The sequence below is a fragment of the Somniosus microcephalus genome, chromosome 7 (genome assembly GCF_052327205.1).
Source record: "Somniosus microcephalus isolate GS21.2 chromosome 7, FLI_Smic_1.0, whole genome shotgun sequence".
NCBI classification, from domain to species: Eukaryota; Metazoa; Chordata; class Chondrichthyes; order Squaliformes; family Somniosidae; genus Somniosus; species Somniosus microcephalus.
The window spans coordinates 242,267,318-242,411,496 of NC_140993.1; the positions used below are offsets into that span (position 1 = coordinate 242,267,318).

The following is a 144,179-nucleotide window of genomic DNA, read 5'->3' on the forward strand; positions in this document are numbered from 1 at the left end:
GGAGGCCATTCAGACCATTGAACCAGTTCCGCCATTCAATTAGATCATGGCTGATCAGTACTTCAACTCCAAAAGGTAGTGAAAATCTGGAACTCTGTCCCCCTAAAAAGCTGTTGAGGCTAGGTCAACTGAAAATTTCAAAACTGAAATAGGTACCTTTTTGTTAGGTAAGGGTATTAAGGCATATGAAAGCTAACATTCCATTAGCCTTTTCAATTATTTTTTGTATCTGTCCACTAGCTTTTAGTGATTTCTGTACATAGACCCCTAAATCTCTCTGCTCCTCCACAGTTCCTAGCTTCTCACCATTTAGAAAATACTCTGATCTATCTTAGGTCCAAAGTGAATGACCTCACTCTTCCCCACATTGACCTCCATCTGCCACAGTTTTGTCCACTCACTTAATCCATCAATGTCCCTTTGCAAATTTCTGCTCCCATCTACATTATTTACTGTGCCACCTAACTTGGTGTCGTCAGCAAACTTGGATATGCGGCTTTCTATTCCTTCATCTAAGTTATTGATAAATATAGTGAAAAGCTGAGGCCCCAGTACAGATCACTGGGGAACACCACTAGTCACATCCTGCCAATTGGAGTACATACCCATTATCCCTACTCTTTGTCTCCTAGCTCCTAACCAATTCCCTACCCATGTCAATAGGTTGCCTTCAATTTCATGCACTTTCATTTTTGCTAACAGCCTCTTGTGTGGAGCCCTCTGGAAGTTCATATAAATAACATCCATAGACACGCCCTTATCGACCAAGTTATTAGCTTGCTCAAAAAGTTCAACCAGGTTAGTTAGACATGACTTACCCTTTACAATCCATGCTGGCTCTCTCTGATCAGTTCATGTTTGTCCAAGTGCTCTGTCACTGTCCCTAATAACAGATTCTTGTAACTTCCCCCCAACAGACATTAGACTAGTAGGCCTATAACTTGATTTGTGATTCATCCTTCTCCCTTTCAAGACCTAATATTGAATTCAATCATGCTATGGTCACAGTTCGCTAGGTGTTCCCTTAGCGTTAGATTGTTGATTAATTCTTGCTCATTACTCAACACTAAATCTAATATGGCCTGACTTTGTTAGTTCAAGAACATATGCTCCAGAAAAACTGTCTCAAATACATAAGAAATTTGCTGCCTTTAGGACTCACGCTGTTCTACTTCTCCCTGTCTATGTAAAAATTAATGTCTCCAATTATAAACACTCTGCTTTTGCAATAAGCTTCTCTGATCAGCATATTTATGCATCCCGTTACTTCAGCACTGCCATCAGGAGGCCTGTAGACAACTCCCACCAACCTCTTGCATCATTTTCTATTCCTCAATTTAACCCAGAGCGTTTCTATTGCCTGCTAACCCTTATTAATATCCCTTCTTTCTAATGCTGCAATAGTGCCCTGAGAACATGACATAAGAAATAGGAGCAGGAGTAGGCCATACGGCCCATCGAGCCTGTTCTGACATTCAATAAGATCATGGCTATTATGTGGCACCTTATCGAATGCCTTTTGGAAATCCAATATATTACATCCACCAGTTCCCCTTTATCTACCCTGCTAGTTAAATCCTCAAAGTCTAATAAATTTGTTAAACATGATTTTCCTTACATAAAACCATGTTGACTCTGCCTAATCATACTATAATTTTCTAAATGCCCTGTTACCACTTCCGTAATAATTGGTTCCAACATTTTCCCCGATGACTGATGTCAGGCTAACTGGCCTGTAGTTCAGCCTGTAGTTCCCTGCTTTCTCTCTCCCTCCTTTCTTGAATAGCAGGGTTACATTTGTTATCTCCCAATCTGCTGGGACCATTCTAGAATCTAGGGAATTTTGGAAGATCATAACCAATGCATCCACTATCTCTGCTGCCACCTCCTTTAGAACCCTAGGATGTAGGCCGTCAGGTCCTGGGGATTTGTCGGCTTTTAGTCCCATTAGTTTCTCAGGTACTTTTTCTCTACTGATTTTAATTACTTTAATTTCCTCACTCTCATTAGCCCCTTGGTTCCCCACCATTTCAGGAATGGTTTTTGCATCTTCTAATGTGAAGACAGCTACAAAGTATTTGTTTATAGAGTCTCTGCCATCTCCTTACTCCACATTATAATTTCTCCTGTCTCAGCATCCAAGAGACCAATGCCTACTTTTGCTACTCTCTTCCTTTTTAAATACTTGTAGAAGCTCTTACTGTTTTTATATTTCTTGCTAGTTTACTCATTATATTTTCTCCCTTTTTATCAATTTTTTGGTCATCCTTTGCTGGTTTCTAAAGCTCTCCCAATCCTCAGGCTTACTACTATTCTTCACATTAGAAGTCTCTTTTAATCTAATACTATCCTTAATTTCTTTAGTTAGCCACGGATGGATCACTTTTTCCGTGAAGTTTTTATTTCTCAATGGAATGTATATTTGTTGAGAACTTTGGAATATTTCCTTAAATGTTTGCCACTGCTTATCTACGATCATATCTTTTAATCTAATTTCCCAATCTACTTTAGCCAGCTCACCCCTCATCCCAATGTAATTGGCTTCATTTAAGTTTAAGACTCTAGTTTTGGTTTCAAGTATTCCACTCTCAAACCCAATGTGAAATTCTATCATTTTATGATCACTCTTCCCCAGAGGATTCTTTACTATGAGATTACTAATTAACCCTATCTCATTACACATTGCAAGGTCTAAAATAGCTTGTCCGCTAGTTGGTTTCATGGTGTATTGTTCTAGGAAACTATCTTGAATGCATTCCATGAACTCATTCTCCAGACAACCTTTGCCAATTTGATTTGACCAGTCTATATGAAAATTAAAGTCCCCCACAATTATTGCATTACCTTTGTTACAAGCTCCGATTATTTGTTGATTAGTAATCTATCCAATGGTATAGCTACTTTTCGGGGGCCTTTAAACTACTCCCACCAGTGTTTTCGGCCCCTTGTTATTTCTTATCTCCACCCATACTGATTCTACTTCCTGATCTTCCAAGCCAAGGTCCTTTCTCACTACTGTCCTTATGTCATTCTTTATCAGGGCTACCTCCACCCCACTTTCCATTCTGGAACCACGTCTCTGCAATGGTTATTAGATCAAACCCATTTATCTCTATTTGTGCCACTAATTCATCTATCTTATGAATGCTTCATGCATTCAGATAAAGAGCCTTTAATTTTAACTATTTACCATTATTCCCTGCTTTCACCTTATTCGCTGATGCACGATTACCGTTAAACTCTATCTCTTCCTGTCATACTCTGCTTATCTTTACCCAAATCACTACACTGCTCCACTGCCTTGATTTTTCTCTTCAGATTTCTAAATTTCCCCTCACCTGACTCCCTCCCTCCCCCTTTTTAGTTTAAAGCCCTATCTACAGCCCTAGTTATTCGGTTCACCAGGACACTGGTCGCCGCCCGGTTTAAGTAGAGACTGTCCCAACAGAACAGCTCCCTCTTTCCCTAGTACTGGTGCTAGTGCCCCATGAATCAAAACCCCTTCCTCCCACTACCTTTGAGCCACATATTTAACTCTCAGATCTGCTTGTCCCTGTGCCAATTTGCACGTGAGTCAGGTAACAATCCAGAAATTATTACCTTTGAAGTTCTGCTTTTTAATTTGGACCCTAGCTCCCCAAACTCATTCCTAATTCTATCTATGTCGTTGGTTCCTAAATGGATCACAACAACTGGATCCTCCCCCTCTCACTCCAAATTCTTCTCCAGCCACGAGGAGATATCCTTAACCCTGGCACCAGGCAGGTAACAGCCTTCAGAACTCCCAGTCGTGGCCGAGAGAACAGTATCTATCCCCGACTATACTGTCCTCTACCACTACAACATTCCTTTTTACTCCCCCCCCCCCCCCCCCCCACCCCCATGAATGTACCATGGCACTGTGGTCAGCTTGCTCATCCACCCTGCAGACACTGCCCTCATCGAAACAGGCAGCAAGAACCTCATACCTGTTGGACAAGGGCAAAGGCCGAGGCTCCTCCAACACAGCACCTGGGGTCCCCTTACTTGCCTGAGTCACAGTCACAACCTCCTGTCCCTGACCACTAACCAGACCTGTACCATTATGTAACCTAAGGGGTGTGACTGCCTCCTGGATCAGTGGCCGCGTAAGTCTCCTCCTCCCTGATGCCCCACAATTTCATTGAATTCTTCGAGGGGGTGACTAGGTGTGTGGATGAGGGCAGTGCAGTGGATGTGGTTTACATGGATTTCAGTAAGGCTTTCGATAAAGTCCCGCACAGGAGACTGGTCAAGAAGGTAAGAGCCCATAGCATCCAGGGTGCCTTGGCACATTGGATCCAAAACTGGCTTAGTGGCAGAAGGCAGAGGGTGATGGTCGAAGGTTGTTTTTGTGACTGGAAGCCTGTGTCCAGTGGGGTACCACAGGGATCGGTGCTGGGTCCCTTGCTATTTGTGGTCTACATTAATGATTTGGATGTGAATGTAAAAGGTATGATCAGCAAGTTCGCAGATGACACGAAAATTGGTGGGGTGGTAAATAGCAAGGAGGGTAGCCTCAATCTGCAGGACGATATAGATGGGTTGGTCAGATGGGCAGAACAGTGGCAAATGGAATTTAACCCTGAAAAGTGGGAGGTGATGCATTTTGGACAGACTAACAAGACAAGGGAATACACAATGAATGGTAAGACCCTAGGAAAGACAGAGGATCAGAGGGACCTTGGTGTGCATGTACATAGATCCCTGAAGGCAGCAGAACAGGTGGTTAAAAAGGCATATGGGATGCTTGCCTTCATTAGCCGAGGCATAGACTATAAGAGCAGGGAGGTTATGATGGAGCTGTACAAAACGCTGGTTAGGCCACAGCTGGAATACTGTGTGCAGTTCTGGTCGCCACACTATAGGAAGGATGTGATTGCTTTGGAGAGGGTGCAGAGGAGATTCACCAGGATGTTACCTGAGCTGGCGCACTTCAGCTATGAAGAAAGACTGGACAGGCTGGGGTTGTTTTCCTTGGAGCAGAGAAGGCTGAGGGGGGACGTGATTGAGGTGTACAAAATTATGAGGGGCATAGATAGGGTAGATAGAAAGGAACTTTTTCCCCTTAGTAGAGGGGTCAATAACAAGGGGGCATAGATTCAAGGTAAGGAGCAGGAGGTTTAGAGGCAATTTGAGGAAGAACTTTTTCACCCAGAGGGTGGTTGGAATCTGGAACTCACTGCCTGAAAGGGTGGTAGAGGCAGGAACCCTCACAACATTCAAGAAGCATTTGGATGAGCATTTTGAAATGCCATAGCATACAAGGCTACGGACCAAATGCTGGAAAATGGGATTAGATTAGACCGGGCTTGATGGGCGGCACGGACGCGATGGGCCGAAGGGCCTCTTTCTGTGCTGTATAACTCTAGGACGATGACTCTATGTCTGCACCTCAGACTCCAGCTCAACAACTCCGAGCTGAAGTTCCTTGAGATACAGACACTTGCTGCATATGTGGTTGTCCAGGATCGCGCTGCTCTCCATAATTAACTTAGCTTATAGTTTAGTTTTTAACTAATTACTTGATCTAGTTTAAGGTTATAGATAGATTAAATTAAATATTTACCTGTAACACAAAGCACAAGTATTGGAGGCAAAAAACAGCACCTCCTCCTTCTTCCTCTGCTCCAAATTCCCAACTTTAACACTCTGGAATCACTGCATTTAAGACCACTCTGTGCATCAGCAGATACTGGTTACTTTTATATTCCTTAGAGCCACACCCAGATTACAAGTACTGCCACAGCTTCCTGCTCACAGTAATTAGCACCTATTCAGGACAAAGACTTCCAGCTGATTGACAGTTAACTGCAACTAGTTTTTAAAGTTCTAAGTTAAATTCAAAATGTTAAACTAAATTTCACTTTTTACAGCTAGTTCTTAGCAGAGAATTCCCACTCTGCAAATTCTCAACTTTAACACTCTGTTTAAGCCCACTCTGTGCAGACCACTCTCTGCCTTTATCAATACTGATAAGTCACACAACACCAGGTTATAGTCCAACAGCTTTATTTGAAATCACAAGCTTTCAGAGCGCTGCTCCTTCGTCAGGACTTCACCTGACGAAGGAGCAGCGCTCCGAAAGCTTGTGATTTCAAATAAAGCTGTTGGACTATAACCTGGTGTTGTGTGACTTATCACATTTGTCCACCCCAGTCCAACACCGGCATCTCCACATCATTTATCAATACTGGTGCTCCTCCTTTTCCAATTTCCCTGTCCTTGCCAAAGACCTTATAATCTGGAATATTTATCTCCCAGTCATGCCCAATTTATATACAAGTTTCACTGCTGGCCATTGCATCATACCCTTTAAACTGAATTTCCAATTCTAATTTGCTTGTTTTATTCCTTATGCTGCATGCATTTATGTACAGAACTCTTAATTGGGCAATAGACACCACTGTGCCCATTTGCCCTGATGCCATTTTTCCTCACACTTTTTGAACTTACTTATTTTTCATCACTCCTGTTGTATTTTCAACTTATTTTTTCTGAACCTGAAGTATTATGAACTGGACTTTACTCTCACCCACTTTTCTTTAGGCTATTTTCACCTTTATTATTATTTCTGCCCGAGTCCCTCCCCTCCCCCTATTGGTTTAAAGTCCCATCTACAGCCCCATTTATCCTTTCAGATAGGACCTTGGCTCAACTGCAGCCAGTCCTAGTGGTACAGCTGCTTCCTGGCTCAGTGTCCCATGAAATGAAATCCCCTCTTTCAGCCACACATTAACTGGACATCAAATGCTTGGTAGTTGTATATGAGGGGGGTTTTTTTGTGGGTGGATGATGGAAAGAATGTCAAACTATATTCTCTTCATAGTATTGCAGATCATATATAAAGTTTTCAGTAAATAAAAGTTCAAGGTAAGCAGTAATCCTTAAATTAAAATGATCTTCCTCACACATTTATTTAAAACATCACAAAATATATACTTGTAGTATTTTAATATTGGTTACAAATTTATCATACAAATATGTTAAGTTGCAAACTACATGCCATTGTACTATTCTATTAATTAAACACAAAAACACTTGCATAAACACACACCAATTAACTTTATTAAAAACATGGCCAAGCAGATTACTGCAGTATTGAAGGTGGTATTTAAAAACCTGCAAACCTTAGCCTAGAAGTTCTAGAGTGAACTTTTATCAATAATCCTGATCAGCATTCAATAAGTTACTCAATCTACTCAAATTGTGCTTTTTCTTTCCTGAGGATTCAAATCTTATTTTTCCCATTTTTCTCCCAGGCCATCTACACCAACTGGTTAAAGGGAAGTGTGTGATCCAATGCTTCTAACCCAAAGAAATGTTCCATCGAGTTCATTTGAAAACTCAACCATGTTAGACAATCTTGGCTTTCAATTTACATTGGGAGATTGGTGCTGCACATAATGTGAAACAAGGCTGCTCATGTGTGAATTATATAAAACAGCCTTTCCTCTTCCTTTGCCTTCTGTTGATGTCAAGACAAAAAAAAAGCTTTTAAAAAAACTGACTGCATAAGCTTGATTTTAATGTTTTTAAAAGGTAATCAAAATACACCATTAGCAAGTGATTGCTGGAGAATGGAACACTGTTTAAATAGTTCTAGAGTCCCTTTTACTACTCAAACTAACATCCCACCAAACCTCAGAAGAACACGATTTAATTTCTTGCACCATTAATCAAACTCCACACAGGTAACTTTAGCATTAAAGACTGAATTCTTATTATTGGTCCCTCGGCATTATTTTGAGGTCTGAAGAGATTATCTAATTTCATTATTTTGCAGATATACATCAAGTTAGAGTCTTGTACTTTTAAAAGTACGAATGGTGAAAAAAAACTGCAGCAAATAACATGACGTGATTTGAATAATTCCTAGGTAATCAAATATTTTAGGATTATCTCTTTATAAAAAAAAAAAAATCTACATTTTATTTGTTTGTACACAGCGATTCTGCTCAAGAGTAACCACAACTGTAGACACTTTAATCATGGTTTCCACTCCAGGGCCATGAAGGTATCAATATCAAATTTATCTACAATATCTAATATGAATCATTTTTCTAAACTACCTCCCATTTACATGCACTAGTTTATTATTTGAAGGCTTATTAAGCTTTTGTCAGGCAAAAATGAGTCTTGAAACAAAAAACAAGCCAGCTCCAGTCAATTCCCAGAGATCCAAAGCATGCGAATCTACAAATCCTGGCACTTACACCAAATTATTATGTTTCCTATTTCTTACAGATTTAGTACTTGAACTCCAGACTCCTGTTCTGAGCAGAGAATAAACAGCACTGTTGGCCATCAGTGGCAATACTCTACATTAATCTAGCTCCTCATTGTGTAAAATTATTTTATCTGCTGTATGTAACATAAATTAGTGTCATCTAACATTTGGAGGTGATCAATGCAGGGCCATTAAGCATCAGATCGGTCGCCATCTGGCATCTTTGTGTAATTAGGACTGAAGAGACCACTGTTAAACTCGAGTTCACAACCTTCATCAATTCTTGTACTGTATCCAGTGTGGAAATATTCTTCAGTAAGTGGAATTAGAAACCTTATAGAACTTCTCTCTGATATTCTATACTGGCTAATTTCTATAAAAAGTGCAACACATCATTTGTACAATCTGGTTTATAACAATCTGGTGACAAATGGTTCATCTTGGTTTAATAGTTTGGATCCACTTTTTGTCACATTTAGTATTTTGTTCTGATGAAAGGTCATCGACCTGAAACGTTAACTGTTTCTCTCTCCACAGATGCTGCCTGACCGGTTGAGTGTTTCCCAGCATTTTCTGTTTTCATTTCAGATTTTTCAGCATCTGCAGTATTTTGCTTTTGCTATTATTTCAGGTGTCATATCCAGTACAAATCAGTCCAAGCATTTTAGTCAAGACAACATTATCCACTTTTCAAAAAGCCAGTTCAATGCACTGCAAGAATCAAATCATCTTTACTCATGGAACCATCACAAGCTTGAGGGAAATGACTTGATCCAGCTCACTTCTCACATACACACACACCCCATTTGTTTAATATAATTACAAAGACATCACATCATGTTTCCCCTCCCCAAAGAGACCCACATTTATATTTTGCTGCTGAACTAGCCCTAATAAAATCTCATCAGTTAAGTGTTTACTACTGCTGAAAATAGGGGAGGGGAAACCTCAACTTGCAAGGGCTCAAACACTCATTAAAAGATGGAAAATTTAAACAAAGATAAAAGATACTGGTTGTAACAAAATATTTTAAGTCTTCATATGCTTTATATCGGAATAAATGCAATGCAATTTAGATCCTATAATTAGCACCAAGTAAATCCTAAAGATATTAAGACCGGAGAGACATTTCTAACTGCCTTTAACAAGTCTTTTACAGCACTACGCTCATAAGCCAAGCATTGCCTGTAACTATTACCATTTACGAGTGATTAGTTCAAATGTGGCTCAAATATAAAGATCAAATGCACAAAAAAAAATAAACTATAATAACCAGTGTGCAAACACAGAAATGCAACTTTATACAATTTGTTCAGTCACACTTAAAAAATGCACACTGGTCTATTACCAAAACATAAGACTATATAAACAGAATTGCAGACAGCTTTGCAACATATAAAATGTAAATAATTTTTCAAAATAAGTAAATCATTTTCCATAATTTAGTATCACTTAACTTCTATGATTGATTTTACAATGACATGGTTTTACAATTACATCCTTAGGTAAAAATGTTAAACATTCACTACTTGACAAAATGTATTTATTTTCAAACAAATTATAATAGATCAAGGAAAACAAGGCAGTCTGACATGCAGTGAAACTGATTTTAAAGACCACTTAACCATACTTTTAGGGAGTGTGCGTGTGTTTGGTTTCTTTTCCAAACGTGTAATAGAACAGTACCATAAGGGGTCAATAGACAAGTTTCACTGTACTGAATTCATGAAAAATATATTCGAGTGTATCGATAGTTAATGTTAATATTCCACCACGTCCTGGTCTAGATTGCACTTCTGTCCGTCGAAAGACTTGAGTTATTTTTCCAGGATTACTTCACGGTGCGAACATTAGATTCAACGCTTGGTTAAATAGTTAATTCATTGGCACACTAGTTTAGTTCTTGGTTACTTCTAGCTTTTCTTCTTCTTCAGCTTTGAAGAAAAGTAGTGGAAACATTCCTAGGATGCAACCAATGGTCACACCTATAACCTTTCCCTAAGAGGAAAATAAAATTTAAGATTTTTTTTAAATAACCAATAGATTAGTCACTCCGAATGGATTAATTCACATCTCAAAAGGCAGATCATCACATAAGTGGGTTTAATCCCCAAATTAAACTAAGGTCACAGCTCTTTTAAGGTGATTTCGAACACCTGTAGGACATGTTTCCAGTAACTTGGTCCAAATTGTACATTTAACTCACCCAAGACCACACCTGCACAGTTATCCATGCTAAATTTTTTTAACCCTTTACCCTCAATTAGATACTTATTTGGAATGAGGCTTTTTTTCCCCCCATTGAATGAAGGGCAGAACTGATTAAGTTCTTTCCAAACTGCTAAGTAATAAAGCAACAACTTGAATTTATAGAGCACCCGATTGTCCTCAAAATGTCCTAAAGCACTACACAACCAATGAATGACTTCTGAAAAAGAGTCACTTTACTCCTCTACATTCTGGTCTAGATTGCATTTTTCTTCATTGAAGGCCCGCAGCTATTTTTCCAGGATTACTTCACGATGCAAACATCAGGCTCAACATTTATGCAGACAAACACAGCAAGGCCACACAAACAGTAAAGCAGTTAATTTGTTTTTAATGGAATCGGGTGAGGGACAAATGCCAGCATGGACAACAGGTGAATTCCTTTTCTTCAAACAGTGCGATAGGATCTTCCATGTCCACCTGAACCACAAGAGCAGGTAGGCAGGACCTCTTTTGCTGAAGCCAAAACGCGCCTTGGGACATTTAACTACTTTAAAGGCATTATATAGAAACATAGAAAAATAGGAGTAGACCATTCGACCCTTCGGGCCTGCTCCGCCATTCAATATGATCATGGCTGATCCTCTGTCTCAATACCATATTCCCGCTCTCTCCCCATACCCCTTGTCTAGAAACCTATCTATCTCCTTCTTAAATATATTCAGTGACTTGGCCTCCACAGCCTTCTGTGGTACAGATTTCCACAGGTTCACCACCCTCCGAGTGAAGAAATTTCTCCTCATCGCAGTCCTAAATGTCCTACCCCGTATCCTGAGACTGTGACCCCTCGTTCTAGACACCCCAGCCAGGGGAAACATCCTCCCTGCATCCAGTCTGTCTAGCCCTGTCAGAATTTTATACGTTTCAATGAGATCCCCTCTCATTCTTCTAAACTCTAGTGAATACAGGCCTAGTCGACCCAATCTCTCCTCACAAGACAGTCCTGCCATCCCAGGAATCAGTCTGGTGAACCTTTGCTGCACTCCCTCTATGGCAAGTATATCCTTTCTTAGGTAAGGAGACCAAAACTGCACAAGTTGTTGTTGTTGAATGTCTGATCCAAGACGACATCTCCAACAATGCAACACTCCCTCAGTACTGCACTGAAGTGTCGGCTTAGATCACGTGCTCTAGCTCTGCAGTGGATGTGAAGCCAGCAACGGAATCAATTTGACACTATCAAAACGCTGAAACCAAAAACCTATTTCCAAACTGTGATAAATGCATCAGAGCGCTGTAAGGATTGTTTTCCCCTGGTTTATAGTAATTATTACTTCAGATGCTGTTTAGCCAAACTGGCACTTGTCTGTATTCAGGAAGGAATTACTGGGCTAGCTAAATAGCTTTCAGATTTGTGTGTTTGTGTGCCATTGCCTGATTGAATCACCATTACCTGTCTTTCATCAACCAATGTTCCAAGGGATAAACACATTATTGGGACACTCAGACCTGATAAACACTTAGCATTCAGTCCTGGCTGAAGGGTAACAAATATTTGATTACAGCCTCTCAGGGTCCTGGCAAGGCAAGTTATTTAAATGAAGGTGATATCCCTTCCCAGGTGGGTTTCAAGTATGCAGACATTGACAGTCCAAATGCAAGTTCTCAAATATCTATTTTCTCTCCCTCGTCACCCCTTCCAGAAGATGGGAGAAAAACAGGTAAAATCCAAGACATTTAATCTGATTCCACCCTAATTTTAGCCAGTGGGCCAACAGAGGTACCCAGTGACATTCTGGGATAGTGAAACAGGGACAGTGGCCCCAAATTTATTTCGATATCAGCACAAGTGGGGAACATAATTGGACCAATTTCATTAAAGGTAAGCAAGTCTAAGAACAGGTAGTTGAATCTCAAGTTTATGTTTAGACAGCATGCCAAATGCACTAGATAGAAATCCTCCACAATGCAAACTAGTCTGGAGTACGTAAATAGCACAGGGATCCCTAAACTTCTCATCTGATATGCCTGACTTGTCTACAGCCAGGTTTGTCTACTGACCATCAGCGCACCTAGCGGAGAGCTTTACTATTCTAAAAAACCATCAGAAAATTAGGCAGACACTTTGGTGCAGTACTGAGGGAGTGCTGGATTGTTCAACAGAGTCCTTGCCCACCTGCACACTTGTTTTTTTGAAGTAGAGCAGGAAGTTCTCCTACTGTCTTGGCCAACATTCATCCCTTAACCACCATCACCAAAATAAAAGTAATTGGCTATTCATCTCATTGCTGTTTATTGGACCTAGCTGTACGAAAAGTCAGCCATATTTGCATACAGAAGTCATTCACTGTAAAGCATGTTGAGACATTCTGAATATGTGAAAGATGCTATACAAATGAAAGTTCTTTCTTGAAAACGGTTTAATTTCTCCCAACTAAGATACCCTTCGGTGATATTTCCAAGTTAATTTCTCTTTGGTCATCCTTTATATTCTAGTGAAATTTGCCTTTAAGTCATCATTTTGCCTTGTCCTAGTCCTTTCTGGTGCTAATTACCAGATAATCTGGAATGTAATCATGGTTCTAGCCCCCAAATTCTCCACTAGTTCTATATTGTTAATGTTATCCTGGTCACTTGCAAGAACTAGATCTACACATGAATTGCCCCAGTAAGTTTCTCAGCGTATCGAAAGAAATCCAGTACTGCATTCAGGTACAGGCCTTTGATTGCATTCATTACTTTTCTCTAGGGTTGGAACAATCTCCCAGAGAAGGCAATTGATCGAGTCAAGTGGCACCTTTAAAAATGGGGCTGCAACGATTCTGTGCAGAAGCACGATTGGGGATTAGAGATATTTAAAACTACTCGTTTTTTCCCCCTCGGGTGAAGAAAATTAGTTTTCCCTAAAATAGGGGAACAAGGAATGGTGTGGGAGGAAGCCCTGATAAAATCAGATGTGGACATTGGATGGAGTGGTTTTGATGGGCTGAATGGCCTTTGCTCACTTTGGATTTTCTTACATTCTTATTGCAGAGACTAAAATGTGTTTACTCTGTTGTACCTTGCTTTCTGGTAGTGGGGAAAATGCTAGAGTCCATTATAAAAGATGTAATAGCAGAGCACTTGGAAAACAGTGACAGGATCAGACAAAGTCAACATGGATTTACAAAAGGCAAATCATGCTTGACTAATCTTCTGGAATTTTTTGAGGATGTAACTGGTAGAATAGATAAGGGAGAACCAGTGGATGTGGTGTATTTGGACTTTCAGAAGGCTTTCGATAAGGTCCCGCATAAGAGACTAGCGTGCAAAGTTAAAGCACATGGGATTGGGGGTAAGGTACTGACTTGGATAGAAAACTGGTTGGCAGACAGGAAGCAAAGAGTTGGAATAAACGGGTCTTTTTCCGAGTGGAAGGCAGTGACTAGTGGGGTATCGCAGGGATCGGTGCTAGGACCCCAGTTATTCACAATATATATTAATGATCTAGACGAGGGAACTAAATGTAACATCTCCAAGTTTGCAGATGACACAAAGCTGGGTGGGCGTGTGTACTGTGAGGAGGATGTAGAGAAACTCCAGTACGATTTGGACAGGTTGGGTGATTGGGCAGATGCAGTATAATGTGGATAAATGTGAGGTTATCCACTTTGGTGGCAAAAACAGGAAGGCAGATTATCTGAACGGCAGTAGATTGGGAAAAGGGGAAGTGCAACGAGACCTGGGTGTCCTTGTGCACCAGTCGCTGAAGGTAAGCATGCAGGTGCAGCAGGCGGTTAAGGCGGCAAATGGTATGCTGGCCTTCATTGCGAGAGGATTCGAGTACAGGAACAAGGATGTCTTGCTGCAGTTGTACAGGGCCTTGGTGAGACCACACCTTGAGTACTGTGTGCAGTTTTGGTCGCCTTATCCGAGGAAGGATGTTCTTGCCATGGAGGGAGTGCAGCGAAGATTCACCAGACTGATACTTGGGATGGCAGGAATGATGTATGAGGAGAGATTGGGTCGATTGGGCTTATATTCGGTGGAGTTTAGAAGAATAAGAGGGGATCTCATTGAAACTTATAAAATTCTAACAGGACTAGACAGACTAGATGCAGGAAGGCTGTTCCTGATGGCGGGGGAGTCCAGAACTAGGGGTCACAGTCTAAGGATAAGGGGTAAGCCATTTAGGACAGAGATGAGGAGGAATTTCTTCACCCAGAGAGTGGTGAACCTCTACCACAGTAGGCAGTTGAGGCCAATTCATTAAATATATTCAAGAAGGAGTTAGATATATTTCTTAAGGCTAAGGGGATCAAGGGATATGGGGAGAAAGCAGGGACAGGGTACTGAATTTGGATGATCAGCCATGATCGCATTGAATGGCGGAGCAGGCTCGAGGGGTCGAATGGCCTACTCCTGCTCCTATCTTGTATGTTTCTATTATTCCTACCTCCCTTTTTGGCAAACCTCCAAGTTTACTATCCCATAGTCAAACTCCTAACCTCTCCCAATCTCTAGCTTACATCTTGCATTTATTCTTTGCCATTGAAAAACGGCAAGACACTTTACAGAAGCGTAATCAGACAAAAATCAACGTCAAGGGAGATATTAGGGGAGGCAAGGAATGGATCCCCATGACAGTGTTAAAGGAGGAGAGGGAGGTGGCGAGGTATGTGAGGGAATTTCAGAGCCTAGTTCCTAGAGGGACGAAGACATGGCTGTCAATGGTGGGGGCGGGAGAACAGGAGGCCAGATTTGGATAAAAAAAAGCAGAGTTCTGTGAGGTTTGTAGGGTTGGAGAAGCCAAGGTGAAGTTGGGAGGGGCAAGACCTTGAAGGGATTTAAACACAAGGATGAGCATTTTAAATGAGTCCTCAAGGGACTGCAAGCCATTGTTGGACAGCTTTTTCACAGACACTGACCCCAATTACACCTCAGTACCCATTTCCTAAATTCATTTATACCTCACAGTGCCCGGCCCCTCACCCCAGTTAAAATTTGCAGCACGCAGCCACTGACGCAATTACACCTCGCAGTATCCAGCCATTAAACCCACTTAAAAACTCAGTACTCAGGGACTACCCTCAATTTAACATGAGAGTACCCATCCCCTGACCCCACCAACCCCAATTAAAACTCACAGGACCCAACTGCTGACACCAGTTACTCTTCACATGGCCCAGACCTTGACTGTGATCATAACTTTACCCACTGACCCCAATTAGACCTCACAGTATTCAGTCCTGACCCCTATTACAGCTCTCAGTTTGCAGCACAAGTTCAGCTAAATCTCAGTATCCAGCCACTGACTCCAATTAGACCTCACTCTCAGTACCCAGCTCCCGGCCACAATTATACCCAACAGTACCTACTGACACCAATTAGACATCAGTATCCAGCCAGTTCCTCCAATCATTGGAACAGGAGGAGGCCATTCAGCCCCTTGAGCCTGTTCTGCCATTCTATTAGCTCACGGCTGCTCTGTACTTCAACTCCATTTACCCGCCTTTGATCCATATCAATAATAACTTGCATTTATATCGTGCCTTTAATCTAGTAAAACGTCACAAGGCGCTTCACAGGAGCGTTATCAAACAAAATCTGACACCAAACTATGCAAGAAGATATTCGGACAGATGACCAAAAGCTTGGTTTTAAGGAGCGGGACATAGAGAGGCGGAGAAGCTTAGGGAGGGAATTCCAGAGCCTGGGGCCCAGGCAGATGAAGGCACAATGGTGGAGCGATAAAAAATGGGAATGCGCAAAGGCCGGAATTGGAGGAGTGCAGAGATCTCAGAGGGTTGTAGGGCTGGAGAAGGTTACAAAGATAGGGAGGGGCGAGGTCATGGTGGGATTTGAAAACAAGGATGAGAATTTTAAAATCGAAGCATTGCCAGACCAGGAGTTAAAGTAGGTCAGTGAGCATAGGGGTGAAAGGTGATCTGGACTTGACGCGAGTTAGGATACAGGCAGCAGAGTTTTGGATGCGTTCAAGCTTTTGGAGGGTGGAAGATAGGTAGCCAACCAGGAGAGTGTTAGTCAAGTCTAGAGGAAACAAAGGCATGGATGAAGGTTTCAGCAGCGCATGAGCTGAGGCAGGGGCGGAGACGAGCAATGTTATGGAGGTGGAAGTAGGTAGTCTTGGTGATGGAGCAGATATATGGTCGGAAGCAAATAGGACATGCAAGGTTGCAAACCGTCTGGTTCAGCCTTAGACAGTAACCAGGGAGAGGGATTGAGTTGGTGGCTACTGACCCCAATTATACCCTTCAGTACCCAGATACTGACCCCAATTATATCCCTCAGTACCCAGATACTGACCCCAATTATACCCTTCAGTACCCAGATACTGACCCCAATTATATCCCTCAGTACCCAGATACTGACCCCAATTATACCCTTCAGTACCCAGATACTGACCCCAATTATATCCCTCAATACCCAGATACTGACCCCAATTATATCCCTCAGTCCCCAGATACTGACTCCAATTATATCCCTCAGTACCCAGATACTGACCCCAATTATATCCCTCAGTACCCAGCCAGACCCCAATTATACTCAGTCCACAGATACTGACCCCAATTATACCCCTCACTACCCAGTCACTGACCCCAATTATACCCCTCACTACCCAGTCACTGGCCCCAATTATACCCCTCACTACCCAATGATACCTCACCAAACCCAGCCAGAGACCCCAATTATACTTCACCGTACCCAGCCACTGACCCCAATTATACCTCACCATACTCAGCCACAGACCCCATTATACCCTCTGTACTGTGATGTATAACTGGGGTCCGATGGCTGAGTACCAAGTCCTGGATGCCAATCATATCTCAGTACACATTCACATGAATTCCTTCCTCTGATTTAATAAGACTCCCTGCTACTACCCCCTTCTGATGCAATCCATCTCATACCACCCTGAATTACTCCAAAAACAGTACAGGAAGAAATTAAAATATTCAAATAAGTTTTTTTTGCTGATGTAAATATTTGAGGTATTTTTAAACCAGTAATTTATTCATTCAGGTGGATTAAAAATGAGTGACATAGTAACAGTTTGCTTTAGAGCTTGTTCAGGCTTTGTAAAGGTTAGGGTAATTTGTCATATTATAGTTAAAGGCGACTGTGTGAGGCAGTTAATCATCCCATAACCTCTGAATCTTGGTTTGAATGAAGCGCTGATGAAACTGGAAGAGACACTTAACATTTAGCAGCATTAGCAGGAGAACTCTCCTGAGTGCAAGTTTAGTCAATCTTAAATTGAATTCCCAGAGAACATGTGCACAGGAGAAAACATAACTTCACCCCAAGTAGGCAATCTCAAAGATGTTGCAAGGAGTGAGAAATTGTGAGAAATGGGAAGCCTTACTGGTGAGGTGCAACAACAACTAGCATTTATATAGTGCCTTTAAAGTAGTAAAACATCCCAAGGTACTTAACAGGAGTGTTATCAGACAAACTTTTGACACCGAGCCACATAAAGAGATATTAGGACAAGAAGTAGGTTTTAAAGAGCAACTTAAAGAAAGAGAGGTGTAGAGAAGCAGAGGGAATTCCAGAGCTTAGGGCCTCGGCAACTATGTGTGAGGGAGCGACCTGATCAATTTAAACCACTATGTAAGACAGAAAAAGTGTAAAATTATATCCTTCAATGCGACAAGATAAAGGCTGAATAAAGAAATTCCCGGTAACCAGATTTAAAAAAAAATAAACTGAAAGATTAACTATTGCAGTTCAGGACCCCTACCTATAAATGACATCTCAATTCAAGAACACGGATAGCACTAATTTTAGTTTACAGGAACAAAAACTAAAGGACAAAGCTAAAAACCCATCCAGAATGAAGATCAAAAATTGGAATCCAGAGATCAAAAATTGGAATCCTGACATCAAAAATTATCCAATCTCCTGGGTGGGATGGCAAACTTCTTGAGCTTTACTGATCCAATTTAGGTCATCACCTAAACCCCTTGAATAGATTGCAGTCATACTATCACTCCCATCAATCACATTATATGCAAATAGAAAAAATATTAACATGGAGGTGCAAGTTCCATCACTAACTGTGCGCAGTGTGTCATAGAAACATAGAAGATAGGAGCAGGAGATCGGCCCTTCGAGCCTGCTCCACCATTCAATGAGATCATGGCTGATCATCCAAACTCAGTACCCTGTCCCTGCCTTCTCCCCATATCCCTTGATCCCTTTAGCCTTAAGAAATATATCTAACTCCTTCTTGAATATATTTAATGAATTGGCCTCTACTGCCTTCTGTGGTAGAGAATTCCACAGGTTCACCACTCTCTGGGTGAAGAAATTCCTCCTCATCTCTGTCCTAAATGGCTTACCCCTTATCTTTAGACTGTGACCCCGGTTCTGGACTCCCCCGCCATCGGGAACACCCTTCCTGCATCTAGTCTGCCTAGTCCTGTTAGAATTTTATAAGTTTCAATGAGATCCCCTCTCATTCTTCTAAACTGCAGCGAGTATAAGCCCAATCGACCCAATCTCTCCTCATGCATCATTCCTGCCATCCCAGGTATCAGTCTGGTGAATCTTCGCTGCACTCCCTCCATGGCAAGAACATCCTTCCTCAGATAAGGCGACCAAAACTGCACACAATACTCAAGGTGTGGTCTCACCAAGGCCTGTATAACTGCAGCAAGACATCCTTGTTCCTGTACTCGAATCCTCTCGCTACGAAGGCCAACATACCATTTGCCTTCTTAACCGCCTGCTGCACCTGCATGCTTACCTTCAGCAACTGGTGCACAAGGACACCCAGGTCTCGTTGCACTTTCCCCTTCTCCCAATCTATTGCCATTCAGATAATAATCTGCCTTCCTGTTTTTGCCACCAAAGTGGATAACCTCGCATTTATCCACATTATACTGCATCTGCCATACATCTGCCCAATCACCCAACCTGTCCAAATCATACTGGAGTTTCTTGGCATCCTCCTCACAGCACACGCCCACCCAGCTTTGTGTCATCTGCAAACTTGGAGATATTACATCTAGTTCCCTCGTCTAGATCATTTAGATATATTGTGAATAGCTGGGGTCCTAGCACCAATCCCTGCGGTACCCCACTAGTCACTGCCTGCCACTTAGCAAAAAGAGCCGTTTATTCCAACTCTTTGCTTCCTGTCTGCCAGCCAGTTCTCTATCCAAGTCAGTACCTTGCCCCCAATCCCATGTGCCTTAACTTTACACGCTAATCTCTTATGCGGGACCTTATTGATAGCCTTCGGAAAGTCCAAATACACCACATCCACTGGTTCTCCCTTATCTATTCTACCAGTTACATCCTCAAAAAATTCCAGTAGATTAGTCGAGCACGATTTACCTTTTGTAAATCCATGTTGACTTTGTCCGATCCGGTTTTGGAAGATGACCAGCAATACATCTACTATTTCTAGGGCCACTTCCTTAAGTACCCTAGGATGTAGATTATCAGGCCCTGGGGATTTATCGGCCTTCAATCCCGTCAATTTCCTTAACACCATTTCCCTACAAATACTGATTTAATTCAGTTCCTCCCTCTCATTAGACCTTATGTTCCCCGACATCTCTGGGAGGTTATTTGTGTCCTCCTTTGTGAAGACAGAATCAAAGTTTGTATTTAATTGGTCTGCCATTTCTTTGTTCCCCATTATAAATTCCCCTGATTCTGACTGCAAGGGACCTACATTTGACTTCACCAATCTTTTTCTCTCCACATATCTATAGAAGCTTTTACAGTCAGTTTTTATGTTCCCTGTAAGCTTACTCTCATACTCTATTTTCACCCTCTCAATTAATCCCTTTGTCCTCCTTTGCTGAATCCTAAACTGTTCCCAATCCTCAGGTTTGCTGCTTTTTCTGGCCAACATATATGTCCTCTCCTTGGATCTTATGCTATCCCTAATTTCCCTGGTTAGCCACAGTTGAGTCACCTTTTTTGTTTTATTTTTATGCCAAACAGGGATGAACAAATTCTGTAGTTCATCCATGCAATCTTTAAATGTTTGCCATTGCCTATCCACCGTCAACCCTTTAAGTAACATTCCCCAATCCATCCTACCCAACTCGCGCCTCAGACCATCGTAGTTTCCTTTATTTAAATTCAGGACCCTAGTCTCTGAGTCAACTACTTCATTCTCCATCTTAATGAAGAATTCTATCATATTATGATCGCTCCACCCCAAGGGGCCTCACACAACAAGATTGCTAATTAATCCTTTCTCATTACATAATACCCAGTCTAAGATGGCCTGATCTCTAGTTGGTTCCTCGACATATTGGTCCAGGAAACCATCCCGTATACACTCCAGGAATTCCTCCTCCACAGTATTGTTACTAATTTGGTTAGCCATGTAATCCCCTGGGAGAGGCTAAAAACCAGCTAAAAGCAGTGTCCATATATTTATTTATTTTATAAAAAGGCTCCTGACTTTTCAATTTTTTAAAAACTAAATCCATAGCCATTGAAGGCATATTGCCCCAGCTAACACTTTCAAGCCTGGTACTTATTATACAAGTGGCTGGGTTTAGAGAGGGCCACAGAGTAATTCCCCATCTTAGTTACCCAGATAAGCTCAAAGAGCAGGGTCTCTATACTTTAGAAAAGCATAGACTTAGGGATGATTTGATTGAGATTTATACAATAAATGAAGGGACTAGATTGTGTTTGTGTAGACCAATTGTTTCAACTGAATAGGTTAGGGTGGACCAGGGGTCAATCGTACAAGTTATGCAAGGGCAGAACTAGGTTAGATGTTAAGTGGTTCTTCTTTCCCAGAGAACAGCGGACCTCTGGAACATGTTGCTGGCTCGTGCGGTGAAAGCTGATTTGCTGAATTCCTTCAAATGAGAGCTGGACCTGTTTCTGGCTGAGGCAGAGATTACAAGGTACCTATTTCTTGTACGAGGTTATGTTCATCAGGGCCAGGGTGGTCTCCTGGACTAGTTTTCGATTGCCTAACCGGGTCGAAGGGCAACTTTCCAGTTTTTGTTGGCCTCTGCTTTTAGCCTCTCCTAGGCGATTACATGACTCCGGGTGGGGTGGGGAAGTGTATGTAATGATGCACAAGACATCACAACTGTATGGAACAAGCTAGATGGACCAGTAGGTCTTTTCCTGGCTGTATTTTTTCATATATTCGTATGTGCATTGACTATATTGGCAATTTAGGTTACCTTCAACACTTCACAAAATGATCCTATCACATACTAATCTATATTCAAGAAAGATTTAAGAAAATTCTGAGGACTAAGTTGATTAAAATATGTAGACACTATTGTAAGCAGGCTGGAAAATGTGATTTATTTACTGGGCTCTTTTTTGGAAGTCAAAAATCTAATAGAACAAAAATCAATAGGTGTCTTGCCCCACGTCGCTGAAACAGTAGATCTTCAGACATTGCTATCAAGATCGTCATTAGAAAAGGCTCATTGAACTTTCTTTTTTAGAAAAAGTGTGGAATAAATTAATCGTATTGGGGAAAAATCTCTGACAAATGTGCATGATGCAGGTTAAACACTAACTCAAAAGAACGTCCACAGACAGACACCTAACCTTTTCTAGATCTTAAATATTTAGACAATACTGTATCATGAAATATTCAAAGTGAAAATGGAATAGCATAATGTTGGATCAGGAAGCAAAACCTTAAAAAATCAAAGCGGGACTTCATTGTCTTTAAAATAAGAAAAAAAAGCTACTCTGAAGGTTTCAATCCAAATATGCTTTGAAATTACCAACACAGCTCAGTGTCAGCCAATCCAAACAGTGACCATACAGAAAGAACTGCTCCGCTTTGTCAGTAAAATCTCAAAATTTAGCCATTCTGCCAACAAACCCTTGCAGTAGAATAAAGAGTATTCCAGCCGTGATCTAAATTTCAGTCATGTTCAGCAGTGCCACGCATTGTGCTGCAGTTTTATAGCGTTACTAAAGCAATCATGCTGATTTGTGGAAGCTATACTATTTTCAATGCAGCGGGTGCTGGAAAGGGGGGGAAAAAAAGCAGGAGTCTATGCGATGGAAACCAGGAAGGGTACTTGTACGATGTGAATTTAAACAACTGGTGCCCAAGATTTACTTTTGGTGTGTTAGTTGGTACGTGAATCTCTTCACAAGCATAGGGGCATTTTTCTAATTATTTCCCTCAAGGCTATGAATCGTACTGGGGCACAGTTGAGCCTAGAAAAGGAGTCTTGACAGGCCATTTGATGGTGTGATGCAGCATAACTAAGCATGACATCATCAGACGTCCAGCAGACACATTCCATACACAGCTAGACAACAGTCAACAAGAGGGATTCTGGCTCTCTCTTTTCCCCTTCCTGGTCTGGAAAGACAGAAGCCAATTATAGCATAGGTTCTAAAAGAGGTGGGTAGAGAGATAGTTGGTTGTGATCTTCCAAAATTCCCTAGATTCTGGAACAGTCCCAGTGGATTGGAAGATAGCAAATGTAACACCACTATTCAAGAAAGTAGGCAGAGAAAAAAAGGGAACTACAGGCCAGTTAGCCGGACAGCAGTCATCAGGAAAATGCTGGAATCCATTATTAAGGAAGCGATAATAGGGCACTTGAAAATCATAATACGAATAGGCAGAGTCAACATGGTTTTATGAAAGGGAAACCGTGTTTGACAAATCTATTAGAGTTTTTTGAGGATGTAACGAGCAGGGTAGATAAAGGGGAACCAGTGGATGTAGTATATTTGGATTTTCAAAAGGCATTCGATAAGGTGCCACATGAAAGGTTGTTATACAAGATAAGGGCTCATGGAGGTTAGAGGATTGGTTAAAGGACAGAAAAAAAGAGAATAGGAATAAACAGCTCATTTTCAGGTTGGCAGGCTATAACTAGTGGGGTGCTGCAAGGATCCGTGCTGGGGTCTCAGCTATTTACAATCTATATTAATGACCTAGATGAAGGGACCGAGTGTAATGTATCCAAGTTTGTTGACGATATATTTATAGTTGGGAAAGTAAGCTGCGAGGAGGACAAAAGAGTCTGCAAAGGGATATAGACAGGTTAAGTGAGTGGGCAATAAGGTGGCAGATGGAATATAATGTGGGGAAATGAGGTTATTCACTTTGCTAGGAATAATAGAAAAACAGAATATTTTTAAATGATGGTGTCCTTGTACACGAAACACAAAGTTAACATGCAAATACAGCAAGCAATTAGGGAGACAAATTGTATGTTATTTTGGCCTTTATTGCAAGAGGGTTGGAGTATAAGAGTAAGGAAGTCTTGGTACAATTGTACAGGGCCTTGGTGAGACCACACCTGGAGTACTGGGCAGTTTTTGTCTCCTTATCTGAGGAAGGAAATACTTTCCTTAGGAGGTGCAACAAAGGTTCACTAGATTGATTCCTGGGATGAGAGGGTTGTCCTAGGAGGAGAGATTGAGCCTATACTCTCTGGAGTTTAGAAGAATGAGGGGTGATCTCATGACATATGAGGAGAGATTGTGTCGATTGGGCTTATACTCACTGGAGTTTAGAAGATTGAGAGGGGATCTCATCGAAACCTATAAAATTCTGTCAGGCCTGGACAGACTAGATGCAGGAAGGATGTTTCTGATGGCTGGGGAGTCCAGAACCAGGGGTCATAATCTAAGGATAAGGTGTAAGCCATTTAGGACTGAAATGAGGAGGAATTTCTTCACCCAGAGAGTGGTGAACCTGTGGAATTCTCTGCCACAGAGGGCGGTGGAGGCCAGTTCATTAAATATATTCAAGAAAGAGTTGGATATATTTCTTAAGGCTAAAGGGATCTGGGGAGAAGGCAGGGACAGGGTACTGAATTTGGATGATCAGCCATGATCTCATTGAATGGCGGAGCAGGCTCGAAGGGCCGAATGGCCTACTCCTGCTCCTATCTTCTATGTTTCATTGAAACATTTAAGATTCTGAGAGGGCTTGACAGAGTAGATGCCGAGAGGTTGTTTTTCCTGGCTGGAGAGTCTAGAACTAGGGGGCATAGTCTCAGGATAAGGGGTTAGCCATTTAGGACAGAGAGGAAGCAAAACTTCTTCACTGTGCAGGCTCAGTCGTTGAGTATATTCAAAGCTGACAGATTTTTGAACTCTAAGGGAAATGGGGATCGGGTGGGAAAGTGGAGTTGAGATCAAAGATCAGCCATGATCTTACTGAATGGTGGAGCAGACTCTAGGGGCCATATGGCCTACTCCTGTTCCTATTTATGTTCTTATGTATATTTATAAAATTCTACCAAAGAAAATGTGCCATACAGCCACTATGACAGTTCCTCACCCAATCCTAAAAGTACCCCCCAAAAAAAGTTAGACACAAGCATAAACTTACCCTCCCATTTTCCAATTACCCAGATAATTTTTCCTTTGACAACACGATGCACTCACCAGCACTCATGCAAATCACCATGCTTGGGTACACTCTTCGTATTACTCATGGCCTGAATCGGCCTAGCCAAACCAACCTGGCTGAGGACCAACAAACATATGTGAGAAAGCACATTATGTACATAGTTTCATTCAGTTCTGGGCACCGCACCTCAGGAAGGATATATTGGCCTTGGAGCAGGTGCAGCGCAGATTCACCAGAATGATACTGAGGCTAAAAGGGTTAAATGATGAGGACAAGTTGCACAGACTAGGCTTGTATTCCCTTGAATATACATGATGATTAAGGAGTGATCAAATTGAAGTGTTTAAGATGATTAAAAGATTTGGGGCAGATAGAGAGAAACTATTTCCTCTGGGGTGGAAAAGAGTCCAGAACAAGAGGGCATAACCTTAAAATTAGAGCTCGGCCATTCAGGGGTGATGTCAGGAAGCACTTCTTCACACAAAGGATTGTGGAAATCTGGAACTCTCCCCAAAAAGCTGTTGAGGCTAGGGGGGTCCATTGAAAATTTCATTACTGAGATGAATAGATTTTTGTTAGGCAAGGTTATTAAGGGATATGAAACCAAGGTGGGTAAATGGAAACGAGATACAGATCAGCCATGATCTAATTGAATGGCGGAACAGGCTCAAGGGACTGAATGACCTTCCTGTTCCTATTAATATCTCTCTTGGCTGCCTGTTGCAAATAGACAAAAATGAAATGTCAGAGTGCATCCAGACCCTACCACCTCATGGCCTGACACTTGCAGTCTCTCTTTCTTGCCCCTTGGAGGAAAACAAACAAACATCTGGCCAGATAACTTAAATCTGAATAGGATAGTCAAATTATATAATTGTGTTTTTCCCCCTCAATCAAAAAAAGTGTCTCCAGTTACAAGGTAAGTGGTTAACAAGGTATAATTAGGAAATAGCTTTTCCTTATTGAATGAGCACAAGCTTCAACAGCAGCATCATTTATTAAGATCTAATTTATCTCAATATAGCCTATCCATCTGCTACTCAAGGGAACCAATTCAACTAAATTCTTTTGTGCAAGCTGTAACAAGGAGTCCAACACCTATCTGCTTACTTATCCTTTTAAATTGATGCAAGTGAACAAGGGTTTGCACGGCTCCCTATGTAGGAGGTAGGCCACTGAGACATTTGCAATCAGGAAACAAGGAAGCGAGAAGGAGAGAATGTGGGAGAGGAGGCAGGAACATCTAAAAACAAATACTCACCAGCTGCGAGCTAAGTCGAGTTTGCCACATATCAGCTTGTTTTGGGTTTAGATCAGGACTTGGCAGACCCAGTCTAGATGCTAGAGCCTCCACATACCCCGCAAGTCTGAAAACATTGTTAAAAATAAAATCAATTTGTAACATTTGCATGCCGAGTTGTCATTGACCTGCAGGCATCTGTAAGGACTGCTATTGTTCAGAAGACCCAGGGGGTTCCGACTCCATCTGGTCCACACGGTGCTGCACTGTTGAGTCAGGTCAGACTTAATGCTTCATTAAAGAGTTTAAACTGTAATACTCCGTTGTCCTGCAATTTATTATTATTTTTGTACAAAGTGTGCAAAACAAGACACAATTTACATTAGATTTGCCACACACTAATTCATAATGGTCGCATATATTCGAGAAAAGAATGCAGCAGGCAACCAGCTTGCAGGAGTCGGCTAATGTGCTGTAAATTAGGCACATGTATGCATGCAACAGCACACAGGAATGATCATGCTTCCGACGTCTTGTTTGAAGTATTCACTCCAACCAAGATGATTGGAAGAGGCTTTGAAACAGATTAGATACTGTACTAATACCACAAAAATGCATTTTTCCAGTATAACTGAAGCTCAATTCCACATTGCTTACATCAGTTTACTGGCAGCATGAATCATTTGTACTTGTAGGCTTCAATGCAGTTCACAACTAAGCCTTGCATTCATGTACTAATTACAGCATTCTTGCAAGTCACATATTAGTCAGCAAATGGGATTGCAAGGTATAAATATTCCAGTTTGAAAATCATAAGTGAAAAGGGTAAGACATTACTTAATTTTACAAAAAATTAAGATTTTATTCAAGTGAACGCATATGTACGAAGGCAAGGTGATTCCTGAGGAACCTAATCAGCACTTGGAGAAGTGAATGTGTCAGGTTTCTTCCCTACCCCGCCCCCCCATGTGTTTCCACCCCCCCCCCGTGTTTCCACCCCTCCCCGCCTCCATGTGTTTCCACCCCCCCGCCCCCATGTGTTTCCACCCCCCCCGCCCGCCATGTGTTTCCACCCCCCCGCCCCATGTGTTTCCACCCCCCCCGATGTGTTTCCAACTGCCTGCCCCCATGTGTTTCCACCCCCCCCCCCGATGTGTTTCCAACTGCCCCCCCATGTTTCCACCCCCCCCGCCCCCATATGTTTCCACCCCCGCCCCAGGTCACATATACCCTTGGGGAAAGAATGCTCCTAAGCCTCTAGAGCATGTTCTAAATTAGGCAAAAAGATTCATGCAACAGCACACAGGGATGATTGTGCTTCCGACAGCAGGAAGATGAGCTCATACGAGGGGTCAGACCAATGCTCTAAACTGATGTGCCCCTTCCCAATAAAGTGCCAATGTGCTGCACCACTATTCAACTGATCACAAATAAAACTGTGTTTTAAGCTCAATACAGCAAGAGAATATAGGTATGGCACACATTTAAATTTAGTTGGTGAATATACCAAGCTTCCATACAGCTTCACCTCAATCTAAAGATCATGATACAAATCAACCCCTAAAATTCCAAACAACCTATCCAATGTCCAAGAGAAACTAATGCTGACGGCTGTACTGGTCCAGTAGCTACATCCATAGGGAGTGCCAATGCAAATCAGAGGGTCAGAGTTCAAATCTAGACCCTTACTCATATTCGCACTTGATAACCACTTCCTCCCAGCCAGGTGACTAGAGGGACACCTGGCTGTGCCAGAGTACTCCACTACCAGAGGAAAGAAAAATCAGTGCACTCACATCTATCCTGCACTGAAAGTCTACTTCCAGTCAACATGGAATCTTAGGCAGCAGATAGATTTTGCGTTAATGCACAGTGGTCACCACTCAGTATCGATGCTAAAGTGGCTGCGCAAATCCGGAGTTGGAACCTGCTCTGAGTTCAGAACACCGGTGCAGGACCTCCCCAAGCAGGGTGTCTCTCGCACCTTTCGGGCTCGACAACCAGATGGAATACACAGTTCCAGTATCGATGTGGCTTAACAAGTGCTCGGGTGGTCCTTTGGATCACCTACGCACTTCTCAAACTTTTGCAGAAAGTTTTTCTTTTCGAAATGTTTTGAGGAAAGTGGATGTTCTCATTTACAGTCTCAACATTACAGGTTTTACTGGTCGAACGTAGAGCTCTGCACAGATATGCAAGCACACATCCAGAGCTCTTTGAGCACGCAGAGGGCGAGTCACAATTGGGCAAATGTAACAACAGGGTTTTGCTGGCTGCACTTCAGTGTAACCATCATCTTACAGCTCAACATTCCACCCACATCACCCTCCTTGTAGAGCAGCATGAAGATCAAGAGGCTTACACACAGAAAATATTAATCATTTATCCAGGAGATTTAAAAAAACAAAATCCAATGGCTACATGCACTGAATTGCATTATCTTTAAAACAAAAACCGGTGTAGTTAACAGTCTGTAAATAACGTGGAATAGATTTAGACAGTGAAATCTCCATTTCTGAATCAGTTACTGTAGATCACGATCACAGAATCAGATCGTGTGTCTTTACTATATATAGTGACATCCTGTTGCTGGTGGCCAAAAAATAAATAATTTGGAGTAAGAGTTGTTACTAGAAACGTACAGGACTGGAAAAGGTCATTTTGATGCATGTAGCCAGTTCAAAAACAGAATACACTGTTTACTATCTAAATCCTTCAGTTGCTGCTATCCAGATACCTGTCCAGCTATAAAGGCTACTGTTGTACAACAACTTGCTTTTAACGCAGATAGCATCTCAAGGTGCTTCAATCACACTTCTTGCCATTATGAGCACAGATGCCTGGGAATAGTTTGTCCACCAACTCACTATGGCAGAGACTGGTATAGCAAAAAATATGCATGTCTTGATCAAAAAATTAAATGACCCAATATCTAAGTAGAATGGCTGATTTACACTAAAGTTAACAATCTGATAAAAATGAACGGATGGCCATAGTGCAACCACTTGTTAACTCAACAGCACCAGAAATGTCATACTGCTTATTTTTTTGTAAAAAACATGTCCTCAAGCTGGATGCAGTGCTAGCAAGGAACCACATCACACTGATAGGAAATGAAGTATTTTGTATTTCTAATATTTCCCCAGTGTTCAGTCCTCGTGTTTATAACTATTCAAGTACTTAAGATATACTTACCCCAGGCCAGCCACATCAGACACAAGGTTGCCAAGTGCTGCAGCTGTTTTGTTGAAAAGGCAAAAAGAAGGAATCAGTTGAAATAATAACACAAATCTTTAAGAAATGGGGCCTGCTCTTTGAAATAATTAGATTGCTCAGCTTTATTTCTCTCATGGCATGTCCTCTGCTGAAGGCTCGACTCTGAGGTATAGTCAATCCCCTATACCTCAGAGTGGCCACTCTTGATATGCGAGTAGGCTATGTGACAATCAGGACCAGCGGAGCCGAGCCAAACTCCATTCTCTACCAACATTTAAATGTATGCACACACTGCAGCAAGGGTCACTGGAAAGCAATTACAAGCAGAACCCCGGTTGACTTCTCACCTCACTGGTCTCGAGAAACGGAGACCAATTGTAGGATCCCTACCACTGCCTAGCTGTGATGAGCTACCTCAGCACATATTGGGAACTGAACCTGGGACTTTTAATGGCTTTACTAACACTCACTGGGGGAGTGCAGAATTGTTTACCATGGCTCAGGTTCACCAATTTGTGAATTCAACATAATTAAAGACAAGGAGAGAGAGTGGGCCATTGTCACAACATTAAAATGTTCTGCATACATGGCAATCTTGGAAACTAGCAGAAATTGGTGAGTAGCTTCAAATAAAAAGCTGATATTCAAGAATGGCTTTTGCGTTTGAAAACCAGTGGTTACATGGACTTTGTACCTTGAGCAGGAAGTATACATGACATCCCTTCACTTGTATTGCAGGGGAAAAACTACGCGTACATGAAAGCCCAAAGAGGGTAATCTGAAGGCACCAAACCATCAGTGCATTTTAAAGGGTTTTCAGGGCATGCTCCTCCAGAAAAATATTGCATTTTTATATTAAAAATTATACATCCGGGTTAATTTTAAGCACTTTTAGACTAGACAATTACCCAAACATTATCCGAGTAGTCAGTCAGTCATTCTTGCATCCAACTCCCCTGCCCATCGCCCCAGGTCACAAAGGCATTCAAACCCCCTCTATCCCCAGTTCACAGACACAATGTATCTCACCCTACCCCCCATCCTTCCAGAGACATGCTCCTCTCCAATCCTCCCAATTCATTTCGACTCTTCTTCCACTCCTTTGTCAACTCAACCTGGCACACTGCTTCCCCCCTGACTAATTTAACCTGGTACTCTTTACAGTTCAGGTTGGCACCCCCTCAGCTCATGTTGGCACTCTACTTCCTTCCCCACCCCAAAGCTCCATCCTAACTTCTTCCTCTTTCTTCCCACCCATCTGTTACCATTTACTTCCCCCTTCATTACCATTCATTTTCTTCTGTTGCCATCCACTCCTCTTCAACAATCATTCCCCTCCCTCTCCATCCTTTTCCCTTCTTGCCATACACCCGCCCCCCCACCCCTTCTCAAGACAGTTCCTGCTTACAATATACAAAAGGTTGCAACCCAAGCTGGAAGCACAGCTGAGCAGCGGAACCTGGCTGCAGTGATGTGCGTCAGCAAATGCTAGCAAAATGACCACACTCAAAAAATGCGGACACTTGGCAAGTATGCATACTATGTTCCAGTAGTTGCATCAGGATTATATAAAAAGTGCAAATACATAACTCCTGGAAATATTTTCAGAGCTACAATGGCGCCAAATGCATGAATTCTTCGTTCTCGTATCAGTGCCAATCACTCATCTTCTTCCGTTTTGCACCCCCCAAAGCATTACATCAACACAGCTAGCCACTGCTCCGCAAGCAGCAAGTCATTACACAAACTGAGCCAGTGCTTGTGGAAACAAATTCCCGTCCTGGCAATATTTTTAATTAGGCTATCAGAACCATGAAAAAGCACCATTTTTGTGTCAGGATATATGGTGTAAACAGACGATATGCATGGACGAGTGGCTAACAGAAGATAAGCCGAACAATGGTAATCTATAAATGGGCTATTTTGTTGCCAACAGCTGGCCCTGAACACATAAATTATTAATTTTGAAACTTTCAGTTCAACAGATGAACAGAGGCTGCAGAGCGAGATACTCAATGTGCCCAAAATTCACTGAAAAACCAGGCAAACATTAAAACCAACATAGCGCATGCCAAAAGTGGCGGGGGGGGGGGGGGGGCGGGGGAGGGTCAAAAATAAAAATCAAACCACTCTTTCCATGACAGTTTCAGTGAAAATCCAACACTTCTTCTTAGGCAGTCCCTCGGAACCGACGAGGACTTGCTTCCACATTAAAAATGAGTTCTCAGGTGACTGGCGAGTCCAATGCGGGACCTAGAGTCTCCGTCACAGGTGGGGCAGACGGTGGGTGGGGTGCTTGGGTTGACATGCGCTCCTTGCGCTTGGCTTCCGCTTGCTCCCAGCGAAGAGACTCGAGGTATTCGGCGCCTTCCCGGATGCTTCTCCGCCACTTTGTGTGGTCTTGGGCCGGGGATTCCCAGGTGTCGGTGGGGATGTTGCACTTTTTCCAAGGAGGCTTGGAGGGTGTCCTTGAAGCGTTTCCTCTGCCCACCTGGGGCTCTCTTGCCATGTCGGAGCTCCGAGTAGAGCACTTGTTTTGGGAGTCTCGTATCAGGCATGCAGACGATATGGCCCGTCCATTGGAGCTGATCGAGCATGGTCAAAGCTTCGATGCTGGGGATGTTGGCCTGAGCGAGAACACTGACGTTGGTGCGCCTATCCTGCCAATGGATTTGCAGGATTTTGCGGAGGCAGCGTTGGTGATACATCTCCAGTGCTTTGAGGTACCTGCTGTACATGGTCCATGTCTCTGAGGCATACAGGAGGGCAGGTATTACTACTGCTCTGTAGACCATGAGCTTGGTGCCGGGTTTGAGGTCCTGGTCTTCAAACACTCTCTTCCTCAGGCGACCGAAGGCTGCACTGGCACACTGAAGGCGATGTTGGACTTCATCATCAACATCTGCCCTTGTTGAAAGTAGGCTCCCCGTTGTCCAAGGCCTTGTCGTGGATCGGGGGGCAGCACTGTGTGGCGGGGGCAGGTTGGTCGAGGACCTTTGTCGTACGGATGAGTCATAGAGTCATAGAGTTTTACAGCACAGAAAGAGGCCCTTCGGCCCATCGTGTCCGCGCCGCCCATCCATCCCTGTCCTGCCTAATCCCATTTTCCAGCATTTGGTCCATAGCCTTGTATGCAATGGCATTTCAAGTGCTCATCCAAATGCTTCTTGAATGTTGTGAGGGTTCCTGCCTCTACCACCCTTTCAGGCAGTGAGTTCCAGACTCCAACCACCCTCCCTCTGGGTGAAAATGTTCCTCCTCAAATCCCCTCTAAATCTCCTGCCCCTTACCCTGAATCTATGCCCCCTTGTTATTGACCCCCCTACTAAGGGGAAAAGTTCCTCTTTATCTACCCTATCTATGCCCCTCATCATTTTGTACACCTCAATCAGGTCCCCCCTCAGCCTTCTTTGCTCCAAGGAAAACAACCCCAGCTTGTTTAGTCTTTCTTCATAGCTGAGGCGCTCCATCCCAGGTAACATCCTGGTGAATCTTCTCTGCACCCTCTCCAAAGCAATCACATCCTTCCTATAGTGAGGCGACCAGAACTGCACACAGTACTCCAGCTGTGGCCTCACCAGCGTTTTGTACAGCTCCATCATAACCTCCCTGCTCTTATATTCTATGCCTCGGCTAATGAAGGCAAGTATCCCATATGCCTTTTTAACCACCTTGTCTACCTGTTCCGCTGCCTTCAGAGATCTATGTACATGTACCCCAAGGTCCCTCTGAACTTCCTAGGGTCCTACCACTCATTGTGTATTCCCTTGCCTTATTTGTCCGTCCAAAATGCATCACCTCGCACTTTTCAGGGTTAAATTCCATTTGCCACTTTTCCGCCCATCTGACCAACCCGTTTATATCGTCCTGTAGCCTGAGGCTTTCCTCCTCGCAATTTACCACCCCACCAATTTTCGTGTCATCTGCGAACTTACTGATCATACCTTTTACATTCTCATCCAAATCATTTATGTAGATCACAAACAACAAGGGACCCAGCACCGATCCCTGAGGTACCCCACTGGACACAGGCTTCCAGTCACAAAAGCATCCTTCGACCATCACCCTCTGCCTCCTGCCACTCAGCCAGTTTAGGATCCAACGCGCCAAGGCACCCTGGATCCCATGGGCTCTTACCTTCTTGACCAGTCTCCTATGCGGGACTTTGTCAAAAGCTTTACTGAAGTCCATGTAAACCACATCCACAGCATTTCCCTCATCCACCCCCCTAGTCACCCCCTCGAAAAATTCAATCAGATTTGTCAGACATGATTTACCCTTGACAAAGCCATGCTGACTATCCCCGATTAATCCTTGCCTCTCCAAGTGGAGACTAATTTTGTCCCTCAGAATTTTTTCCAATAATTTCCCTACCACAGATGTTAGGCTCACTGGCCTGTAATTCCCTGGTTTATCCCTGCTACCCTTCTTGTATAATGGTACTACATTAGCTGTTCTCCAGTCCTCTGGTACATCCCCTGTGGCCAGAGAGGTTCTGAAAATTTGTGTCAGAGCCCCTGCAATCTCCTCCTTTGCCTCCCACAGCAGCCTGGGATACATCTCGTCCGGGCCTGGGGATTTATCCACTTTTTGGCCTGCTAAAACCGCTAGCACCTCCTCCCTCTCGATGCTAATATGTTCAAGTATGTCACAGTCCCCTTGCCCGATTTCTATGTCTGCATCGTCTTTCTCCATAGTGAACACAGATGCAAAAAATTCATTTAAAACCCCGCCTACATCATCTGGCTCTACACGCAGATTGCCACTTTGGTCCCTAATGGGCCCTACCCTTTCCCTGGTTATCCTCTTGCCCTTAATATACTTATAAAACATCTTAGGATTTTCCTTTATTTTGCTCGCCAGTGTTATTTCATGGCCCCTCCTCGCCCTCCTAATTTCTTTTTTAAGTATGCCCCTGCACTTTTTATACTCCTCTAGGGCTTCTTCCGTCTTTAGTCTTTTGTAACTGCCAAAAGCCCCCCTTTTATTTCTAATGCATTTTTGTATATCCCTTGTCATCCAAGGTTCCCTTTGCTTGTTGGTCCCACCCTTGACCTTTACGGGAACATGTTGGCGTTGTACTCTCTCTATTTCCCTTCTGAAAGTCTCCCACTGTTTTGATGTGGATTTTCCTATAAGTAGCTGCTCCCAGTCCACTTTGGCCAGATCCTGCCTTATCATATTAAAATCGGCCTTCCCCCAATTTAGAACCCTTATTTCCGGGCCGTCTTTGTCTTTTTCCATGACAACCTTAAATCTCACCGAATTATGGTCACTGTCGCCAAAATGCTCTCCTACTGACACTTCCACCACTTGCCCGGCTACATTCCCCAGAATTAGGTGCAGTATCGCCCCCTCTCTTGTAGAACTTTCTACATGTTGGCTCAAAAAGCTCTCCTGGATGCACTTTAAGAATTCTGCACCCTCTAAGCCTTTCACACTCTGACTATCCCAATTTATATTGGGGAAGTTGAAATCCCCCACTATTATTACCCTATTATTTTCGCACTTTTCTGAGATTTGCCTACATATCTGTTCCTCTATCTCCCCCTGACTGTTTGGGGGCCTATAGTACACTCCCAGCAAAGTGCTTGCCCCCCTTTTTGTTTTTAAGTTCTACCCATATGGCCTCATTAGAGGAACCCGCTAATATGTCATCCCTCCTTACAGCAGTAATTGACTCCTTAATTAATATTGCAACACCCCCTCCCCTTTTACACCCCCCTCTGTCTCGCCTGAAGATTCTATACCCCGGAATATTGAGCTGCCAGTCCGGACCCTCCCTCAACCATGTCTCCGTGATAGCAACAATATCGTACTCCCATGTGTTCAACAACAACTTCAGTTCGTCCACCTTATTTGCAAGACTCCTTGCATTAAAATAAATGCCTTCCAGCCCTGCCATATTCCCTTTTGCCTTCACATATTTGCTCTGCCTTGTTTTTTTCTCTGTATTTGGCTGTAAATCACCCCCTGCTATAGCTCCACTCTGTACCCCATCCCCCTGCCAAGTTAGTTTAAACCCCCCCCAACAGTGCTAGCAAACCTCCCCGCTAGGATATTGGTTCCCCTCTGGTTCAGGTGTAAACCGTCCGACTTGTACAAGTCCCACCTTTCCCAGAAGCAGACCCAGTGATCCAGGAAACTAAAGCCCTCCCCCCTGCACCATCCCTTTAGCCACGCATTCATCTGTTCTATCTTCCCATTCCTATACTCACTAGCACGTGGATGTTTAGTGTAATGCCTATGCTCTCGTACGCGTCGGGGAAGGTGTTAATGATGGTTTGGAGTTCAACCTCCGAGTGTGCGCAGACGCAAGTGTCGTCTGCATACTGTAATTCGACGACAGAGGAAGACAACCTTGGATGTGGACTGGAGGCGACGGAAGTTGAACAGTTTCCCGTTTGTTCTGCAAACTAGCTCCACTCCAGCGGGGAGCTTACTGAGGGCGAGATGGAGCATTGCAGCAAGGAAGATTGAGAAGAGCGTTGGTGCGATGACACAGCCTTGCTTGACCCCGGTCCGTACGCGAATTGGGTCTGTGGTGGAACCGTTGGTCAGGATCACGGCTTGCATGTTGGCGTGAAGCAGGCGGAGGATGGTGACAAACTTTTGAGGGCAGCCGAATTTGAGGAGAACACTCCATAATCCCTCACGGTTGACCGTGTCAAAGGCCTTTGGGAGGTCAAAGATGGCCATGTACAGCGGTTGGTGCTGTTCCCTGCATTTCTCTTGTAATTGGCGCGCGGTGCCCCTTAGTGGGCGGAATCCGCATTGCGACTCTGGGAGAAGGCGATTGAGGAGGATTCTTGCGATGACTTTCCCTGTGGCAGACTGCAGGGAGATACCTCCAATTACCCCAATCGGACTTGTCACCTTTCTTGAAGATGGTCACAATTACGGCGTCTGAGATCCCCTGGCATGCTCTCCTCCTTCCAGATAAATGAATTCGCGCCAGTAGTACTTCTCCGCTATGCTTTAGTGCCTCGGCAGGGATTCCATCTGCTCCTGAGGCCTTGTTCTTCAGTTGTCGGACAACCTTTTCAACCTCATGCCGGGCTGGGGTTGTGTTGAGGTGGTGGCAGGTAGCATGCTGTGGGATGGAGTCGAGGACACTCGCGTCGAAGACAGAGTCTCGGTTAAGGAGATCTTCGAAGTGCTCCTTCCAGCGGGCACTGACTGCTTCCCTGTTCTTGATGAGTACCTCTCCATTCTTGGCCCGCAGTGGGGTAGGACCATGGGCCGTAGGCGGCCTTGACTGCGCTAAAGAATCCACACAATTCGAGCTCCTGGATCTCCTGGTCGTTCTTGACGAACCAGTCTTGACGTTTCCTGGTCGAGTGACCGAGCGTCTCTTCACAGGTACTGATTATGGAGGCCTTGAGTGCAGACCAGGCGCTGTGGACACTCTGTCTCTGAATCACTGGGAGTCGTCAGGTTGGTTGTGAGGTGCAGGCGGAATAGGGCTTTCTTAGCGGGGTCTTTGAGTGCTCCAGCGTTGATTTTCCTGCGGCATTGTTTCTGTTGCCGCCGCCGCTGTTTTGGGGCTACATTGATGGAGATGACAGAGCAGATTAGGCGGTGGTCTGTCCAGCAGTCGTCAGCTCCAGTCATGGCGTGGGTGATTCGGACGTCCTTGCAGTCCTTCGTTCGGACGATGACGTAGTCCAGCAGATGCCAGTGCTTGGAGCGAGGGTGTTGCCATGAAGCCTTGTACTTGTTTCTCTGACGGAACAAGGTGTTGGTTATGACGAGACCATGTTCTAAGCATTTCATCAGGAGGAGGGCACCATTGGAGTTGGCTTTCTCTACCCCCTCTTTGCCGATCACACCTCCCCAGAGGTTTGTGTCCTTTCCAACTCTGGCGTTAAAGTCGCCAAGGAGGATCAGCTTGTCGCCCGTTGGGACTCGGGACAAGGATTGTTCGAGGCTGGAGTAGAATTCCTCTTTGGTCTCGTCTGTGGCTGCCAGTGTTGGGGCATACGCATCGATGACCTTAGCACACTGGTTCCAGGCTAGGGTGAGTCGGAGTCATGAGGCGCTTGTTTATACCACATGGGGAGTCTCAGACGCCCAACTAGTTCATTTTTTATGGCGAAGTCTATCCCATGGAGGCGCCGTTCTTCAGGTTTGTCTTTCCAGAAGGTGGTGTAGCCACCGCCTTGCTCCTTGAGCTGGCCTTCCCCTGCCCGTCGGGTCTCACTTACACCGGCGATTTCAATGTCGAAACATCTGAGCTCCCGGGCAACGATAGCAGTACGGCGTTCCGGTCTGTCACTGTTGGGGTTGTCCATGAGGGTCTTGACGTTCCAGGTCCCGAACTTCATTTTAAAAGGGTGGAAGATGCCTGTGCGTGAATTCTTTTAATGTGGGGTGGCCGGTGCACACCAGCTACCACACAGTCTTGACAGAGCAAGGTCTTGGTCCAATGGCAAGGGGATCCAAGACAATTGGAGACCAGGCTCTGCTACAACGGTCTAGCACACACCCACAAACATACTGCTACTGTCGTCCTCCCTCCTTCCCACAGGTCCCCTCTGCCTGGCTTTCGTAGAATGCATTGTGGTCCTCCTGACCTCGCTGTTGGCCTGTGCCGCACCTTCCCTGGGCCCCGACCCCGCTGCTGGTCCATGCTGCACCACTCCTGGACCTTGACCTCGCTCTTTGGTCCTGGCCTCGGACACGAGTGATGTTGTCTCTCACAGGATCAAATTAGCACTGATATTCTCGCGATCCCTGGCCCCGAGCTCCACGAGGCACTAGTCCAGTGGAGAAGCGTAGTCTTGATGGCAGAGGGGTCTGGGAATTTGGGAGCTAAGTTTAAGTGAAGAGCCAGTGCTCACTGAGAACAAAGAACAGGCATGGTCAGGGGATGGGCAGTTGGCTCAGGTAACTTTAACCTTGCAGCTTGAACTTACAGTTAGGGATAAAATGCACCCACTATTAGAGCCAGGGGAGCTTAAACAGCAGAAGAGGGGAGACTGGGGGAGAAACAGCAAAAGATGGCAACGGATGGCTAAGGATGGCAAAGGAGCTCCCTAGGGAGTGGTCAGCCCAGGAGCCATCTTGATCCAACAGCAGCTCAGAGGATAGCAAACCTCAAGTGCAAACCCAAAATATATCTTAAATTCACATTCTATCGAAATGACAATCCATTCTAGATCACAGAATCACAGAAACCCCACAGTGCAGATAGAGGCCATTTCGGCCCATCGAGCCTGCACCGACACATATCCCACCCGATCCCCGTAACCCCTACACCAACACATATCACACCCTATCCCCGTAACCCCACATATTTAATCCCCCTAACACTAAGGGTCAATTTTATCATAGCCAATCAACCTAACCCACACATCTTTGGACTGTGGGAGGAAACCGGAGCACCCGGAGGAAACCCACGCAAACACGGGGAGAATGTGCAAACTCCACACAGACAGTCACCCGAGGCCGGATTCGAACCCGGGTCCCTGGCGCTGTGAGGCAACAGTGCTAACCACTATGCCACCGTGCTACTGTCGTCCTCCCTAGATGTTTGCTCTAGTGGAAGAACACTAAACCGTCTATCCCCATTTACAATCAGGCATAACAAGCGTTGGGAGTTGTGGTCCTTTCATAACATGAAAATCCTCTGTGCCCCAGAGGCAGTGTTTTTTTTGGGTGAAACGATTTAGAAGTATGCTATTCAAAACAAATGCCATCATTGTTAAAATTTAACACTTCTTACAAATCATTAAAAAAAAGACATACCCTTAAAATCTATTTACAGCAAAATGACACGGATGTCTGGGATTTGCACTTCAACAAATACCATCTCGCCACTTTCTAGGATTGAAAAGCTTATATAATCCAGATCAGGGAATACTACACCTGCTCTGTGTTTTTAACAGCATCTTCTAACCAGATTCCGAAATCGAAGCGTTACTTGTAGAAAGGCAAAAGGAAAACCAGCAACTCCATTCACCCAAATTTCAATCTGCAATTTCGACCACATCACTAGCTTGTATAAAGACCACTATGTGGCTAATGAACTGAACAAATGAAGTTTACCCAACAGTAGCACCAATAACAAGGCTACATTAATGGGTTTCTCAAAAGCTACTTTTTCTCATTACTGGAAATAGCTTAATAGCAAGAGTTGACTTCACTAAATCTGAAGCTACATACAGTAGTACAAAACCATTTACTTTTCATGCTGTGATTTAGTTACACATTTTGAGAGTTATTTTGCAAGACGGAATAGGTAGTGAAGCATATTTCCTTGTGGATTTACATCAGGAAGTGCTAAACCCACAGCGGAGGAGAAAATTAATTTCTTGACAAATACGGGCTGGCAGACGTACATTTTCCAAGGACACGGGCATGCGTATCTGCAGCCAGAAACTTCAGGCAAAGAATAACTAGAGAGCCCGAGATGTTTGCTTGAGGCCCCAGTTTAAATGGTGCAGAATTTGCCTGTGTAGTTTGGCAGCCGACAGCAACGAAGTCTTGAGCGAACTGAAATATCAACCACCAATAGGTAATGAAAATGCAGCAGAGATGCAACTATTTGTTTGGAGATTAGCTCCTTTGTGAACTACTTAAGGAACACAATATAAAGGGGAAGGAGCCTGTCCAGCTCCTATTTCAGAAACCTAATCATTCTTCATCGGTTTCCTACCACAGAACTATGTCCTGAGCAATCAGGATCCTATCCAATTCCTTGCTAAATGCTACAAGTCACTATTTACTATGCTTGACGACTGCCTAAATTAAAAGTCAATGAATGAGCTCATAAATTACACCTTCCTTTTTAAAGTTCTTTTTGGCAATAACAGTCTGCTCAATGTTCATTATATTGATTCCTTTCATTATGTTTGAAACTTATATCATGGTCTCACCTCATACATCACTTTTGCACTCAGTTCTACATCTCAAGTGTTCCAAACCCAGATACTAAAGCAGCAATGATGATACAGTGAGGTAAGTCAATAGAAGAGTCAAGGCAGTATATATGAGCAATTACAGCAAGATTGTTGTCAAGTTAAATGCACTGCTTCCTGTGCTGCCGGCCATAGGGAGAGAATGTTGAGGAAGAAAAATGAGAGATCGATCTCGAGGGGGAGAAAAAGAGAACACGAGAGAACGTGAGAGGGAAATGTACTTATATAGAACCTGTTGCACCTCAGGATATCCCAAAGCACTTCACAGCCAATGAATTGCTTTTGAGTGTTGATTGTTACCCATCAGCCAACCTGAACACAGCAAAGTTCCATAAACAGCAATGAGACAAATGATTAATCTGTTTTGATCGTGTTGGTTGAGGGATAAATGTTGGCCAGGAGAATTCCTCCAAATGTTAGATGACACCGTAGAACTCCGAAGTTGCCGATTTGAGACTTGAGCTACAAAAGTCAAGTGCTCCAGAAGACCAGGATGCCTTTTACCCATCACTTCACTTGCCCATTGTTTTTGCAACACCTGTGAAAGCATTCTACCTAAACCAGATTTGTTTTCCCTGATGGGCAGTTAGAAGTCCACTTCTTGAAGAACCAGAGTTTGAGGTCTCCGTTTTTAAGAATCAAACTCGTCAGTGGGCTGCAGCCTTCGAACAAAGGTCGAGAAGACTGCACTGGCAACTTTTGAAATCAAAACTTAAATGAAAAGAAAAATCAACAACCAAAGTATAAACTACAAAATAGCATTTTTAAACACACAACTTAACCCTTTTCCTAAATGTATGGACAACAGAAGTGGAAAATCTCATGGTGTAACTCAAATAACATAAAACAGGGGAGATTAACCAGAGCAAAAATAGTTGATAAGGGAAAATTCTTGTGAATCTCCTGATTGCCTCTCTACCTCCCACACAAATAGTAAAACCCATACATTAATGGCATGAATTTTTTTTTTTTTTTTTTTTTTTTTTATAAAATCGATTTAGAATAAATTTGCAAACTGCTAAGAAGAAAACTTACAAAGGGGGAGAGAGAGAGAAGATATAATTGAACAATGTCACAAAAGATAAAAGAGGAAGAAGAAAAAGACTGAGTGTGGAGTCTATTACACTAACAAATAGAGCCTCTTAAAAACAGATGCAACAGTGGAAAAGAATTATGCACCGAAATTATGATTGATAAGGAGAAGCCTCTTTTGACAGACGAGAAGTTACAAGATCCTTGGAGAAAATGCTGAATAGTAATGAAGGCATCATTAAAAACTCTTGCAATTCTATGCGATGAATAGTCATGAGACAACAAACCCAGACAGAATGCATCAAAAATTGGTGAAGGAGCGTTCTCTCTGAATTGGCTCACAACTCATGAAATGCTGCCAGAGTTTTCATAAATGGTTACTGTTCCAATTCATAAAAAGGCCAGAAGGATAAACTTGATCCTGTCCGGTATCTGTAGCAGGAAATATGTTAGCATCCATGTTTGCTGAGGGAAAGGGAGTTGTGGCAGACTCTTTTGGGATAGTAAATTACAAAATTATGGAGAGAATAAAAAAACTCTAAAATAGACAAGACTGACAAAGATCCAGAATCAGCGGAAAGAGCCCTTGAGTGGACTAAAATCAGTTCAAAAACACTCACCTCCCATAGTAGAAATTCCAAAAATAACTCCAATGGACAGCTCAATCTGTGTCCCCTGAAAAACAAAATTACAATTAATATTGTATCATAATATTGAAGACCTTTTAGCCTTGCACAATAGGGACCAACGCACACCTGATTTATTTTTTATTATAAATCAACCTTTTATGGTGGCTAAAAGAGCACTGCAGTACAATACAATAATACAGGAAACTTTCGTTTATCCGGAGGTTAAATGTCCGGAAAGCTCTATCTACTGGCAAAATTCAGGAGTCGGTTCAGATAATTTTTTTTCTTTTCGTTGCTTCTTTTCTCCAGTCCTGGCTCTGCAAGCATCTCTGTAGCTAAGCAACAGCTTCAGCTAGATGCTTGCAAGCTGCGCCGACTGTTTTGAAGCTGTTGCTAAGCAACAGGGTTTGTTGCTTCACATGGAGCTCTGCGCTCCGTATGTTTTAACATTAGCGCTGGTTTCTACGGCAGTTTTGATCTAACGGCACCAGCTCGGTCCCGTCGGTGCCGGATATCAGAAAGTTTCTTGTATAATAGAATAGTTTATTTTAATATTCTGACATGTTAGGGTGAAATATTCTACAGCATTTGATTACAAATTTAAAGCTATTTTTTCTTTATATGATTGAAATGTTCAGACTGTAACTGCACTTTCCCTTTTTCTAATACAATCCAATCAGCTTCTCCAGTTTAACCCAATCTCCAATAATTCTAATTTAGCTTGCTGTAATACCATGTAGAGCTTCTTCTATAATTCAGACATTTCATCAATTTACATTTTAATGATAATTAAAAGGGAAATCTGGTAACTGTAATATTCAGGTTGTCTGAAGGATCCTGGTTTACTTCACTCTGTTATAAATTCATTTCCATCACCTCACTTTTATGGAAAGGATGAGAAAAACAATTCCAGAAAGTTCTTTAAACTACTGGAGTGAGAAATTGCCAAGCTTCTTAATGCGCATTTTATTTAAGCAAGAGGAAAGTACATCAGCACTGGCAGTTGTGCTCAGGATGTTGCGCTTCCCAAGTCCTCCAGCAAACAATGTTCTCCTGTAAACACCACTGGAATAATATTTTATGTAATACCACATTTCAACTAAAACTTGCATTTATATAGCACCTTTAACGCAAGAAAACATCCCAAGGCGCTTCACAGAATTTGACACCGAGCCACATTAGGTCAGGTGTCCAAAAGCTTCATCAAAGGGCTAGGTTTTAACGAGCGTCTTAAAAGAGAAGAGAGAGGTGTAGTGAGGCAGAGGGGTTTAGGGAGGGAATGCCAGATCTTAGGGCCTTGGCAGCAGAAAGCAAGGCCACCAATGGTGGAGTGATTAAAATCTGGGCTACGCAAAAGGCCAGAATTGTAGGAGCGTAGAGATCTCAGAGGGTTGTAGGGCTGGAGGAGGTCACAGAGATAGGGAGGGGCGAGGCCATGGAGGGATTTGAAAAGAAGGATGAGAATTTTAAAGATTCGGGCAGCATAGTTTCGCATGAGCTTAAGTTTCCGGAAGATGCAAGGTGGGAGGCTGGCCAGGAGAGCATTAGAATAGTCGGGTCTAAAGGTAACAAAGGCATAGATTGAGGGTTTCAGCAGATGAGCTGAGGCGGGGCGGAGACGGGCGATGTTACAAAGGTGGTCTTGGTGATGGAGAGGATATGGAGTCGGAAACTCATCTCAGGGTCAAATAGGACACCAAGGTTGTGAACAGTCCAGTTCAGCCTCAGACAGATGTTAGGGAGAGGGATGGAGTTGCTGGCTAGGGAACGGAGTTTGCGGCAGGGACCGAAGACAATGGCTTCAGACTTTCCAATATTTCGTTGGGAGGAAATTTCTGCTCATTCCATACTGAATGTTGGACAAACAGCGTGACAAATCAGAGGCAGTGGAGGGGTCGAGAGAGGCGGTGGTAAGGTAGAGAGCTGGGTGCCGTCAGCATACATGTGGAACCTGATGATGTATCCATGATTTCATGATCCTTTGACCATTTTTGGAAAGCAAGGACTCCATTCCTTTCTCTCAGTTTCGACCAAGTCCATCCCATTTCCCATGTTTCTCCCCTTTCAGAACTGTGATAGGGTCTCCCCGTCCTCACCTTCCACCCCTCCACATTCGACAAATCATCATCTTCCAATACAATCCCACAAAATATATCTTCCCCTCCCCTTTCCTCTCAGCTTTCCAAAAGGGACCAATACCTCCATGACACCCTGGTTCACTCTTCCACTACCTGCTCTCCTTCCCTAAGCACTTTCCCATGTAGGCACAGGAGATGCAACACCTGCCTATTCAACATTTCCCACATTACTATCTAGGGCCCCCAACCTAGTGTACTGTACTCACTGTGCATGACTCCACTGCATGGAGGTGACAAACACAAATTTAGGTCATCGCTTTACCGAACACATCCATTCTGTCCATAAGTACGACCCTGAGCTCCCCATCACTTGCCATTTTAGTTCTCTGCCCAACTCCCACTCTGATGTCTCTGTCGTTGGCATTCTACACTGTTCCAATGAAGCTAAGGAGCAAGCTCAAGGAACAGCATCTCATCTTTCTATTATGTCCTTTTCAGCCCTCGAGCCTTAATATTGAGTTTAACAACTTCAGACCTTAACGATGGCTCATATTTTCTTTCTGGCAGTCAGTGCTAGCAACGTAGGATAAGTGGATGAGTGTTCTGGGGTGGAGGGAGGAGAGTGGATTGGTACTTAGGATGTAACAACCTTCAACACACTGCCTTAACATCTATTACGGTCTTTATGACAGTCCACTTGAGTCTAATCTTTTCTTCCTCTATAAACTACATCCCCAAAACTTATGAAAAGTAGCAGGCCAAACCATAGTAAAACTTAAACATTTGCCAAACTTCTGTTTTAAGTTAGGCAGGTAATCTACTTCCAAGGATTGGCCAATGTAACTGGTCACTGGGAGGTGCACAGAAGCAGTCATAAATGATCCACCATTCCAGTCTCCAAAAGGCACTGATCTCCACTCTGCTCCTTCATGTGTCACATGGCTTAAAACAAACATCTCAAAAAGCTATGTTCAGTTCAAACTCATGTCCTACTGCTCGGTGATGAAGCATTGTACAAACATGTTGCGCCTCCACAAAACCAATTAAGTAAACTGATCCCTGAATTACATCGCATTTACAGCACAGAAACAGGCCATTCGGCCCAACAGGTCTATGCCGGTGTTTTTATGATCCACACGAGCCTCTTGCCACCCTACTTCATCTAACCCCATCAGCATATCATTCTATGCCTTTGCAATGGTAATTAGGGTGGTGTCACCCTTCTTCAAATAGTCCCAGTATCTCACTGGTAAGTAATACAGAAAGGGACATAGGAGAAGTACTTACTGCAACGATCATTATAGCATTGTCCAGGAAGCCAAATCCAACAAAAGGTATTGCACTGTGAAGAAACACTGCAAGATTTTTTTTTTTTTAAATTGTGAGAAGTTTTTCCCTAAACAAAGTTACAATTATAAAATCACTATTATAATTAATTTGTAGCACTCATTACCACAAAAAATTCTACCAACAGAAAACAATCTTAATCGCAACAATCAAAACCAAACTACACAGATTTAACACATTTTATGTAATATATGGATTTATCCAAATATAAAATATTAATTATAAATTCAGATATCCCTGTGGTATCCTAAATGACACCAGCCAGATTACTGAGTACATAGGTTTGGCTGTCAAAAGGTTTTTATAGAAAGCTGCATGAAAACTATAATTGCTTTTGTGTGATTAACATTTTGTTTAATAACTTTATTGCAAACTTTTTCTTTTCCCCTCTTATTTTTCTAATTTGGTGGTTCTGTGGTGGAAACGTGTACAGGTCAGAGTCTGGGTCTATGGTTGGCCACAGCATCAAGATGCTTTAGTAGGATTTGTCTCATTGTGATCCTGTAGCCAGAGGATAATTTGTATAAAACCTCGATAACCAACTTTTATTTAAATGTTTTTGGTGCGTTTGGCAATTATTGTATGTGTCTAGGAGGAAGGGAGATTTCAGATCAATTCATATTAGGATAATGCTATTAAATTAAATTCAGCACACAAGAGGTTAAATCCATACATCTTTAGGGAATGCGGATTAGAATTCAGCACAAAGAATTAGATCCAGATGAGCTGGCAGGAGAAGTGGTGTTTCCTGCATTCCACATCAGTTTGAGACAATGGAGGTTTGTTAAAACCATTCCAGTAAACGTTCACATATAATGTTAGAATGGACTCTTACAAGTGAGCTCGACACATTTAATTGCTGGAAGCCCATATCAAGGACAACAGCTGATTTGATTGGCAGCTCAACTGGCCAATCCCCAGACAGGGAGAGGTAGGAGCACGCAGCTAAGAAAAGTCAGAAACCATGGGGGTGATTTTGCCAGCCCTGGGGAGGCGGGTATGGAGGGGGGACTGCCGGGAAAATGGCAGAATCCCATTAGCAAGGTCAATCAAGGGAAAATAGCGTGGGTTGGCCGGACGTCAACAGAGGCGGGACTAAAACCCGACAAGCAGCAGTCCCACCTCCATCACGTCCCCATTGATAAAATCACCCCCAATGTTTGCAGGGATCTGGTAAGGAAGTCAGACAGTGAGTGGGGTCCCCACATAAGTTTAGTGCCAACTAGCATCAAAGAATTTACTATAGGTGTACTTAGCCCAATGGTGACATGCTTTATTTCCAATGTTATAAGGAGTACTCCAAATGGATTAAAATTCCCAATAAACATTATGCTCTTCAAACACACATCAAAAATAAAACTTACAGTTTATAATTGGCCTCATCTCACTAGCATGTTAATATTCTGGATGATAGGAGAAACAGACTTGGGGCATGTGCAAGATTACAGTGTACAGTTCACATAAAAAAGGATTTCATTGTTATGACTCACCCCCTCCACCCCAGATCATGCTATTGTATGACTAGATATTGGGCAATGATAAACCTGCTGATCGTAAGGGACGCAGGGTCCGTTTATCGGACAGATTGACTACATCAAACCTAAAAGAATAATCGACTGCAGACCTGAAATTTGTAACAGTTACTTTGTTGAGCACAATTCATTCAAAAAAATTAATTTGCAAGGATATAGTGACTATTTTGCTGCACCCGGCTAAAGGGCACAATGGTTATAAAAGAGGTACGTTACCATATCTTCGCTGTGCAGATGATGGAGGCTTAACTTCCATTTCTTCTGTAAAGAGAAAAAGGAAATGGTAGAAATAAATACAATTTCTAAATGGCATTGTAAAAAAACACAAATGGAACACCACCACCATATAGCACACAACACTAATGCATCCCTAGAACTGATGAAGATAATGAACCAAATCTCTGCAACCTCACGGAGGACAATGAATCATCAGTCTCAAGTCCATTTTGTATAATGCGCAAATTTCAGAGGTTATCATCCTCCAGCACGGTTTTCCCAAGTTGCAGCATTTCAAAATTTCTCCCACCTTAATGCATTGCCTTAAAAAGCTCTGGCCCCGTTCGCAAACACACGTGTACTAACATAGCAATTACACTGAAGGAATGTGCTGTTTCCCTACTTTGAACATATCCTATTTGTCTTCATTGCCTGTGACACCATCTAAATTACATCCATAATGAAAAGAATTAAGGAAAGGACACGGATGAACTAACAAAGTGTTTCAACACAACATACAAATAAAATTCCACCAGAACTGGGAGCAAGTCCAAAGCTCAACTGGATTCTCTATTACCAAAACCAATATATTAAATCTCAAGGACATTATTTGTCCTTTGCTGCTTGATCATACTTAAAGTAATGATATGTTTTTTTCAAGCCAATATTGGTACCATTAGTGACCTAACACTTGGGGAATAAAAGTTACTTCGGAGGAGCGCGCCGTATTTGTATTGAAGTTAGGGATGGGCAATAAATGCTGGCCTTACCAGTGATGCCCACATCCCAGGAATGAATTTTAAGCCAGGTTTTCCTGATGTGCTTTTGCTAAGGAGAAAGATTTGGATTCTGAGAAAGAAAAATTAAGTAGAAAGGTGGATTTAATTTTAGAAAAACACATCGAAAATTAAAATTAGCAATTGTACTTGGAACAGTTTTTGGAGTTTCCCCCAAAGTGATTGAAGAATTAGACTCCAACAATGAGTTAATGAGGCGCAAACTATAATCCAGAGTCATGACCAGTGTGAGCTGGGACACATGGCGGAGAAAGATCACTCAGGTAAGGTTGAGCCACAACAGTCAAGAAATAAGGATGAGGATCTTGAAAATGAGGATAAGGATCATGAAGATATACTAAGGGAGAGAGAATCATTGGAATGTGATAAGATGGGAAAGTGGGTCTGTGTGTGGGAGAAGCCACCGAGTTCTGGATTAACAGGTTTATGAAGGATGGAGGAGATCAGGCCAACAGGGAGAACATGCCAGAAATCCACTCTTCAGATGACAAAGGCATGGATTAGGATCTCAGCATCAGAGATGGAGAAGTCCAAGTGGGAAATGTTCTGGCAGTGGAAAAATGCAGTCTTGGTGACTGGCCAGCTGTGGGGAAAGATGGTAATTTCAAGGTCAAGCAGAATATATCAGGTCAACACACCAGTTGACTGAATGAGTGAGCAGCTGGGAAGATTGACTGAGCTGGAAGCTACAGCAAATCTGTGCTGGTGGGCACAGAAAGGATGGTTTTGTTAATCATTAGCTGAAGCAATGTTACAGCTTTATCAAAAAAGAAATCAATGGACTAACATTTAGTGTTACCTGGTACCTGAAACTCAAACTCTTGAAAACCTGTATGTATAGAATGTTCCGGAATTACGAGAACTTCAGTTTGCAAGAGGGTGAGCTGGGGGGAGCGAGAGCGAGAGAGAGAATGAGATTTGGTGATCATTCTAGGAACTGAGGCAAAGTGGGAGAAAGAGCTTGATGATCGTTCCACTTTGCTTAGGCTCCTGGAACTGTCATAAGCATTCAATATGACAGCCCCAATCAATAGGCTTTAAAAAAAAGTGTTTTGAAAACAATTAAGTGTTTTCAAAAACGAAACTGAAGATAGGCATTTTACAATTCCTTCTGGAATTCTCAGGACAAATCCACGTCAGCTTGATCAGCGCACATTGGGGAAAATGAAAATAAATCCAAGTTTCTAATAAGAGGACTTGACAAGGAACTATATTTGCATTTTAAACTAACTTTTCAACTTTCAAAATGATAGTTGACAATAGTAAAATGAATGGATTTCAGAGACAGTATTTTTGAAATCCATTTCAACGATAATTTTTTGGGATCTTAGTACAGTAGTGTTACCAGGACAGTCTTATGCACCTCTGCACTGATGACCCAAGCTGCACTGAAAGGTCCATTTACTCATCATTTCCAAGAACATGAAGCACCACTTTCAGAGAACTGTTTATGCAGGTAGACTATCCTTTATCCGAAAACCTTGGGACCAGCTGTGTTTCGGTTTTCGGAATTTTTCAGATTTCAGAAGGTTTTGACAACAAACACTGTTGCTTAGCAACAGCTTGTAAACACTCGGGCCCTGTCTTGGCAGCGTCTCTGAAGCTGTTGCTAAGCTACAGAGACTCTTTCCACAGCCTGACTTGTTTAAAAAAAATGCTAGGGGAAGAAAAAACACCTAACAAAACGGCTGCTGATTTCTGCCGTTAGATCGAGGTTTCCGGCTCCCCCTGCTCCGTATCTGAATTCCTTGACTTAGCGGGGGTCTGGGGCTCGACTGCCGCCGCCAGTTGTGGGAAAGCCGGATATCGGCTGACTCCTACGCTAAGCTGGCCCGCAAATCAGGTCGGGGAGGGGGGGGGGGGGGGGGGAAGAAAAGACTATCGGACGGGCTGCTGCAGCTATCGGACAGGCCGCTGTATTGTTGGGTTCACTCTCCCGGTACCTCCTTCACACTGCCCGGCTCGGCCCGCAATCTCCTACCCAGGAGGGAACTCTGTGACCCTCTGCCCTGCTCACAGGGAAAGGCAGAGCTCCCAGACCACTCCTGTCATGTTTGGCGCCACTCAGGTCATGTCGTGCGCATGACTTACGCTCCACGAAAAAACTTTCAGTTTTTAGAGGTTTTCGGTTTTCGGAAGTGGGGATAAAGGATAGTCTACAGTGGATTCCCAAGGATTGTACAAATATGGATCAGGTGAAATATGTAAGCTACTAGTCACTAGATAATGCAGTGAACACTCTTAAAATAAAGTTATACTTTATATGCAGACTATTACAGTTTCAGTTGTTAAGAACCTTTTTCTTTTTCAACAGCAGTTTCTATACACAGACCATGCCATCTATGATCAAAAACTATCTATATTCTGCCCTTGCAGAGACATATAACAGAGCCTAATAATTAGCCCAGTGGCAGTAATCTACTTAACCAATTCAATAGAGTTGCACTATACTACAAAATTCTCTTCAAAGTGGTTGATATTACTACTACACAATGGGCCAGAATTTGCAGTGGGTATGACGGCATACTCAGAGTATGCTGTCATACCGCCTTTGAAATAGACAGCAAGTTCTGGATTTCCGCATGCGCTAAATCTTGAACTTGTGATCTGTCAAGTTCCAACTTGACAGATCATCCGCACCGACATTGAAATCCTAATTGCTGGCACAGAGTTGGGCTAATTGCCCACCAACTGCCCAGCAATTACGCCTAAAAATTTTACAGCTGGTGCAAACAGGCACAGGGCCTGTTTCCACAGTGCAAGGGGTATAAAAAATCTTCATCTGCTGCTTTATTACTGTATTGGATGCTTTTTTTTCCCAATTATATGACATCCAGGACTGTTGTAGAACTTGAGTGTTTCATTTGGAACAGCACCTGGATAAAATGTGGAATAGCACAAATTAACAGGCATACACACAGAATCAAGGATTCAACTACACAATAATTAAAGCTGCACTTCATATTTTGATGAACAAATGGTGATCATATCCTATTATCACTCTCGCACCATCAATTCACCAGACAAGAGGCAAAATGCACTTCGGACGAAGGCTTAAAAATCGGAATATCCTTGTTTTAATTGAAAGTAAAATCGGAGCTATGTGTATCCGAAGTTTATTGCAACGTTTATTCTCCAAATATAAATGCATCAAAGATCAATTCTCAATGAGACCTTCCGCTTCGAGCATCGGCCCACGTGATCCCAGGTACGCTTCCGCACACGCTGCGCCCCTGCAATCCGTGGGCCATTACGCTGCCCTCTAGTACGCAGCGTCAAACAGCAAGTTTGCAAAGGAGGGTTTGCATTCGGTTTGGATGCTGCCGGCGTACTCCGTAGGTATGCCGCCGACCGCAACATCCAGGCCTATAAGTTTATAGACTAAGGCCCCAAAATTACAACCCTACCTTAATCCGGTCTCAAATGTCCTGCTTTTAACCCTTCAGGTATGAAAACGATACTTCTGTTAACTCTGACGTGGAGGTTTCCTGACGAAACACTTCATACTGCATTCACTTAATATAAAAAGGATGTCACAAATCCAATGCGGACTGTTCAGGAAGGTACGAACAACGAGCAGATCTGCAAATCCTCAACGTGAAACAAACGAGTGATTTTCAAATTAAAAAAAGTATTGCCATTTAAATCAAGGCAATTTCTTCTGATTAACAATCTGTATGAAACGAGCAATTTAAGCTGAACGAAGCCCTGGGATGAGGAAAAAAAGAATTAACCAGTGTTCTTGACAGCTTTCAGGTTGGAAGCACGTGATCGTTGCTTGCTGCATTCACAAGAATGCACCTTGCGGAGTTAACCTTTGTTCAGAGACAGTATCTTGGTATTAGACTTTAAAAGATTCATGCAGCCCATTTTCTTCTGGGAGGCAAGAGGGCTGAAAGGACAAACATTTTTTGAAGTAACGGTAAAGGATTTAATGAAACCTCAGCTTAGATCAATGATCCAGAGCAATGTTCTCTTAGTGAAGAGCTACAAGTCAGTAATGTGCCCTCTGCTCTCACAGCAGTACTACCAGTGATGTCGGCATTTGAAATGGGCTACACCACAAACACAGCTGTCTCAGAGAGAGAGAAAGTATATGAAGTTGATCAGAGAGTCAATTCAAAAAAACATTTTGCCCTTCACCTGTATAATTAAAACTGGTAAAAGTAGGAAAGGAAAGCAGCAACATTGGCATTACACTTCTAAATTTTCAATACCCAAAAGAAAAATGCTAATGCAAAATCCGATGGGTACATTCATTATGCTGAACATAAAATACATTATACTTCTTCTTAGGCAGTCCCTCGGAACCGAGGAGGACTTGCTTCCGCATTAAAAATGAGTTCTCAGGTGATTGATGAGTCCAATGCAGGACAGTCTCTGTCACAGGTGGGGCAGACGGTGGGTGGGGTGCTTGGGTTGACGTGTGCTCCTTGCGCTGGGCTTCCACTTGCTCCCGGCGAAGCGACTCGAGGTGTTCGGCGCCTTCCTGGATGCTTCTCCTCCACTTTGTGCGGTCTTGGGCCAGGGATTCCCAGGTGTCAGTGGGGATGTTGCACTTTTTCCCAAGGAGGCTTTGAGGGTGTCCTTGAAGCGTTTCCTCTGCCCACCTGGGGCTCTCCTGCCGTGTCGGAGCTCCGAGTAGAGCGCTTGCTTTGGGAGTCTCGTATCGGGCATGCAGACGATGTGACCCGTCCATCGGAGCTGATCGAGCGTGGTCAAAGCTTCGATGCTGGGGATGTTGGTCTGAGCGAGAACACTGACATTATATCAGCTTGGTTCGCCATCAGTTCTAACTCAGAAGGCGAGAGTCCCAAAAGGACATCAGCACAGAATCTGGACAGACACTCCATCCAATTCAGCACTGAGGGAGTGCTGCATTGCCCGCGATGCCAACTTTGAACAGCAGTACCCGCTACCTGTTCAGGCAGATAGAACACTGCTGCTGCAATTGGCTGCCGTGTTTGTCTACTTAACTCACTACACTTCAAAACCAATTCATTGTGTGAAGCACTTGGAGGTGTAGCAAAAATGTGTTAAAAGTGTTATATAGTTAAGACTCCGTTCCATAAACAATAACCTATTATACTTGATTTGTAAAAAAGAATGTGACTCTTTTTAGTCACCATCAACCAGAAAGAGAGATCTTGGCACAGCTAGATTTAGTAACGATTCTCTCTTCATTAAGCAAAGACATTGAATACCTTAAAGTGCGATTGCAAGTTGTGTAGGCAAGAGTGGAGCTCCACTGCATTCACTTTCCGGTTAAAACCATTTAGAAAAATGCTGGTGTGTGAGCACACACCGATACAAATGAACATGCTGCAGGATAAAATTTAGAGCCAGGGCTGGACCAATAGTGCACATGTAGCAAAATCTGCATCATTGTGCTGAATACCTTCAGAAGGTTCCTTTGCCAAATTTCTAATCACCGGATTCAACAAGGAAATTGTCAAGAATTAAATGCTTTTAACTTCACCATAACCAATGCATTTTTTGCTACGATCAGAATGACTGAAGGATGATGAAAAGATTTGGGAAAACAGTTTGTTTTAAAAACCCAGTATTTTAAAAGTAAGTGGTCACAAGTTTTTTTTTTTGAAGTTATTTTGTTAAATCAGGCAAGACAGCCCACTGCTGTGCCTAAGAGTAGAATGTTCATTATTTTTCTAATATTTACACAAAGACAAGGGGTACTGATTGAACTGAGTGAGTGATCATAACTATTGCTCTGTGTTATTTTGCTGTGAAAGAAAGCAGCTGAATGGTTCTTATTTGGTCGAACTTACCAGGTGTTTTCTTGGTCCATCTTCAAAAAGACTGAAGAAGCACACTTGCAAAGGAAATGAGTATAGTTACACGCTGGAGCTACACTGTTGTAATTAGATATTGGGCAGTTCAGGCACACTTCTAAACCCAAGATGCTCAGAGCACTTACTGACTGTACTCAAGAGAATATCCAAGTCAAGACCCCCGAATTTCTAACACTGACTGTGAAAGTCAACTCTTTATATTTAAGGCAACAATGAATAAAGTCAGCACTTCGGGGAAAAAATGGATCACTATTCTCTGGACAGTACTAAAGACAAACTCCATTGACGTCCAGTCAGCATTCCTCTGAAAGATCAACTTCAAATATTGTTACAGTAGAACAGTAATAACTTTCACAATGAGCAAAGACTTGAAAGAGGAGAGTTAGCAATGAACGATGGTCTGAATCAGCTGGAGTGAAAAACAAAATGTTTGCACTTAAGAGTGAGGGCGGGGGGGGGGGGGCGCGGCGGAAGGAGAGGACAATAATTACGGAGATTTTTAATTAAATGAAAATGAAGTTAGGAATCTTTCCAAATCAGTGCATATAGCCAATGCAGAATGCTTCTTGACACGCGTTTACAAACAAGGTGATATTCTTCTATTATTTAGTAGTGACTGAGATGGTGGAAAATTGAGAGCTGGGAAGCACTTGAGTAACAATAGCCAAAAGATCATTCGCTAGACTGATTCCTGGGATGGGGAGGGGGGGGGGGGTGGGGGGGGGAATTGTCCTATGGAGGAAAGATTGAGTAGACTAGGACCATTAGAGTTTAGAAGGAGAGGTGATATAATTCAAACATACAAAATTATTACAAGGCTTGTCAGGGTAGATGCAGGGAGGAGGTTTCTCCTGGCTGGGGAGTCTAGAACCAGGGGTCACAGTCTCAGAATAAGGCGTTGGCCATTCGTTGCACTCCCTCTATGGCAAGTATATCCTTCCTTAGGTAAGGAGACCAAAGCTGTACACAATACTCCAGGTGTGGTCTCACCAAGGCCCTATATAATCTGCACTCACTCGGAGGTCGAACTCCAAACCATCGTCAACACCTTCACCGAAGCGTAGGAGAGCATGGGCCTTACACTAAACATAGGTCCTCTACCAACCTGCCCCCGCCACACAGTACTGCCCCCCGATTATCAAAATCCACAACAAGGGCTTGGACAACTTTCCATACCTCGGGAGCCTACTGTCAACAAGGGCAGATGTTGATGACGAAGTCCAACACCACCTTCAGTGTGCCACTGCAGCCTTCGGTCGCCTGAGGAAGAATGTGTTTGAAGACCAGGACCTCAAACCTGGCACTAAGCTCATGGTCTACAGAGCAGCAGTGATACCCGCCCTTCTGTATGCCTCAGAGACATGGACCATGTGCAGCAGGCACCTCAAAGCACTGGAGGTACCACCAACGCTGCCTCTGCAAGATCCTGCCAAACCAACATCAGCGTTCTCACTCAGGCCAACAGCCCCAGCATCGAAGCTTTGACCACGCTCGATCAGCTCCGATGGACGGGTCACATCGTCCGCATGCCCGATACGAAACTCCCAAAACAAGCACTCTACTTGGAGCTCCGGCACGGCAAGAGAGCCCCAGGTGGGCAGAGGAAACGCTTCAAGGACACCCTCAAAGCCTCCTTGATAAAGTGCAACATCCCCACCGACACCTGGGAATCCCTGGCCCAAGACCACACAAAGTGGAGAAGAAGCATCCAAGAAGGTGCCGAACACCTCGAGTCTCTTCGCCGGGAGCAAGCGGAAGCCAAGCGCAAGTCAACCCAAGCACCCCACCCACCCGCCTCTTCAACCACCATCTGCCCCACCTGTGACAGAGACTGTCTGTCCCGCATTGGACTAAGTCACCCGAGAACTAATTTTTAATGCGGAAGCAAGTCATCCTCAGTTCTGAGGGACTGCCTAAGAAGATGATAAGTAAATTTGATCCAGTGACAAAACAGGAGCAAGAGATAAAATAATCATTCACATTGCAACAGTTTCTTAATGGAAAGACATGCTTGCGAAGTTTAAAGACATTTTTTGATGACGCAACAGAATTGAAGGTTATGGCCCAGAAATTCCGTTCGCAGCCTTCCCGTGGGCGGAGTGCTGCGATTTGGAAAAATCTCCGCCGGGACCAGAGCGCTCCCGGGAGGCACATAATTCAGTTGCTGTGCCTCTTCAAACTGCCGGTGTGCAGGGCACACGCATCCCGGGGCGCATGTAGTTCGCAGCGTCCCTGGGATCACGTGGACCGTGGGGAGCCAATCAGAGCAGGGAATCTCCATTCATAGATTTGACAGGTCTTCGTGTCAAATCTATGAAGAGATCAGCCCCAAAACATAAGCAAACCTACAAATAAATTTTTAAAAAACCAACACATTTTTAAAATGACTATAAATTACATAAATTAACTATTTTAAACAAAAATTTAAATTTGAAAAAAATTACAGTTTTTAACGGGGCTAAAAATAAACTTACCTTTCTTTAAAGTATTTTAAAATGATAAATCAGTGGAAAACTTTTTTCTTTTTTTTTTACTTTCTTCAACTCTTAGCCTGGTAAAAGCAGGCCTTGCGCCGGCTTTTCTAGGCGCAGCCGTTTCTGACTTACCTGGACTGAAGCAACTGTGAAAAAAACGGAAGTTTCAGCCGTACGCGCTGCCTATCCGGCGCAGGCGTTTGACCCATCAAGCCCTTTCTTCACAGAACGGAAGTTCCGGTTTCCAGCGCATGCGCAGTGCATGCCTAAAACCGGCACTTCCATTGGCCCTACGGTTGAGTACACAGCCCGTACGCACCCGTAGGGAACGGAATTTCTGGGCCTATATATTTTTGAATTCAGAAGGCATTTTGTGAAACATCACAAGTGACTTACAGCTTATGAAAGCTCTGATGAGAAGGTAGTAAATTGGTTCTAAGGTTAGCCACTTAGCAACGGTAATATTAATGATAGTTGTAATTGAATAGTAATGAGTAACAAAGTCCTCCAGGGATAAACCCTCTGAATTGCAGAGTTTCCAACATTTATTACCATAATTGAACAGCAGTAGATTGATTTAAATATGCAGTTAATACCAGGTTGTGTGAAAATACAAGACGTTCAGAAAAATTCAGTAATAGATGGTTCCTGGTGTGCTTATATAAATTGCTAAAATTTCCCCAACTCGCAATCGTTGAGGGCTGGAAAAAACGTCCTTGCTGCTGAGCGGCTCCCTGCAGAAAATGGAAGCCTGCAGGAAGTCTCCATACAAAGAAGAATGCTCAGAATCCACAACTCCCACTGGGTACATTTAGCATCTTTCTGTCTGCCCGCTGCCCCCCACCCCCATCCCTCGAGGCTTGTTTTACATTTCACAATTGTTCTGATGCGAGTGACAACTTGGACAAATGGTGAAAAGATTTCGGAGACAACGTACAGGGTACAGAAAATCAAATCTTGAAAAGCTAACATCTGTTATTAGTGCAGCCCTAGGGCTTTGCGGTCTTTTTTCTACAGATTAAGTCAGGCAAAAAACATTTTTTTTTTTAAATCAGAATGTGATTGGTTACGGAGTTGCCCATTTCTAACCCTAATTGTTTTTGTTACTTCAAACATTTCTAAACACATCTCTTTACTTACATGGTTTCCTGAAAGATGTGCATCTCAAGCAGTGATGTGACCAAATATTCCGTTTTTCAGCTCAGTTATTTCTCCAGCTCCCTCCTTTTAAGTTCAGTTGCAATGTCCTCATTAAGTACTTTGGTACCAACACAATTTGGGAGGAGAAAAATGATATCACTGGCAAATACGCCTTAATGCTGTGCCAATATGCTGCTTGTATAACACCCTTAATTGTATAATTTGAATTTATATAATGCCTTTTACAGAAATAGGTCCCAAAGTCTTTCACAAATAGAGATAAGTAAGGAAAACAGACTCTACCCATGGAAGGAGATTTGACGAGGTGATCAAAAGCTTGGTTGAAAAGGTAGGTTTTGAGAAGGTTATTAAAGGTGGATAGAAGTGAAGATGCAGAGGGTTTTAGAGTGGGAGTCGCAGAGAGTGGGACTGAGGCGGCTGAAGGGTATGCCAACCAAAATCAGAGAACCAAAGGGGCACAGGAGGGGATTAAAAAGCTGGAGGAGCTTGCAGAGATAGAATCAGGCAAGGCCATAGTGGGATACGAAGTCGAAGATTTAAAATGCATCAGTGACAAAGTGGAACTTCGTGCAATACAGGATACTGGCAGCTGCATTTCAGATACGTTCAAGTCAATGGAGAGTGGAGGATAAGAGGGCGGCTTTGGCGTAATCAAATCTACAGGTAACAAAATCAAGGATTTCCGCAGCAGATACAATGAGCAGCGGCGGCAGTGGAAACAGTCTAGTGGTGGATGGGATGTGAGGTTTGAAGCTCAGCTCTGGGTCCAACAGGATGCCGATATTTTGCAGTCTAGTTCAGCTCGAATAAGTGGCCGGAGAGTGGGATGCAGACAAGGGAGTTGGGTTGGAGTCAGAAATTACGTCTTCAGTCTTCCTGTTGTTCATTTGGAGGTAGTGGTTGGTCCTACAAGAAATTGATGTTCGACAGGCAGCATGTAGGCAGTTATAGGGTCGAGAGATGTGAAGCTGGGTATAGTCAGCATTCACGTGGGAGGTGATTCCATGCCCGCCAGTGAAGGGGCAAGAATAGAAGCCACTGCTGGAGATATGCTGGCTGCATTGGATACATAGGAGTGGAATCATTCCAATTACTTCTACCATCAGGCCCATCACCATCAGTGTCTAGTGTTATACAGCTCAAAATGTTCTTCCAGGCACAAATCAAATTTGTTAAGACAAAATATATATTTGTACAGCTGGTGTCATTCACAGTTCAAGTGCGCTACAGTATTTCAAAGTCAAAAGGAGCAAATTCTAGCTCCGGACAAAAATTTCACATGCTTCTTACAGTTCACTAAAATCCCAGTCACAGCGTAAAGCCTTGTCCCAATAAGTCCTTCAGAGGATCCCACTGCACCTTTCAATATGGTGCAATTCTCACTCACTTCAGCTTTAGTTTCATATGCTTACATCTCATTCTTCAGTCTCGTATGATTCATCAGTCTCTCCTTTTCCTCTCTTCCATCCTCACCCTCACAGTTGCTAAATGCCTATGTAGTAAAGTCAGTGCAAAGTGCATGCATGTACTTGCTTCTTGAAATGCTCAATCGTGGTCACAATTAGTTAAAGGGAAATAATTTGATATTATTATTAGAAAGATCGAAGGCGAACTTTTGCAGCGACATTCAGCGGTGTCAGGGACAGATAGGTAGTTAATTCTCTAGCAGAAGCTCAATGTCAATATGTCTTTTCTTTAAATTTTAGTGCCTCATTCACCATAAGTATTTTTTGAAGGACTGTTTGTATTTTAAGTGGCGTAGGGAATACAATCTTCATCCCAACTTCCTCACCACTATTAAACTGACAAATACATCTGTTCAATCTGTCCCTTTATCAAGTACTGCCTGGGAAATGGAGTCAGATTGTAGGTGAGTAGGAACATAATCGCCATTATATCTTTACCTTGCCCACATTTATAGAGTGTTGAAGTGGAAGCTCAATGCATCTTTTTAGGTTAAAGATTATTTTTTCACGATTTTCATTCAAGAGATCATACTAGGTTTTACCCATAATGCCAAACTAAAGCATGTAGCCCCCCTCAATATTTAAAATGTTGGACTGGGAAATGGTTTTTCTAACAGCCAAAGATCTGAAGACACTCAGCTTGATTCAATTGGTACCAAAAATAGCATGTTGGCACATGTTAAACTTGAGAATTGGAAAATTGAGCTGGCTAAATAAGAGTCAACTGGTATGGTACCCTGTGCACAGTGTAGTTACCCCTCTTCCCAACCCCACCCTCAAAACCCAAACATACTTTACACTATAGTTATCATATATACTTGCAGATAAAGTAACATGTTTACTGACACCATTTAATTGTGCATCGGACATAAAAAACCTGCAAAAGGACATAGACAGGCTAAGTGAGTGGGCAGAGATTTGGCAGATGCAATATAATGTTGGAAAGTGTGAGGTTATGCACTTTGGCAGAAAAAGTCAAAGAGCAAGTTATTATCTAAATGGAGAGAAACTGCAAAGTGCTACAGTACAAAGGGATCTGGGGGTTCTGGTGCATGAAACACAAAAAGTTAGTATGCAGGTGCAGCAGGTGATCAGGAAGGCCAATGGAATCTTGGCTTTTATTGCAAGGGGGATGGAGTATAAAAACAGGGAAGTCTTGCTGCAGTTACACAGGGTATTGGTGAGGCCACACCTGGAATACTGCGTGCAGTTTTGGTTTCCATATTTAAGAAAAGATATACTTGCTCTCGAGGCGGTTCAGAGAAGGTTCACTCGGTTGATTCCGGAGATGAGGGGGTTGACGTATGAGGAAAGGTTGAGTAGGTTGGGACTCTACTCATTGGAGTTCAGAAGAATGAGAGGCGATCTTATCGAAACATAAGATTGTGAGGGGGCTTGATCGGGTGGATGCGGTGAGGATGTTTCCACTGATGGGTGAGACTAGAACTAGGGGGCATAATCTTAGAATAAGGGGCTGCCCTTTCAAAACTGAGATGAGGAGAAACTTCTTCTCCTATTGAATGGCGGAGCAGGCCCAAGGGGCCGTATGGCCTACTCCTGCTCCTATTTCTTATGTTCTTATGTAACCCAGATCAACACTGACTGTTTCACAAAGAATTCCTACTCATCCATCTTCAGAGACAAATCGATTTTTCTTGTTTTTTTTTAAAAATAAAAAGAGCAGCCTTCAATGGCAGAAGCACCCTTACCTTCAAACCAGAGATTCAAAATCCCTCACGCTCAGTGGAGTTACCATCTTCTCCCCCTCCCCACCCTCCAACATGGAAGATTTGACATAGTCTGCTGCAGACTGGCACTGTGGAGACTGGAGCAGGGAAGGACATACTGAGCTAGCTGGCTGGCTTTTAGGGTGTGGGGTTGGGAGGGCAGGGGCAGGGGAAGATGGCAGGCTGTGGAGAATTATATTTGCACACAAAGTCATCTCCCAAGATGCCTGTACTCCTCCCATAGTTATGCTTGCTTCAAAAAAAAAAGGAAACAGGAGGAAGATTAGGGATTTTTTTTTTTTTTAGTACTGCTGCTGCGACTGGAAATCATTGCGGTTGCAGGTTGACCACTTTACATGCGATGCTGTTTTAAAACAGAGCCCAGCCTCTCAACTATGTCTCAACTTGCAGGCTGGGTCTAAATTGTTATAGTACAAACAACCTCATTTATCCTTACTGAAAGCTCACATTAGTAAAATTACATAATTTTATCCCGTCTCAAATTATCTGTACCAGTTAATGTGCATTGCATATATACCATTACTCGGCAGTTTCACAAAGGGCTTCAACAGTTCCTGGCACCACAGAAAGAGCCTTGAAATAGAAAACACTTAGTGGGCAAAAAAATGGCCTCTGAGTAATTGACGGCATTGTCTATGAATAATAGAAAAGTATTTCATTTACTGGAGCAGCGAAGGTTAAAGAAGATCTTAAAAGGTGTTACAAAAATTAAAAGGGTTTAAAAGGATCATTGGTGAAAGATTATTTCTACTGGCTGAACAAATAGGCATACATTTAGGATTGGTACTGGAGACATAAAGGGGAAGGTGGGATGATGTTTTTGCAGGACTACGGGGAATGAGCAGCGGAGTGGGGCTAACTAGATAGCTCTTTCAAAGAGTTGGCACAGGCGCAATGGGCCAAATGGCCTCATTCTGCGCTGTAGGATTCTGTGACAAGATTTAACTGTTGTACACTTGTTTAAAAACATTTTTCTGCTCAATTATTGTACTGAGAACTTGATTTGTGATTTGCTGTATTTCAAAAAGTCTAAGATTTCTAAGTAGAAGGGAAGCACTGCAAATCTGAAATGCATTAAACAGAACAGATGAGTCGTCTAAAGTGGCCCGAATGGTGTGAATCCCAAAAGTAAATCTACTCTATCAAAATTTCAAAAGTGAGCCACAGTATAACAGCCACCAACCTTTAATTGTGCTTTATGATTCAGTCTTCCCTCTTTTAAAACGATACACAGTACAGCAGCTTGCTGCAATTACCAATAGCATGACAACTAATGGAACATCTGCACTCTTAGAACCGTCATAATTGTTGGCATCCAAGATAATAGACTGAGGGGAAGTAAGCGGTAAAATTATAAAAGAGAGATGTCACAATAAAAACCCATGAATAGCATTGCATTTGTGATGCAGACACTGCAGCAATTTAATTCCATCGAAGGGACAAACTGCAATAGAAGAATAATGGATCCTTATAAACTACCATCTTCTCTTCCTTCATGCTAAAAATTGATTTCTCTAATTTTTATTCCCCACCAAGTATGAATGGCAAGTGGCAGATTATCAAAAAGTCAATAGTTTGTGCTTTCATCTCACAATGATAAGTGTGAGGCTAAGCCTCTGTAGAATTGGTACCTCAAAAGACTTCTGTTTGAACTTCCACCAGCGGGCTATTTTCGATCATTTCTTTTTGATGCAATGGATTTGGGAAGTTATAACACTTTCCCGAACTTGATGCACTTGGTTGAAAATAAATGATACACTTCGAGGCACAAAAAATAGGGCATTTCACACTGTGCAAAATTAAGACAGCACTAGCCAATTAAAGCCACAATTGCTGCAATCTGAGGCCAGTGAATCAAACAAATATGCAAATTAAATTTCTGAACAGCTGTTCCCACACGTCAGCTGGCATCCCTGTAAAGCACTTGATATCAATGCAACTGAAAAGCCATAATTGCACAAACACCGTCAGCAAAAAAAATATTAAAAACTGAACGTTAGGACCACAAGTTAGCCAGTAACAGCATGCCAAAGCACAACAGAAATCTGCCAATTGTTGGGATTTGGAACAGGTGCACTGACACACAACAAAGCAACCTGTATCACCTGTGGCAGCCTGTTCTCTCCACTTCCTGCTTATGGGAATCTGGGCTCTGGGGTAGCGGTGTCCAGGGGTTGCTATAAATTCAAATACAAGTACCACATTCATTAACTTTTTTTGAACAAGTACAATAAATGCATTTTTTTTACATGTTAAAAAAGCAACTCGCTACAGCACCCATTCCCCACCCCCATCCAGTGATATGAACTGTAATGTTGATAGGACACAGTTTCCTCTGAAGAAAAGCACAGCATTGTTATCCAATACCTCTCACTAGTGTTCTTTTCTCCTGGCTGGCGAATACAGCCCTGAGCGATTACTAGAAGCAATAGGTTTTCTTCACAATAAGTTAATTCTATTGTTCCACTGGCACGGTTTATAATTCCTCTACCCAGTGATAGGTTAAGGGCTTCAAGTGATTTATTAATGGTTAACCGACACTGGATAACAGGAGCTTTGTGTAATTGTTTTTTTTGTTTTGTTTTTTTTTTAAATTTATTGGGTTCAAATTAGGCACACAAGAGTAAATTATACCTCAACAATGACACACTATCATCCAGTTTAATTTACACTTTTTTTTTTTTTTTGCGCAAAATTCTGCCCAGTCAGGTAATTTTGCAAGTGGATGATGCCAGTTCAATAGGCAGAAGTAAATTAAAGTAGATGCTGCTATAATCCATCAATAATTTATGCAGAGTAATCTATTCAAACTGTAGACACAATAGGATTGGTTGCTTCTTCGCATTAACTTTGATGCTCGCCTCGGAGTCAGAAGGTTGTGGGTTCAAGTCCCACTCCAGGGACTTGAGCACATAAAGCTAGGCTGACACTCCAGTGCAGTGCTGAGGGAGTGCTGCATAGTTGGAGGTGCCGTCTTTCGGATGAGACGTTAAACCGAAGCCCCGTCTGCTCTCTCAGGTGGACGTAAAAGATCCCATGGCACTAATTTGAAGAGGAGCAGGGGAGTTATCCCCAGTGTCCTGGCCAATATTTATCCCTCAACCAACACAACAGAAACAGATTATCTGGTCATCATCACATTACTGTTTGTGGGACCTTGCTGTGCGCAAATTGGCTGCTGAATTTCCCACATTGCAACAGTGACTCCACTTCAAAAGTACTTTGTTGGCTATAAAGCGCTTTGAGGGGTCCGGTGAACATGAAAGGCGCTATATAAATGCAAGTCTTTTTCTTTTTAATGCTTCCATTTTAAATCATAATACAAGGATATTCTTGACAACCAGAAGACAAAACAAGCTATTGCTACTCACATGTGCAACAGAGAGATGAAAGAGTGTGCTTATGGTGCAAATAGGTCTTGAAATAATAATTTGCTTAGAATCAAGCACTATGATTTTCACCAAGACAGTGTGAAATAAAAAAATACACTCAATACAACATGGGAGAGTGTGGGTCACATAATAGAGATCACCAATGTAGAGATGTCATTGTACTGACAAATGCTGGTAAAAGAATTAAAGGCATGGGGAGCTAAATCTGCCATGCATCGTTTTTGTGGAGATGCTGTTTTTGCATTGCAAACATTAAAAATGCGTCATCAATAGCTTGCATTGACATAGCACCTTTAACATAGTAAAACATCACAAGGCGCTTCACAGGAACATGATCAGTCAGAATTTGATACCCAGCCACATAAGGAGGTGCAATGAAAATCAAGGTGCAAATGTTGGTCAAATGCTTTTTAATAAAGACATGGGAGGTGAATTTCCTCCAGGCTTCGCACTCTCCACTACCAAAATTGCACTAGCAAAGCCCCATGGAAATTCACCTCCCTTAACCACAATGAATATTTCCAACCTTTAACCTTCAGAAACTGCCGAGAGAAGGGAAATTCCTGGAATTGCCACCAATAGTTACTTCACAACATCAACTTGCATTCATCTGATATTTGATAGTTGCAACCATTCCAAGTTACTCCAGGGAGCATAGCTGTGCATATTTATTATTGGTACCAATGAAATAGCTCAAAACTGTAGGAGGACTGAAACAAAACACTTGAGTGTTTAATGCATTACAAACAAAACACTCAAAATGTAATTAAAAAATCAGTCCCTTCAGACTTATTAATTTAAAACATATTCATTGGATGATATCTTCAACGAACAAAAAGGGGAGTCATTATCACTCCAGTGCAGAAGAAAGACTTTCATTTATACAACGTTTTATTGGGTGTCTCAAACATTTTGAAATGTTTCACACAATGTATTACTTTGAAGGATAGGGACTGTTACATGGTCAAACTTGGCAGCAGTTATGTGCACAACCTCCCATAAGCAATGAATGAAATACCAGTAAATCTGGTTTTTTTGGTGGTACTGATCAAGGCAGGAAAGCTAGTCAGTGCATTGAGAACGCGCCGTCTTTCTCCGAATAGTGTTAAGGCAGCTTTAATGTCCACCTGGACCACTGATGTATGTGAAGGACAGCAACTCTGGCAATGCAGCACTCCCCTCAGTACGACACTGAAGTGTCACACGGAGATTATAAACACAAACCTCCAACATTCAGACCCCGCCGCAACAATGCTAGCAACCAAGGAAAGCTGGCAAGTGACGAATGTATGAAACGGTCACACAGAGCAAATCTGGATCTGGCAGCTGCTTCCAGCAGGTTTTCCCACTGCATATTGCACATGGAGCAATCTAGGAACAGCGTCTGGTCAATGAAGCTGCTTCCTCGGTCACCAACTTCAGAATAAAACCCACAACAATTGCGTTAGTAACTTACCGGCATAGGTTTCACTTGTAATTTTGGTAATGAATTTACGCACCTGCAATGCTTTGAGTCAAAACACGAAAAACTACAAAAAAGGAAACAAATTCTGAAGGGGAACCTGTTGTGTCAAATTACTGTATAACAACTTGTATTTATATAGTGCCTTTAATCTAGTAAAAGGTCCCATACACTTCACAGGAGCATTCGACTTACTGACCACCAAATGATTCAAGCCTAGCTGGGAACCGATAATATATTGGGATTTGTAATTGAAGCAATGAAGGTTTTGAAGCAAAATCCTGGTGTAAAGTGAAGCCTGCACCATATGGTGTGCCTGAATAGCCTACTGCAGATTATTTCATGGTGTGGGGTACAGTTGGGGTATGACTTAATGGGCTGATCCTCTTCTAATCAGAAGTCCAAAATACCTGAAGTTGATGGAAAACTACACCGTAAATTTGTAAACTTACTTTATCTCCTAAATTTTTTAAATACGCTCAACATAATTTGTGCACTTTTGAACTAGGTCATCAGAACATAAGAAATAGGAGCAGAAATAGGCTGATCGTCGACCTCAACTCCACTTTCCCGCCCAATCCCCATATCCCTGGACTCAAAAAAATCTATCGATCTCAGCCTTGAATATACTCAATAACTCAGCATCCACGGCCCTCTGAGGTAGAGAATTCCAAAGATTCACAACCCTCAGTGAGGAAATTTCTCCTCATCTCCGTTGCAAATGGCAGAACCTTATCCTGAGACTATGCCCCCTAGTTCTAGACTCTCCAGCCAGGGGAAACAGCCTCTCAGCATCTACCCCTTCAATCCCCCTCAGAATCTTGTGTTTCAATGAGATCATCTCTCATTCTTCTAAACTGCAGAGAGAATAGGCCCATTCTACTCGATCTCTCCTCATAGGACAAACTTCTCATCCCAGGAATCAATCTAGTGAACTTTCATTGCACCCGCTCTAAGGTAAGTATATCCTTCCTTAGGTAAGGAGACAAAAACTGTACACCGTCCTCCAGGTGTGAACTCATCAAAACCCTGTATAATTGCAGCAAGACTTCCTTACTCTTGTACTCCAACCCCCTTGCAATAAAGGCCAACATGCCATTTGCCTTCCGAATTGCTTGCTGTACCTGCATGCTAACTTTTTGTGTCTTGTGCACAAGGACACCCAAATCCCTCTGAATACCAACATTTAAGTTTCTCACCATTTAAAAATATTCTGTTTCTCTATTCCTCCTATCAAAGTGAATAACCTTACATTTCCCCACATTATACTCCATCTGCCATCTTCTTGCCCATTCAATTAACCTGTCTATATCCACTTGCAGGGTCTGTGTCCTCCTCACTTGTCAGCTTGCGTGTTGCCTTGGAATTAGGTAACACGACAGATACAGTACTAATGTTATTGCACTGTCTTGTACAACTGCCAAAGAACTCAAACTAATGTTACATGCCTGGACTTTGGACCAAAGCCTCATTACATTCATGTTAAGTGGACCTCCTCTGATGAAGGGTAGGTCCTGGTACACGACAAGCACGATAACTCAAATGGACATTTAGCTTATATCACACAAAATTACATCACCTTCAATGACATTTTACATATTCAATGATAATGCCCTAGCTAAACAGACAGCTTAGTGGGGCTAGAAAGTAAGAAAGTGTTTAAAATTATGAAAAGCTGGGACAGAAAATGAGTGTTTCCAGCAGTTAGGGGATCTAGAACAATGGGCCATAGATACAAGATTAACTAAGAGAATTAGAACAGAGTTTCTTTACACAGAGTTTTATGAGGCTGTGAAATTCACTTCCAGGATTAGTGCTTGAGGCAGAAACTATCTCAACATTCATGATTAGACTGGCGAGCTGGATGAAGGAAAAGAGGATAACGGAATATGGAAGCAGGCTGGGTAAATGTGATTAGGGCTATTTGCTGGCAAGTAAACACCGACACAAACTGGTTGGGACAAAGTGGTCTATTTCAGTGTTGTAACTGTTTTGTATAAGACACTTGTAAGCAGTCTGTTTGCCAAAATTACATCTATGTAACATGATCTATTTTCACAGCATAGGCCATAACAATCCAACAGAGCCAAGTCAAGCTGAAATACTATACCAGAAACCAGAGTGACAAAGTCTCAAACCTTGACATCAGAACATGTGAATTTTTTTTTTTTTACTGCTTTACAAGATAGTGCACTATTTCAGTTCGATCCATGATTATACTCGTAGCTTAATCACAAAGCTAGTCCATTTTGCCTCAGTCAATGTCAAAAGTGCTGGAAGATAAAAAGCAGCTATTTCAAATTGCACTGAACGATGTAACAGAAATTTCAAGCTACAATTAAGCAGGTGTAATTCAAGCTATGAAAGAGACCAGCAGCAGTCTCTCCCAGACTTGTCTTCCTCTTTCTCCGCCTTCCTAAAAGTGTCAGCTGTGGCTCAGTTGGTAGCATACTCGCCTCTGAATCAGAAGGTTGTGGGTTGAAGTCCTACTCCAAGGATCTGAGCACATAAAGCTAGGCTGGCACTCCAGTGCAGTGCTGAGGGAGTGGCTGCACCGTCGGAGGTGCCGTCTTTCAGATGAGATGTTAAACCGAGGCCCCGTCTGCTCTCTCAAGTGGACGTAAAAAAAATCCCATGGCACTATTACGAAGAGGAGCAGGGGAGTTATCCCTGGTGTCCTGGCCAATATTTATCCCTCAACCAACATCACTAAAACAGATTATCTGGTCATTATCACATTGCTGTTTGTGGGAGCTTGCTGTGCGCAGATTGGCTGCCGCGTTTCTCTCATTACAACAGTGACTCCACTTCAAAAAAGTATTTAATTGGCTGTAAAGCACTTTGAGACATCCAGTGATCGTGAAATCCGCTATATAAAAGCAGGTCTTTCTTTCTCCACCTTCCTAGGCGACTCCCTCCTATGAATAAATCCAATTACATTTTATTCAAGACCCTCACAGACATATGCACACTCACTTTTGGTTACGTGTATCGCTTCTAAAAAAAAAGGGTTTTAATTGGTTTCTGTCTCATCGGTGAAAAGGCGACACCTGAATCGCGTTTAAAATTTTTAAATTTTTTTTATATATAAAAAAGGAGTTTTAAAAAAAATCTAAATTGCCAACTAGAAAATAACTCAGATTCCTGAACTTTCTCATTCTTCAGTGATCAGCCAGAGAATGCCAGTACTCAGTCTTCATTTATAATGAAATAAACTGTTGGCAACAGATAGCCGTGAGCAGAAATATAGTAAATAGAGTTAGGCTGAAGCCCCAGGACAAGGTTTGTTACTTGCAAATGTATAGTCGTGGATGGGGAGGGGGCGAGTTAAAAAAACACAGCATTCTGTGCTCATCATAGTAAGGCGAGGGATGGCAGACCTGTGAGTGGAACTGTTACCCTCATTTTGGACACTTGCTGCCAGCATTGAACTCTCAGGTCAGGTACAGCATGGCCCAAGACACGGAGCAAGGTCTCCTCCTTCTGAGGGGAAAGATTGCCGAAGGCAGCATGGCATCTTAAGCTTTTTCAAAAACAAATGATAAATTGTATGCATTTTGGAATGTAAAGCTGGCGCTTTCGCATTTTGCTCAAAGTAAAAAAAAAAAAGACCCATATATATATTTAAGGTTTTTGCAGTTTTAAAACACAAAATATACAACTATTAAACTTCACTAACAGTAACAGCACTGCCACTTTATTTATACGGTAGATTTTCAAGTTACAAATGGCCACTTTAAATGCTGATTCTCTGGTCGAAGGACAATTTCTCTCCACTACATTTTCTACCAGTTATGATTTGGACACATCCGCAGCTCCACATTGCCTCCCTCAGCTCTGACCTTGCAACCACTCTCGTTGGTATCCTGAGACCCGCTGGCTTGTCTGTCGAATGTACATTGCAGTTCTGCCTGAAAATCTTACGGCTTTTCTGACTTACCTCTTCTGTTTGAGGCTGATACAAAGTAACTTGACAGAGAAAACTGTAAAGCTTCGAAATGACACTGTCTTAAGACAGATACAAGAGACAGCAATGCTTGAGCGCGCAATTTTATTTTAAACTTTCTTTTAAGAATCTAATCAATTGTCATTACGCAAGGCAATTGGCCTGCAGCTTGCAACCTAGGCTGGTTTTGAGGCGGTCAGAATTCACAAGTGATTAAGAGGCACAAGGTTCAAAAACACCAACAATTAATGGCATTAGTTTGAGACAAAGCAAATAACAGTAAGTTAAATAGAACAGTTCAGACGAGCTTGCATTTCCTGCTGCAGGAAGGGATACAAGTAGATCTCCATTAAACCCCACGGCTCATCGGTGTTAATTGTGATTACCAAAGAGAACACCCAAATGCACAAGGGAACAAACTAGGCCACAAACTCGTGCATTCCTGTTGCCTACCCCAGGCTACATCACCTGACTGAAGATTCAATTCAACAACTAAAGCCGCCTATAAAACGCGAAGTTAGCCTCATACGAGCTTGCTCAGAGCCTCTCAGGCGCAATTGAGGTTTTTAAAAAAAAAAATTCATCCTCTGAGGCCTGCAGTGTATTTTCTGTTTCTTTTAATGCATTTTTATGGCAAAAGTCATGTTAAAAATTGAAAAGCTTTCCCGATTGTAAGTTCTTAAACGTGTGTGCCTTAGGTGCACTACTGATGGTTGAATAAGTGGAAAGTTAAATTTTCATACTTGGAAAAATATATGAAGCGATTTGGGTGCTTTTCTTGGGCCCCGATTGGAATACACCCGAACATAAATGGACATATACAATGAGATTTGCAGGAAATTTGAGCGCAACTTGACATCGGCAAAATGGGGGCATTTTCAGGTCCAACCTCCGGGTTGCGCCCTCGGAGGAAATTCCAAAGCCTCTATTAGTTCCAGACAAGCAGCAGCCCATTGGTGCGGCCTGGCTGGAGCTCCAAGACTCCTGCCCAAGTGAATGCTCCTCACATGCGTGCTTACATAGAGCTCCTATCACAGCTGTTAACATTTACATTTAGACAGCATGGGCACAGCACTTGAAGTGTCTCAACAATGCTCAGCATCAGCGAGTAGAGCAAATCAGGTGTTGGGATGCATTAAAAGGTCAATATTGAACCAAAGGGGAGGTAATCCTGCCACTTTATAAATTATTGGTGTGACCACACTTAGAGTACGGTGTACATTTCTAGTCGCCACAGTACAAAAAGGATGCTGCCGCTATTGAAAGGAAACAGAAGATAGCAGCCAGGATGATTGAGGGGATGGAGGGGTTGCATTATGAGAAGTGATTATGTAAATTGAGCATGTTCTCACTGGAAAAAAAGGTTGAGGGGGCGATAGGATTGATGTTTTTAGGATTCTAAGAGAGACTAGATAATGCAGACCACGACAAGTTGTTTCACCTTGTCTGCAGCAGTAGAACCAGAGGACATGGTCTGTGCTTGAAGGGGAGAAAAGTCATATTGATCGGCAGGAACAATATTTCGCTTTGTGCGAGTGGTCAATCTATGGAATAGACTCCCTATGGAGAAGGTGGATTCATTCAAATACAAATTAGATAGATTTATTTTAGGAAATAACATGTTGCGATACAGTATACAAGTCATTTGAGACATGATGCGGTAAGTGCAACATGCTTGGGAAGAAAAAGATGACTTTGTAACTATGGTTCCCAAAGCTCTCCACCACTGGGGTTTTCCTAGGGGCATGTCTGGGTCTGTTGTAGACTAAATGACAGATTGATTGCTATGATCAACTCTATTATCATTATACCGTGCAACTACCAGAATGGTAGAAGGCAAACAGGATGGCCCTTGGTCTTTCTTTTGTCTAGCAATTCCTATGTTTACATTGGCTGCGGGTAGGTTTAAAAATTGTCCAAGGGACCCCCATATGCACAATACACTTGTACAAGGGCTAAATACTGCAGATACTGGAAATCTGAAATAAAAACAATGTTGGAAATACTCAGCAGGTCAGGCAGCATCCGACCTGAAACCTTAACACTGTTTCTCTCGCCAGAGGCTGCCTGACCTGCTGTGTATTTCCAGCATTTTCTGTTTTTATTGCACGATACACTTGGTTTGATACCCATCAACTAGAGGGTTATACCAGACTTGCATTTTCCAGCAAGTCTCTTACTGCAATGATCAGTAAAATGTCATTCTAGAATGGTACACTAGGTGGAGCTGTATGTTTAGCAGTGGGCTACCCACAAGGCAGTAGTCAAAATAGCCTGTATACTAGTCCACATGGCTGAATAAATGACTAGCATAAGCTAGCTGTTCATAATGAAAACGTCTATTTATGAACATAACATGATACCAGGATTGGTAATATCTGCTGAATATTGTGAAACGCGACATGGAGATTTTGAAGCCACCGGAGGGTTTGAAACTCACGGGGAATGTCGACTGCAATTGGCAGACTTTCAAACAACAATTCGAACTCTACATTGCCGCCATCGGGTTCGGTACAATGCCAGACGCAAGGAAAATAGCGTTACTGCTCACGGTTGCAGGCCCGCAGGCGATAGAGGTATTTAATACGTTTGTCTTTGATCAAGAGGAGGACAGAGAAAAAATGGACGATGTGCTAAAGAAGTTTGATACACATTGTTCTCCCAAAAAGAACGAGACCTATGAGAGGCACGTGTTCCATTCACGGACACAGCAGCAAAATGAGACTTTTTGATAGCTTTGTGACCAATTTGAAACTGAAAGCACAGACATGTAATTTCTCTGAACTGAAATCATCCATGATTCGTGACCAGATTGTGTTTGGTATTCATGATAAAAGAGTCAGGGAACGTTTGTTGAGAGAAACCAAACTAACATTGGAGAATGCTGTGAAAATATGCCACGCCAGTGAGCTAGCTCAACAGCACGCAAAGACTTTCAGTGAAATTAATAATAATGCGACTGTAATGAGTGACTGTGCTGCTGTCGGTGCTGTGTTCTGCAAGGGGAAGAAACATGGGCAGAACAGAAATGAAAAGCAATCGGAGGATGGAATTTTTAATTGTAAACGCTGTGGTTACAAACACCAGTCAAGACAATGCCCAGCGTTTGGGAAAATGTGCACAAAATGTAATGGAAAGAATCACTTTGCCAAACAATGCTTTTCAAAAGTAAAAACAAAGAAAGGGCAACAAGTCAATGTGATTGAGGACACTGATTTAAGGGAGCCATTTTTTTGTAGGAATGGTGTCATGTGACAATATCGAAAAGGATACAGAAAATGTGCAGCCCTCAGGAATGGACAATGCTGAACATAAAGTTAATGCAGTAAAAGAGGACAAATGGATGATGCCACTGCAGGTAAATGGAGCATTAGTTACACTGAAACTAGACACTGGGGCAAAAGCAAACTTAATCAGTATGAGTGACATTAAAAATATGAAAGAAAAGCCCAAAATACAGAAAAAGTCAGTACTACTGAAGAACTACAATGGACAGAAAATAGATAGCTTAGGTGTATGCACACTTAAAGTGACAGTCAAAGACAAAGTGCATCATCTCATCTGTTGTGGCTGAAGGACTTGATTCACTACTAGGTGACAAAGCTTGTGAGGACTTAAAACTGGTCAAGAGAGTCTATCGTATAAACTGTGCCATAAGCAAACCAGATGACTCAGTGGATTCTGTAGTGAGTAATTTCCAGGATGTGTTCAAAGGATTTGGAGTTCTACCATTCACTTACAAGATCCAGCTAAAGGAGGATGCTCAGCCAGTGGTACATGCTCCACGGAGAGTTCCAGCACCCCTGCGTGACCGGCTCAACAAAGAACTGGACAGAATGACCACACTAGGAGTCATCAGGAAAGTCGAAGAGCCAACAGACTGGGTTAACTCCATGGTATGTGTAAAGAAAAAGAACAATGATCTAAGAGTATGCATGGATCCAAAGGACTTAAATGCAAACATAAAACGTGAACACTACCAGATTCCCAAGCAAGAAGAAGTCACCAGTGAAATGTCAGGTGCCAGATACTTCACAAAGCTCGATGCCTCACAAGGATTTTGGCAACTAAAACTGGATGAAGAGAGCACCAAATACTGTACCTTCAACACACCATTTGGCAGGTATTGTTTCCTCAGAATGCCTTTCGGGAGAATATCTGCATCTGAAATCTTTCATAGAGCGATGGAACACATAATTGAAGGTCTGGAAGGAGTTCGGGTCTATGTTGATGACATCATCATCTGGGGCTCCACACTGAAAGGACACAATGAGAGACTGACTAAAGTGCTACAGAGCATACGTCGGAATGGACTGAAGCTCAACAAAGCCAAGTGTTAGTTTGGCGTCCAGGAAGTCACTTTCCTAGGAGATAATCTATCTGGTAAAGGAATAGAGCCAGATATGGAAAAAGTAAACGCCATACTCAAAATGCCCCGACCCACTGACAAAAAAAGGAGTGCTACGCATCATGGGGATGATAAACTTCATTGGAAAGTTCATTCCTAACTTGTCAGCCAAGACAGCCTGTCTGCGAGACCTGCTACATAAAACAAATGAGTTCACATGGACAGAAAGACATGAACAAGAGTGGATGAACCTTAAAACAGTGCTGACAACCACACCTGTACTCACCTTCTTTGACCCAACAAAGAGAATCAAAGTGTCAACGGATGCATCAAAAGATGGCCTAGGCGCAGTCTTGCTACAAGCAGAGGGTGAAGATTGGAAGCCTGTTGCCCATGCCTCCAGGTCTATGACTGACTGAGTGTCGATACACCCAGATTGAAAAGGAATGTCTAGGCTTGGTAGTTGGACTAGAAAAGTTCCATGGCTACATATGTGGACTTCCCACCTTCACAGTTGAGACAGACCACTGCCCACTGGTTGCCATCATAAAAAAAAATCTGAATGAGATGTCTCCAAGGATTCAACGACTCATGATAAAGCTGCAAAGATATGACTTTGAGCTGATCTACACACCAGGTAAACACAGTGTTAGCAGATGCACTATCCCGAGTACCCACAATGACTCATGTGAGCTCTACTGAGGAAGACGTGGATGTTCATGTGAGTATGGTCACTGCTGCGCTGCCTGTGTCAGACACAAAATCAAAGCAAATAACAGAAGAAACAGTAAAAGATACAGTGTTACAAACAGTAATAGAGAACATTCATCATGGTTGGCCAAAAGGTTCCTGTCCAAAGTACTATCACATCAGGTCAGAGTTAAGTGTCGCAAGTGGACTATTACTAAAACAGAACAGAATAGTCATTCCACAGGCTCTACGTCAAGACATGCTCAAAAGGATTCATGAGGGACACCTCGGAATTGAAAAATGCAAAAGGAGAGCAAGAGACACTGTTTATTGGCCTGGCATAAATAAGGACATTGAGAACATGATAGGCATATGTGAGACATGTCAGAAACACCAAAACAAACAAGCAAAGGAACCAATGATAGTAGCTGACTTACCATCAGCACCATGGCAAAAGGTTGGTAGGGACCTTTTTCATTTGAATGGTAAAGACTAACTAATAGTGATTGACTACTATTCTAACTATCCTGAGATGGCACTGCTCTCAAGCACATCAGCAAGCAGTGTCATAATGCATGTTAAATCCATCTTCGCCAGACATGGAATTCCCAGGATTGCCGTTAGCGACAATGGTCCGTGCTTCAACTGTAAGGAGTGGCAACAGTTTGCAGCACATTATGACTTTCAACTCATCACATCCAGTCCTCTGTATGCTCAGTTGAATGGTAAGGCAGAGAAAGGTGTTCAAGTTCTCAAACAGCTACTGAAGAAAGCAACAGAAAGCAAGTCTGATCCTTATCTCGCCCTGCTGAGCTACCGAGCCTCCCCTTTAGACTCTGGGTCTTCACCTGCTGAACTCCTAATGGGTCGCAAGTTGCACACCACGCTACCCTGCTGTGCAAAAGAAAAGCAGAGTAAGGAACTGAGACAGAGACTTCAACTGTTAAAGCTGAAACAGAAATCACACTATGACAAGTCATCCAAAACTCTGAAACCATTGACAAGGAATGATGTTGTCAGGATTGAGGATCCAGATGCATGGAACAGGAAAGCTACAGTTCTTGAGGAAGTAGGACCAAGGTCATACACTGTTAGAACTGAGGAAGGACAGATTCTCAGGAGGAACCACCGTTCCCTCCTAAAAACACAAGAGACTATTCAAGACCAGATTGATGACAATGCCGCAACTGCATCTTGTCACTCACCACCAGAACAATCCAACACAAACACACATACAGGCTCTCATGAAAACACATCAGACTTACCCGTGCTGAGAAGATCCACACGTGAAGTAAAAAAGCCTGATAGACTTAATCTTTGAGCACAAAGAAAACTATAATAAAAGAATGAAAAGGTTAGAGTTCATAAAGTAAAGCTTTGAAAATGTGTTGACTGTTGTGAAGATGTTTATGTCGTTATGATTGATTGATATTGATTTTGTTTAATCTCTAAGGAAGGGGGATGTAATGATCAGTAACATGTCACTCTAGAATGGTACACTAGGTGGAGCTGTATGTTTAGTAGTGAGCTACCCACAAGGCAGTAGTCAAGATGGATGCCTGTATACTAGTCCACATGGCTGAATAAATGACTAGCACAAGTTAGCTGTTCATAATGAAAACATCTATTTATGAACATAATAACACTTACCACTTCTCCCTGCAGTCAGGTCAGCCCTTTCTCCAGATTTACATTACAATTTGAGCACTGCTCGACAGTGGTGTTAATGCTAAATCAATAAAGCCACAGACACTGAAATGGTTTCCTTGTAACACAATTTACAACAAATGCTTCCTCACCGATATGCCCATCCTCAGCGTAGGATATACTTGACAAACAAACTATGTAAACCACTAATTATCAAAACAAGCCATTTCTGTTCCAATTTAATTGTTTCTATTATCCGATGCTTTCTCTTGATCCTTAAATATTGTGATCACGCAGACCAAGTGCTCAAGATTAACATTTCACAAGCATTCAGTATTTTTGCACAGCAGCAAGACCTGAAATAAACTACAGTTAAGAAAAAATAAAGCTCCGTTTATTGTAACTGTGTACCATCTACTGTAGTATATAAATCACAGCTTGCTACATTGTATGCAAATCATACCTTTAATGCTTGGCCTTGCGTGCGCTCAATATTACAATGTGACTACTAGCAATCAGTGTATTTGCAGTTATTGGCAGCTGAACACGTGGGTTCAAAAATTTACTGCCAAGCAATTTCAAAAGGCAATTGGACAGGCACTTGAAGAGGACTAATTTGCAGGGCTATGGGGAAAAAGCTGGAGTGTGGGACTAAATTGGACAGCTCGTTCAAAGAGACAGACACAAAGGACCGAATCACCACCTCCTGATTCAGAGTGACCCCAAGGCCTAAAGAAAATCAATCTCACACCAGGAACAAGGCAGGTAAAATATTTATCCAATAGGCAAATCTGGCCAACTAATGCAGAATTAAGTAGGGTTATGATACCAAATGGTTACTATGGGTAGGAACAGAAACGTTAGATATAAACGTTATATGGAACCAAAGACCGACAGGAAAAACTAACGGAACAATGGGTGATCTTTAAGGAGGAGATGTTCCAAGTACAGGCTAGGTACATTCCAACAAGAGGGAAGGGTAAGGGAACCAAAGTAAGGGCTCCTTGGGTGACGAGGGAGATAGAGAAGATGATGAAACAAAAAAAAGAGGGTGTATGATGCATGTCAGGTGAATTCTTCAAGGGAGACCCAGACTAAATACAGTAAGTTGAGAGGGGATGTGAAGATGAAAATAAGATTGGCAAAGAGAGAATATGAGACTAGAATGGCGGTTAACATAAAAGGGAACCCAAAAATCTTCAACCGGCATATAAACAGTAAGCCGGTAGTAAGAGGCGGGGTGGGGCCTATTAGACACAAAGGTGGTGATATATGCTTAGAGGCGCAGCGCAAGGCTAGAATACTCGATGAGTACTTTGTATCAGTGTTTACTAAGGAGGTGGATGCTGACAAAATATTGGTAGAAGCAATGGAAGGGGTGAAAATTGATAGACAGGATGTACAAGAAAGGCTGGGTATGCTTAAAGTGGACAAGTCGCCTGGTCCAGATGGATTGCATCCCAGGTTGCAAAGGGAATTGGGGAGGAGATAGCGGAAGGGCTTGCCATAATTTTCCAATCTTCCCTAAAGGCAGGGAAGGCGCCTGAGGATTGGAATGTGGCAAATGTGATACCATTGTTCAAGAAAGGGTGCAAGGACAATCCTGGTAACTACAGGCCAGTCAGTTTAACATCAGTGGTGGGTAAAGTTTTAGAAACAATAATCAAGGAAAAAATTAAAGGGCATTTGGAGAGGTTTACGCTATTAAGGAGATCCAACACGGGTTTGTGAAAGGAAGATAGTGTTTGATTAATCTAATTGAATTTTTTGATGAAGTAACAGAGGATTGATGGAGAATGCAATGGATGTTGTCTACGTGGATTTTTGGAAGGTGTTTGAACCACATAGAAGGCTGGTTAACAAAATTGAGGCTCATGGAATAGGTGGGTCAGTGGCAGCTTGGATAAGGAATTGGCTTAAGGACAGAAAACAGCCAGTGGTAAATGGCTGTTTTTCAGACTGGAGGATGGTAGACAGTGGTGTTCCCCAAGGGTCAGTGCTGGGACCACTGCTTTTTTTTGATTTATATAAAAGTGTCCTGGACATTGGAATACAGATTAGAATTTCTAAATTTGCCGATGACACCAAACTTGGGGGTGTGGCAAATAGTGAGGATGAGATCAATCGACTGCAACAGGACATAGAAAGGCTAACAGAATGGGCAGACAAGTGGCTGATGGAATTTAATACAGAGAAGTGTGAGGTGATGCATTTTGGCAGAAGGAACAGGGAGAGGCAATATACACTTAATGGCACAGTTTTAAAGAGTGTGCAGGGACAGAGGGACCTGGGAGTTAATGTGCATAGGTCCCTGAAGGTGGCGGGACATATTGAGAGTGGTTAACAAAGCATATGGGATCTTGGGCTTCATAAATAGAGGTACCGAGTACAAAAGTAGAGAAGTTATGCTGAACCTTTATAAAGCGCTGGTCAGGCCACAACTGGAGTATTCCGTCCAGTTATGGTCACCACACTTTAGGAAGGATGTGAAGGCCCTTGAGAGGGTGTAGAGGAGATTTACCAGAATGGTTCCGGGAATGAGGGATCTTCACTACAAGAACAGGTTGGAGAAGCTGGATTTGTTTTCATTAGAGCAAAGGAGGTTGAGGGGTGATTTGATAGAAGTGTACAAGATTATGACGGGTTCGGATAGGCTAGACGAGGAAAGGCTGTTCCCACTTGTTGATGGTACAAGGACTAGGGGACACAGATTTATGGTTTTGGGCAAGAGATACAGGGGGGACGTGAGGAAAAACTTTTTTTTTTTTTTTTTTTTATAAACGCAGCAAGTGGGGATGACCTGGAACTCGCTGCTGACAGAAGTGGTAGAAGCAGAGACACGCAATGTTTTCAAGGGGAGACTGAATAGGCACTTGAGGGAAAGAAACCTGCAGGGCTACAGGGATAGAGCGGGGGAATGGGACTGACTGGATTGCTCTACAGAGAGCTGGCACAGACTCAATGGGCCGAATGGCCTCCTTCAGTGTCATTATGACTATGACCTTAGAGCCAACAACGGATTAGTATAAATAGCTATAAAACTGAGGCAAATTTGTGAATTATGGGGATGTGGCACATGTTGATGTGGTGTCATAGCAACACAATGTCTTAAGAATATTTTTGTGGTTGCTGCAGCTTGTGGAAATGTGCCAATCACAGGATTATTCACTCAATACAGAATATTCCTTTAATAAAGATGAAGGAGATTTTAAACAGCGAGCACATTTAGTTAGATCTGTACATGGAGAACACACAATCTATGAATATATCTTGAGTTCTATACCACAACCTGCACTGTTCAGCCCACGGGTAGACTAAAATGTATTTAATAGGTATTCTTCCCCTCCAAGGCAATGATTTATTGTGGCAATAGGTTTTAAATGTTTGAACATAATGCACATAATGGGCCTTCAAATCCAATTAATGCTGAAATATTTATGTCTTATTTTGCTGTTGGGAAATTTTGAATTAGAAACTACTCCAGAGTTTAAGTGTGAACAGCCTTTCCCCCCCAAATAGACACTTTACTCACTTTGTGCAATTGTTATTCCCAATTCAATAAATGAGAGTTGTATGTGCATCACACCAACTCTTGTATTGATCCATTACTGAACATATGTTCCTATGTATCTGTGGCACCCTGTTCTATTCCTACCCATCCCAAAATAGCCAACGGCAATACAATGGCTTCTCCTTACACTCCTGCATGCCCCAAGGTTCTATCCTTGACCCCCCTCCTATTCCACCTGACAACATTATCTGTAGACATGGGGTCAGCTTTCACATGAATGCCAACAAAACTCTCTCTCCATCACCAATAACTCTATCGCCACTACTGTGCCATCTGATCACTTGTCCAATGCAAGTCGTGGATGCGTCATAACTTTCTCCAAGCAAGGCCAAAGCCACCTTTTCATTTTCTGCCGAACACTCTGTACCCTCGCCTCCAAATCCAAGTCCCATATAGGTTGAAACAAACCGTGCACAAGTTTGGCCCTATTTGACTTTGAGCTGAGTTTCAAAGCCTATATTCTAACCATCACCAAGACCACTGACTATTCTCTCCACAACACTGCCCACTCTGCCTTTACTTCACCCACACCACTGCTGGAATCCTTAGCCATACTTTCACTACCTCCAGCCTCCAACTCCCCAATGCTCTCCTTGCTCTCAATCTCCACCCTACGTAAACTGTCATTTGTATAAAACTGCATTGCTGCACCCTGTCCCGCACCAAGTCCCATCACATCAACCTCCAGTGGCTCCTCATTCCACAGTGCAGTGAATTCAAAATCCTTGTCCTCATTTAAAACTCCCTCCAGCCTTGCCCCAGTCACTGCTGCAACCTTCAGCCCCATGTTCCAGCCTGCAGTGTCTCGAACACAACACTTCACCTCTCCCCCCACCACGGTTGATGCCTTCAGCCCCCTTTACATTATTCCTTGGAACGCTCCACCTTACGACCTCCCTCCCTACCTTCAAAAGCCTTCACACACCTTTGGTGACCACCAGTAACTCTACGCACCATCAGCTTGTTCTGTGCAGATATAAGAGGCTCACTAGATTAAAATGAGTTTTGCGTCTTGCTGAAAAATCTTAAGGATATCATTTGATTGAATTTTACTTCTATTAGTTAAAAACACAGCTAATATAAAACAGTTGAAAGACAATCAATATGAAGACATTTCCTATATGGAGCAATCCATGCATACACACTGTCCCACTGATCACAGCTTAAATTCTGTCCAAGTAAAATTGTTTTACTAAACCAGCCTGGCCACCTCCTCAAAGAACTGAATCAATACCTACCTTTCCTAAAGCCACACTTGATATCTCGAACAACTGGCAAACCCTCCAAGTAATCATATCACAACACATTCCTACATTACAACAGTGACTACCAATGTTCACTAATTTTTTTCCATACTTGGTCCCTTTAACTGGCTGCCCAGCCCATTCAAATTTTCACTCATGCACCGTTTCTTCCATGCAAATGCTGGTGAGTGTCCTGTGCGGGACCTCCAGACCGCTGTGCAGCTTAGCAGGAACGTTGGTAACTACACTTCAAAAGTACTTAATTGGCGGTAAAGCCCTTTGAGCCATCCTGAAGTCATGAAAGGCGCTATATAAATGCATGCCCTTATTTTTATCAAGCAGAATACTTTCTGCTTCAGTCCTACCAAAGTCAAGCTTGTGAACCTATAATTTCCAGTGTTCCATTTCTTCCCTTTCTTAAATAACAAGACCATGAGCTACCCTCCAATCCATGGGAACCTCAATGAACCATTGAATACGTGACCCAGTGACTCAAATCACAACAACGTGTATTTATTTAGCGCCTTTAACATAGTAAAATGTCCCAAGGCGCTTCGCAGGTGTATTAGAATACAAAAATTTGACACCGAGCCACATAAGGAGAAATTAGGGCAGATGACCAAAAACCTTGGTCAAAGAGGTAGGTTTTAAGGAGCGTCTTAAAAGGTAAGAGAGGTAACGAGGCAGAGAGGTTTAGCGAGGGAATTCCAGAGCTTGGGGCCTAGGCACAGAAGGCACGGCCATGATGGTTGAGCGATTATAATCAGGGATGCTCAAGAGGACAGAATTAGAGGAGCGCAGATATCTCAGGGAGGTTGTGGGGCTGGAGAAGATTACAGAGATAGGGAGGGGCGAGGCCATGGAAGGATTTGAAAACAAGGATGAGAATTTTGAAAAATCGAGGCGTTGCTTAACTGGGAGCCAATGCAGGTCAGCAAGCACAGGGGTGATGGGTGAACGGGACTTGGTGCAAGTTAGGACACGGGCGGCCGAGTTTTGAATGACCTCAAGTTTACGTAGAGCAGAACGTGGGAGGCTAACCAGGAGTGCATTGGAATAGTCAAGTTTAGAGGCAACGAAGGCATGGATGAGGGTTTCAGCAGCGGATGAGCTGAGGCAAGAGCGGAGATGGGCAATGTTAGAGGTGGAAACAGGCGGTCTTAGTTATGCCACGGATATGTGGTCAGAAGCTGATTTCATAGTCAAATATGACACCAAGGTTGCGAACAGTGTGGTTCAGCCTCAGACAGATGTTAGGGAGAGGGATGGAGTCAGTGGTTGGGGAACGAAGTTTGCGGCAGGGACCAAAAACAATGGCTTCGGTCTTCCCAATGTTTAATTGGAGAAAATTTCTGCTCATCCACAACTGGATGTCAGACAAGCAGTCTGACAATTTGGAAACCATGGAGGGGGTCAAGAGAAGTGATGGTGAGTTTGTGCTGGGTGTCGTCAGCGTACATGTGGAAACTGACGCCGTATTTTCGGATGATGTCGCCAAAGGGCAGCATATACATGAGAAATAAGAGGGAGTCAAGGATAGATCCTTGGGGGACACCAGAGGAAACGATGCGGGAGCAGGAAGCCATTGCAGGTGATTCTCTGGCAACGATCACCTCTCCCATTTCCTTGAACATGCTGGGGTAAATGGCATTGTGTCCTACAGCACCAGTATTAGCTAGGTCAAGGCTTCCTTTGTGCATTAGTTATGAAACAATCATCCATACATTTACCAACTCTGAACCTAAACCACTTGCATTTTCTCAATTTATAATTGGTTGAAGTCTCCCATTCAAAATAACTTCCTTTTTCTCTCGCACCCTGAACACATCATATACAAAACTGTCCTCTTTGTGTTGACCTGGTGGTCTGTAGCAACCCCTATTGTTAGTTTGGATTTATTCATGAGATTTCTAATCAGAGTAGTTCCTTCTGTGGCTTACCCCCTCCCACTGGACCAACTCCATTTACTCCCCAGTTGTTCCCGACATGTATGACTATGTCACCTCCTTTTCTGGCCTTCTGAACACTCTTTCCCCCCAAATATTACTTAATTTCATGTCTCTGGGTTTGATATTCCCACCACATCAGTCTCCAGTTCGGTCAGCTTATTTCTAATGCTTAGTGTTCATGTATAGATAGCTTAATGTAGATTTGTCTACTTTCATGTGGGTCACCTTTTTCCTCATCTCCATACATGTATATCTTTCAAGAGTTATTGTGTCCATACCCACCTGTTGACTACCTTCCAACCTCCAATCTATTTCATCTGGGATCGAGTTATCTCCTTGCAATCACCATTACTTATCTAGTTTAAATGATCTTCATCTGCTATTTGTAATCGTTCTGGTTTTCTTCACAATTGAACCTTATACAGAGTGAAATACCCAATGTTAATATCTCTACAAACACCCCTATTTAGCCATTTAGGCTTCACTTTACATCGAACACTTGTTTTTCCTTTGGGATTTGCAAGCTTTCCTTGTCCTTCGACAGTGGCACCCAAAGCAAAAGCTACTGATTCACATGATATTTTCAACTCTTATGCCACTGATCTACAATAATGCAATACACAATTTATCTTCTGCTTTAATAAGTTGTCCTAGGATCAATACCAACACTGCGCAGCAGGACCTTTTCTTTGCTCATTTTCCAAGTGGGACTAGAATATCTTCCACACCACTGAGCAAGGTCATAAATCACATCTTCACGGGCTAAGGCAGTATTGCTCACTCAACAGAAAATGCTTTGTAGAGCATGCAGGACAAGTGCAAATAATGGAACAAGCTGTAAATATTGGATCTTATGGCTTGGCGTGATATGTACAGAGAAGTTTGAGTTTCAAAGCATTTTTTATCATTCTACACAGCTGATAATCTTACAGGATCTCTGCTACCATCCTTCAAGCCCCTTTCTTTCTCCACTCTCTCAAAAGTTCCCCATTCTCAATAGACACAAATTAATTAATTGTGGTCCAGAAAACTGCACTGCCACAAAAGTCCATTCCTAGGTTGCATCCTTCTTACACTTCAGGCTGAAAATGATTTCCCCATGAGCTGGAAAACTACCTCCAATGCTCTGTCCAGCAGATCTCCTGTTCAGATTGATGCTCTCGCAATTTCTGTTAGCCAGCTCACCTAATGTAGAACAGTTGTTATGTCGTACGATCTTGTGTTCCTTTCATACGTCACCCTCAAACTTTGTCCTCCAAGGCGTTAAAACCTCGCTATCACTCTCTGGTACTTTGTTAAATGTGCAAACTTCATCCACCAATAGCGGCAGGCTATTCAATTGCAGGAGTCTGCAGATACTGAGGATAGGTTCAGATATGCACTCCCAGTAGAGGTTGCTGCAAGTTTTCAGGAGTGGAAACCCTCAAGGATTTCCCCCTCCTTAACCCAGGATACTCCATCTGCCCGAGCCAAAAACAGAAACACGGACCAGTGATCAAGCATGGACTGGACCGGACAGCTCAATTACTCCCTAAATAAACTTACTGAGTTATCATGGAGCTCAAGTAACATCATTCAGGATATTATTTTAAAAATCACATCTAGCATTAACTTCTAACAAATGGCAAATTGGAAAGTAACTTGCAGAACAGAGTTTTTCCACATAACGCAATTTCTTTCAATTCAAGCATGTGTCGACCGACCAACATTAAATGAAAAAAATGAAGAACTAAACCTGAAGGACTGGGAATTGATTTATACTTTCTTTTACTCACAATGATGGCCTTCTATCCTAAGCATTAATATAACTGCAATGGCTTCACTTAATCATAAAATAAATAAATATGCTTATGGGAATAGCCAGGAGTTTGCTTTCTTGAAAAATTGATGATCAAACCAAACCAGATTCTGAAGAAAAACAATTTGTATAAAGCAAGTTTCTTTTTGATCTTCATCACAGTGAGGGACGTCTCTAGCCAAGCTGCTCCAGCACAGCTACGCCACTGACATCTACACGACAATGTGGAAAATTGCCCAGGTATGTCCTGTCCACAAAAGGCAGGATAAATCTAACACTGCCAATTACCACACTCAGTCTACTCTAAATCATCAGCAAAGTGATGGAAGGTGTCGTCAAGAATGCCACCAAGGGGCACTTACTCACCAATAACCTACTCAGTTTGGGCTCCACACTTCATTACAGTCTTGGTCCAAACATGGACGAAAGAGCTTAATTCCAGAGGTGAGGTGTGAGTGACTGCCGTTGACATCAAGGCAGCATTTGACAGAGCGTGGCATCAAGAAGTACTAGTAAAACTGAAGTCAATGGGGAAAGCATGGAAACTCTCCACTGGCTGGATTCATACCAACACAAAGGAAGATGGTTATGGCTGTTGCTGTCCAGTCATTCTCAGCTTCAGAACATTATTGCAGGAGTTTCTCAGGGCAGCATCCTATGCCCAACTATCTTCAGCCTGAATCATAAGGTCAAAAGTGGGGATGTTTGCTGATGATTTCAGTGTTCAGATACATTCGCAATTCTTCAGATAATGAAGCAGTCCATGCCCACACGCAGCAAGACCTGGACAATATTCAGGCATGGTCTGATAGTGACAACTAACATTCACGCCACACAAGTGCCGGGCAATGACACTCTCCAACAAGCAAGAGCCTAGCCACCTCGCCTTGAGATTCATTGCCATTACCATTGTCGAATCCCCCACCATCAACACCCTGGGTGGTCACCATTGACCAAAAGCTCAACTGGACCAGCTACATAAATGCCGTGGCTATTAGAGCAGGTTAAAGGTTGGGTATTCTACATCGAGTGACTCACCTCCTGACTCCCCAAAGTCTCCACCACCTACAAGCTACAAGTCAGGAGCGTGATCGAATACTCTCCACTTGCTTGGATGGGTGCAGCTCCAACAACACTCAAGAAGCTCAACACCAACCAAGACAAAGCAGTCCACCTGGTCAGCAAGTGTCCCCAATCACCAGCTTAAGCATCCACTCCCTCCACCACCGGCGTATCATGACTGCAGCATGTACTATCTACAGGATGCACTGCAACATGTGACCAAGGCTTCTTCAGCACCACCTCCCAAACATGCACTCTCCACCACCTAGAAGGACAAGGGCAGCAGGAGCATGGGAACACAATGACCTCCAAGTGATATACCATCACGACTTGGACATATATTGCTGTTCCTTTGTCATCACTGGGTCACAATCCTGGAACTCCCTATCTAACAGTACTGTGGGAGTACCTTCACCACATGGACTTCAGCACTTCTCAAGGGAAACTATTGATGGGCAATAAATGCTAGCCTTGCCAGCGACGACCATATCCCAGGAATGAATAAAAAGAAATGCAGTTGCTTGAAAATGGATGCTTTTCAGATACCAGCTTCAGCCATGCCTAGATCAAGCATATCATATCCAAAGTGACTTCCTCTCTACTCTTCCAATGTCTCAACCCAATCACAGAAGAGCTTCCCATACTGCATCAGTGGGAATGTTTGAATTTCCTATACAAGCTATCATGCGGCTTCTCCAAGTGAAATTCCTACCGTACTACCAATTCATGAATCACAGGGAATTTTGCACTGTGGACCTGCACCCATGCTGAACTGTTGGTTAAGAGTGCCTTAAACTCATTATAATTAAAGCCCTTACAACTTTGATTCTGTTAGTCTAAGTTGGATTTGAAACCCCCAAAAAAATTTTCAGGATTTTCTAAGAAAAACTGTAGAACACATAAAAGAATTGATGCATATAAAAAGAAAACATCTACATTTATACATCGCTCAAATATCAGAGTGCTTGATCTACAATGAATTACATGGAAATGTAGTACACAGGTAGGGCAATTACATGAAAGTCCTTGGTATCTTCCCACAAAGACATTGTGCATTTATTGGTCCATGATCTAGCCTATTAAAATAATTTCTCTCGATCATTCCCATACGCTGAATTTTTCATTAATTTAAGGATGACTGTTTTACACAAACTAATTAGCTATTGTTATTTTGCAGAAGACATTTATTTTATGAATTTGGAATACCTGACATTTTACCGCTGAGGAACAAAGTTTATCAATGCAGTTCTATAAATAAAAAACTCAGCAGTTACAGTTAGAGAATTGTTCAATAAAACCCCCATCAGTAGTAACATGCAAGACACCCTAGTCGCGTATACATATATACAAGGGTTAGGATTTGGTTTATTCTCATGTGTTGAGATTAGCCAATTTGTTGATATTAGCTTATCTCTGGTCTTTCAGATAATCAGGATCGACTGCAAAACAATATGGTGGGAATATTGGCCCAGAAATTCGGGTCTCCACGGGTGAGTACGCACGGGGTACCTCGCCTGTAGGCCCAATGGAAGTGCCAGTTTCGTACATGCACTGCGCATGCGTGGGAAACCAGAACTTCCATTCCCTTGAAAGAAGGGGTTCAGAGGTGGAACGCGTGCGCCGGAGAGGCAACACGTGCGCATTGAACTTACATTTTTTTTTTTTTTCAGGTTTTTCCGGGAGGGTAAGTTTCCAGGAGTTATACATATAAAAAGCAGGCGTAAGGCCTGCTTTTAACAAGGTAAGTGGTGAATTAATTAAAATTAAAACATTTTTCCCCACAGGTTTATTATTTTTAAATACTTTAAAGAAAGGTAAGTTTATTTTTAGCCCCGTTAGAAAATGTAATTAATTTTTTCAAAAATTTAAATTGTTTAGTTATTTTATATAACTTAGTTATTTTAAAAATGTGATTTTAAAAATGTATTTGAAGTTTTAGTGATGTTTTGGGGCTTATAGTATTTATGGTTTTGATAGCTCTTCCTGTCAATTTTATGAATGGGCATTCCCTGCTACCATTGGCTCTCCATGGCCCACGTGATCCCAGGGGACGCATCAAACTAACTGCGCCCCAGGGATACGCAAGCACTGCGCGCCGGCAGTTGGAACAGGCCCAGGATCGGAATCCCACGCGGGCCCACAGCTCAACGGCCGGCGCGCTAGGTAAGTGCAGGTCGGAGGCTTGCACCCGCGGGAAGTCTCCAACCCGAATTTCAGGACCAATGTGTTTAATCAGAGTTTAAGACGGAATATAACACTAGTTATATAGCAAAAACATATAACTGTGACAAGCAGCTGGTACCTGTCCCCATCAGACAGACGGCTGGCATGCACGAACAGTTCTCCAGCTTACGGCCTTTCTCCCTCTTGTCTAGAACCCCCAAGAATGGGTTGAGTCCACTCCCGGAAGAGTGTTAGACCCACTCTTGTATGGCTCTCCCTTCCACTGTCTCTGCTAAGGGCTTTTCAGGTCTTTCTTTTATACCCTTTTTTAGGGGTGGGCTTGATGTAAAATATGGACATGACCATTTAACCTGTAAAGGCTCTTCCTAAACCAAGGTTCCCAATGGCACATAGAGTTCTTTGTCTCAACTTAGAGATGAAGATCCTCCCTCCAGGAGAGGTCTTCACAATCATTACATATGCTTTATTGTTTATACGTTTTGAAGGCCTACCCTTCAGAATTTCTCTTATCTCCCTTGTCCCTATCCTCCCTAGTTTGGAGTCTGACATGCCATTCTCGGCCATCAGATGTTTGTAACTGCTCGTAATCAGTTATTTATGTTCATACTGTTCATGCAGCTTTAGCTATGCAAAACGAACTATTTCATTATCAGACTATTGTACCATGGAATAAATCATTAAATTCACAAAGATATCTTCTCTTCTCTTCTATTCTCATACACTGGTTAACTTACGCATTTTAAAGCAGTTTTGTTAAACAAAGTCAAAATCCTAACTTAGCATTATAATATGGTTATTAGCAGTAATGGAAGAAACATAGGCGTGGGCCTTGGTTGGTCAAATTAAAGATACATAAAACAACATTCCTAGCACACAAAAAGCAGACAGCTAGCCTGGAAACAAGGTCATATGTGACTGTCAGTGTAAAATGTTATAACATCCACAGGGAACCAAAACATAAGCAAATTCTAAGCATCTATCCAGTTATTCTAACACCAGTCTGAAGAGACTTTTTGTTTCAAGTTCTAATACAGTCATGCAAACACAATCTTATTCACGTCACAATTCCATTCGCATAACCCCATATATTGTGGATACCCAAATTTCTAAAACTCCCCACCTTGAGAGGGAGAAAACGCTTTCTATTTTGCACACATCGTGCCTGTTCTAAATTGTTAGTTTGACGGTTCAATTGGAGGGTCAGACATTTCAAACAGCAAGACATCATAATAAAGACTATTAAGACCAGACACTGGGCACTCACTAGGCCTGCTGCTATCATTCACGCCCAGGGATGCTGACTGGCATTATAAGCTACTCCCCACCACTCATGGTGCCCTAATTTACTTATTGCTTTCTCAACTTGGGCGTGCGTTAGTAGGGAGACTCAGAAATTAAGATTTCCCTCTTATATGTGATTAAGTTTTTTTTTGCTTTCTTTTTATTTATAAATGGTTTGTACTGTAGCTAGAAATAATGAAATGGTTAAAGTTGTTCATTCCCAGGATGCTTCAAGGTTTAATATGTATGGGTACAATTTATCTGACTCTGCTGTTTAGCTTCTGCTAGGTGCAAAATGTGGGTTGCAGGATAGGTGATTTGTACCTGTTGACGTCTTAGTCACCACATTGTGAAACAAGACAGCCAAGACACTTGAGATAGGAAGTGGGACAATAGGACAGGATGGTAAACAAGTTGGCATCTGGTGTTTTGTAGGAACTCTCATTTCTGGGGTCTTATTCACAATGACACTTGTCATGTCATAATGAATCAGCAAGGACAATGTGTGTGACTAGAGACCTATAAAGATCTTGAGCTTTCCTTAATAATCTTTAGAGAGAGTCACAATCGAAAGGATCAACAAAGGTTATGTCTCTACCCAGGGAAAAATGGGATAATTGCATTTATTTCTCTGCAGCTCTACTGCTTAATGATAGTGTGTGTGTCTGGACTTGGTTGAACACAATAAAAGGATTATGTTGCAATCATATTTGGTTTGTCAGATTCGAATTGTCTTACAATAAGTATCAATGAATTGTAATCCATAACAAATCCTGACAGGAAGACTGCACACTAAATTAATTAGATTTTAATAGAGTTCAATTTGCTTCAAAGAGACTCCATGGAAATCTTAAGATAGCTATACACTAATTAAAATTTACAATTAGAGATGCATGCCAAAGAAAATTCCAAGAATTTCAGTTTGTTTTTAAAAAGTAAAAAGTGCAAGGTACCAGTAGCTGGTTGCAAAATATTGATCGAAGTCCTCTGGTTCAACTGATCTACAAACAACCACTTCAAGTCCTGCATGAAAGCACAGCCCGAAGATTAGAATTAAGCAGCAATTAAACAAGCTTCATCAGGCACTCCGCAGTACACCACTAGACAAAAGATTAGCTCATGACCAGGGCAAAGTAACCTTACCACACAAAGATCAATATAAAGCAAACCTACACACAACTCAACATTAACACTGGTTCATTGGAACCCTGAACAACACGTTTGAGAATACACCAGCCCCAGTGTAAATATGACAGGGTTGACAGACCATTGATTTCATTCAGTATTAATACATATACTTGAGTGTGCTGTTTTTCTCAAATGGACTGTTTTCTACACAACTTTTAGAAACTACCTCCAAACACTCAAGACAGCAAATAATTTTTTACCTTATTATGCTAGCAGACAAGTACAGTCAACTTGGCATCTTATAAATCGTAAAAGGAGACTACATCTAATGCTTGAGTGAAGAAGGGAAATATCCGTCATGGTTCCTACTCCTGCTCCTAAGTTCCCCACCTGCTGAAAGTGTGCATAGGAACAGGAGTAGGCCATTCAGTACCTCAAGCCTGTACTGCCATTCAATTAGATCATGGCTGATCTGTCGCTCAGTTCCATCTACCCACCTTGCTTCCGTAACCCTTCATACCCTTGCTTAACAAAATCCATCAATCTCAGTTTTGAAATTTTCAATTGACCGAGCCTCAACAGCATTTTGGGGAGTGCTCAGATTTCCACTACCCTTTGTGTGAAGAGGTGCTTCCTGACATCACCCCTGAACAGCATAGCTCCATTTTAATGTTTGATAATCAGGGGGCAGTACTGTGTGGCAGGGGCAGGTTGGTAGAGGACCTTTGTCTTACGGATGTTTAGTGTAAGGCCCATGCTCTCGTACGCTTCGGTGAAGGTGTTGACGATGGTTTGGAGTTTGACCGCCAAGTGAGCGCAGACGCAAGCGTCATCTGCATACTGTAATTCGACGAGAGGATGGGCCGACCTTGGATCTGGACTGGAGGCGACGGAGGTTGAACAATTTCCCGTTTGTTCTGTAAATTAGCTCCACTCCAGCAGGGAGCTTACTGAGGGGCGAGATGGAGAATTGTAGCAAGGTAGATCGAGAAGAGCATTGGTGCGATGACACAGCCTTGCTTGACCCTAGTTCATACATGAATTAGGTCTGTCGTGGAACCGTTGGTCAGGATCACGGCATGCATGTCGTCGTGAAGCAGGCGGAAGATGGTGACAAACTTGAGGGCAGCCGAATTTGAGGAGGACACTCCATAATCCCTTACGGTTGACAGTGTCAAAGACCTTTGTGAGATCAAAGGCGGCCATGTACAGCAGTTGGTGCTGTTCCCTGCATTTCTCTTGTAATTGACGTGTGGTGAAGATCATGTCCATTGTGCCCCTTAGGGGGGATCTGCATTGCGACTCTGGGAGGAGCTCTTCAGCCACTGGGAGAAGGCAATTGAGGAGGATTCTTGTGATGACTTTCCCTGTGGCAGACAGCAAGGAAACTCCTCTGTAATTGCCGCAATCGGACTGGTCACCTTTCTTGAAGATGGTCACAATAACGGCGTCACCTTTCTTGAAGATGGTCACAATAACGGCGTCACCTTTCTTGAAGATGGTCACAATAACGGCGTCCGTGATCCCCTGGCATGCTCTCCTCCTTCCAGATAAGAGAAATGAGTTCATGAATTCGCGCCAGTAGTGCTTCTCCGCCATGCTTTACTGCCTCAGCAGGGATTCCATCTGCTCCTGAGGCCTTGTTGTTCTTCAGTTGTCGGATGGACAACGTAGACCACTTTCCATACCTCGGGAGCCTACTGTCAACAAGGGCAGACGTCGATGACGAAGTCCAACACTGCCTTCAGTGTGCCAGTGCAGCCTTCATTCACCTGAGGAAGAGTGTGTTTGAAGACCAGGACCTCAAACCCGGCACTAAGCTCATGGTCTACAGAGCAGCAGTGATACCCGCCCTGCTGTATGCCTCAGAGACATGGACCATGTACAGCAGGCACCTCAAAGCACTGGAGGTACCTCCGCAAGATCCTGCAAATCCATTGGCAGGATAGGCGCACCAATGTCGGTGTTCTCACTCAGGCCAACATCCCCAGCATCGAAGCTTTGACCATGCTCGATCAGCTCTGATGGACAGGTCACATTGACCACATGCCTGATACGAGACTTCCAAAACAAGCACTCTACTCGGAGCTCCGGCACGGCAAGAGAGCCCCAGGTGGGCAGAGGAAAAGCTACAAGGACACCCTCAAAGCCTCTTTGAAGTGGTGCAACATCCCCACCGACACCTGTGAATCCCTGGCCCAAGACCGCACAAAATGGAGGAGAAGCATCCGGGAAGGCGCCGAACACGAGTCTCTTCGCCGGGAGCCAAGCGCAGGCAGCGCAAGTCAACCCAAACACCCCACCCACCCGCCCCTTCAACCACCATCTGCCCCACCTGTGACAGAGACTGTAGGTCCTGCACTGGACTCATCAGTCACCTGAGAACTCATTTTTAATGTGGAAGCAAGTCATCCTCGGTTCCGAGGGACTGCCTAAGAAGATGATTTTAAGGTTATGCCCCCTTGTTCTGAACTCCCCCACCAGAGGAAATAGTTTCTCTCTATCTACCCTATCAAGTCCTTTAATCATCTTAAGCAACTCAATTAGATCACCCTTTAATCTTCTGTACTCAAGGGACTCAAGGGAATACAAGCCCAGTCTATGCTGTAGATGGAATTGAGAGACAGATCAGCCATCATCTAATTGAATGGCAGAACAGGCTCGAGGCACTGTATGGCCTACTCCTGTTCCTATGCATACTTTCATAATTTAGCCCTTTTAGCCCCCGTGTCATTCTGGTGAATCTGCACTGCACACCCTCCAAGGGCAATACATCCTTCCTGAGGTGCGTTGCCCAGAACTAAATGCAGTATAGCTGTACTCTAAATGGGGTCTAACCAGAGCATTATACAACAGCAGCATAACTTCTACCCCTTTGTATTCCAGCCTCCTTGAGATAAAAGCTAACATTCCATTAGCTTTTTAAATTATTTTTTGTACCTGTCCACTAGATTTTAGTGATTTCTGTATTTGGACCTCCACAATTCCTATTTTCTCGCCATTTAGAAAATACAGTACTCTGATCTATCTTTCTTAGGTCCAAAGTGGATGACCTCACACTTCCCCACATTTATTCCTCCATCCAAGTCTTTTGTAAATATAGTGAAAAGCTGAGGCCCCAGTACAGATCCCTGGGGGACACCATTAGTCACATTGGTGTACATACCCATTATCCCTACTCTGTCTCCTACCTCCTAACCAATTGCCTACCCATGTCAATGGGTTGCCTCTAATTTCTCTCTCCCACCCTTCTTAAATAATGGAGTAGCATTGGCAATTTTCCAATCCAAGGGGATAATCTCTGAATCAAGAGTTTTATAAAATCATGACTAAAGCACCTTCAATTTCCTCACTTACTTCTTTTAATAACCTGGGGTGGAATCCTTCCTGTCCTGGTGACATGTCTATCTTTAGTCTCATTATTTTCTCCATTACTTTTTTATTTTACATACATTAAACCTACTAAATTCCTCCCCTTGATTTATTTTTACTTTTACTCATATCTCTGGTACATTATCTTCATTCTCTATCCTCATTCGCTACTGTGAAGACCGATAAAAAGTATGTATTAGCAAGACTGCCATTTTATTATAGTATTCAATTACAGTATCACCTGTCTTTAAGGGGCCCACATTACTCATAGCCACCCTCTTTCTCTTAATATGCTTGCAAAATCCTTTAGTGTTGTCCTTGACATCACTCGCAAGTTTTTTTCCTCGAATTCCCTTTTTGCAGCTCTTATTACTTTGTGTTCCTTTGCTGATCTTTATCTCTCTCCCAGTCTGTGGAATCTCACTGTTCTTTGCATTTGGCCAAGTCCCTTTTTTTTTAGCTATATACTATCCCTCACTTCTCTTGTTGATCAAGATGGTTTAATTACACAAGTAGAGCTCTTGCCCTTTAGGGGTATGTACAACAACAACTTGTATTTATATAGCACCATTAACGTAGTAAAACATCCCAAGGAATATTAGAAGACAAAAAATTTGACACCGAGCCATATAAGGAGAAATTAGGGCAGATGACCAAAAGCTTGGTCAAAGAGGTAGGTTTTAAGGAATGCCTTAAAGGAGGAAAGAGAAGTCGAGAGGTGGAGAGGTTTAGGGAGGGAATTCCAGAGCTTAGGGCCTAGGCAGCTGAAGGCACAGCCACCAATAGTACAGCAAAGAAAATCAGGGATGCACAAGAGGCTAGAATTGGAGAAGTGCAGAGATCTCTGTGGGTTGTAGGGCTGGAGGAGATTACAGAGATAGGGAGGGGCGAGGACATTGAGGGATTTATAAACAAGGCTGAGAATTTTAAAATCGAGGCATTGCCAGATCAGGAGCCAATGTAGGTCAGCGAACACAGGTGATGGGTGAACGGGACTTGGTGTGAGTTAGGATATGGCAGTAGAGTTTTGGAGGAGCTTAAGTTTACGGAGGGTGGGAGGTGGGAGGCCGACCAGGAGAGTATTGGAATAGTCGAGTCTGGAGCTAACAAAGGCATGGATGAGGGTTTCAGCAACAGACGTGTTGAGGCAGTGGCGCAGACAGGCAATGTTATGGAGGTGGAAGTAGGCAGTCTTGCTGATGGAGAGGATATGGGGTCGGGAGAGGATATGGGGTCAGAAGCTCAGCTCAGGGTCAAATAGGATGCTACGGTTGCAAACAGTCTGGTTCAGCATCAGACAGTGCCCAAAGAGAGTGTTGGATAAAGAGAGGGATAAAATCATCAATATGGCTACTCCTCCTCCTCCTCTTCCAATTTCATAGAGTCATGCAAGGAGTTAACACCTTCAGCGAGTGTGGGGAGGAGAGGTAAGAAAACGAGTGAGTTTTTTCTCTTCAGGCATTTTTCAACAGTCAGACTCCATTTTTGATTATGCATTACTAGAATTGCTCTCATGGTAGAAAACAGTATCTCCACATTTCATTTAGTCCTAAAGGTCTCAATTTACAGATAAACAGAAGAAATATAATGCTGGAATAGTATTTATACTCGACCGCTACCTATGTTGTGCTAGTGTAATAGTAAATAAAACTAACACCAGTCATGCGATAGAATATTTTAGCTATGCCATTCATCACCCAAGTGCTCACCACTCTTACCCAAAAGTGGCAGGACAGAACACTTAAAAGATCTGCATTAATATAGATTACAATCATATCGAAGGCCAAAGCTGAAATGGTGACTGCGTACAGAAAGTGACAAGCTAACAACAGCGAGTGCTGGAAGAGCTGAGAGCAGACAAAAGAATCTTGTGGTACCAATGGTCAACCTGGTTATGAAAGTTGTCTAGTATAAATTAGAGACAAATATATTATGGTGCACAGGGCAACAATTGAAACTTGAGGTTCCAGTGACATTAAGCAGCCTAAACTTCAGTTTACTCCCCATCTCAGCGCAGATATACAATGACTTCTCTTCCTACCCTCCGCACTATTATACCTGGAATCTCCCAATGATCTATCCTCGGCCCCCTCCTTTACACATTGTCCCTTGACGATATCATCTGAAGGCATGGGATCAGGTTTAACATGTCGGCTAACGACACAGTTCTACCTCTCCACCGCCTTCAAAACAATTCACACCACAGTCCCAAATGAATTATAAAGGTCGCTCACACAAATTATTGATGGAACAACTTCAGGTTCTGGTTTTATTCTATGGTCAAATTTCAGATCTAGATTGGAAACATTCAGACAGGGAGGCAGAATCCCATTTACTGAAGAGCGGCTGATTCGCACCAGGATTTGATGAAGTGTATTTGTTTTGGTCCGGAACTGCATGCAAACCCTTTCAAAAATTGGAACATCTTCAATATTTTGCAGTCTCTATCAAATGCTGGGTCACAGCTCCTGGCAATTATAAAGCACGCTTTCAGCCAATCGCGCACAGTATCCAATCACCTGGAAGAGGCACCGTCATGTCATTTAAATTGGGCACTGACTCTACACGCAGCTGGCACAGTGCCCGGCCCAAAACAAGATGAACTTTCAAAAGTTGAAACAAACTAGTTGTCAGTTCCACCGCCATTCACAGGCTGTCTTGGTATTAAACCCGCAATGGCAGTGAGCAGTGTTCCATGCATCAATTTCAGAGCCATGGGAGGCCAGTTTTCCCCCAAATTCAGAGCGACAGTGAAAAAAGGTGACTCCTGCCCTTCCATCACTGCAAGACAGAACCGACCGTGTGACAATATATCGTCTATAAATTACCGCTGACGATATTAGAGGACAAATGTGCGCCGGTGCTTTCTGCCGCTGGAGAGCGAGAAACAAAACAAAGTGAAGGCAAAACTAGCCCAAGATGCGGCACACCGCTGGAAGTTCTCTGTTAAAACCATCGGCTGTAGTTTTCATAAGAGGCATTCGCCAGCGCTGGGGTTGCTGGGAGAGCTCCACCGCCATAGATTCCGCCCTCTACCCAGACAAGAAGAGCCGGTAGCTCCTCTGACAATACCATCTACCACAGGCGAGTTGGTGGCACTCCTGCCATGTGAGCAGCCCTGGCTTTAGTATAACATGACTGCACTCCAGCAACTAAATCACGGCGCGGTGACTCAAGTCCCATTATTCAGACCTAATTCACCAGCTACTTTTTCTCGTACATATTCATTAACTTTGTATATGTTTCATGTAGCAGTTTCGCCGATTTTAGTTCAGTTTAAGACTGAACATGAGAGAGGCTGCTGTTAACTCTGGTACATGCGATGTATCTGTGGGGTTTAGAAGCGCATTGGACAATGTTGCACTGTTCTCCGCACCCATAATTATATTCTTCCAGGTAAAGATTACTTAATTTGATTTTCAAACAGGAAGAGTCTATCACGATGGCGAGGATTTTCCTTAGCATGTTTCTCTTCTCAATGGCTCTAATAAATATTACCTAGTTCTGTAATCTTAATCAAAAGCAAAAGTAGCTATCTTCTTTGTATTTAAATCTGTAGCTGGTGTTGAACATATAATCAGGAGGCATCGATGCGGACACAGTTAACAATGCGCTAAAATGCTAATTATGACAGTCTAAACTGAGAAGGAAATAGTCTCCAGAGGCGGGGAAGAGGCTAGGAAGTAAATAGATGGGGAATCCAGCTGGCTAGTTCAGCGGGCTTGGAAAGGGCCAATCAATTTCAACACCCCACTGGTGAGCGAGACAAACATGAGCTGTCATCCCCAGTCTATAAACAAAGACTATGGTTTCTCGATGAAAAGCCAAAAGGAAATCCTCGGCTTCTCTAAATCAGTTCGTCTAAATACTAAGTGCCAACGGTAGATACACAAACAAGCAGCGTATGCAATTTCCAAGTGCTAATAATGGTAAAGCGGTCCTAATATACCCAACTTATCAATGAATAACCAATAACCCGTGCAATCACTCATCACTACTATTTAAAGTCTCGACGGCAAGTCGCAATCGCCAACTCTGATCCTATTCCGAGTCTGTTTAACCCTCACTTCAGAAGTACAAATATATTTAATTCAAATATGCGCACGGTGAAAGAGATGGAGACACAGTCTAAAGAATAGCTTTACAAGGACAAAGACACAGATTTAACCTTCAGCAGCCTGTTCTGATTGCTGGCTGTTTTTAATTCATTTGTCACAAAGAGCACTCGTAGTATACTCAGTAACTCCTACTTCACCTTCTCTTCCCCCTGTCGGAGTGACGACCAAGTCTCTCCGGGCCGTGTGGCTGGGTGTTCACTTACCCCTCTTCAACCGGCGTGTCTCTACATCTCCGGTGTCGATTGCTCCTTCTTCAGCCTAGCCACGTGTGCGTGCTGCCTTCTTCCCTCTCCAGCACACACTGTCCGGGCACAACACACTGTCCGGGCACAAGTTCGCCCTCTCCTGCCGATATACAGCCACTTTTTCCTAATCTGTGTTCCCCTCTCCAGTCTGGGCGTTCAGTGAATCTCCACTTCCAATCCATCGCTCGGGTATTTCCGCTCAACACCCCCTTCCCCTCCCACACCCTTGTTCTCTTACCTTGTGCCACGGCCATGGACTCGAACCTCTGGAGCTCCTGCAGCAGGCTCTTCCTCTCCTTAGGGTGCAGAGTGTAGACGAAGTCCCGGGCTCCCTGCGCCGTCTTCAGTGGCTCCATCGGCTCCTTGGCCGAATGGGTGCCGTACCAACGCCGATAGGGAGCCGGCTCGGCGGTGCCCCGGCCAGAGAGGAGCGGAACAGGAGGGAAGAAGAACCTGCCCCTTTCACTTTTACTCCCGGAACCGAGGCTGGACACCAGAGTGCGGGACGATGGCAGAACTCTCCTCAGGCAGGGGGTCAGCAGCATAGCGAACGCAGAAAGAAAAGAAAACGATTGCAAAAGGGGGGGGGGAAAAAGCGAAAAGAAAAGTCTCGACTTTTTGATTATTACCGTTCCGGGGCGAGCCGCGAAAAGGCAGCGGTCGGAGCTGCTCGCAGTCCCAGTTAACAGGCAGCTCCGCCCAAGAGCAGCATCTCCAGCGGCCGCCAGCACCACCTTCACATTCGAATGTTCAGAGATTGCAACTTTCAACTGGCGTTCGATTCGAACCTTGGGAGATTCCAAATTCCAACCGGCGTTCGATTCGAACGTTCGCAGATTCCAAGTCAAGAAACAGACACACACCCAGAGCTGACAGCCGAGCAATGCGTGCATACGCCAGCCCCGCCCCTCTCCCCCAAGCACTATGGGAGCTGTAGTCTCTTCCGCCTCGGTATTCCATTCAGGAGCGGAGGTGGTTGGACTACAATTCCCGGCATTCAGGGCGACGCCGCCCATGCGCTGTGTGTGTGTGAGAGGGAGGGGGAACGAAAGCTCTTTGTGCTGCCTGTCGTACGTCGATGCCGAAGGAGCGAGAGTGCCAGCGCGTTGGTGTGGAAATTATTTGTCAAGATCAAACCGTTCAGATTGAATCGCCGTCATTTACAGGGCGTGTAGTCCAACTCGTGCATTTTACTGCAACGACTTTTTAACTTCTGGTCTTCCCCAGTGAATTTTTTTGTGCAAATCGACATCTGGCACTGCCGAGTTCCGGGAATGGAACACGTCACCTCTGGCACTCTTGTCAGGATCAAATTTTCAGTAGACATAGAATCATAGAATGGTTACAGCACAGAAGGAGGCCATTCGGCCCGTCGAGCAAGAGCACTTCAGCTAGTCCCACTCCCCTGTCCTTTCCCCACAGCCTTGCAATTTTTTTCCTTCAGGTACTTACCTAATTTCCTTTTGAAAGCCATAATTGAATCTGCCTCTACCACCCCTTCAGGCAGTGCATTCCTGATCCTAACCACTGCGTAAAAAAAATGTTTCCTCATGTCGCCTCTGGTTCTTTTGCCAAACACTTTAAATCTGTGTCCTCTGGTTACCGACCATTTTGCCACTGGAAACAGTTTCTCCTTATTTACTCTATCAAAACCCTTCATGAATTTGAACACCTCTATCAAATCTCCCCTTAACCGTCTTTGCTCTAAGGTGAACAACCCCAGCTTCTCCAGTCTATCCACATAACTGAGGTTCCTCATCCCTGGTACCATTCCAGTAAATCTCTTCTGCACTCTCTCTAAGGCCTTGATGTTCTTCCTAAAGTGTAGTGCCCAGAATTGAACACAATACTCCAGCTGGGCCTAACCAGTGTTTTCTAAAGGTTTAGCATAACTTCCTTGCCTCTTTATGCCTGTATTAATAAAGCCAAGGATCTCATATGTTTTTTTAACAGCCTTCTCAACTTGTCTGCCACCTTCAAAGACTTGTGTACGTACACCCCCAGCTCTCTCTGTTCCTGCGCCCTCTTTAAAATTATACTATTTAGTTTATATTGCATCACCTCATTCTTCCGACCAAAGTGAACCACTTCACACTTCTTTGCGTTAAATTTCATCTGCCATGTGTCTGCCCATTTTACCAGTCTCTCGATGTCCTCTTGAAGTCTGTTACTATCCTCCTCATTGTTTATACATTTCTGTGTTTTGTGTCATCTGCAAACTTTGAAATTATGCTCTGTGTACCCAAGTCCAGGTCATTAATATATATATATATATATATATATCAAAAAAAGCAGTAGTCCTAATACCCCTGGGAATAGGATTGTATTCTTCCCTGCAATCTGAAAAACAACTGTTCACCACTACTCTTTGCTTTCTCTCCCTTAGCCAATTTTGTATCCACACTGCCACTGTCCCTTTAATCCCATGAGCTTCAATTTTGCTAACAAGTCTATTATATGGCACTTTGTCAAATGCCTTTTCAAAGTCCTTATACACATCAACCACACTACCCTCATCAACTCTCTCCATTACTTCATCAAAGAACTCAATCAAGTTAGTCAAATACGATTTGCCTTTAACAAATCTGTGCTGAATTTCATTTATTAGCCCATACTTTTCCAAATGCCAATTAATTTTGACCCAGATTATTGTCTCTAAAAGTTTCCCCACCACCGACGTTAGGCTGACTGGCCTGTAGTTGCCGGGTTTATCCCACTCCCCTGTTTTGAACAAGGGTGTAACATTTGCAATCCTCCAGTCTTTTGGCACCACTCCCATATCTAAGGAAGATTGGAAGATTGTGGCCAGACCCTCCACAATTGTAATCCTTACTTCCCTCAGTAACCTAGGATGCATCCCGTCTAGACCGGGTGACTTTCTACTTTGAGGACTGCCAATCTTTTAAATACCTCGTCTTGATCTATTTTTATTCTATCCAATATCGCTAATAAATATTTTCTGTTTTTATTTCAAGCAATCTCAGGTCAGGAATAAGACAGCTTGTTGTGGATTTGTTTGTCTTAGCTTTCACTTTGTACTGTTAGATTTTTTTTCAACTTCTTACAGCACCCATCACCTTTCTCCCTAAAATTGCCAATTTAGTGCCAAACTGTCAAATTGTTAAGACAATGTGGGCCCAGATCACACCACTAGGAGCTGGGTTAAAATTCTACAAGGTCGTTTTATTTATGACCTTTCTAATCAGGAAAGGGAAGGCTTTCAATCCATCTGTTTGAGTTGCACAAAAACCCAAGTCACAAACTGCTTTTATATTGGCCTACAGGTGTTGCACAGACAGTAGCAACATTAAGATAAACTTACTGATGTCCCAAAATAACATTTTTTTACTGGATCTTTCCATCTGCTGTCTGTCTTCCTCGGGCCAGTGCGCTGTTCCAGCAGCAGCACATTTTGATATTAGCATCTTGATGCAAGATAATGACACTAACACACATGCATACAGTTATCCTCTGTGCAGCAATGTCATGGCATCGTTACTTCACACACCTGGCAAAATGTCCTGTCTAGTCTGTGCCTGTATGTGATAGCAAGCCTTACAGTGTAACCAGTTTACAGGAAGACTAGATGCGCCAACTATAATTAAATGCTGCAAAGCAGTGCAATTAGCCGGCTCTATCAACACCTGAGTTGAGCTATAAAAGCAACTACAAAGGTGAAAGATCAGTATGCTAACACACTGCACCATGCAGTCCTCAACAGCAGCATCAGCATTGCTACTTCTACATTGACTAACACAGTAGCTTTTACAACTGCAGCAGAATGCATGCATGTGGTTCCATTCATATACTATATACCCCTAAAAGGCACATGCTTGATGACCTCTATGTTTTCTGTGTGTATGCATGGTATATCTGCTTATGCATATGCACAATAGTTTATTGTCAAGAGATATTTCACACCCTGGTCTGTCAATAACCCACTCAGTTCTGCTTCCCACTAGATTACCTGGAGTGGTAGATGATAATGAAAGTGGGCAGGATGTACATTTAGTCTGCTCCATAGAGATAATATTTAATGACTGGAGGGTAAACATATCCTACAAACCCATTAGCTCAAACTATCCTGGGTTATCAGTGACTGCAGTATGCAAGATACTGGAAGCAGTTCCACAATGTTGTGAGGCTGCTGCTCTGAATTCATCCTATTTATGTTGCAAGCATAATTCAGGGCACTAATGGCAACATTTAAGTAACGATACATAGAATAAAGTTGTAATAGTGACTTTAAAACCATGTCCACAAAATTCCAAGTTACATTCATGACTTTAAGTTCCTGCTTGTAACTTCCCAATGTCAAAGGAAGGTCCACACAGGCCAGCAATGATTATTTTTGTAATCCCTACACTGTTGAGTTCTGTTGTGCAAGTGTGCAATACAATGTTGCCCATTTCCACAAAAAAGATAGGCAAGATCCCAGCGATATTATTGTACTTCAAAAAAACAATGTGGCTCCAAATTTGAGAGGGAAACTGCAAAGGAGGTTGACCAAATGACAGCTCAGTGATTCCTCCTTGGTGATTTGAAATGATTCTCTTAGATTCAGGACTCCTTCCTTGGTTTTTTTCCTCCCACAAAAGCCCAAATCACAAACTGCTTTTAAATTGGTCTTTAGCCACTGGCTTTCTTGGCATGGGCATTGCACAGCTGGTGGCAATATCTAGAAAAACTTGTTGGATTTTTTTTAATGGATCAAAAAAAAATATTTTAAATGGGCCTTTAGAATTGCTGCCTGTCTTCCCAGGACCGTTCCAATGCCAGCATTACATTTTAGTAGTGGTGTCATAATGCAACATCCAGGGGTGGCTTTAACACCTGAAACCCGTGCAATTACACAGGGCCCTGAGCAGATCCCGTGAAAGGACACCTACACAATGGTAATAGCTGATCCCTGATCATTTTGTCAACTGTTTTTATATTACCTATTGCCAACAAGCCTTTTCACGATCATACGCATGTGGCTTTGACACCAGTTGGTAGTGTTTAGTATCATTGTCTAGTGAAATGTAGAGGCCTCACACCAAACCGTTGCACGGAGCTCGCATAAGACAAACACTGCTCCTGGAAACATCATGACATTAACATGCATGCACGCAGTTATCCTTCGTGTAGCAATGTCATGACATCACTACTTCACGCATGTGCTAAAACGTCATGGCTAGTCCATGTACCTGCGTAATAGCAAGCCTTACAGTGCAGCCAGTTTACAGGAAGACTAGCTGTACTGGGACATTTTACGATGTTAAAGGTGCTATATAAATGCAAGTTGTTGTATTATCAATAACTAAATGCTGGCAAGCAGTGCAACTAGCTTGCTCTTTCAAAAACTGTGCTGAGCTATAAAAGCAACTACAAAGGCAAAAGATCAATGTGCATCATGCTGTCCTCAGCTGCACTATTGTTACTTCTGCATTCACATTGATATCCCTGAGAACCTGCCTATTGTGGGAAATGAGCAAGGCTGTATTGCATAGTAACATTCCTCTAGTAAGAAGAGGATAGCTTTGGCTCCCAAGAAGCAACTAAAGCTTGAATCTGCTCATTAAATGTGTCAGATTCCAGAGATTCCGATTGTTCTGTTAGAGGTATGAATAGAATTAGGCTCCAACTTGACTTGTGTCGAGTGTTTTATTCAATTCACAGACACTAAGAGCATTGATAAGAGTTGGCTTCTGGCTTATACCTGGCAGAAGCAACAAAAGCAGTTGCACCAATCTACACACAGCAGGCTCCCACCAACAGAAAATGAGATGAGTGACTAGTTAATCTTCAGTGGTATCAGTTGAGGGAGGATTATTAGCTGCCTTCTCATGTAACCTAAGGAAAACAACCCTGAATTTCCCTCATTTTATTCTGATCTTTGCTGTCAGTCTGAATCCAAGGTTGCTCCTGAGGTCACTCACCTGACTAATCTTCCGATAATGTCTTTGGAGGAGCAGGATTGGGGCTGTACCTGTTATCATGCAGGAGTTGCTTCAGGCCATAGGCTCCTTTCAGATGTATAGAGTCGCCAGTTCTGATGGCCTCCTGGCAGAATTCTATAAAAAGTTGGCCCTTGAACTAGCTTATTTCTTTTTTTTAAATCCCAAATCACTTATTTTCAGGCTCAATTCCTGACACTTTGTGAGTTGGAATAATTTTTCTTATCAGGAAAAAGTCAAGGATTCCTGCAAGTGATGCTCCTACAAATCCTTCTAAATTGTGATTCAAGTATAGCTATGATGGAAGTGTTTATTTCTCATAGCCCATAAGTTTTCATACTGAGGTCCCTTGGATTCCTACAGTCAAAGAGATCATCAGACGTTTGTCCATTTGCCATTAGATTTAGTCTCATCAAATTTCTTTATTGTTCTGTACTTGTTTGCTTACAAGCAGATTATTTCTGTTGCCATATAGTAATTAAAAATATATTTTCTGTATGAGAACACCATTTTCCTTTGGGTAGCTGGCATTGTTTTTTGGAAGTTAGGACAAGGAGTCCCAGGAATCTGTTGATATTTGCAGGGAGCCTCCCAGAGTAGGTCACTTTTTTCAGGAGGTCCCTGGAAGTGTGTAACTAAGTGCAAGGGTTTCTTGTGAGTATGTCACTATTTGCAGAGGGTCCCTGGGTGGTGTCAGTAATTGCAGGAGATTCTCTGTACAAAGTTTGAAGACCAGTTTACTGATCCCCAGTGAGACAGCAGAGGCATGCTTTAAAAAAGATAGAATTGGAAAGTGAGCTTAGCCAGGGTTCAAAGCCCATCCATCAGTTCCCTCTCTCTTGCTCTGTAGTCCCGGGTTACACATGCTCAATTAGGAAGAAGTCAGAACTTACATTTATACAGCACCTAATCACAGGATGTCTCAAAGTGCTTCACAATCCATGAATTATCATTGAAGTGCAGTCATCATGTATGCAAACATGACAAACCAATCTACACACAGCAGGCTCCCACCAACAGAAAATGAGATGAGTGACTAGTTAATCTTCAGTGGTATTAGTTGAGGGAGGATTATTGACCAAGACACCAAAGAACTCCTTGCTCTTCTTCAAATAGTCCCACGCGGTCTTTTATATTCATCTAAACAGACAGAGCCTCAGTTTAACATCATCCAAAAATGCAACACTCCCTCAGTACTCCAAGCTAAAGCCTTCATTCAGTACACTGAATAAAGATTGTGGGCCTAAGCATAGGGTCAGGCTTTAAATTGGGCCCTGGGCTGAGTTCTGATGAGACACATTTACTTCAGGATTGGTGTTGAAATAGGTTTGGGAGAAGCTGAAAGAGACCCAAGAGTCTTAGTAGATTTGACATATCCTTGCAGTTGATAAATCCTTCCTCAGAACTGTAGGGGTTCTACAATTGATCTTAGTGCAGGCGGGGGAGCATTGTTTTAAGTTGAACTATGGTTATAGGATAAGGGACATAGGTATAATCTAGTAAGAGGCAAATTCAGGGCTAGTGTTTGTAAAGTATGTGTCTATACTTAATCCAATAATGAAGAGACAGCTTGGAAGATTCAACGTAGGTCTTTACTTAATACCAACAGGCGGGAACTGAGGGGAGATCAGTACCCACAGTACTATTTATACCCCTATGGCCAGGAGTGGTACTACGGTATCACTACGCCCTACAAAGTAGTGCTGCCCTGGCCATAGGTTTAAAGTAACATACCTATTACATACACAACATTCCTCCCCTTTTAATTAAAACGTACCCGTGCAATTAAGTCAATAGATGCCCCATAACTAGGGCTAATAACATTTGGTAACACAATATACATAACATATTTACATCAAGAGTTGTCTACTTATATATATATAAACAGAAACATGTTATAGATTCAGTCTCTGAGGAGGCCTCCTATCTCGACTAGGATAACATCTTTCTCTAGTCGGTCTCGGTGTAGGCGGCGGTACTTCTGTCACCCCTTCATCGCTGGACTCGTCGGTGTCTGATGGCACATCCTGTGCCGTGGCGATCACTGGAGTGCTGAACTCCTTGCAATCCTGAGACCTCTGTAACGATGAGCTGGGCCGTGATTCCGCTGTAACAATGTGCTGAGACGTTTGAGGTAGTGAATCAGTTGGGTTTCTGGACTCCACAAGTTGATCAGCATGTCGTCTGATTATGCCTTCCCCTGTCTCAACTGTGTACATCAAGGGTCCCTGGCGGGCCTTTATCGTACCAGACCGCCACTTTTCATTCCGATAATCAGGGGCCAACACTTGCTGCCCCACCTCAAAGCTCCGTGTCTGTCTGTCAGGAGCCCTACGAAATACTCGGTTTTCCACATCTCTCCGAATGTTTGGTCTGAGTAATTCAAGGCGAGACCTTAACCTTCTATTAAAGAACATGACGGCGGGGGCCTGGTTGGTCACCGTATGTGTGAGGGTGCCAGTCAGTTCCTTCTGTAACCTCTGGATGGCACCTTCACTTGTTTGTGTCCTTTGTTAATTGTTTCTAGCCCTTTGTTAATTGTTCCTAGCCTCCTGTGTTAATTCTTAACGGCCTGTTAGCTGTTCATGGGTTTCACCTGGTTTTCTTGGTATATAAGTTCTGTGGTTTCTTCCCTCTGTGCTCAGTCCTAATCGGGGACTAGCCTTCGCTCTGTGGCTGCTGGCTTTGACTAGCTGGCTGCCATGGTTCTCGAGCTCTGTATTTAAGATGTATCTAAGTCTGTGTTTTTGTTGTTCTTAGTCTTGATAAGGTGCTGGGCTGGACTAGCGTGTTGCCATGTTGGCGCTTGTCTTGAGCTCTGTATTGATAAGCCTTTACCCCTGTGGTAGCCCCTTGTGAAAGCTTGTCTCGAGTCTCGTCTTGGCAAGCTGGTTGCGCTTGTGGTAAGCTTATCCCAGCTCAGTATGGACAAGTAGGTTGCCTCATGGAAGCTGTCCTGAGTTCCTATCTTGACTAGCCGTTTTGTAACTTGTCTCGAGTTCTTATGTATGTTGTTGTGTTCCTTGTGTGAATCTAGTTATGTGTGAATCTAGTAAAGTTCAAACAAAGTACTGTATATTTGCCTCTCGCCTCGTTTCTGCTCTTGGGTCCAGAACCTACATTACCCGGAGAGCACGGCCCCGTATCTACACGGCCCCGTGGCTCCCCACCCCCGTCACAGTATGTGCAGCATTACGGTATGCGAATAGGAAGTTGTCCACCTTGTGTTGTAGTGGCAACCTTTCCTCCCCCATCGCCTTGATGGCCTTTTTAAAAGTCTGTACAAAGCACTCTGCCAGCCCATTTGTAGCCGGATGATATGGTGCGGACGTATAATGTCGCACTCCATTCCTTTTTAGGAATGCTTGAAATTCTTCTGCCACAAATTGTGGCCCATTGTCCGAACAGACTTGCTCGGGCGCCCCGTTTCGGGCAAAAATGGTCCTTAAGACTGCGACCGTCTTTTCGGCTGTCGTTGATGACATCTTTATGACCTCTGGCCATTTTGAATGGGCGTCCACTACAATAAGGAACATCGCATCCAGGAAGGGGCCAGCGAAGTCCACGTGGATCCTTTGCCACGGCGTTGAGGGCCACTCCCACGGATGTAGTGGGGCTTGTGGTGGTACGTTCTGTACCATCTGGCACCCTTGGCATGCTTTTGCTACTTCCTCAATGTCCCTGTCAATGCCGGGCCACCAGACGTAGGCTCTGGCGAGGCTTTTCATTTTGACACCCCCCAGATGACCTTCGTGTAAGTCCTGCAACACTTTATGTTGTAATTTTTGAGGGACCACCACCCTGGCTCCGCACATCAATGTGCCCCGGCAGACGGACAACTGGTCCTTCCTTGCCGAAAACGCCGGCAATGATGCGTCACCCTGCGCCGGCCAGCCTTTCATGGTTAACTCATAAACCCTTGCCAATGTCGGGTCGTTCCGTGTTTCCCGCTCGATACATTGGCTGGTGATGGGCAAGTGTTCCATAACAGCCGTATGATATATTTCCACGGGGTCCTGTACTATCTCTTCGATCTCGGCAGGCAAGGGTAGCCGCGACAGGCCATCCGCATTGCCATGCTGTTTGGTACCCTTATATTCGATAAGGTACTGTGGTGGGCTCCTAAGAACAGTGACCATCTCTGTAGCCTTTGGGCTGTCATCAGGAGCACCCCTTTTGTTGGATTAAATATCGACACCAACGGTTGATGATCTGTCAGTAGTGTGAAACGTTGCCCATGCAGGTAGTGGTGGAATTTTTTTACACCCCACACCAGACTGAGGGCCTCCCTGTCGATTTGCGCATAGTTTCTTTCGGCTGTAGTTAACGACCTTGAGGCAAATGCTATTGGCCTCTCCGTTCCGTTGGAATATTTGTGTGACAACACTGCCCCTATACCGTACAGAGAGGCGTCACATGCCAACCTCATTGGCATTTTTGGGTCAAAGTGTGCGAGCACTTCCTTTGATGTAATGAGTTGTTTACCCTTTTTAAAAGCAGCCTCACACGCTTCGTCCCAATTCCAGGAGACTCCCTTTTGCAGCAAGGAATTTAGTGGATGTAAAATGGACGATAAGTTCGGGAGGAACTTATGGTAATAGTTTATAAGGCCTAAGAATGATCGTAACTGAGATACAGTCTCAGGGGGCGGGGCCTTCACTACTGCCTCAATCTTTTCCAGGGACTTATGCAGGCCTTCCTTATCTATAATGTGACCACAGTATGAGATACGTTCCTGGAAAAACTCACATTTCTGCTTGTTCGCCCTGAGTCCGTATTGTTGCAACCGCAGAAGTACTCGCTCCAGGTTAGCGAGGTGGTCGTTATCCGTTTGTCCTGTCACCAGGATGTCATCCAGGTAGCACTGCATTCCTGGATTGCCCTGTAGGAACTGTTCCATGGTCCTCTGTCATATTGCCGGGGCGGACGCCACACCAAATACCAGGCGATTGTACTGGTACAATCCCTTGTGTGTGTTAATCGTTAGGAGCTTTTTCGAGTCCTGTTCCACCTCCATCTGTAAATAAGCTTGACAAAGGTCAATCTTCGTAAAGTGTCTACCCCCAGCTAACGATGTGAATATGTCCTCTATCCGCGGCAGCGGATACTGTACCGTGTGCAGGACTGGGTTAATAGTTATCTTAAAATCCCCGCAAATGCGAACCTTCTTTGGTTCCCCCGGTGTGTTATTTGCAGATTTCTTCATAACTGGGACAATGGGCATGGCTCACTCACTCCACTCAACCTTTGTAAGGACACCTGCACTCTCTAAGGCATCCAGTTCTGCTTCCACAGCTGGCCGAATGGCGTAAGGCACCGGTCTGGCCTTACAAAACTTGGGGTTTGCGTCTTGAGCAATAGTTATTTTTGCTCTAATGTCCTTTAAGGTCCCCAGCCCTTGTTGGAACGCCTCTGGCATTTTTGCCAATATTTTCGACAGCCTGCTTGTAATGGTTGTATCATCCTTGATGGTCTCTACTTTTAACTCGTGTATCGACTTCCAGTCGAAATGGATTTTTCTTATCCATTCCCTACCCAAAAGTGGTGGTCCACCATTTGGTAGGACGTATAAATAAAGTCCTGGCACTTTCCTGCCGTTGTATTTAACTGTTACTTGCATTTTTCCCTTCGGGTAAACTTTTTGTCCCGTATATGTTTTTAATTTAACTTCCGTATCCTTTAAGGGAATGCGTTTGAACAACCTGTTATAATCTTGTTCATTAATTACTGATAGGGCCGAACCCGTGTCCAGCTCCATATTAACTTCGACGCCTGCTACCTTCATTTTAACCCACATTGTGCTGTGGTCCTCCGTTTTGTCTACACCATATAACTTGAGACATCCCAGACCTTTAGGCTCTGCTTTTGTGCCTTCCTGTGACTCGTCTGAGCTACTGTCAGACATCTTATGTATTTTTGTCCTTGCCTTGGTACTGCTCGGACTGCCCCCACTATTGGGTTTCGTACCCGACCGACAAACTTTCGTTATATGCCCCTTTTTTCCACACTGCCGGCATATTTTATCACGAAACCAACAATTACTTTGGTCGTGGGTGGTTTTGCCACAACGGTAGCATTTACCTTTGTGAAATGTCACCTCATGGGTGTCATAGCAGGTTGTGTTTTGTCGCATTTGAGCAGCACCCTGTGCTGCTGCTTCATGTGACGATGCTATTTCAATCGCCTGATCTAGGCTGAGCTGTTTCTTGGCTAGCAACCGTTTTCGTGTACTCTCATTTAACATGCCACAGACAAATCTGTCTCTGATCGCGTCCGCCAAAAAGGCTCCAAACTGGCAATGTTTGGACAACCTTCTGAGCTCAGCTAAATAGGCTGCCTGCAACTCATCATTCCTTTGGTCGCGTCTGTAGAAGTGGTACCTTTCCGCTATAAATGGTGGCTTAGGGTTTAAATGTTCCTTTAACGTATCAACAATTTGGGCGTACGTTTTGTCTGCTGGCTTTTCTGGAGTAAGAAGATTCCTCAGCAGACCGTATGTTTTTGCCCCCATAAAATTTAATAAGGTTGCTACCTTTTTGTCATCTTCCACCTTGTTTACTATGCAATAAAGTTCATGCCTTTTGATATAGGCGTCCCACTCTTCTGTGTCCTCAACAAATGCTGACAACCAGCCTTCTTTAGACATTTTAAACTGCTGAAGAGCTTTTCCCACCTTTCTCCACTAGATGGCGTTTTTGTTTTTATTTTATTTTAAACTGCTGAAGAGAAAAAAAAACTTTTCCCCTTTGTCCACTAGATGGCGTTTTTCCCGCCTTTTCTCCTGCTGCTGCTAACGACCTCTCTCCAGCTTCGTTATTTTTGGCCCTTGCAGCTCCCGTTATTGCCACCGCCGCTATTAACAAAGACCTTCCCCTCTCGTGGCTTGCTAGTCCTCGTGGCTCCGTTTGTTCCCCAGATCGCCTGCCCGTTCTGGCCCTTGCAGCTCCCATTCCCCGGGAAGGATTTCAGTTTACCTGGCCCTGGGTGGACTTTTGCCCTGTGGCTGGAGCGCCCGTTCAGCCTCTTCTCTCAGCTGCCGCAGCCTCCGCTGGAAACCTCTCTCGCTCTGTTGCTGCCGCTCCTCCCGAACCCGGAGTGCTGGGCGGCCTCCTTCGGTCGACGCTGGACTCTGCAGGCAGGCTGGTAAGAAGCCTCTCTCCTTCTCTCTCCGTACTGCTGCCGTTCCTTTGTTGCACCGTGTACTGGTGAGTTCGAACCTTACTCGTCGCCAGTGTAAAGTATGTGTCTATACTTAATCCAATAATGAAGAGACAGCTTGGAAGATTCAACGTAGGTCTTTACTTAATACCAACAGGCAGGAACTGAGGGGAGATCAGTACCCACAGTACTATTTATACCCCTATGGCCAGGAGTGGTACTACGGTATCACTACGCCCTACAAAGTAGTGCTGCCCTGGCCATAGGTTTAAAGTAACATACCTATTACATACACAACAGTGTTAGGTAGGGCAGTGGAGGAAATATGTCAAATAGCAGTCAGGAGCAGTAACAACAGAAAATGCTGGAAAAACTCAGCAGGCCAGGCAACATCCGTGGAGAGAGAAAAAAGTCAGGAGCAGTAATGGGGAGGCCATATATTTCTATAGAAGAAAATGAGCTGAATGCCTCCCTCACCTGCACTTAACTCTGTGAATAGTGGTTATCACATGAGCAGTTACATCTGTGACTAAAGCAAAATTTAGTAACATTATAATAGAGGTAGGAGAAGTGGCACTGTCACAAGAAATGTTGGGGCAAATTAGGCATGTTCATGAGGCTCGGGGCCTCATGTCAGCACCAACGGGCATGCAGCCTGGTCACTTTGCCAACTTCGCGCCTGTTTCAGGTGGAAACTGAAAATCACCAACATAGAATCTTACACCACAGGATGCACCTGTGTCTGCTGTGTGTGTATTTTCATATATTATGCATTAAAAATACCAGAAACATTTTAAATGGCTACTAACATATTTGCCCCCATATGCGATCACTCTCCTATAAGTGGCCACATCTCTTTTATTTTACCTATTACTCTTGTAAGCAGCCCTTTAAGGGGGTCTTACATCAGGCCCAATATTGCTGTATCACAGTGTGGTATGGCAGCTGTAGCTTCTATGACCGGAAAGCCCTGTAGCGGGTAGTCAAAACTGCCCAACGCATTACCGGCACCCGGCTACCGACCATAGAGAACATCTACCAGAAACGCTGTTTACGGAGGCCACTGACCATCATCAAAGACCCTACCCACCCCAGCCACAGTTTGTTCGCCCCCCTGCCATCTGGGAGACGCTACAGATGCATTCGCACCCGAACGACCAGATTTAGGAACAGCTTCTTTCCCAGGGCTGTCATCCTACTGAACTCTACAAATAAACTCTAAAGCCTGCACATCTGCCAATGCACTTTATTATGTTTATGTTTATGTATTACAAGCCAAATGAATGTTGAATGTTAAATGTCTTAATCAAAATGTACACTCTTGGGAGCCGCAAGCCTACATTTCGTTGTACTGCACTTGTGCACTAACAATGACAATAAAGTTGATTATTATTATTATTATTATTGCGTGGGGCTTTCCTTCATTATGTAAATAAATCTGATCCCACAAAAACACTCAGCACACTAATAGTTGGGCAGGGACTAATAGCCCAATTAAAGGCCAGATTGGAAAACTTACTCCAATATTGGCAGCAACAGTATTATGGGATGGAAATTGGTTATGGCCCATGTTAGGGCGCATAACCAATGACACACAGACAGCACGCACTCGAACTAGGAGGCCCGAGGCTCGCTCTAAATTAGGCCTCGGGCCTCATTTGAAAATTGAATGCTTGTCGTGCCTCCAGCGACAGCGCGACCATTTCCAAGCGATCAATTTCAGGCCACCTATCTCGCCAGCAGCAGTCCTCACTCAGGACAGTTCCGGGAATGGGTGGGTGGGAGGCAATGGGAGGGGGGCTGATCGCAGAGTGCCAGCGGCCTTCAAGAGTCCTGCTCCTCCTGGCTCCCATTAAGCTGTAAAAAAAATATATAAAATATTAAATGGAAAAATAAACAGATTTGTCAATGGTATTTTTTTTAAAGCAGTACAGAACTGAAATTACCCCTGGCAAATGCTGATCGTAGTGTGCCACTGAGGGAATAATGCCTGATGGAATATCAAGGATGTAATCATTAGCCTTAAAAAAGATTTTAAAATACCATCCAAATAATTTATTTTTTAATGGTAACCAAGTAACAAATGCATTATGAACCAAGCATAATGGGAAAAGTAAGCAATCTGGCAGAGGAACAGTTACATGATGCAATTACAACTCCCCTACTAAGCTTTCAACTGAGTTAAATAGAGGTGGAGTGTAAATAATCCTGCACAGTCTCCCAGCTTTGTACACTGGCTGCTGCAGCAGATCCTATTATTAGAAAGCAGAATTGTGCACTTACATGTTATACAATCATGTTATGTTGCCAGCAGGATCAGACTATACCAGTAAGCTTCAATGTTTTGAAAAGGGAAAGGAAAGACTGGGATGAGTACTTTTCCCCACAAAATACTCTTCTGTTGTTCTCTTACAATATACGTCCACATTTAAAACAATATATCAATACCTTATTTAAAACTGTACGGGGGATAAATTTGGTATCGCCCCGCTTGGGGCGCTAGTATTGGCGGTACGCAAAGTTTAGCGCCAGGCGCAACTTATCACCTCCTCGAGCGATATTGGGTTGCAGCGCCCCTGAAGGTGATTGCGGCGCTAAATCAGGCGCTGCACGGTACTCTTAAGGTGCTAACCCGGCGGCGCTACTCAATATCTTGGCGGCCGGGCGCAGCGCAGGTGCTGTCAATAATCGATTTCCCCAAGACACGCTGGCGCCGGCCAGCCCTTAAAGGGGCGGGTCAATTAACATCAGCAGCCACACTCTATGCCTTGTAGGCCTCAAAGTCGGCGGTGACCTACCTGTGGCGTTCAAAACTTCCAAGACATGGAGAGGGTCAGGCAGAGAGCGGAGCGCTTTAGCGATGGGGCATTGGATGATCTGATTGGTGCAGTGGAGCACCGGCGAGCTGTGTTGTACCACGAGAATGGCAGGAGGCCTCATCAGAGCGAATACCGCAGAGCTTGGAGGGATGTTGCCCAAAGAGTCACCTCCAGCAGCGTGGTGCCCAGGACTCCTGTGCAATGCAGGAAGAAGTTCAACGAACTCACTCGGGTCGTTAGGGTGAGTGCTTTTTTCACATTCATCTTCATCCCTCCATCTGCACCTGACTTTATGGCCAGAGGGTGCGCAAAGTCCCAATGGCCATCTGCCAGCCAGCACCCATGGCCCTTTCTGAAAACACACACGCACATTCAGCTCGGTGCATAATGTAAGGGCTATTCTACCATGGGGGGCATGTAATGTCAGCTCAGGGCAGCATGTTTCATCACTTTCCGTCCTTTCTCCTGCAGGCCAAGCTGGCCAGGAACCGTAGGGAGCAGCTTCGTACCGGAGGAGGCCGGCCTCACCTGCAGACCCTCACAGACCTTGAGGAGCGAGTCCACCAGATTGTTGGAAGCCGGATGAGTGGTCCTGTCACCTCTGGAGCTGCCGACCCCATTGTGCACAGCGACCTTTTTGAGCTCTCTCCTTCCACTTGTTCCCCCCACCAGCATGCTTTTTCACTTTGGACCCAAGTCAGTGCATTGCAGCACTCATGCATCCCTTGCTGCCACCCTGTCCTTTCGCTAAAGCCACCCTTCAACCTCCCTGCTTTCAGATGCTGCATCACCAGCTTGGGAGCCGGGCCCTCACGCTGCCACTGCCACTGACTCCGGAGGCGACAAGCAGGAGGAAGCCGGACCATCCCTACCACCCTCAGGCGAGCCAGCCCCTCTGCAGACTGGGGAGACTACTTCACTGGAGGGGAGTGGGGGGGAATGCTCTGAGGAGGAACCAGTTCCAGGAACCAGCGGGCTGCAGCAACGCAAGGGGGGTGGGGAAGCTCGGGGGCCGTCTCCCCGGAGGGCGAGTCAGGCTGCGAGTGTTGCTGCACAGAGCGCAGAGGAGGTGCGTGCCCTCGCAGAAATGAGTGCCCAGGCTGGGCTGAGGCACACTGAGCTCATGGCTGCAGTGGCAAGGATGCCTGAATCCATCGAGACACTGGCAAGGAGTGTCCAAGACTTCGGCGCAGCACAGGCAAGGAGTCTCCAAGACTTCGGCGTAGCACAGGCAAGGAGTGCGCAGGACTTCGGGACAGCACTGGAAAGGACTGTCCAGGGCCTCGGGACAGCACTGGAAAGGACTGTCCAGAGCCTCGGGACAGCATTGGAAAGGACTGTCCAGGGCTTCACCGAAGCACTGGCACCTGCCACGCAACTGCTGAGTGCTGCCACGCAGTCACTCGCTGGTCTAATGCAGACGCAGATTGAGGCCACGCGACTACTGACTGCTGCCACCCTCGCTGGATCAGGCAGGATTACCCGGGGCCCTTGCAGCACCACAGCAGGCCAGCAATCTGTGGACCATCCGATTGCTGCGCATGCTGCAGTGCTGCCCCGTCAGAGTGCCAGTGTGTCGGCCGACCAGGGAGCTGCTGTCCGCTCTCAGGATGACAGCATTCCTGATGCCACCGCTGGCACATCTCCACTGCAGCTGCCACCACCTGCAGGACAGACTGCTTCCACCCATGCACAGATGGAGCAGTCAGCAGCCGGGTCCTCCAGGCCCAGAGGTCGTCCAGGCCGTCCCTCAGGGGCATCTGCGCTTTCGGACAGTCAGCAGGCCTCCCCCAGCCTTGCTGCAGCCACTGGGGTCCCATTACGGAGGAGCTGCAGGGAGGGAAGGGGCCAATCTCGCAAGAGAAGCAGATCACCATCAAGGGGGAAAGAGTAGAAGGTGCTGCTGAAACGTCTTATTTGTAGAAATCAAGGCCGAGGATGCTGGTCTGAATGTTAGTTATGTACTGGACAGTCTCCCGGGTGTGCGAGTCACTTATGTGTCAGTGTGTTAGTTTTGCTTTCAGTTGCCATTGCTTTGTCTTGTTGGAAGGAAGCACATTTTGTACAATAAAAAACTTTCTTTATTTACAATGGCCATGTCTGCTATTTACATGCATTTTGCCCTTCACAGGCTTTAGGGTATCAGAACGGTTCCATTCTTCTTCTTGGAATGTCAGCATGCATTCCGTGAGAGGGGCCTAGAAGTGACTTCTGATCAGCCTCTGACAGACGGCCCTTCCAGTTTGTGCCTCCCTCCCATCATGGTCCTGCTCCTCCTCCTCCTCCTCCTCCTCCTCCTCCTCTGCTGGTGCTTCAATGTCTGGTGGCATTGGCTGGGTCCGTAGGATAGCGAAGTTATGGAGCATGCAACATACAACCACGAAGTGGGAGACTCGCTCATGCGAGTACTGCAGGGCTCCTCCGGAATGGTCCAGACAGCGGAACCGCTGCTTCAGCACGCCGATTGTGTGCTCCACAATGTTCCTCGTCGCCTGATGGCTCGCATTGTAGCGTTCTTCAGCAGGGGTGCTGGGCGAACGGAGCGGGGTCATCAGCCACGGGCACAGAGGATAGCCCTTGTCCCCGAGAAGCCAGCCTCCTGGGTGAGCCGGGGCCTCGAAAAGGCCTGCAACAGAAGTCTGGCGCAGGATGAAGGCGTCAAGGCTGCTGCCTGGGAACTGTGCATTCACTGCGAGGATCAGCTGTCGGTGGTCACAGACCAGCTGGACATTCAAGGAATGGAACCCCTTGCGGTTGCGGAACTCCTCCGGATTCAATACAGGTGCCCGCAAAGCCACGTGCGTGCAGTCAATGGCACCCTGCACCATGGGGAATTCCGCTATTGCTGCGAAGCCCTCTGCGCGCTCCCGCTGCTTGTCCGGGGTCATTGGGAAGGAGATGTACTGCCACCTCCTTTTAAACAGGGCATCAGTCACTTGACGGATGCAGCAATGCACCGCAAACTGTGAGATGTTGGCTATGTCCCCAGTTGCGGCCTGAAAGGAGCCGCTTGCGTAGAAATTTAGGGCAACAGTGATCTTCGCAGCCACCGACAGAGATGTCCTGCACCTTATCTGAGGCTGCAGATCTGGCTGAAGCAGGTGGCACAGCTCAGTCACCACCTCCTTTCTAAAGCGCAGCCTTCTGATACACTGCTCCTCCGACATGTTCAAGTAGGAAAACTGCTGTCGGAAAACCCTGGCAGCGTAAGGTCTGGTGTGGCGACGTCTGTTGGCCCTCCTCCATCTGGCCATGCCTGCCCCTCTCTCCCTGCGTCTCTGTGCCCTTTCCAGATGATTTAGCAGCAGGACTTTCCCCTCCAATGTAGCCCCCATAATAAGTGCACACAGAAAGTCTCCCCGTTTGAAAAGCTCACCAACAGCAAGGTTATGGTCAGAAGGCTGAAGTTCTGCTGCCAGCACTGGCTCAGTGGTGAAAGGGCTCTCAGTGTGCAGCTCAGCAACTCTCTGTAACTCTCGAAGAAGTTGTGCTCCAAAAATGGCTGCCGCTTTTATACCACAGCAGTCCCCTTTAAAGAACGCCCCCCCAGTCCCACAGCGACTGGGGAACGTTCCAGGTAAGCTGTCCTTATTAGCGCCAGGCGGAATGGAGGGGCGCGCCACTGAATTTCCGGTCCGGGGCGCCCCAAAGGCGTTGCACACTGAAATGACGTCATGATCTGCCTGCGCCCGTGAGCGGGCGCTAAGGTTTAGCGCCGGCGCAAAATGTCCGCTCAATATGGGAGGAGGCGCAGAGTTCACTGCGCTCGAGCGCTAGTTGGTTACCGCCCCACTTCTCGGCCTCTTTAGGCGCTAATGGGTGGCGCAACAAACCGAATTTCTCCCCCTACGTCTGTGGCACTTCTGCAATGTTTACCTACGGTAAAGTTTTTAATTGAAGGACTTAGCCCCTTCCAAACGTTTGAGCTTGAAGCTGATAGTTTGTGGTGTCTAATTCCTTCTTTATTGTTGATAATTTAAAAAAAATTTAAATTAAAATTCTTCAATCTAATTGGTTAAGGAGGCATTCCCTTGCTTGCCCTGTTCATACAGGTCCCAGATCTCCTGTAGAGGGCGCCATGCTGCTTTGATACTCTAATTACGGCAAGTTCCAGTGCAAAAGCCCACAGAAAGACAGTGGGCAAGAGTAAGTGTAATGAACGGCGAGCACCGTTCGTTTGCCGCTGGCCGCAAAATCCAGGCCAGTGTTTCTCAAATAATTTTGAAAAAGAGTAAGACACATTTCAAAAGATATGAGGTAAAAATATTGAGGCCTAGAAATTCAGTGGGCTGCGCCACCCGTTAGCGCCCAAAGAGGGTACTTAGTGGGTTTTACGCCACTGGCCACGCCTCCCGCTAAATTTAGCGGGACGCTAATGGCGGCTCTAGCCATTAGCGCTGCGCCGCTACCGATGACGTCATCGGTGTGCGCAGCTCCCCGCTACCACCCCGATCGCGAAATTTGGTAGCGCCCCCTGCTTTAACGCCGGTCGCAATTTGCGACCGGTTCAGGGGGGCCTACCTGCGGCGGTAGAGGCGCTGAGGTGCGGGGCGGCCATTTTTTTTGCTGGCCACCTGCCAGCACCTCTCCGCGCCGCCGTCCCCGGCCTCCTGAGCCGCCCCCCCCCCCCCCCGCGGAGTGCCGGCTGTGTCCCAAGAGCCCGGCACTTCTCCTCGGTGCCGGTCTCTTTTGCCGGCACTCACGCTCTTTGAGCGCGCTGCAGCAGGCCCCTCCCCTTTAAGAAGGGGAGGAAGGCCTGCGGTACCGCAGTGCGCCGTGCCGCAGCGTGTGGCGCTGCGGCATGTTGCACAGCGAACTTCAGTTGCAGCACCCCAAGAGGGATGCGGGGTGCCTCGAGTAGCACCGCGCTTCCCTCTGGGGCGCGCAAACTGAATTTGCGGCGGGCGGCCGCGACTTCTTCCGGGGCGCTACTTCTGGCGCCCTGGCGAGGCGGGGCGCCAGTGAATTTCTAGGCCTGAGTGTTTTAAAAAGGGAAAGCTGTGTGTGCATGTGTGCATGAGAGAGAGAGAGAGAGAAAACTGACTGTGTACTGATTCGACACCTGTTTTAGCTTTTGTTTTGTCTTTCATAAACCTCAGAGAGTATATTAAGCTGTGAGAGCGAGGGAGTGAGTTGGGGAGTGAGATAGCGTCTTAATATTAATGGTAATCCAATTTTCAAAAAAGAACACCAGTTGAATTTTGAACACAATTAATTAATTCATCTATGTTTTATTGACAGAAAATGTCACTGCTAATCATTGCTTATACCTGTGTGTGTGTGAGAGAGAGAGAGCAATACTGTGAAAGAGGGAGTGCCTGGTGAGAGGGAAACAGACAGACTGAGCTAAGAGAGTGAGGAGGGTGAGAGAGATAATAATGTATAATTAACGATAATTACTTCAATTTTCAAAAAGTTGCATTTTGAAGCCAACTATTAATCTCACCTGTGTTTTGTCGACAGTTAGAAAAGGTCAGTGTTATCACTTACATCCATGAAACCTCGATTCTGATTTCCAAAAACTGTGATAGAGAGGGAAACAGAGACAGAGAGAATAACAAATAGAGAGAATGACAAATAGAACAACACAAATAGAGAAAACGTCACAGAGAGAGAAGGACACAGAGAGAGCAGGACACAAATAGAGAAAAAGACAGGCAGTTTATTTTCTCATTCTAATTTGATTTCTTTAAAAAAATAAATTGAACTTTGAAAGCAAACAAGGTTCTTTTAGAAAAACAGATAGGAAGGGAGGGTAGGAATGGACAGAGAGGAAGGAAACTGGTTGAGTATGAGGGGGCCTCTCGCAATCTGCTCATGGGTTTGTGAGTGGGAGTGGGGGGAGTGAATGGAGGTTTAAGGGTGAGGTGAATGACAGTGGGGCAAGAGGGAGAGGAGGATGCAGGTGTTCTGAGATGGGAAGTTCAGAGAGCAAGAGATTGTGGTAGTGATGGAAGTGAGGGGTGATAGGAAAATGGGTAGGGAACATAATGGGAGTGTAGAAGTCGGAGGAAGCATGATGATTGGCAGTGGGGATGGGAAGGAAACCACTTTGGGCCACTTTTTCCCACAACAGCCTCTCCAACTGCAGCCTGCAGTCATTGGTGATTCCCTTCCTCACCACACCACATCATACCAACCATCACCTCCCACATGAAAGGAAGGAAGAAAAGAACAAGATAGAGTGAAGCACATGACAGAGAGAGAAGTAAAAGGAAAAGTTAAGGGGAAAGCAGCAAATCATAATAAAAGAAACAGAAGAGGGGAGGCAGAAAGAGAAACAGTAACATGAAGACAGCAGAGACAAGTTAAGTGATCATATTCTCTGACTTACACTGTGCAATGCCACAAGAGATCAATTAGTATCTTTAAGACATTAAGGCCGCAAAATTTGGCTCCTTTGCGCCAGCCGTTAGCGCCTCCGGGGGGGGGCGCTAATGGGGCGCAAAGGACTTATCACCCTGGCGGGGGCTCCCAAGGAATTCGGCAGGGTGCTACTGAGGCGCTAGCCGATAGCACCATGCCCCCACCGGTAGCGCCCTGGGCCGCTGCGCCGCAGCAATGATGTAATCGCCGTACGCAGCGACGCCTTAGTGCCCCACCGTGACCCCTTAGCGCCCCACAGCAGAAATTCGGCTGCATCCCGCGAGGCTAACGCGGGCGGTGTCAGCGCCAGATTCGCGGGTCACGAGCTGGACCTACCTCCACTCGTAGGGCGCTAATTAAAGGGAGGTGTGGCCGTGACCCACGCCACCATTTTATATTTTTTGGTCAACCTCCAGGTCGGCCCTCCGTGGCCGCCATCGCGCAGCCCGGCACCGCATCTGGTGGGCTAGTGTGGGCCATCGGAGGCCCTGCAGAACTCGCAGCATCCCTCCCCTTTAACGGAAGGGGTGGGGCGCTAAAACGCATCAGCGTTATGCGGAGCAGCTGCTTAGTGCTCTGGCGCTACCGCGCTTTGCGCCCCCAACACCGCCCTGAGAGGAAGTGGAGTGCCCGAGATAGTGCACCGCTTCCTCGCCAGGGTGGTAAGCCGAATTTAGCAGCTGGGGCGGTACTTCCGTGCCAGGCGCTAAATCTCCGGCGATAATTCGGTTACCACCCCCAAACAGGGCATAACCGAATTTCGCCCCCTAAATGTCTTGCATATAGTGCACATTTCTTGAAAGTCATATTTCCTACCTGTCACACTTTCACCATTACTCTTCTGAGTCACCATGATCAATACTATGGGAGATATATTTGTACATCTGCATGCCCTTTGTGTCTACAAAACCTTACTTCCTTTTGTCAGAATTTTTGTTACACCTTTGTATCAACTTTCCCATTATAAATTTCTATGTCCACCTATGTAACCTTGTCACTCTGTAGTTACACCCTCCTACTTAATGGTGTTGTAGTTCCTTGATTTTGAATTGTCCATAAGCATATATTGCAGAGAAAATCCTATCCTCCAATCAACTCGACTGCTCCATGACCTAAATTGCTGTAATTTTTCCTATTTAACAATAAATAACATAAAATAAAAATATATAAACAAGGATGTATCACTTTAAAACAGATATATTGGGCTTGATTTTCATTGAGCCGTGAAGTCGGGCTTGGAGGTGTGCGGGGGGTTAAAATCGCAAAAACTGGGGGCGGGACCCCCCACCCCCCCGGCCTGGTTCCCGACTCCCCCACCCACCCCCCGGCCTGGTTCACGACTCCGAGCAATTTTAACTCAGGTGTGTCTGATGGTCCCGACTCCATACCGCATCCAACAGGCCCTTAACAACCACTAAATGGCCTCCATAATCCTATTTTGAAAGGCCCTTGCGAATTTAACCCTTTTCCCACATGAAACACGCCTGTGGGAAACACAAATGTGAAACCTGGCGAGAGCACTATTGGATTGCTGACTATCAACTGCAGGTCAAACATTAAAGAGGAGATTTGATCAGCCATGATTTGCAGGTGGCAGGACTTAGTGGTCTCAGGTCTGGGGGAACTTTTAGAAGGCTTAACCACACCTGTGGAAGGTTGGAGCCTCACACCCATCTCCAGTGTGACCTCCTGGGAAACCCCTCTCCCCACCTTGACTAAGCACTTCTTCAACTGAGGCATATTCCAGAAGCATGGCAAACATTTAATTCCTTTCCTCCTGGACATCAGATTTGGATGCAGACCAGCCGCGGCAGCAGCAGAACCATGAGCAACAGCAGCACCAACAGCAGGAGCATCAACAGGAGCGCCAAGCTGCTAGTCACCCACCTGAAGATGCACAGGCCAGAAGGCGCCAGCGCGCGACAACATTGCTGCCCGGGATGCAAGGGACGCACTCATCCTGGCCAGATTTGCTTAGCCTAGTCAAACAAACACTTTTGCCTCGCAGCTTCTTACCAGAGCATTGACAATGGCCAAGAACCAGAGGATTCCTTGCACTCTGACCACCATACTGACAGTTGCAAGTATGCCTAAGCCCTCAATGTGGAAGTCCCACTAGCGAAATGACAGACGACACAACTGCAACATTTGTCATCAGAAATTTTATGTATATTACCGAAGTGATGGCATTTCTGCAGTAAACACAAAATTGCACCCAAGTGACTACCCTTGTGACTATTTGTGCAGAATTTTCCTCTTACGTGTGCTCCTACATGGTGCCTCCCCTGTGGCTTCAGCAGATGTGGAGGCCCCCTTGCTCACTTCGCTGCCGCTCCTGTCTCGACATCTTTGGCAGGCGTCCTCTGGGGTGACGAGCCTGTGAGGGCTCATCAACAGTCTGCTGCTCCTGCGGCTGTGCAGGGATTGAGACGCCTATTTCACTTGGGTGTGGACGCCGGAGGGGCTCTGACTGAGGGCTCTGCAATGGCATGGAAGTGTGAACGCTTGGAGAGGAGCCCCCACTTCCTTAAGGTCTGCCACCAACCTCCCTCTCATGGGTCAGGTCCCCCTCAGCACCTGCAAGTGGCTGGAGAGCACCTTGCTGCACATCAGGGGGGCCATGGGGACCCGTATCTGCAATGGCAGTCCTACTCAGAAGGACTTCCATGAAGGTCTGGTTTCTCTGTTCAATAGATGCTCCTCAAGAGATGTCATTCTATTCTGAACAATGACCATGTTTTCCATACCCTGGCAACTAAGCTCCTGTTATGTATTGTATGTTCTCCTCCCACCTGTGGTGGCGCTGTCACAGCAGATAAATGGTTGGGTGTTATCTTGGTTAAGTTTAGCTCTCTTTGTTCGGAACTCTCCAGAACTTTCCTTTCCTTCCTGAATAAAGCACTTCATGTTTGAATCTCTGGGTTCTGAGTTCTAATTGTGTCTAGGTAGAAAGGTACCGACACAACAAAGTGGCGACGAGGGTGGAATGAATCTGCGTTGTGGGAACTTTCTTGTTTTCGACTACAAAACACTCGGAACAGAGATTGCAGCATCACATTAACGTTACAGGTGCAGTGAGTAAACAGAAATTTTAATTTGAAACATGAGATGGCTACTATATTAGGAAACATCGGTGATTTTGATGAAAATGTGGAGCAATGGATCGCTTATACGGAATATTTTGATTATTTTGTATTGGCGAATGCGGTGGCAAACGAAAAGGTCGTGCCTACCTTTTTGAGTGTAATGGGGCCGAAGACATTCAATTTACTTCGCAGCCTTGTGCAGCCAGATAAGCCAGGAACTAAAACATATAAGCAACTAGTGGAAATTCTTGGAGCACATTTTTCACCAAAACCTCTGGTTATTGCTGAGAGATTTAGATTTCACAAACGGAATCAAGAGGAGGGGGAATCAGTGACGATGTTTATTGCTGCTTTAAAAAGGTTGTCAGAACACTGCGAGTTCAAGGAGGTGCTGAATGACACCATTAGAGACAGACTTGTGTGTGGTCTGCAAAGTGCAGCCACACAGAAGCGCCTTCTTACTGAGGACAACCTTACTCTTGAAAAAGCCATTGAAGTTAGTGTCTCCATGGAGATGGTGGAAAAGGAGGCTCACCAGTTGAGTTCAACAGGGAGAGTTCACAAGGTGTCGTCTGAGCCTAAAGGTGCGCAGAACAGCACATGTTACCGTTGTGGGAAAACGGGCCATCACGCTAATGACTGCTGGTGTACGGAGCTGGAATGCCGAAATTGTGGCAAAAAGGGTCACATTGAACGTGCCTGTAGAGGTAAAAAAAAGAACAGACAGAGCTGGGAAGCATGAAAGCAAAATGTCTGTGTTTGGACAAGAGAGGAAAAAGAGTGTTCATTCAGTGCAGTATGATGGAACAAGCAAAACAGAGGGGAGTGACACCTCTGAGGAGGAAGAGGTGCACATACTGACGGTTGCAGGTGGTTCAAATGGCTACTGGGTGTCACCACTGGTGGAGGGACAATCAGTGCGGATGGAGGTGGACACCAGCGTGGCTGTGTCCCTTGTTTCAGACACTGTCTACAACAAAATGCTAAAGCATCTTGCCCTTCAGCCAACGAACATTGTGCTAAAGATGTATACCGGCGAACTGTAGGGGGTTTCTCTTGCTCGTTCTGGTCTCCTGCCAGGCTTCGTGCAATAATTACCCTTGAGTGGTTCGACCCACTCCCCCTACGGTTCTAGACCTTGGACTTAGGTGCAGAGAGCAGTAGTGCAGAGAAAGAACTCAATAGACCAGGTTGAATAGCACGAAATGGATGCTTTTATTTTTAAACAGTTTGAAGCATTACAAAATACATGTCATAGGCACAGATTAAAGTTACTACAATCATGCACAAATTTATGAACTTGACTCTATGGAAATGGGGAACACACGGCACATCGTAAAAGGGGAAACACATTACGATTACCCTTAACTCCCTCCCCTATACCTAAACTAAGTTCCGACCTGGGGAACTTGGGATCATGCTCACCACTCTCGAAATCGCGAAAAAGGGGGTTCGCAGTCTTTTGGCACCGCTTTCCGTCGTCACGTGGATTTGGAAACTTCTGGCGCAGTCGATATTCTCTCTCCCTCGAGACGGTGGGGTAGACACAGCCTCGATGAGCGCTCATCAAGGTTGAGATCCACTATTGTGGATTTGGGTTCATGGAGCAGACCTTCAGCTGCAGGCTGTTGAAGAAGTGCCTGCACATGGGAGAATCTTTCCGGCCTGGATCGTCGGTTCTCCAGAGGGTTTCTTCTCCGTCGGCCTGGGTCGTCGATGATCTCCCGACCCCAGTACCCGGGCCACCCTCGTCGTCTTCTCGTCGTGGCCGAGCCTTGTTTGGCTGAACACCGACCACGTTGTCTTTTCACCGAAATCGTCCGTCTTTAAAAAGACGAAACGTCTTCATCGATTCCGCATCTACCGAAGTGGAAGAGGCGCCGATCCTGGCACCGTCCGTCCTTCGTTCGTTCCTTGTAGAAGAAGTTCTTGAAGAAGTAGAAGTCTGAAGTCGCCCAGCAAGAAGCAGCAGTGAAGTGAAGTTCGAAGTTTCTTAGATGGACTTTCAATCCATAGTTATACGCTTTTGGGACAGTCTTATCTCCCGCCAAATCATAGTCCTGTCTTTGTATTAATTTTGGCGGGCAGAAATCTCTGCAGGGGCGCTTTGTCTTGTAACGGGAGCCGGTGATAACTTAACTGGCCTTCCTGGCCGATAATGTCTTTTAATGTCTTTTACATTGTCATCGCGACTTGGTTCGCATATTGATCGGTCCGGAGATTTTCCTTGATGGCTGTTAAACGTTTTCTCCTTTGTACAATAAATGGGTATAAGTGTTTTTGCATTGTCCGCCCATATCTTGATGGGCCCCATCCTGTACTTAGAATCCATTGAATATTTATGCTGTTTTCCTGAGTTTCGGTTCCCAGATACTGGCTTTCGCGGGCTTACTGTCTTCAATCCACAAGCCTGTCTGGCTTGCAGTAACAGAAATAAAATGGTTCGGAAACTGATCACAGGGCCCGGCGGCCATTTTGTATGCCCTTTTATCAAAGGTTTTTCTGTGCAAGCTTACTTTGGTCAATAAACAGTCTTATTTTATCCGGTTTTCTTGCGTGATTTTTGCTGAAAATTTTGAATCTTACAGAACCTGTGGCCATGAGAGGCGCCATTGAGGTGACAGTTAAATTGAACGGACAGACTGCGAAACTGCCACTATATGTGGTAAAGGGAAATTACCCATCACTACTGGGACGTGCGTGGCTAGAGAAAATCACGCTGGACTGGCCTGCAGTCCGCATGATGTCAAAAGGGGAGTCAGGTCTGACTGCAGTGTTAAACAAACATGCAGAACTCTTCAATGGGGAACTTGGGAGCATGAAAAAGATCAACGTGAGACTGGACATTAAACCTGACAGCAAGCCGAAGTTTCACAAAGCCCGACCTGTACCCTATGCAATTAGGCCAAAAGTTGAGGCTAACTTGGAGGCCTTAGTCGAGAATGGAGTCCTGGAGCCTGTGAGCGTGAGCAAATGGGCCACACCCATTGTTCCTGTCCTGAAAAAGGATGGATCTGTTCGAATCTGCGGGGATTTTAAAGTGACTATTAACCTGGTGCTGTCTGCGGAACAGTACCCTCTTCCCCTCATTGATGATCTTTTTACGGGCCTGGCTGGAGGGCAAAAGTTCAGCAAAATAGACTTATGCCAGGCTTATCTACAAATGCATGTCGATGACAAATCAAAGGATGCTGGTTTGCGGTATCATCCGGAAACAGTTCAGGCCAACCAGCCGTTGGTGCCTCTGTGGCTGCCTCTGCTCCTAGCAACAGTTGATCTGTGTGTCTTCTCCAGACGACGTCCTCGGCAGTCTCAACCGTGTAAGACACAGGGCCCGTCTGCGCGATCACCGTAGCAGGAACCCATTTCGGTCCAGTGTTGTAGTTTCGAGCTAGGACGTGCTCTCCAGGGTGAAACCGCCCCAGCACCCCAGAATGTGAGCCAGTTACGTTCATTTCTGGGGCTACTTAACTACTATGGGAAGTCTATTCCAGACTTAGCAACATTGCTGAAGCCGTTACATCAGTTGCTATGTCAAGGCAAAACATGGAAATGGACTGAACTGTGCAACGAAGCTTTCGCCCAAGCAAAGAAAGCATTGCTGAAATCGGAGGTCCTGACACACTTCGACCCAAAGCTACCTGTGCAGCTAGCATGTGATTCGTCACCATATGGTGTGGGAGCAGTCATATCCCACATCATGCCTTCTGGTGACGAGAAGCCTATTGCCTTCGCATCACGCACCTTGAACAAGGCCGAGAGTAACTATGCGCAGATCGAGCGCGAGGCCTTGGGAATCGTTTTTGGAATCCGAAAATTTCATCAGTACCTGTTCGGGAGAAGGTTCACACTCCTGATGGACCACCGTCCATTGACTTCAATCTTCGGGCCCCACACCGGAATTCCGTCTCTCGCTGCAAGCAGGATGCAAAGGTGGGCTTTACTGTTGTCAGGACACACATACGACATCAAATATCGCAAATCAGACTTGCACGGCAACGCAGACGGTCTCTCGAGGCTACCCTTGCCTGTTACTCCCCCAGAGCCTCATCAGATAGACATCTTCTACTTTAGACAAGTGGAGGGAGCACCTGTCACAGCAGTTCAGGTGCAAAGGTACACCCGCAATGATCCAGTCCTGTCTGAGGTAATGGACGATGTCATTCGAGGGAGAGCTATAGGAGATTCTCCTAGTTTGAAACCTTACATTTCAAAAAGAAATGAGCTCTCCGTCCAGGCAGGTTGTCTACTTTGGGGACGCCGTGTCATCATTCCGCCACCTCTGAGGGAACCTATACTGCAACAACTTCATACAGGCCACAGTGGGATGGTTCGGATGAAGGAAATGGCAAGAAGCTACTTCTGGTGGCCAGGTCTCGATGGAAATATTGAGGAGAAAGCCAAAACATGTTCCCCATGTCAAAGGGTCTGGAATGTTCCACAGCTGGCAACCCTACACCCCTGGGATTGGCCTGCAGAAGTGTGGCAGCGAGTACATGTGGACTTCGCCGGTCCTTTCGAAGAGAAGATGTTAATGGTGGTTGTGGACGCTCGTAGCAAGTGGCCGGAGGTCGCTATAATGAGGTCTACCACGGCAGAGAAAACAATTGAGAAACTTGGTGAGATGTTCAGCCGTTATGGCTCACCGGAACAACTCGTAAGTGACAACGGTCCACAATTTGTATCACAGGAGTTTGCAACCTCCCTGCATGTGAATGGTGTCCAACACATCAGGTCTGTGCCCTATCATCCCTCTACTAATGGCCTGGCAGAAAGGTTCGTGCAAACTTTGAAGCACGCCTTGAAGGCATCGCAAGGTCAGGGTTCAATCCACCAACGTCTGAACAGCTTCCTGTTGTCCTACAGGAACGAGCCGCATGCCACAACCAAAACTTCCCCCGTTTCACTCATGATGAAGAGGCAGTTGCGGACAAGTTTTGACTTACTCAAACCTCCAAGGGCAGAACAGGTTGTCCATTGTCAACAACAAGCTCAAGTTGAAAAGAGAGAGAAAAGAGCCAAGGAGAGACGGTTTCACCCTGGAGAGTACGTCCTAGCTCGAAACTACAACACTGGACCGAAATGGGTTCCTGCTACGGTGATCACGCAGATGGGCCTTGTGTCTTACACGGTTGAGACTGCCGAGGACATCGTCTGGAGAAGACACACAGATCAACTGTTGCTAGGAGCAGAGACAGCCACAGAGGCTCCAACGGCTGGCTGGCCTGAACTGTTTCCGGATGATACCGCAAACCAGCATCCTTTGCCACAGTGCTCTACTCCAACACAGGAAGTCATAGAGACTGTTCCACCTGTGCAAACTCCTGACTTTCGACTGACACAGGCACCTTCTCCATCCAGGCCTGTGTCAATGCCTACTGCTGTGGAAGCCAGCGATGACCGTCGGTATCCTGTCAGAGAGTGGCGGCCTCCAAGACGCTTAAAACTGTAGGCTTAGTGACTTACCCACAAGACTGGGGCAGAATAAACCCCAGGGTAAAGTCAGGGTTTGAGGCAGTCTACCTCTACCCTTGGTTAGTTGAGTGCATTGAAAGTAACTTACCTGTTGAGGAATAATGTGGACCTTTCATTTAAGAGGGGAGGAATATGTTATGTATTGTGATTTCTCCTCCCACCTGTGGTGGCGCTGTCACAGCAGATAAATGGTTGGGTGTTCTCTTGGTTAAGTTTAGCTCTCTTTGTTCGCAACTCACCAGAACTTTCTATTCCTTCCTGAATAAAGCACTTCATGTTTGAATCTCTGGGTTCTGAGTTCTAATTGTGTCTAGGTAGAAAGGTACCGACACAACAGCTCCTCCATGGCCGTAGCCATCCTCTCCTCTACCATAGCCATCCTCTCCTCTATGGTAGCAATCCTTTCCACGGAGGTTGCCATCCTTTCCATGCTGATGCATTCATGCGCCAATGACTCCACAAAGGCTCTGCTCATGGTCGCTATGGACTCCTCCATTCGCTCCACACTCGCAGCGACCCTAGAGACAAAACCTGCCAGAGACTCCTGCATCTGTGCCTGGAGTTTCATCACCGCTGATCTCATGGATGGACTCAGAGGCAGAGGGTCGACTTGCTGCTGAGCCGAGCTGGCAGAGTCCTGCGCCCTCCGACTAGGACTCTCCACTGCTGTCCCTGTCTCAACAATCTGCTGATACTCACTTGTGAGCTGTGATACACCAGGTGACAAGACTACTCTATGTCCCGAAGGTCCCACCGAGGTGTGAGTGTCTGCGCTGGTGCTGGGCGCGCAGATTTCTGGTGACGCTGCGCCCTCAGAGGTTGCAGCTTCCTCTGAGGAGTCTGGCTGCTCGGCCTCTTCTTCCTGGCTCGGGGGGACAGATGCTTGTGATGGTCCTGTGGGGGAGTAAAGGAAAGTGTCAGAGATGTGATGCCAAGGCTACATGCACATAGCTTTTTGCAGATGCTCATAAGTCCATCTGTTAGAGCTTCACAATCATTATCAGCGACTCATGCAATGTCAAAAAGAGAGATGGGAAACTTTTCTGTCACCAGCTTGCTGTGTTGCACCCGTCTGTCCTTCCCCCACATGCTCATCATCCTCCAGTCCCACTATTTCGAGTGCCACCTCCTCACAGGGGATCAGGTGGACTATAGAGGATGTCCCTCCTCCTGTCCTGGCTCACTCTCTTTTGTTGTGAGCTCTCTTTTCCTGCAGAGGGAGACAAGTGGAGTTTGAGTGAGAATGAAGGAGTGAGTGTAGAGATTGCATAGCATACATATTTAGAAGGAGACAAAGATGGAGTGAGGTGGCAAGACCAAGGGCCCTCCCTGTGTGTTGTCAGTTGTTTTCATAGCATCAGAGTGATAGGGAATGTGAGGGCTGCATAGTCGAATAGTTATGTGAATGTGAGCATAGAGAGAGAGGGAATGAGTAAGGGTGCATGGATGTCAGTGTCGTGGGATGTGGAGGAAGAGATTGCTAAAGCTGAGTGCTGGTGAGGAAAGGCAATGGGGGTCAGATTGAGGGTGATGGGAAATTCATACTCACTTTTCCAGTGCGCTGAAGGTCATGAAATCTTTTCCGGCACTGAATCCAAGTTCGCCGTGTGACTCCCAAGGAGTTGACCTCCTCAGCCACCTGCATCCACACTGCCTTAGTCTGCTTGGGAGGCCTCTTCCTCCCTCAGGAAGGGAAGAGCACCTCCCTGTTGGCCCCAGCCCCATCCACTAATACCTGCAGGGCCACCTCGTCGAAATGAGGAGCTGATCTGGGCCTCCCGCTTGTCATCTTTCCTGCAGGTCCCTCTGACACCAAATGGAGAAAGCTTGGAAGCCTGCAGAAGAAGCAAGGCTTGCTGTGGGCCTTAAACGCAGCAGCAATGATGACATCATCAGAGGGGACTTTCAGTCATGAAAAACCCATTTGCAAAGGCTTCCCACATGCTAGAAATCAATTGGCCACTTAAGTTAAAATTGCATCAATCTCCCACATCCATTTAGATTCATGTGGGAAACACGAAATTTGGATAACACGACACCATCCCGCACCCGAGTTAAAATCCCACCCCCCCCATTGTGTCAACATTTCTTTTGTCTGCATCCAATTTTTTCCACCCTCTAACCCCACTTTACATGAAGACTACATTTGACATTGATTACACATGTGCAATATCAAGTTGATGCAAAGTCTGGAGTCTAGTGTATGTTTGTTACACTCCTGACATCAGACAGCAGACATGACACACTTCAAAATGCCACACTATATAACATTTTTAGAAAATATTGTTTTCCAGGGTGTTTGTAACTTTGTGCTCGCCAGAAATTCATGTCTCAACTTTCCTCCAGAGCTGCTTCAGCGTCATAAGTTATAGGGATCTCAGAGTGGTTCTGCTGACTTTAATTGCAGCTGGCTTTTTGAAAGCTCATGGTGTAAAGGAAAAGCTATAATTCAGAAAAATACACCATCCTATGGACAGAATTCTGACTATATTAAAACATGATAAACTGGGGTTAAAAATCTAAAAGCCTCAATGACACAAGCTGTAAACAGAAATGCAGGCTTCTGAGATAAGATCAAGTGTTAACACAAAAGTTGTAAACACCACACAAGCTTTTGAAATGGGAATTGATTGTTAATACTGAGACAAAGGCCCTTTTGAAGAAGCAAAGGCTTGCTTCCAAGGAGTCTGCAGTTTGGAATCAACACAATCGCAACGCCCAAGTAAAGTGTTAAAAAAAAAACACTTCGAACAGAAACACAGAACATTAAAAAACCATGTGCCTTTGATAAAAGTAACATCAAATGAAAGACAGGAAATATAAGTTTTTAATACAACCAACTGAAGTAGCTAAGAAATGCATGGAACACCCTGGTTGAAGTGGTTTTGATTTACATATCGTAAAAGGTACAAAACAGAAGACTTTGTAGATATGACTTCAATAGATACACCAAGCATGAAAATGGAACAGTTAGTAGACATGACGTCTGCTTTCAAACAGCAGAGGTGATTTAGAAATTGAATGAAAGAACTTCGTAAAAATGGCATCAAAGAGATACATCGGTCATAACCATTTTTTATGATAAAATTTGAACACCTAAAGGTAGAGACATAATTATGCATGCAGCAGCTGAATTGACAGTAAGATTAGAAAGAAATCAACAGAAAGAATGACGAAAGATAATTAGCTTACATCAGCAGAAAACTTCAAAGAATAAACCACTAAGAAAGAGTATAAAAATAGAGCTTTCAAATAGAAAGTCAGAAGTCGCTGGAAGGGGCAAGCGATTCTCAACTTCAGAGGCAGGCTCTGTAAGTTTTTAACTCTTTTAGTCTCAGGGATCAAAAAGGTACTCTTATTTGATTTTGGTAGATATTCTGGATTATAAATAATAAGAAATGTATAAATATAACTAAGTTAAGATTTGAGAATAAGGATCTCTAAGAATAAGAAATGTAAGCTATTTGTATTTTGAACTGTTAAATTTGTGATTGACTTACCAGCTGTTAACTGCAAGTCGGTTCTTTAATAAATCTATATATTTTTAGAATTGTCTCACATAGTATTTCTGTAGCAAACTTGCAACCTTAATTTCTGTACACTCTTTGGTGAGGAGTTGCAGAATTCTGGGGGGGGGGGTTTCCGGACCCTCATAATATCCAGAAGGTTACAGTCTAGTTAAACTTATTAAAAGTGCTATCCGGAGGACGGTAACATCTCCAAGTCGTTCCTTTCCTTTAGAGAGAGATAGCCTGGACCTTTAGACCCAATTAAGCGTCTTATAGAATTCAGCTATCTCTAACTTTAGTTGAAGGTGAATGTCTGGGGAATACGCCTGATCTGGGATAGCGCGAAAAGGGCTAGGACTTGTAATTATCCCTTCAATGGAGGCTGATCTGGAGAAGCCCAACCCTAGGAAGCCTACTATCAAATGAATAGACAAAAGTAGCAGCCGGTAATGTCTTCTGCCATGGTCAGGTGATGAGGATTATGGTCCCGTAGCGCCAAAGCCACAGGAAGTGCCAGCTTTCATTAAAATTAATGAAGTTGATCCGCAACACATGTGGGACATCCCTGAACCAACAGCATCAGAGTGACTCAGAAAAGAAGCAAAAATCCAAAATGCTGTCGCCCACAAGGGTGCAATTACTATATTTTCTAAAAGTAGATATGTATCGTTATAGTTGCAGATCTCCCATGGCATTTGCTTATACTAAATCAGTGGGCTGGTACACTTGGCTCCCGAATGCAAACACTTGGAAAACAGTGACAGGATCGGACAAAGTCAACATGGATTTACAAAAGGTAAATCGTGCTTGACTAATCTACTGGAATTTTTTGAGGATGTAACTGGTAAACTGGATAAGGGAGAACCAGTGGATGTGGTGTATTTGGACTTTCAGAAGGCTTTCGATAAGGTCCCGCATAAGAGATTAGCGTGTAAAGTTAAGGCACATGGGATTGGGGGTAAGGTATTGACTTGGATAGAGAACTGGTTGGCAGACAGGAAGCAAAGAGTTGGAATAAACAAGTCTTTTTCCGAGTGGCAGGCAGTGACTAGTGGGGTACCGCAGGGATCGGTCCTAGGACCCCAGCTATTCACAATATATATTAATGATCTAGACGAGGGAACTAGATGTAATATCTCCAAGTTTGCAGATGACACAAAGCTGGGTGGGCGTGTGTGCTGTGAGGAGGATGCCGAGAAACTCCAGTATGATTTGGACAGGTTGGGTGATTGGGCAGAAGCATGGCAGATGCAATATAACGTGGATAAATGCGAGGTTATCCACTTTGTTGTCAAAAACAGGAAGGCAGATTATTATCTGAATGGCAATAGATTGGGAGAAGGGGAAGTGCAACGAGACCTGGGTGTCCTTGTGCACCAGTCGCTGAAGGTAAGCATGCAGATGCAGCAGGCGGTTAAGAAGGCAAATGGTATGTTGGCCTTCGTAGCGAGAGGATTTGAGTACAGGAACAAGGATGTCTTGCTGCAGTTATACAGGGCCTTGGTGAGACCACATCTTGAGTATTGTGTGCAGTTTTGGTCGCCTTATCTGAGGAAGGATGTTCTTGCCATGGAGGGAGTGCAGCAAAGATTCACCAGGCTGATGCCTGGGATGGCAGGAATGACGTATGAGGAGAGATTGGGTCGATTGGGCTTATACTCGCTGGAGTTTAGAAGAATGAGAGGGGATCTCATTGAAACTTATAAAATTCTAACAGGAATAAACAGACTAGATGCAGGAAGGATGTTCCCGATGGCCGGGGAGTCCAGAACTAGGGGTCACAGTCTAAGGATAAGGGGTAAGCCATTTACGGCAGAGATGAGGAGGAATTTCTTCACCCAGAGAGTGGTGAACCTATGGAATTCTCTACCACAGAAGGCAGTAGAGGCCAATTCATTAAATATATTCAAGAAGGAGTTAGATATATTTCTTAAGGCTAAAGGGATCAAGGGATACGGAGAGAAGGCAGGGACAGGGTACTGAATTTGGATGATCAGCCATGATCTCATTGAATGGCGGAGCAGCCTCGAGGGGCCGAATGGCCTGCTCCTGCTCCTATCTTCTATGTTTCTATGTTTCTACGACACAAATTTGTGCTAGATTTCTCCAAGTGTAGCACCAATTAAATGGGATGGTTTGGCTTGCGCATTTAGGCATGTAAAGAAACAGCCAGTTGCGAATGCATTGATTTGTGTTTCATGTCATGGTTTCTTCAATCAGACCAATGTGCCTCATCACAAGGGAGATAATGATTTATATAATGTACACTGCCCTACTGCTTGTGTACTATTATTCGGAAGCTGATTTCACAAATCAGTCGACATACTCTGTGTTTTCTTGACAGGCTTCCCAGTACATCATCTGTTTTCAAGCCTGGCTGATTGAAAATGTCCTCTCCTGATGGTCTTCCATCAATTACATAAGTAAAATGTACATGTCAGTCCCTGAGGTGGTGTTTGTTGTCTTTTTATTACCTTTACCAGATCTGAAGCTTCTATTGAGACCAGCAGTTATGGACAGAAGATTATTTTATGTCAGATGAAACGCTTAATCATTTTCTCCTTTTCTTTCTGAAATAACAAGCTCCTGAAAGCTTGCTACTGAATGTTTGGCTTAAATCCTGCATCCTCCTGCATCCCTTACATTCATGGTTTTCAAAAGAATATTGGAAAGGAAAAAAATAAATGATAATGATTTTTGATATACCATTCTTATCCTGATTTGGTAAATGTAGTTAACCCATGCCTCACAGCAGGCTAATTCTCAAAGATGACCTTTTGGAGGTGAAGGGAGCACTATGGGGGCCAAAAGTCCACACCCTTCCTGTCATAGCATCAAAAAGGTCATAAATTAGGCCGGGCCCTGCCATTATGAAGCCCATGGGATAAAAGGGACAGTAGCAGCATGGATACAAAAATTGGTTAAGGGATAGAAAACAGAGAGTTGTGGTGCATGGCTGTTTCTCGGACTGGAGTGAAGTATACAGTGGTGTTCCCCAGGGTTCGGTACTAGGACCACTGCTGTTTTTGATATACATTAATGACTTGGACTTGGGAGTATAGGGCACAATTTTGAAATTTGCAGATGACACGGAACTTGAAAGTGTAGTAAACTGTGAGGAAGATGACTGCTTTTTACATGTCTAACTTCTGGAGACTTAGCTTCCCGGGAAAACCTGCAAAAAAACGTAAGTTCGATGTGCATGCGCTGCCTCTCCTGCGCACGCGTTCGACTTCTGAACCCCTTCTTTCAGGGGAACGGATGTGCCGGTTTCCCGCGCATGCACAGTGCATGCACGAAACCGGCACTTCCATTGGGCTTACGGGTGAGTACCCTGTGCGTACTCACCCGTGGAGACTCGAATCTCTGGGCCAATAATAGATTTCAAGAGGGCTGGTGGAATGGGCAGACACATGGCAGATGAAATTCAATGCAGAAAAGTGTGAGGTGACACATTTTGGTAGAAAGAATAGGGAGAGACAATACAAGCTAAATGGAACAATTTTAAAGGGGGTGCAAGAATAGAGAGACCTGGGGGTGTTAACAAACTGTGCAGAGCCCAGTGTCACTAGAACAACTACAAATGTCCCTCCAGAAGGAAGGCATCAGTAATAAAAACAGACAGCCCATCCAAATTAAAAATGTGTGGTGGTAAGCTTAAGTAACAATTAGCTGTTTTTAAGCAGTTATATTTGAAACAATTAAACAGTTGATATCTTGCAGTGTTCACCAGTCGCAGTATGCTTCAAGTTAAATGGAGGACACCATGTGGTCACACTCCATGGTCATCTGGGTGCATACTAGAGCTCAAAACATGGGCACGCAGTCGGAGAGACCCTCCCCAGTAATCTTTCATAGCGCTAAGCTTGAAATGTAAAGCCCAGTATTTTTCACTGCGATAAGACTGTGACTCAGCTGGGCTTAAACAAATAGTACAATTTTCAGCCTTTGCACTGTGAGGAAAGAAGAATATTGAGTAGCATGTTAAAAACAAGGAAATCTGGCCCTGTTCTGACTGTCAGATCTGGATAGTTGCAATGTTAGTTTGCTATTCTGCTGGCAGTCTTTGAGAGGAGCAAATACCTTGGATTCATTGAAACTATGTTTATGCCTTTGCTCAAAGCCAAAATTATAATTGTCGAGCTCAGTAACCATGGTGCCTGCACAGTTCTTTGCAGCACATCTGTGTAATACATAATAATTTTCTGGTATCACACTGAATTGATTTTGACAAAAAAAATTTGAGATATTTGCTATTTCAAACACATAGGGCTGAATTTTCTGGGATGGTGGCGGGTGAGATTGGTAGCGGGTTGGGTGGGAAAGTGGTTATTTTTGACAGCGGGTCAAGAGCCCGCTGTCAGCTCGCTCCCACGCGCCTTTCCCACAAGTGCGTCTGTCATCACGCAGTTGACCCGACCGGCAGCAGTGGGGGACCCAATTGAGATAATTATCAAATAGTTTACAGGCACTTAAGAGCCTTTTTTCACTTACTTTTTAAATGTCCCTGCATGGCCACGAGATTCACCCAACTCAGGAACCATGTCTGTCAACCTGATGCATGAGTTCCGTCGCCATTGCTGCAGCTGATTACTTCACAGCATGAAAAACAAACCAAAATAAAAGCATGTTGATTACATCAGCTAACAGATTGATAGAGATTCTGTTCTACTTGAAAAGCTACTGGTAAATGTTAATTTAGAAATTCCTGAAGTGATGGAAGTGCTGAAGGCTCCCCTCCTACCCTGGATGGTGAGGGAAATACATTTTTCACTGGCCATTCTCAGCTGCAACAGTAATTGCAGTGAATTGATCTGCACTATAAAAAATTACATATACCATTTAAATAAATTTTTGTGTTGTTTCTGGTCAGGTTTTTCTCACAGTATACTGTGATTGTCCAGTTACAGATTAAATCAAGTCAGCAACCGTAACAATTTCATTCTCATCACTCAATCCCACTGGTTCAATTTGCTTTCAGTCCCTGAATATAACGAATGTAATTTTTCAGTCTGAGGCTTTGGGGGTGAATTACTGCAGAGGTTCTCTCACTTGTCCATTTTTAACTTCAACGGAAGAGCTGCAGAAATCCCAGAAACACACAAGCACTACTTACACTGTCAGGGTTTCTGCAGCTCTTCCGCTGAACTTGCATAAGATTTTAAATCCACCCCTTTACAATTACATTTAAAATCTGCTTAATTTTATATATTACCTACACACACACATCTTTTATTTGTACCAGTTACTGATACAAAAGTCTATAGATTTGTGACTAAAGCACCAATAACTTCCCAATCAATGTACTCTTTTAATTATGTTCTTGATCGTATTTGTAGATGGTGTCATATTACTTAATGGTACAGTACTATTATTTAAATATTTCTTTGTCATTCATATATAACTTTTATTATATTATTATTAGATTAAATGTCAAATGTAATGTGGACACAGTCCCTTTAAGGATCCCGGCTGAAAACACGTCATGAATGACGTCCCAAGACCCCCTCCATCTAATTGGGCCAGGTAATGCGCTGGGCTGGCTTAACAGGCCCCATTAAGGTAAGTTCAATTTCAGCAGCGGGATGGAGTCAGCAGCGGGGTCACGACCTGCCACGGACACTGCCCACACCGGACCCGCCCAGGTAGGCAAACTTCCGGCCACAATGTTTGTATCAACTCTGGAATGATCAGAAAGAACTGGGCATCTTAACTGGGTAAGGGTGCCTAACTTATTGGTAATACAGCATCTGGAGCCACCAAAATGCAGTGAAACATAAGTGAATAACATAGGTTTGATCCATTGCTGAGTTCCTAACCTCAGCTGGGGCTCCAACAAATACTTGCATTTATATAGCGCCTTTAACGTAATAAAATTTTATTATCTAAGAGGAGACCTAGTGCTACCTCATGGGGGGTAGGGTGAAATCAGAGGAAGACTTGTCCTCAAGCTGGTCTTGTGTATTTGCTGCCAGCCGCTTCAGTTGGTGGGACAAATCATCTGGTTGCTCTCAGATAAACAAAATATTGCCGTATCACTTTGACCTCCTGTTTCAAACCAATTTGTAAAATATAATGGGATTCTTTAGAAAAGTACATTTTTGCTACTCTTTGTCAATATTTGATAAGTCCATTATCAACTGATCCGTACTTTTCTCACCCAGGATGCTCCTTGTTCTCTAATTGAAACGCAGAAGGTTTTAAATTACCAGCCATTTGTTCTGACACCAGATTATTTCAATCTGCAGGAAGTCAAAAAAATTGATGAGGAATTCTTTGTGTCAATTTCCCAGCCTGGTCTTGTGACATTCACCCAATACCACAATGAACAATACAAAGTCCATGTTGTTCCTTTATATTAACGAGGGAACAATCATGCTCCATTCGTAATTCTTAATAGTTCCCATCAACCGTAATAGATGAGCTTATAGACAACTGCAGCTGAGACACATTAAGGCTGCACCACATTGAAAATATATATGCCATCCAAGTGGTTCAGAGGAATATGTAAAATGCTAATTGAGGATGCAGAATAAAATGCATGTGATGCATTTTTACAAATAACGTTGACCTAGTAACACAAGAAATGAATGTGTCTGGGTCAAATTTATCAGTCCCCTTCATAACTTGAAAAAGCTTAGGGCTGAAATCACGTAGTCCTGGAGGACAAATTAACAGCATTATATGGCTGGGCAAGGGCAGAAATTGGGGCTGACTAGAGTAAACTGCATCTCTGCCCCTCTCTGTATGGGTTTAAAGATTGTGTCACAAGTGGGAATGGCCACGTTATGCTCATGCCCTGACCCTGAGACTTGAGACAGGGCCAGGAGTGCTTCCAGGAGGTGTACAGGAGTTCGGCCACACTCCAGCTCCACTCCCAAAAATCCTGCCCAGGAATTTCTTGACTTTTTAAAATCATCTCAAAGCCTTTTGTTTTCTAGTGAGAACAAGCTCAACTTTCCCTCATCTTAGATTCCTGAGATCCTTAACTGATTCCTGAGATAGAAACCTAGGAACAGAGGAAAACGTAGGCCATTCAGCCCCTCAAGCCTATTTTGCCGTTCAATTAGATTATGGTTTAACTGTACCTCAACCCCATTTACCCACCTTTGCTCCATATCTCTTGATTGATACCCTTACCTAACAAGAAATCTGATATCGTCTTTGTTACCATACACTGCACACTGTTTAGGGCAATAATATCATTCCTATGATATGGTGAACAGTATTAAATGCATTCTATCTCTCAGCTAATGAAACCCAATACCTGGTTTGCCGAATGGTTTTTCACAATAACTGTAGGAAAAATGGACAGGGATTTGTGCCAAAGATTTTATTGTAATGCCTAAATTAACTTGGAATTACAAAACACAAATTAAAAAGATGCACAGTCCAGCCATTAGTGAGAATGGTGTACAACATTAGTTGAAGAGCCATTTAACTGAGTTCACAGATAGGGTCGAACACAATTTAATTTGTTATTAACAGTAACTTTATTTCACTACTTCTATGAGGTGAAGGCAATGCGAGAGCTTTTCATCTTCAGCTGGCCTCAATTTAACAACATTCAGTTCAAAATCCAGTATCACAGCAGTAAGAACTTTAGTATGCTTGGAAAATTTACATTTTCCAGATCATATGAAAGTGTAACAGGTAGCAATCATACGCTTCTTGTTTAAGTCCAAAGCTTAATTGAATTTAGAACAAAGGTATATAACCTTTCTGATCAAGTGTCTCTTTAACTTGGTCCATGTCCGGATTATGTCTTTGTGGTTCACCCATAGTCCTCTTCTTTCCTGGTTCATCAGCCATATTTTGTCTGTTGCAAGTACTCAAACTACTACACTATGGGGTATAAACTGGTATGCGTTACGCCGCTTTTTAGGCATAAAACTGGTGCAAAGCATACCAATTTATCAGTGGGACGGCTTGTGAGCAGGCTTTGGTCGATGGCTAAATTCCTCGGGTCCATTTTTTTAAGCACCTTAGTTATATTCCCTGATCATTCCGTTTGGTGTTGTTAACACAAATGCTGGGATATGCACTGACTGCAACCTCCAATGTTCTCTCCACCCGCCTGAAGCCACCTCTCCTGGTGGAGGCATGGATGTCAGCAAGAACTAGAGAAACAAACTCATTTCATTCCACTCTGTGACATTCTGTGAGTCTGAGCTGGAATGGAATGCACCCCATTAAAGAGTGTTCACACACAAAATATACAAGGATACAACATGAACAATAGATAAAAACATTTCTATTATGAATCCCTCCATACTATCCACAGGATACACTACAGCAAGTCATCCAGGTTACTTTGACAGCACCTTGCTCCCTACCACTGAGAATGGCATGTGAACGCCATCATTTGAACGTTCCCCTCCAAGTCGCACACCATTCTGGCTTGGACATATACCTCTCTTCCTTCATCATTTGCTGTGTTAAGACTCTGGAATTCCCTACTTCACAAGAAGAAGGCCCACCACCACCTTCTCAGGACAACGAGACATGGGCAATAAATGCAGCTCAGCTGGCGCTGTGCACTCACTGAGAACACATTTAAATTAGATGTTTTCTTCATAAAAACTGCAGCAATGATGTACAAGCACCTCCAATAAATTATGTAAATAGTGCACAGCTCAGTTCATCACGACTCTCATTATGAAATTCAAATGAGAAAGCCAACATTTTATACAAGATCCTCAATGATCACTTTCTGCAAGTGAAGCAAAATGAAAATATTCACTGGGCTTCACTGAGAATCAGTGAAATAAGCTTTCTTTAGGATTATTTTTAGTTGATAACATATTTAGAATGTTGTTTAAATATATTTTATGCTAGTTGATCTCCCATGATGACGCACATGGGGAGTCACGATCAAGTGTAGTCTTCAGGTGAAGTGGGGTTAGAGGGCAAGGATATTTGGACCATGACACACAGACGCAATTCAGGCCCCATTTTAAAGTCATAGATAGTGCCCGTATTTTTATATTTCCATATTTTCATATTAGACATTTCTGAGTCTACATTTAGAATGGGAATTTGTCATCTGACAAATACACCCTCCCAGCAGTGGTGGCACTGCAGCGATCATGTGATCACAACATGACAACTTTATACAGGCAGTTTCCATTATAAATGAAGACGCAGAAATTGAAAAAGTTAACAGGAAGTGCAAGAGTACAGTTCACAGCCCCTTGAACCCTAAAAAAAACCCTGCCACCCTGATAACATCCCAACGCCTTTTCCCATTGAGAAACTGCATCCATGGGAAAAGAAATGATCTGGTCAGCTCCAATGAACGGTGCATCGGTCGATCATCAGATCTGATGCCGCAGTGCACCGTGACTGTGAAACGTTGCAGACATTTCCCCTGCACTTGGCTGGCAGTATTCCGATGCATTGAACGTCAGTGCCTTGGATACCTTCTCTTCCACAGACAAAGCAGTTGCGTTCCATGTTGATGGTTTCAGCTCGGGTTCCAGGATCCTGCATAATTCATGGGGTGTTTTCTTGGGCATTCACAGTCTCCTCAAGTATCACTCTTCAGAAAATTGGAAGTTAAATGTTGGGTACTCTATACACTCTGTTGGCCGGGTAACTCCTCACCCCCCCTCATTCTCCCCCTATAAATCTAGGCTGACACGCCAGTGAGGGGGTGCTGCACTGTTGGAGGTGCCTTCTTTCAGATGAGATGTTAAACCAAGGCCCTGTCTGTTCTCTCAGCTGGACGTAAAAGATCCCACGGCACTATTTTGAAGAAGAGCAGGAGAGTTATCCCCGGTGTCCTGGCCAATATTTATCCCTCAACCAACATTACTAAAACAGATTATCTGGTCATTATCACATTGCTGTCTGTGGGAGCTTGCTGTGCACAAATTGGCTGCCGCGTTTCCCACATTACAACAGTGACTACACTTCAGAAGTACTTCATTGGCTGTAAAGCGCTATGAGACGTCGGTGGTCATGAACGGCGCTATATAAATGCAAGTCTTTCAAGTCTTTCTTTCTATGCATTCGGACCCTCTCTGCTCCTCCTTCCTATTATCATCATCAAGGAAGGCCAAGACGAATGCCTAGTCATCTGTACTGGTATTCCAAAGGGAATTCCCTGTTAATAGGATTTGTGGACCCTCTTTAAATGCTTCAAATTGTAAATTCACAGCTGCAGGCTTGCGGAAGTGATACCCTTTAAGCCCAAAGACGGAGACTGACAGCAACAAAAGCTAGTGCCCTGATCTAAACATGCTCCAAACAAGAAAACAAAATCTCACCTTGTTTAAATGAATGTTTAAGTTTGGTGCCTTCCAGGGCCTCTGCTGAAATTTAGATTCTGAGAGCTAGGCCTGCCTATTCTAGACCAGTGGGCAAGCGATATACAGAAGGGCAGAATGATGGGAGATCCCACAGGTGACGTCCTCCTGTCCTCATTTACAACCTTCCTCTCTGTTGATGGCAGGGCTCTGTGGCATACTGCATACAATTGTGTGGGAGCAGCCTTGGCAGACCACAATCCCAAGCCGGCTCCTGCCCATGCTCGCCACTTATTGCACAAATTTTTGGGTAGGGTGGGTATATATGCAGTCCAATTTTTCTGATGGTTGTAGTTAGCAATAGTACATTAATGACTAGTGTCAGTTTCAGTTTGTCAGCCTGTACAAGGACACTAAGTCACATACAACACTAAAAGGCTTCAATATAATGTTGAGCCAAACGTTCAAGATGAGAAACACGTGCTGGAGCATATTGTAGAACACCACGAGCCCTGTGCAGACAGTGGAATCATGCCATCAGCAGTCCAGAAAGTGTGCTCTACAATCACTTCAAAATGGGCCTCAATTTGTCCCTCCTCAGAATCACCAGAGTCACAAGCCAAAATTGGAGAGAGTATCTTTTATCTTCCAAAAACCACCCCTCTCTGTAAAGCAAGATTCCAGAGTGACTGCTACTGCATTGCTGCATAGATTTTAATTGCATTGCTCTCCAAGAAGAAGTCTCAATATTTGAGGAGCATAATAGGTAACTTATAATAAGGCACTTGAAGATGTGAACATTTTGTTTGTTTAAAAACTGTTGAAATATTACAATAAAAATGGTATAAACAGATTAATGAAACATGAATAGTTTTCTTTACAGTTACTTTGGTAAATTTTGATATTTTGAACCCTCTTCCCTTCTTTGGGCTGAATTTATTGAACTGCCTGCCAGGGAGCTTCTACAACACGTCGAATAATGCTTAAGACAGCATACAGGGAGATGGTTAGATTCCAGATCCCCCTAACTGGTCATTAAGAATGGGCCACCGGCTCTTCACATTTTCCCTCCCTTCCTGTGAGAAATCATTAGGCCATACAAAAAAAAGAGAATCCCTTTGATTAATTCATTTCATATAATTGTTATTGATGATTACACCATATCCATAGCACCTTGTATTCATGTTATGAATGTATACTACCACCTAATGGCCACTTCAGGCTATTGCTTAATCATCGCAGAAGTATCTCTGGTTCACATTTATAAAGAAAGAACTTGCATTTATTCAGCACCTTGCCCGACCTAAGGACATGCCAAAGCACTTCACAGCCAATTAGCTACTTTCTTTTGATGTGTAGTCACTGTTGTAATGTTGGAAACCCGGCAGCATATTTGTGCACAGCAAGCTCCCACAAACAGCCAAGAGGTACGTGAGCAGATAACCTGTTTAAGTGACGCTGGTTGAGGGGTAAATATTGCTCAGGACACCGGGGAGAACTTCCCTGCTCTTTTTTTGAAAGTTGCAATGGGATCTTTTACATCCACCTGAAAGGGCAGACAGGACCTCGGTTTAACGTCTCATCCGAAAGACGGATTTATATATTTATGATAACTCCATGGGCAGGATTTTCATTCAGGAGTCGGGTTGGAGGCGGGACTACAACTTTT

The 144,179-nt window shown here is 44.0% G+C and overlaps 1 protein-coding gene across 3 annotated transcripts; it reads right to left on the reverse strand.

Annotated features, from left to right (window-relative positions):
* Nucleotides 1-6,902: 6,902 nt before the first annotated feature.
* On the reverse strand, nt 6,903-98,913 carry tmem65 (transmembrane protein 65). 3 transcript variants are annotated; one of them, XR_015079085.1, is made up of 9 exons: nt 98,147-98,913; nt 62,577-62,648; nt 47,013-47,057; nt 45,205-45,272; nt 41,831-41,885; nt 29,236-29,278; nt 26,062-26,167; nt 24,836-24,916; nt 10,134-10,246 (listed from the first exon to the last, which is right to left on the reverse strand). XR_015079085.1 is itself a non-coding variant. In XM_085993524.1 (8 exons), exons 1-8 carry the CDS (start codon nt 98,799-98,801, stop codon nt 10,145-10,147), a joined length of 1,146 nt encoding a protein of 381 aa, XP_085849650.1. In that variant the 5' UTR covers nt 98,802-98,905; the 3' UTR covers nt 6,903-10,144. The 3 variants fall into 3 exon arrangements, 2 of the variants coding, with proteins under 2 accessions (XP_085849650.1, XP_085849651.1); XM_085993524.1 differs by lacking the exon at nt 24,836-24,916 and having other exon boundaries at nt 6,903-10,246; nt 98,147-98,905; XM_085993525.1 differs by lacking the exons at nt 24,836-24,916; nt 62,577-62,648 and having other exon boundaries at nt 6,903-10,246; nt 98,147-98,897.
* Nucleotides 98,914-144,179: the final 45,266 nt, after the last annotated feature.

Coding starts and splice junctions, on each gene's coding strand:
- tmem65 (XM_085993524.1), bottom strand. CDS start 98,801: ATGCACGCATTGCTCGGCTGTCAGCTCTGGGTGTGTGTCTGTTTCTTG. Junction 41,886..45,204: donor ATGCTATAATGATCGTTGCA/GTAAGTACTTCT, acceptor TTTGTTTTTCAG/GGGACACAGATTGAGCTGTC. Junction 29,279..41,830: donor TGGAATTTCTACTATGGGAG/GTGAGTGTTTTT, acceptor TCAACAAAACAG/CTGCAGCACTTGGCAACCTT.